Source organism: Anser anser (assembly GCF_964211835.1).
Source record: "Anser anser genome assembly, chromosome: 4".
Taxonomy (NCBI): domain Eukaryota; kingdom Metazoa; phylum Chordata; class Aves; order Anseriformes; family Anatidae; genus Anser; species Anser anser.
The window spans coordinates 2,543,357-2,663,011 of NC_139724.1; the positions used below are offsets into that span (position 1 = coordinate 2,543,357).

The 119,655-nt window shown below is 41.0% G+C and overlaps 1 protein-coding gene across 3 annotated transcripts; it reads left to right on the forward strand.

Annotated features, from left to right (window-relative positions):
- Positions 1-64,797: 64,797 nt before the first annotated feature.
- ARSJ (arylsulfatase family member J) lies at positions 64,798-116,084 on the forward strand. 3 transcript variants are annotated; one of them, XR_014583271.1, is made up of 6 exons: positions 64,798-64,927; positions 65,508-65,893; positions 102,195-104,631; positions 106,372-106,462; positions 107,243-107,497; positions 107,641-108,010. XR_014583271.1 is itself a non-coding variant. In XM_083833410.1 (2 exons), exons 1-2 carry the CDS (start codon positions 65,517-65,519, stop codon positions 103,594-103,596), a joined length of 1,779 nt encoding a protein of 592 aa, XP_083689536.1. In that variant the 5' UTR covers positions 65,183-65,516; the 3' UTR covers positions 103,597-106,218. The 3 variants fall into 3 exon arrangements, 1 of the variants encoding a protein (XP_083689536.1); XR_014583272.1 differs by lacking the exon at positions 64,798-64,927 and adding an exon at positions 116,039-116,084 and having other exon boundaries at positions 65,183-65,893; positions 107,641-107,713; XM_083833410.1 differs by lacking the exons at positions 64,798-64,927; positions 106,372-106,462; positions 107,243-107,497; positions 107,641-108,010 and having other exon boundaries at positions 65,183-65,893; positions 102,195-106,218.
- Positions 116,085-119,655: the final 3,571 nt, after the last annotated feature.

Below are 119,655 nucleotides of genomic sequence, written 5' to 3' on the forward strand. Positions count from 1 at the left end.
TTTGCTTTTCTCCACTAAGAAAGATTTTTTATCCTGTTTGCTTTCTTATTTTGTTACTGTTGTCTTTAATGCTGCTTTTTGTTGATGGTGGTGATTTTGCTGCCTTTTTTTTTTTTCTCTGAAATGATCCAAGGAAGAAAATGACACCATGATTCTCATCTTCTTTTACTGCCTTGGTGGTTTATTTGGCCTCCCTTAAATGCAGAATGTGTGTCCTCTGTACTGTTTAGCCAGTTACGTAAAATCCAGTGGCTCACAGAGAATGTCTTGTGTCTGCTACCCTGTTGCTTCTAGTTATGTTCATTGATACATTCGAGATATTCTTCAGCATGTTTTTGTCAACATGATAAAAACATAGCATATATTTGAGGATGTTTTATAACTGGCTACTGCTTTCAGCTAAAAGACCGACTCTCTTGCCCCTCTTTTGAAGGCCTAAAAAACATTTTAGATCCAAATGGCTTGGCACACAGCTCCACATTTTTGTTCTGTTGCGCATAGTGTTCAGGGTGGCAGAAAGAGAAATGTTGACTGGTAGAATTCTTTCCATCTAAATCTTTCTTTTTTCAGGGTTTGCCCTTCTTGTTATTCTGCAGTCATGATTTCTGTTACAGTCTAGACTAGCTGTAATATATCTCAGTGGAAGTAATCCTTTTTAAAGTCCAATAATAAACTTAATAAATTAGCTTTGAGAGTACTCCTCTATGCATTTCTGGGATCTGCAAACACTCTTCTGCAAGTAGCGTAAAAGAACTTCCCTGCTACATTTTCTCTACTTTTTATATCCTTTGGGTATTTGCCCAGCTCTTTGGTGCATAGCTTAAAATAAAATTCACAAAACCCACAAGACATCTTTGCAACATCTTTGGCTCTGTTTGCACCAACCATTAGGGGCATAAAGAGCTATGAGGGATGAATTATGCTTCTGTACATATATTCCTATCAAAAAGAGAGTTTATACATTGAAATTTCATGGAAGCCCCACTGCTAGCTGGTCCGTAGTGGCTTGTTTTAATGCCATCAGTTTGGCTAGGCTTTGGATGCTTTGGCCTTTTGTAAGTTCTGCAGCACATAGTTCTGACTAAATTTGGATTCTAAAAGGGATCTGACGAACAGACAAAAGGGTTTTTCGTATACCAGGCTCTGATATTTGAAATTTCTGGTATTTGAAACCATTTGAATAATTCTCTATTTATGATATCTTAATTTAAGGTACCAACAAGTCTGAGTTTCTGTCATTGTGTAAAAACATTTTCCTTGGAGTTCCGTAGTAAACCACAGATTTTGTTTCTGACCCTTGAGTTAATTTTAGCTGCAGCACCAAAAGCTAGTGTGTGCTTCTCTGTTGTGTTAGAATAATTTTTACAAGGTTGGAAGTTGTCATTCTACAGTATAAGTTTTTTTAAGCCCACTTTGTTGTGATATATTTTCCAGTGTAATAAAAAGACATACTCTTCAAATCTTTCTAAGGTTTCCTCAGCATCAAAGATCAGTTTGGTTTAAAACTTCTCCCCTTTTGAGTTGCTGTAGCATTCTATCCCATAGCCTTTGCTTTACGTATTTCCATAGAAATTTATTTTAGAGCATCAGCTTTTACTGCTCTCTTTCTGCTTCTGGTGTTGAGACATGAATATATGAATCTTATGTCATGTTACAAGGTTTGGGGAATCGTTTTGTGACCTGTGATCTTTAGCCATTTGTGAAGGAGACATTCACCAAGACTTTCTGGATTAACACATCTAATCATTTTGTGATGGTGGAAAATTCTTCCTCTCATACATAAGGAATTCTAACTTCATGAAATGCCCATAGAAGCCATCTCACGTGTTATTATTTTGTTATTCCTTTCAGAAACTGTTCTTCCTTAGCTGAGTTACTTTAATTCGTACCTCTGTCCTGCTGCTTCATTTCTGAAGTCCTTCACCGCCTGAACACCACACCCTGCTCCCCAGCAAACATCACATCCACCGTACAAGCAGCCCAGGCCCAACAGCGGTCTCCTCTCGAATGACATCAGTAATATCTCGCAGAAAGATGCCACCTGAGCCCCTGGCAAAAACCGAAGCGAGCTTCATCTCATAAACATGCTCTGGATTAGCGAGTTGCTAGGCAGGCCTGTACTGTTTTTTTTTTTCATGTATGCTGTGAAACTTCAAACAACCGGAGTCACATCTTCTTCCTCTTAACCACTGGGTCACACGTGACGTGCTGCCTCAGCTAGCATTGCTAACAGTGTGAAATACAGGCAGAAAATGGAGGGTTTAGACGGAGTTACAGATTTTAAGGGCAGAAGAGATACTCTACGTCTTGCTTAACTCAGAGCATAGCATTTTTGCCTGGTGATTCCTGCCATGAGCAATGCTTTCTGCTGGGTGAGGAAGCTAGCGGCTGTCAACAGTTTGATTTTAAATACTTATGCTATCATTTTATATCTAGCACCTGATTTCCACTTTCTCTGATTTCTCCTTCATAAGTGTACGCAGGAGAAAGAAGGGTGTTTCTTCAGGTGCAGATAAATGTAGGAAGTAATGTTCTAAAAGTAGAAGAGCCCTAGACACGGCTTCATGCAGTTAATGCCAGTTGCATAACAGCAGAGAGTTATGCTGCAGGATGATGGAGATCTGTGCAAGCCATGGACACTCACAGAGCCTACTGCACAGAAAAACTATTATAATCTGTCTTCATGAAGGAAACTAAATCAAGGTTCAGTTTCTTTCTTTATCTTGCAGGCTAGTGTTTCACTGATTTTGTTGTTGTCGTTGCTGCTGACAGGGAAAAATGCATTATGATGAAGTAAGCACATAGCCACTGTCCAGGCCTTTGTATATCCATAGAATGCACCACCTTCAAGAGTAACTTTTGAAACTGCAGTAAACCATCACATGCCTATATCTAAATGACAGGACTGACACTTAGGATGTGTGTTTTGTCCCAGCTTGGAGTACTTTCTAGCGTCCTTCCTAAAGACATACATTGTAAACATTAGGCTTGTATTAATACCCTCAGAACAATGTGCCCTCCCTGCAGGTCCACATGCTTTCAGCTCTTTTAAATTTTATTAGCTCCTTTGAAGCAAATATGCAAAAATGGATTTTGAAACTTAGATACTTAAAAACAGTTTAAGTAAGTAAAAATTGCTTGTGAGAGCAATTGAGTAGGTTGTAAAATTGTCCCATTAATAGTAAAAAAAATTGAAGAAACAAACTATTACAAAGAGAGACAGGACTTTTTTAAAACTCATGAATTTAATGTTTGCTTCTGCAAATTGTTAGCTAGAACTTGCCTAAAAATGAACAGCAGTGATCCTATACAAAATATTAACCTGGCAATGTAGACACACAGTCAGTTATGAGAAGAATGAGTTGTGTGGCATGGATTCACCTGAAGATCACAACTGATTTACATTAAATGCTTAGTTGACATGCTTAGTTTCTCATTTTACCCGAAACTCCTTTCCAGGCAACGGCAAGGCAGGAAGCGGATTCTGTAAAACATTGCTTAAAGATGAAGAAACTCCATGTCAGGCAAATGCATTCAGGCAGAACTCTGAATAAATCAGTACGGTGAGCAAGGCGGGAAGAAAGGTTTCATGTGCAGAGCTCCTGCACTGGGATATCCCCGCGAGACATCCCTAATCTCTACATGAACCATTCTTTGTGGATAAGACAAAATATTTTTGGAGTTTAACGTACCACTACTGCTAACATGTATTTAAATCATACGCGTAGTCTGAGCTGAGTCAAAGGTTTTGCCCTGCACTGCTTCTGTTTGTTGTCTCTGTGCATCCTCAATATTGTGAGGATTAGGTATAAAAGCAGTTGAGGGATTGAATTGAATTGATATTGAATTCTGTCACATGGTTGCACTGTTATTAGACGTGAAAGTCCATATATGCTACAAGAATTGGCCAAGAAATAAGGCATGAAGCATTCTTACTTATCTTGTTTATCTTAGTTATCTCATCTTGTTTCTCCTGTTATATAGGACATACACCACAAAACACTTAAGGAACTGGCAAACTAAATTTTGGAACTGTCCTAAGGCAGAGTTTCTTCTAGTGGAAGATTTAGAAATTTTGAAGTCTGTCTACAATAAAGAGTGGGGCAAAATGCTAGCATTTCAGAATTCTTCATGAAGAAAAAGGTTTAGTATTTTAAAAATAAATTTTTTTCTTCTTACGGTGACATTTCAACCAGTTTTCTGCTTTCTCATGAAACAAAATGAAGGTGAAATTCATGTGTTTTCACGTTTTGACTTCAGCAGATCTGCATATTCAAATAAAACATGCTTCCAGTGCTGTTTTTTTTCCAACAAACTGTATGAAATGACTTTTCCTTCTCAGATGGTTTAACCCAGCCCTGTGACATTATGTATTTTTCCTTTTTTTATATCTAAATATGAGTGAACTTCTATACATCACATTTTCCTATTACAGGCACAGGGGCCAGGTTTCTCTGTAAGGAAGTCAAGGTCAGTTTTCACTTGTGGAGGCCTGTCAAGGTTGCATGGCCCAGTTTTCTACAAGAGGTCAAAATCCATCTGAGGAAAAGCCTCATCCGCAGAGGGAGGTTGGCCACCCATCAGCGTCCGAGACCTGAGAGTCACGAAGCAATTGCAGTGGCCTCAGACCACATGCACAGACACATGGCATCTGCATCTACATTTCTTTATGGAGTTCCAGGCTGTCTGGTCAGTCTTTGTGCAAGTTCCAGCCCAAGGCACCTTGAAGCAGAGGGGATGATTTGGCTCTCCACCTTTCCATTTTCTGATCCTTGCACAGAGCAATGTGTATCTTTGGCTCTTGTCTCCGGTCCCCACAGACCAGGCATCAGCCAGCTGGAAGAACAAGTAGAAACTCTAATATAACTCAACTAGCAGGATTTTTAGGTTGTTATTAAACAGCTGTCCAAATACCGTGCAAGATTTATTTAGAAGGATTCTTTCTCTCAGGTTATAGTGAAGATTTTCAGGCAGGTTCATAATCTCATGTTTTTATTTAAGAACAGGTTTCTATTGAAATAATATTTAATTCTGTGTTCTTGAGAAGGATTTGGGTTTATTGTTATGTGGCTGTAAATGGGAAGTGAGTTTGGGTCATTATGTGGCATATTGTGGTTTATTTGGTAGAGATTGGCACAAAAGTCGCAAGTCCTATAAAGAGAAAATTTCATGCTTCTGCAAAATGTTAGCTGTCCTTTAAAATGATGTAACAATTTTTATCTCTGCAAGGAAAGGTAATTATCTAAGGAAAATTCAGGCTCTTCAGACAAGTCCTTCAGCCCCCAGCCATTTTGATGGCCCTCTGCTGAGTGCACTGCTGTCAACCTTCTCCCCAGTCTTCATGACATTTCAAGGGTGACAGCAAGCAGCCTTGCAAGGGCACTGTCCAGCTCTCTCAGCACCCCTGGTACAGCCTGTCTGATCCCATGGACTTGTGTGGGTGACAACTTTGCCTCGCCTTATGGTGAAGAGCGAGGCAAAGAAGGCGCGGAGCAGGCAATGGCCCAGCTGAAGTGCATCTACACTAATGCACGCAGCATGGGCAACAAACAGGAGGAGCTGGAAGCCATCACGCAGCAGGCAAGCTACAACTTGGTTGCCATCACGGAAACGTGGTGGGACTCCCGTGACTGGAGTGCTGCAAAGTCTGGCTATAGGCTCTTCAGAAGGGACAGGCAGCACAGAAGGGGTGGTGGTGTGGCTCTCTATGTTAGAGAGTGTTTTGATGTTGTGGAACTTGAGGCTGGGAATGATAAGGTTGAGTCCCTGTGGGTTAGGATCAGTGGGAAGGCCAACAAGGCAAGCATCCTGGTGGGGATCTGTTACAGACCGCCAAACCAGGATGAGGAGACGGATGAGGAGTTCTACAGGCAACTGGCAACAGTTGTGAAATCGTCAGCTCTTGTCCTCGTGGGGGGCTTCAACTTCCCAGACATATCCTGGACATGCAATACAGCTCAGAGAAAGCAGTCTAGGAGGTTTCTGGAGAGCGTGGAAGATAGCTTCCTGACGCAGCTGGTTAGAGAGCCTACCAGGGGAGGTGCCCCGCTAGACCTTCTGTTCACAAACAGAGAAGGACTGGTGGGAGATGTGGTGGTCGGGAGCTGTCTTGGGCAGAGTGACCACAAAATGGCAGAGTTCCCTATTCTTGGCGAAGTCAGGAGGGGGACCAGTAAAACCACTGTCTTGGACTTGCGGAGGGCTGTCTTTGAGCTGTTCAGGACACTGGTTGGCAGAGTCCCTTGGGAGGTGGTTCTGAAGGGCAGGGGAGTCCAGGAAGGCTGGGCGCTCCTCAAGAAGGAAATCTTAATGGCTCAGGAGCGGTCTGTCCCCACGTGCCCAAAGACAAGCCGGCGTGGAAGAATACTGACCTGGCTGAACAGGGAGTTGTGGCTAGAGCTTAGGAGAAAAAAAAGAGGGTTTATGATCTTTGGAAAAGAGGGCAGGCCACTCAGAAGGATTATAAGGATGTTGTAAGGATGAGTAGGGACAAAATTAGAAAGGCCAAAGCTCATCTGGAGCTCAATCTGGCTACTGCTGTTAAAGACAACAGAAAATGTTTTTATAAATACATTAACACAAAAAGAAGGACTAAGGAGAATCTCCATCCTTTTCTCGATGCGGGGGGAAACTTAGTGACGAGAGATGAGGAAAAGGCTGAGGTGCTTAATGCCTTCTTTGCCTCAGTCTTCAGCAGCAAGACCAGTTGTTCTCTGGATACCCAGTACCCTGAGCTGGTGGAAGGGGATGGGGAGCAGGATGTGGCCCTCACAATCCACAAAGAGATGGCTGGCGACCTGCTACAGCACTTGGATGTATGCAAGTCGATGGGGCTGGATGGGATCCACCCAAGGGTACTGAGCAAACTGGCGGAGGAGCTGGCCAAGCCGCTTTCCATCATTTATCGGCAGTCCTGGCTATCGGGGAGATCCCAGTCGACTGGCGGCTAGCAAACGTGACGTCCATCTACAAGAAGGGCCGGAAGGTTGACCTGGGAAACTATAGGCCTGTTAGCTTGACCTCAGTGCCAGGGAAGCTCATGGAGCAGATTATCTTGAGTGTTATCACGCGGCACTTGCAGGGCAACCAGGCGATCAGGCCCAGTCAGCATGGGTTTATGAAAGGCAGGTCCTGCTTGACGAACCTGGTCTCCTTCTATGACAAAGTGACGCGCTTGGTGGATGAGGGAAAGGCTGTGGATGTGGTCTACCTTGACTTCAGTAAGGCTTTTGACACCGTTTCCCACAACATTCTCCTCAAAAAACTGGCTGCTCATGGCTTGGACTGGTGTACACTTTGTTGGGTTAAAAACTGGCTGGGTAGCCGGGCCCAAAGAGTCGTGGTGAATGGAGTCAAATCCAGCTGGAAGCCAGTCACTAGTGGAGTCCCCCAGGGCTCAGTGCTGGGGCCGGTCCTCTTTAATATCTTTATCAGTGATCAGGATGAGGGGATCGAGTGCACCCTCAGTAAGTTTGCAGATGACACCAAGTTAGGCGCGTGTGCCAATCTGCTCGAGGGTAGGAAGGCTCTGCAAGAGGATCTGGATAGGCTGGACCTATCCAGATGGGCTGAGGCCAACTGTATGAAGTTCAACAAGGCCAAGTGCTGGGTCCTGCATCTGGGGCACAACAACCCCAAGCAGAGCTACAGGCTGGGAGATGAGTGGTTGGAAAGCTGCCTGGCAGAGAAGGACCTGGGAGTACTGGTTGAGAGTCGGCTGAATATGAGCCAGCAGTGTGCCCAGGTGGCCAAGAAGGCCAACAGCATCCTGGCCTGCATAAGAAGCAGTGTGGCCAGCAGGTCTAGGGAAGTGATTTTCCCCCTGTACTCAGCTCTGGTGAGGCTGCACCTCGAGTACTGTGTTCAGTTTTGGGCCCCTCGCTACAGGAAGGACATGGAGGTGCTCGAGCGAGTCCAGAGAAGGGCGACCAAGCTGGTGAGGGGTCTGGAGAACAAGTCTTACAAGGAGCGGCTGAGGGAGCTGGGGTTGTTCAGCCTAGAGAAGAGGAGGCTCAGGGGCGACCTTATCGCTCTCTACAGTTACCTTAAAGGAGGCTGTAGAGAGGTGGGGGTTGGTCTGTTCTCCTACGTGCCTGGTGACAGGACGAGGGGGAATGGGCTAAAGTTGCGCCAGGGGAGGTTTAGGTTGGATATTAGGAAGAACTTCTTTACTGAAAGGGTTGTTAGGCATTGGAATGGGCTGCCCAGGGAGGTGGTTGAGTCACCATCCCTGGAGGTCTTTAAAAGACGTTTAGATGTAGAGCTTAGCGATATGGTTTAGTGGAGGGCTTGTTAATGTTAGGACAGAGGTTGGACTCTGTGACCTTGGAGGTCTCTTCCAACCTGGATGATTCTGTGATTCTATGATTCTTCAGCCTTTTCCTACTGATGGAGCAGTAGGATCTCTCATTGTTGTCCTTGATGTCCCTCCTAAGTCTAAACTTCAGATGAACTTTGGCTTTGCTAACATGATCCCTACGTGTCCTAGGCAGTGTTTCTGCATTTCCATCGTGTCTTTGGTAGTGAACGTTCAGCTGTGCATCGCCCCTCGGTGGCCCATGCAGTGCCGGTACCAAGTTATTTCTGACACCTTCCAGAAGTCTGGACTGCTCGTACTCTGCCATTCTGCTCTTCCAGCAGATCTCGGGGAGGTTAAAGTCCTCCTTGAGAGCTGTGGCCTGCAATACAGAATCTTCAGGTTTATTTAAAGAAGACTTCATCCGCTTCCTAACCCCACGTGGGCGGTCCATAACAATTTCTCACCATGATGTCCCCTTTGCTGGCCCGCCCTCTGATCACGACCCACAAGCTCTTAACCAGACTGCCACCTGTCCCATAGGAGAGCCCCACCTGTCCAAGCTGCTCCTTCACGTGGAGGGCCTGGCCATCCCAGGGAGCTTCTCCGTCTCCGTCACAGCACTCCACTTGTGTGAGCTGCCCCACTGCATCTCTGTCACCTCTGCAGCGTCAGTTGTGTCACCAGATGCAGAGCTCTGCTTCCCGCTGCTGGTTTCCCAGCCTCATGTTCGTGTGTATGTACAGTCCTCGGTCCTTGCCCTGCCTTCTTGTTTCTGACGTCTCTCTTGTACCTGTTTTATGCCTTCTTTTCTTACAGCTCTTTATATCTAACTCATTTCAGTTCTGAAAGTCGCTGCTAGTTATCGTCAAAATTTGTAGCTTCAGACCTCTCTGGAGTAAGGTGTGAAATAGTCTGGGGAATGAAGGTTTGTGTGATTCCAGTTTTGTATTGATGAAAAAGGTTATTACAAGAAAAAAGGTTATGATTTTGCTGTTTATCAAAATGCCTTTTTATTAGAAAAATATAAATAGTCCTGCGTTATTAGGGTGAATTTTAATGAGTATGAATTCTGTAACAAAGAGCCTGCCTCCTTTCTATTTTGGTATGCCAGCACTACCTATTCATTCTGATGTTTCTTTTATTTAAAAATTCCCTAGCTGTTACCTCTCTCAGAAGACACAAAACCAGAACAAGAGGTCAGACTCTAGTTGCAGTGTGTGTGTAGGAAGCATATCATGTTTACCTTACCTTTTATAGTTCTCTCTAAAAACAATACCGAGGAAAGTGATGGAGTTGTACCAAAAATAGAAGAAAATTTGTACCAGAACAGATTGCTTAATTGTATTTAAAGCACACCATCAGCTGGGGTTGATGCTAAATAAGACAAAGAAAGTCCTAGGCATAAATTGTATGTAGTGTTTTGTGGATATAGTTATCATTAAGCAGGAAAGTTAAAAGTAGAAATGTGAATTTCCGAAAGACTAAGAATATCCCAAACATTACCCACCAGTTCTGCCTCTTGGTGTGCTTTTTTCCTAGGAAAAAAAAAAAAAAAAGAAAACAAAACAAAACACAAGTGCCTGCTGGAAAGCATTCAAAGCTGAGTCCTTTTACTTTTAACAAAATATGACACTGCCTCTTACTTCTAATTGAAGCTGTCTGGCGTGCACGCCATATACCAAGCCCGCAGCAGATCATTAGCAGAGGGGAGCGTGAAGAGGTTTCTGAATGAGAAAGCTGGGGCTGGGTTCGTCCTGCACGCCTTAGGGGTGTCACAGCAGTGTCACCTGCTGCAGCAGTTCTTGCCCCAGATATCTCGGTCTTTCTCTCTGGAACACCTCATTCTGTGGTGCTACGGAAATTGCTGCTCTTTCTCTCGTGTATCAAAATAATAGCCTGCTTTGCTCTGCCCTCCTTTCAGTTGCTAAGAAAGTCATCTGTTCGAAGCTAAAGTTACTGCATCTGGTCTGTAAAATGTCTAGAAACTTCTTGGCATAGCGAAGCATTTTGAAAGAACATATTACCCCTTCTACAGGGCCTCAGCACAGCTCTTGGTTAATGGTGGCTTGTCAGTTTGAACGTCAGCTCTTCCTCCGAATTGTATGAACGTGGCCCCTGTCAAAGAAAATGAGAAAGATAATTGCTATCTGTATTTTTGTTGTTTTACTTCTTTACATTTAGTGCAACCTAGATGCGGGTCTTTTTCCTCATTATAATTTATAACAGCGCGTTGCAAGAAGGGGGAGGTCCCAAACAGAAAAGGACAATGCCACTGCAGAAGGACATACGACCTGCCAGCATGGGATGGGCAAGCATAGCTGGGGTGGCTGTGAGGGTGTCTCCACTTTGCAGTGGAAAATACACAGTAAGTACTCGCAGGGACATTTTTTAACAGGGACTGGCTAAGTTGGTTAGTCTCCAAAAGTTTAACCCAGTACTTCTACAACTATCAGAGCTGGTTTTCTTTTTTTTTTTTTTTTTTTTTTCAATCCTAAATATTGCAGCATAGACTCCACCTTGGTGACTGCTTTGAAAACACCACAAAAAAATACCCCCTAAGAAGAATGGGCAGCCTGGCACAAATGGTTAGCGTTGTGTCTTGTGGGAGCCACTAAAATTAGCTGCACAGCGTGGGAAAAGTAGACCTCTAGAGCAAAATCTTTTTAAAACTAAAAGGAAAACACGACATATTTTTAGCAGTAAGGCACTTTTTGCAATGTCTGCTCTTTCCCGCTTTGTTGCTCTATGTGTGTGTTTCTATGAAGTTTTTACTTTGGTGTTTGGCAGGACTAGAAATATTCTCTGCTAGTGTAAATAATATGGTTCTATGAACTGCTGTCTTTTACACCCACTGAGGATCTGGTCCATTTTTTTGAAGATATGTATGGGTATATTAAAGTGACTAATCTTTAAAAAATGTTCTGTTCAACCATTGCCCACCCTTCCGCTCCTCGACTACAGACTTGCACTTCTGAGACTTGTTTTCAGTTCAGTTTGGAATAACAAACTGAATGTGCAAATGCATTCTATCCTTCTGACCTGTTCCAGCTGCAAAGATTTCCCATACCGCTTACCCTCTCCCCTTTTTGAGCTGTGATTTAATTTTATTATTTTTTTATCGTATCCCTTTTGCTATCCGTTTTCCAGCTGCAAATTCCCAATGTTATATTCAGTGTTTTCACCATATGTTTAAAATAAAGAGTCACCCCTTCCCACCCCTTTGGAGAACAGAGTCAACCAATAAGGATGTGGGGGAGGACTTGCTAAATATTGAAAGGCACGGAGGGGAAAGGAGGGCATTCACAAAGATTCCCCTGTTTCTTCTCTCAAGCAGTGCTTGCTCATTGCAGCTGAGCATGTTAGGAAGTTATTCCCATGGGGCTGTGCTTTCAACAGTCATAATTTACATTATGCCAGCCCTTTTCCTTCCCACATGTGCATACATAAAGGAGAATATTTTATCTCTCGCATCTTGCGATATAGACATCAGCAACTTGTCTGAGCAAACAGAAAGACGACATTTCTTGGCATACACTGCTTTTCCATGTTAAAAAAGTGAAAAATCACTGCATTTACTTACACCTTCCCCCTCGCTCTCAGCATATGGACGCTACTCAGGGAATTGAAACCAAAAATCACATTTTTGGAGGTACTGAGAAACCCCAGGGGTAGCTGATGTCATTGGGTGATGTGGCTAATGGCTGCCTTTTAAATGAGGACTCCTGTATCTAGAAAAGTCAAACTACTGGCTCATGTATCTGAGCTCCATCAGCAGTCTGTTATGTACTACTAAGAGCTGTCAGGTGGGAAGAATCAAGGTGTCTGGGATGAGAGCAGCCCCTGTCAGCCCAGCCTTTCTCCTGCAGAATGGCACAGGCTTCACCGGGATGGTGCAGCCAGATCACAAGCATCCATGGGCCATATAACTTCACCGGTCCCTTCGGCTCATTTTTTGCCATTTCTAGGAACTGAGATTACCCAGCCAGCCCAGTGCCTCACACAGGAACTGCATTTTAGATTGCTTCTGCAGAAATCCTGCAGAAAATCCTGCAGGATTGCTCCTCCTGGTCACTGTCATATGCAGTGAATCGGTGGTGTGCTCTATTGTTCCTAGATTTCCAAGCCAAATTCACAAGATATTTTCGTCCCACAAGCATCACAACAGGCACTTCAGGATTTTAGACAGTGTGTGGTAGAGCTAGCTATAAGGGAATCGAGAGTGAAAGATCACCCTCTTTATCTCCAAGTGAGTGCTTTACCATTGTCAGAAGTGCTGATGTATTGCTTTTGCTGCAGTCCTTATATTCCCATCTCTATTTCTGGATGAGTTCCCATTAAAGTTATTCTGAAGGACATATCTCAGAAAGGATTCTGCAGCAGCTAAAGTCACATAGTGATTTTACCATGTATGGAAAACCTCAGCATCAGCAGAAAGCAGCCCTCCTTCAGTATCCCCCCTGGCCTTTTCAACACAGGAGTTCAGAATTCCTAATACAGAATATACCAGTTAATGAACCCAAATAATACATATGGCCTGGGGACAGTTGTCCTGGAAGACTGGGCACCCCATACATCAGCAATGGTAGAAACAGTAAGCCTGATGCTTTTGCAGCTCATGATTAAATGGACTAAAATTATTTCTTTTTGCACCTTTAAAAAGATACATCCTGCCGTTGTCTATAGATAATGTCTGGATGTAGTGGATCTGATCCTGTATCAGAGATGTCCCTGATGAATTGCTGTCAGGAGCCACCCATAGTACTGTCCTGGCACAAGCGTGAAAACTTTGTCTTTCTCTTCCCCAGCTGCAGCTAGGGTGCTGGAAGAGAATTCCTCAGGTCCGTGCCAGAGTCCATCAGCTGGAGAAGAATGCACCATTACCCAGAGTTAAAGACTAGAAGTATGTAGCATGAACCTCTGCCACAGCTGTGATCCACAGAGATGTTTTATTTAACATCCGATTGTTGGAAAAGACTTGACAAGGTTCTCTTGGAAAGGGCCACACGCCTTTGAAGCTCACGTCACGTTGTTGGGTGACAGCTGGCTGAGATTGCCAATGCTCAATCCAGCACAGTGCAAGGCAGATTTTTATTCCTAGTCCATAGGCAGCGAAGAGCAGAGGTTAACTGAGATTCTGGGAAGAACAGCTTTAAAAGTTCAGACATTTCGGATATTATTAGGGCAATACTATAAGTGACTCACTGCCAGTGTCTGCATGAAGCATATTTTCAAGAGCTTGTCAGTCTAGAGAGGGGAACAGGATTTATGTGCACTTGTTATAAGGAAACAGTGAACTTATCAGCAGGGCACCAGTATATTTACTTCATAGCAAGTAATCTCTGGAAAAAGCTAATCTGTGCATGCTGTAAAGTAGAAAAGAGCTATAGCTAGTTTATAATGCAGCCGTATTCTTCTGCAGAGCTTACAGATATTATTGAAATAGAAATAGCAGTTCCTTGATTTTGTGAAATGACTTAAAAATCATTTCAAAGATAAGAAAAAGTTACATCAGTCCTTTTATAGCAGGAACGATTCTTCCAAGTCTTTGTAGTTACATCAATGTATAATTTGGACCAAGAATAATGAATTAGTGTCTCATAAAATACAAATGAACAAGAAAAAAAGGGCAGAAGATGTTGATTATTGTAGTAAAATTATGTTTTATGTCTCTCTGGCTTTCCTCTGCAGTCTCAAGTTATGAAAAAACAAATTAAGCCTTAATGTAGAATCAGTGATTTTGATGAGGCTGAATTAGGCTTTTAAGTGAGGAGAAAAGATGGATCATAAGTGATCCATTCGACTTTCTTGGCTTAAAGAAACTGGTAAATTATGTTTATAAAAGAAGTCTGGAAATAGTTTTCTGGGTTTTAATTTTTATATTGTGTATTTACTTAGCAAGTGTAATGACGAGAACTACTTTTCCAGAACACTGACAGCAACTCCTTTGGGTGACTGGGGAAGTGGAAGAAAGTTTATCATTTGAATCATTTAACTCGGCCCTCACGGACAATTACTGGGCTAGCTGGGTAACAGAAAGCAGACTGCCAGATAAGACTTAGGCAAATGTTACAGGTTGTAAGCTCAAAGCCTCTGTTGAATTGTTAGGGTAACTCTTAGCTGTGGGGAGAATTGGATGCTGAGCATACATGGTGAAACCCTGTAAACCCCATCTGAGCTCAGCGGAGCCAAAGTAGCATAAACAGGAATAGAGTTTGATCCAGCCTGACGTTTGTCTAGAGGACAGTGCATTGTTCTTCATCTCCTGTTAAACTGGAGATGTCAATTTTGGTCTACAGCTTAGTAAAGCAGTGAAAAATCACTATCAGCTGTGAATCTGGCCCAAAGTCTGCTAAAGAGATCTAAAGGTATTGCAAACAGCTGTGATACTAGGGCTGTAATGGGCGGTGAGGTGGGAAGGTGTACGTGCATCTTTGAGGTCATATATAAAGTTGTCTAAGTCAAGCAATTGCTCTGGAAGAGTTGGAAGATATGCAGATACAGTTCTGGTAAGAACATAGATATTCTTATCTATATATGTCATCTAAATGTTTTTGTATCTACATATATTATCTAAATATATATAATACATATATCATCTTATCTATGTATATATCATCTAAATATCATAATGTATTTGTAATACAGCAGTAAAACAAAGGGCAATTACATGAGCACTACCTTTTCCTTTGTTTAAGTCCTACAAAAATATACAAGTAAACTATTAACAGTTGAGGGTTGTCTGAATTATGATACCTTGCCTCTGACTTCTATGTGTGTTTTTTGTTTTTTTTTTTTTTAGAAATGTAGGAACTTTATTTTTGGCCGCTGTCTGACCAAAACCCTGGGCAGTAATAATGTCCCTCATTATTAGGCATTGAATTGCTAAAAGCAATGTTAAAGAAAGAACTGGTTGACAGGGACAAGATTTGCTTTCACTTAGTACGTGTTTTTTTTCGTCCTTGAAGCTCTAGAAAGGGGAAGCAATTTCACTTTTATTGAAATAAATGACAGTTCCCATTCATTTCAGTTGCCTATGATTATGCTGTGTCTCCGTAAGATCGGAGGACGCTTGATGCTTTTCATCTGCACGCTGTGGGTGTGTTGTCTCAGCTAGTAAAGTCTTGCAAGGGGTAGGGCCTTGCTTCATACGTAACCCTGGTGAAATAACCAAGACTACTGCAGAGTAAAGCACAATTCAACACACCAAGGAATGTCAGAAGTAGACCACTAACCCTCCTCAAGGTAATGGTTCTGTGCTATTAAAGGTCAGGGGGATGATGACCCCAAGGACCACAAAGGTCTTTGTGCACAGCGAAGTGTTTTCTTTATGGACTTATTCGCTTAAGCTATGGAATAAAAATATTCTCTCCATTTCAGTGGAAGCAGAATTGAATTTATATCATGAAAAACAGAGTACACAGTAAATTCTGAGTCACCAGAGTGTAGTTTGGTGAGTGTGATGGCACGTATTAACCACATGCAATACCTCGTTTGCAAACTGAAAATGCTACTATATGCACCAGAGCTTTCTGCCAGTCTCATTTACATTTTATTGAAACAATTAGAGAATAATTCACTTTTCTCATTTGCCAAAAACCCAGCTAAAGCAGTACATTCCACCGTGCACAGTTAGTAAAAGAAGATTTGGGTTATTTGAAAGCAGGACAAGAGAGTTTCAAAGCCAAAGAGACTTCCCAAGAAAATAGCAGCCTTTTGATTCCTGCCAGGGCCACCATCCATCAGCAGCGTCGAGATGAATAAAAACAGTGCATCTTTCCAGAAAGGCTCTGTAAGGGGGAGTGAAACTGAGGGAACGGTAATTGTGGCACGGTTTAAAGCAGTTCTGGCCACTGGAGGGCTCCTGTATTTTTCTGGCTGGTTGAGAGGCTGGGTCGTGCCTTTTGCTGCGGTGCAGGTTAGGACAAAAGCTCTCAAACAGCTGTCAGTAATGGTGAAGCCATCTCCTGTTATATAGAACAAGCAGAAAAGAAAATAGAGTAATTCCTCACAGCGTGACAGCATCAGCACTTCCTCTACCTGCAAAAATTAGCTTCTAAAAGGTAAAAAGTCCTGTTCCTCTCCTCCCTTCATTGACTCTAATGTCGTTACAGTGAGCCTCTGTCACCTGCAGTGGGAAGAGGTTTCAGACACAGGAATGTGTGGCTGGGGAATTGGATGAAAGGTAACTCCAGGGATATACATTCTAGCTCCACACCTTCTCTTTAGTGAGAATTTAAGCATCGCCACCACTTGCGCATCGTGCTGAGGATCGCTCAGCCTGCTGTGCAGCCAGTGAGTGGAAAGGCATCTGTTTTGTGCGGCCTTGGGGGTCGTATAAAAACGAGTCTGCATTGAATGCTTTTGTCCATTTGTTACCGACAAAGATTAGAAGTGATTCCTTAGCTCCATAATGAATAATTATCATAATGAATAATTATCATGTATGAAGGTATTAGCACAGTGACATATAAATTAAATTCAATGTTTTGGAAATGGGATACGAAATAAAAGGCTTGGAGCAGAGCATTTTCAAGAACTTTTGGCTACAGTCCCCTTTCCAAGTTAGGGCACTTAACATAATGAGGTCTTGAATGCATTACTAGCAGCAGCAGGTCTGCACAGACACAGCAAAAGACCTGAGCTGTGCAGCTGGAATCAGGGCTGCTTCCCCAGTGGCTCCTACAATCCCCAGGAAACCATGGTGGGACTAATTTTTTTTAAAAAGAAGTCCTTTCATGCTATGTCTTATAAAGCAGAGGGGTCAAGAACTGAACTGCAGCCTCTGAGCAAAGACGTGGCAGGTATGTGGCTCATGAGTTATTCTGTAGCTGGCTGGATGTAATTAAAAAGAAGAGCACCCACACAATTGTTATGAGGGTCTCCAAACAGCTTTAGTGATGGAAACTATTGAATATCAAAATAATAAGCACTTCATAGCTCTGATGGAGACAGTCTTCCGTTATTATAAATTTGCATTACTAACCTGTAGGAGCTGTGGCTATAAATCAGGATCAGTTGCGTTACATGCTGTAGAGACTTCAAATAGCAAAACATTCACAAAGAATTTTGCTGTCCGGCCAGGAGATAATAAACATAACGTTGTGTATGAAGAAGCAGTAAGACAATACTGACTGCTCTGAGAAAGGATTTGGCACAGATACACTAGAAACTTCATTACTGTGGGCTATCTAAATAAATGCAGGCAGGTTTTCCACTTACTGCTGTTTACTTTTTCTTATTCTTTGGTAAATCTGAAAATTCGGAGATCTTAGCATTGACTAGATGTTTGTTCATAATTGGGACTTTCATTTGAACTCTTTATCTTATTGTAGGTTATTTTGTTAAAATTTTACTGAGAGCTTGTCATGTGAAATGTATCAGCGGTTTTCCAAAAGGCTAAGTGAGGTATGTGATGTGTTCTGCATTTTCTGTACTTTCTTGAATATAATCAGGAAGATTAGTTTAACAGCATCTTCCTCCGCTGAAGCAGCATTGCTTAGAGGATGACTGTACATTCACTCTATCTTCTCTCATCCCTCAGGATGTTATAATTCTTAATGTTATAAATATCAGGATAATGACTCAATGGTCTATTAGGTTTTCTTAAACGTTGTAAAGCACAGCATGATCAGAAGCTTCTTTGAACTTACCACTCCACTGATTTTTTTAAAACAAACTACATCCAAGTCTCACTCTCGAATGCATTACAGAAGTACCATAGATTTAGTTGATGAAAATCACAAGATCTAAGTTTACACAGACATCTCAGTCTTTCTCCCCACAGACTGCAAAGTGACAGGCTTATGGAACCACTCCCAACAGAGGAAACAGGCCACTGTCTTCGTTGCTTCTTTTTCCGAGTTAATTTTCCAGTATAGTGTCAGAAATCAGCGCCTTTGTAAGTTCATTTCAGTTGTTTTTGAGATTGTCCAATTTCTAAATTGAGCGAGTCTTTGAGTAGAAGCAGAAAAGGACTTGTTCCTGCAATTATAAGATTTTAGGGCAGGTGTGTAGATTGACCTGTGCACTTGAGGTCTGTCCAGTTCCCACTTAGGTCATCCAAGTCCTAAAATACACAACCATATTCATGTTTTTCTGCTACAGTGCTCTGAAAGCACCTGAATCTCTAAGTGATGCTCTGTACGTTAGCATTGCTAATGACTGAACAGGTCTGCACATGGCTCCATCTTGACAGGAAATATCTGATCTCCTGTGGGGTCTGCCTGAATGGTTCAACCCAGTAGACGCAGGCAGCATGAGACTGCCATCATATTTAGCGTGAGGAAGCCTGTTTTACATGAGGTATGTGTTGGAAGGACTGATATCCAAGTCTCTTCCTTACCAAATGAAATCCCTAACTGGTATTTTATAGAGTCTCTACAATATTTCTCAAAATGGGACTTCAACAAGAGCCTACAGCTGAGTTCATAGCCTGGTTGAGATACATGATAAAGGCTTTATCATACAATTCAAGTGATCTCTCCAGCATCTGAATAAAATCTCTGACGACTGCGTTAAAAAACAAACCAGTTCCCTCTCCTTCTGCCTTTAAAAGGAAGGGCCAGTCCCTTGACCATTTTCGAGAGAAAAAGCCAAGACTTGCCTCAGTAGGGCTTTGGAGGCCGTGAACCTCAAATGAAGGAGAAGTCAGCCTACCATAAAATACCTAACTTTTTATAAGGTAAAAGCCCCTTAGCTACTGCCTTTGGTGCCCTGTGAGCTGGTATGGTGGCAGCCTTTGGTAGCCCTTACCTCTGGGCACTGAGCAGGAGGAAATACAGGTGCTCAGGTAAGGACTCTGAGCTCTGTTCTGAGCTTGCCTTAAATTCAGGTGTTGTAACAATAGGACATGAATTACCTAAATCTCCAACATTCCTTACAGTGTTTCGAAACACTTTATCAAAAAGACCAAAAAGTAGATGATTATGAGAGGATCTCATATCTGGGACTGTACTTTAATTTTCTGAAAACACTGAAAATATTAATTGACTCTAAGCTCTCTTAGGACAGAAAAAAACAAAATACTGATTTCTCTTGTAAATGTTGGCATCATTGTAATAAAAATGGTAACTTATCTGTGTGCTTTTTAAAGAAGCAAGAAACCAAATTGGGTTTGGAAGGAAAGAACGTATTCAGAAAGACGATGGCAAACAAGTACTTCTGGCTCCTTGAAGAGAGATCCTCTCTTAAGTGGGGACTTCAGAGTTTGTCCTGGAAAACCTAGGCCAATAAAGAAGGAACAGATGGAGATTATTGAGATTAATGACCCAGAGGAAAAAGCAAATGTGGAATTTCATTGAACAGGAATGGCCCATACATGAAAAGTGGTAAATCTAAAATGATTTTCATGCTAAAGATGTTTGGAGAATCCCAGGGATGTGCTAAGTGAGGGCTGCAGCAGCAGTGGCAGAGCAAGCGAGAAGAGTGGCTAAAACAGAACGCTCCCAGAAGCTCCTTCTGTAACTCTGAAAAAATACTTACCCCTCCTTGGCTTTTTTCTTGTCAGTGATCTGTGCGTGGGGAAAATGCAAAAGCATTATAAGTCTTTAATCATAAATATTAGTGAAGTACTTTCCATTCCCTGAACTGAAGATGTTAGAATTAGAAAAGATCAAGAGTAGAGGACTTCCTCTTTTTTCAGTGTGCACTGCTCAGCCATTAAAAGAATAAGGATTCAATGTATTTAAGATACGTCAAAAAATGATGCTGTGTACAAATGTATCCAAATTCAGTCCTTATGGGATCTAAGGTTTGAGGGGTAGTGCTCTAATCAGGTTTTCTGTTTGGGCCCAAGACTTGCGTGGTGAATAGAGAGAAGCACCACAGGACTGGGGTGCAGAGCTAAATGCCAAGAGCATTGGGAAGGAGCTGAATGTTGCGTTATTAAGCACACACAGGGTAGCAAGAAATGGAAATAGCTATGGGTGAATCAGCAGTGGGTGGTGCCTTGCACTTAGGAAAGTGGTGTCACCTGTTAGGCTCGCAGCCACTATGTTTCAGAAAGATTTTTTTTTTTAATATTTTTTGGTTTTCATAAACACCCTGCAACGGTGAAACTCAGCTTTCTGTTGCTGATGGATATAGTGAAATTTAATCTGCACTCTGTGACTTTACCCGTTTGGCAGAGGAACCACTTCAGCTATAGAGGAAGTATCAGCAGGAAATTGTGAAGTATTTATTTGAGTCTGTACTATGAGAGTGTTTCCCGAACCACAGCTGTAGGCACAGGCTTAGGGTTTGCACTGGTGAGAGGGAAATGGAGTTCTCCTGATAGAAATAAATTAATTGAATCTATATGAAACAGGAGAATTCCGCCTGTTATATGATTCCCATTCCAGTTCTCCTCTTGCTATGGGTCATTTATTATTGCTGCCATACTTTATTGAAAAGGGTATTTTATACAGGGAAAGGTTTAAAAATTTAAAAAAAAAAAAACAACTTGGGTTGTGGAGCGCAATATTACAGTATTTATAGTGAATGGACTATAATAAGAGTAAATAATAGGAGAAAGTGATATAATTCCTGAGAGAACCGCTATAAACAGTAAAAAGTAGCTCTGTGGTGCACAGGAATGTACCATGAAATCAGAGCATCACAAGGCTGGAAGTAACTTCAGGAGATCCTTTAGGCCATTCCCTTCTCCTCCCTGCCTCCCCTGCCCCAGGACGTATCAGCTGTGTTTTTGTCACTCCTGATGCCTGTGTCTAGTGCTTTCTTAAAGTTTTCCAGTGGGGATAACCCATGATGTCCAGTACCAGCCTTGTCATTGCAGGGCTCTTTGTAACGTGAAGATTTTCATAGATCTTCCTTCATCCAGTTCAATCCTATTTTTCCTTGTCTTATCCACTAGATATGGGAAGAAAGAGAATTGCTCCCATTTTCCAGCATTTCAATTCATTCTTTTCTCATGGGCCCTGTCTTACAGACCTGTTACCATTTCTACTGGTTTCTTCTCAGCTTTTTCCAGTTGTTCAAGTTTTTACTGCAATGCAGAATCAAAACTGAACCTAGAGTTCTAGTGGAGGTCTTAGCAGTGTTAAAATCAAAGATATTTATATGTATCTCCTGAATGCTATGACATGATAGTATTTAAATTCAAGAAAAACTTGTGCTCTCTTCATGATCCCAGATCTTTTTCTGTTCTCCATCCTGTATTTTTAGGCTAAAAATTTCTGTATCAATTACGTTTCTTGCACTAGTCCCTACTGATTCACGTAGAAGAGGAGGGTAGGTGCTTTCACTCCAGTCTGAAGATTGTGCTTTGTTTGAATTCTGTCCTCTTAGCATATGTCAGTCAGATTCATGTCATCTTCATAAACACATGGTCCATATTTTATTTGTTCATAAGAATACCTTGTCAGAAATGTTAAAATCTTTCGCAAATTCTTCTCTTCCTACAGGACTTGTTACTTTGCTCTACGAGTAAATTGTATGGGCTTGGCATGATTTGTCCCTGACAAATTCGTGCTGGCTTTCGTCAATTCTTCCTTTTGGCCACAGTCCCTGGTTATCCATTCTGAGATTTGGGTTTCTTTTTCCTAGTAAAATACGTCATTCATTTTTATTTGAAAGTTCTGTTTGCTTCTCCTCTTATTTATGCCTGTCTTAAATAGGGCCACTTTTTATTTGCATCAGTGTAGAGGAAAACCAAACTACAGAAATACAGACCTCTGTATGTACTCTGACAGGAGTGTTGGGTGGTCTCCCAGAGCTTTTAAAGGTAAAAGAAGGAGTAACAGAAGCATCTGATAGGAAGTAGACTTTAAGGCATTTTAAAGAAGAAAATACATCTTCTGTCCAGCGGGGCACTACAGAAATAAATATAAAGGAAGACTGGAATTTCATGTACAAGTTAGAGCCTTGTGGCCCACATAACTAGCACATCAATCCCCAATAAGTTTCCCTCACTTTATCAATTTCTGACGTGCAAACACCACATCCACTTACAAATCAGAGATGGTACACCTGAAATCTAACAACCCTTTTATAAGTAGAGTAGTTTTTCTCCTTACTCTGCAGTTTTATTGCATTTTTTTTAATGTTTGTGTTTTCCTTGTATCTGGCAGAACTGTCATGGCACCATGATTTTGCATGATATCCAGAATGACCTTGTTTTTATAGACATGCTACTGTTGCTTGATCTGACTATAGACTTTAGGATGACATGCATTGTTCTCTTCATGGGAATGATAAAATGTAATGTGTGTCATCAAATCTCTAAAATCTGTGCAGCTTGATGTATTGTGCTCATAAAAAGATGAGACCACCTCTCCAAATATACCAGTTGGTTTATAAGGGTAACAGGTATTACGCGTGTATCCCTTCCTGAACTAGAAAAGAGAAACACAAAATCAAAAGGCTTTTGTAATGCATTGTGCCTGCAACGTGAACTTAGTTTTGGGAGTATAAAGATTTGAAGTTTGCTTATTTTATGGCCTCTGTAATCACATAGGAAACTGCTACTTGTTTATGCGCTAGCATGATTCCTATTGTCAGGTAGGCAGTTTCTTCTCAATTCCGAATGAAAGAACATCTTGTTCTTTCTGTTACAGTGGTACACTACCCACATGCTCATTTCCTAGATGCTCATTGTAATTTACAAAACAAAAGATCCCTGTTTCGGATAGCTAGCTTTCATTTAATATAAATAGAAAGAGCCAAAGCTGTCAAAATTCATTCTTTGGGCAACCTCCCACAGCTACGTCAAAGGAAAAAGTAAGGGCTTAAAACCCACCAAGGAGGTAATAATAATGAGAAATCAGAACTTTTTGAAACATTTAACATTCTTGTGAGGAACCACATACAAAATGCGTAAGTTTATATATTCGTAATAATTTCTCAGTGACTTCAAGTAGAAAAGAGAACGCAAAGAGTTGCAGCATAAATGTAATGATGGTATGGGCAGTGAGTCTGTATTAATGAGTGAGTGGAGAAAATTTGGGGGGTTTGTTCATATGTATGTGCGGTGTTCAGAAATTGATACCTGCTTTGCCTTACTGCCTGATCTATGCTGCTGCCTTTGGCCAATTATTTAAACTTAGCCTGATTAGGTTGATAGCCTAGGTAGAGATGTAGCACTGGAGCGAAATGCTTGCTGGTTTGTGGTCTGATCCCAGATAAAGTCACCCGAAGGAAGCCGTACTCTGTTCAAGCTGGAAATTACAGCCATACTGTGGGTAAGTTTGTTGCTACCCTTACCTTTCTGCAGTTGCCTGCAATTTTACAGCCAGAGGCCTTGCATACTGGGGTTTGTTTGTCAAAGAAAGCACGTACACAATAACCAAGGGTGTGGATTTACTATGTGTAATTATTGTATATTAAAATATTGGTGCATATTTTCGTTGTGCAGTAACGTGAAGTGAACGGTGTTCGTAGCGCGTGTTCGTGCCATACACGCGCGGTGTCGATGCTGTAAATGCATGCCAGTGCTCGTTACCTGCTGGACTAATTTCCTGTGGAGATTAGAGCTTAGTCTCCCCCAGGAGTGATGTGTGTTGGGAGCACAAAGCAGATCAGCAGTTTCAGAGAGCGAGGATAAGGGGAAGTACAGAACCTCCATTGTTTTATTGAATCCTTTTAGAGATCATTTTTGAACAGACAGCCAGATCAAATAAGCAAAGGCCAAAGATAAACATTTGGTTACAGAAATGGCTTTATTCACACAGGGGTCTTTCCAAAACAGATTTTTGACTTGCAAGGCTATTACTTTCCTCTTAACTATTTTCCTCAGTTAATGGAGTAAGGGACCCACGCTGCAGCTGGCAGCCCGGATCCCCGCAGCAAACAGTCTCCTGCAACCAAGGTGCCCATTTACAAGACCCCTTCACGCAGACCTCCCTCAGTAAAAGCTGCCTGTGCCAGGCACTATGCAGAAAGTAACCTTCTCCTTTCCCCATTTTCACCAGACCGCCTGCCAGGACTTACCTCACCCACGCGACCTGCTCTTGGTTCTGTCTCTGCACGTTTGGGCTGCGTGGGTTCATTTATTATGCTTTTTTCCTATGTAGGCACGTGCAAACGGGCTTTAGAACTCAGGCCATGCTGCTACAAGGCCGGCCGTGAACCAGCTCCAGCCAGCAAAATATGTGGCCACATCTTGTGCCCCTCAAGCTGTTGTTCTCTGCGTGTCTCTCACGTTTATCTGCGTAGATATGGCGATGCAGCTGTGGCCTTGGTTCTCCCTCCGTAAAGTAGAGAGAGTAATGTGAGCCATTTTGGGTTGAGGTTAGTGAATATACTAATGAACGGCAAGATATAACAACTAGTTATTACAACTATCATCATTATTTTGTTGACCTTTTAAATACAGCAGACAGCGCCCGCTGGTAGTGAGAGGGAATTAGGGTGAGGGAGATTTAATAGTCCTGAACGACCTAATGAAAAGCCTTATCTGGCCAGTGCCTGCTTTCAGTAGCTCAGGATTTCTACCTGTTCATGTGTGAAAATGTGAAAATGATCCTAATACAATTTTCCACGTGTTTCAGTAAGATGTTTATATGTGCTTTCCTGATGTCTCAGTACATTACCCAGGAATGACAACGCTTCCTTACCTGTACAGAGTAGAGGTAGATAGTAATACCTATCCTTCGTAATACAGTTACTTTCCATCTCTTGCAAAGTCTGTCACTTTGTGATATATAACCCAGCCACTAATACTGGGCAGCATGTATAAAATATGTATGTTGATCTGTATCAACTATAATATGTACATTTATCTGGAATCTTCCTCCTTTGTGATCTGAGGAGATGCACTGAAATAATACAGAGCCTAAAATAGATGTTGTATTGAAGAGCAGAGTAGATAACCAGTGGTGTGTTTTTTTTTCTTTCCTTCCTAAGTAACTGCTGTATGAAGTGCTGTCTCTAGTCAGTCCAGAGACTGCTGTTTCAAGGAAGAGTGAGGTAATCTCTTCCTATAATCTGTAAATTATTTGGTCGTGTTCTGCCAAACCTGATCTGGCAGAAGGTAGGGCTTTTCTATCTTCATATTTTATGAACCTCTGAGTAAACTGTTCAAGATACTTTGGTGTAACATAAATATTTACAATGCTATGAAGAATATTTCCTTTTATTTTCCTCTCCCTTTGTCTCAACCCTGCAAATACACTGTATTGCATAGATTGGCTGGCAACAAATAAGCATATTGTTTGCTTCAGTCATTCAGGCTTTGTTTTCAGTGTTGGCTTTTAATGAGGAAGGTTCTCCTAGTAGGTGACTTGTCTGTTTTAACTACTGAACGTAAATACTGGATAAAAACCCTGAACCCGAGGAGAGGGAAAAAAAAAAAAAGAATAAATAAAAAAAACTTTTTAACTTTTTAATATAACCTGTTGTTCTTCCTAGCACAAACACTAATATTTGTCACAGTTGGCTAACAAAGCAAGTGGAAGCAATTTGACCTGCCAGTTCTCAAATGAAACAAACTTCTAACATACCCAGTGGCCCCAAGCTCCCCCTCTCCTTGTAAAAGAGTTCAGTTATCTCCCAGATAATGAGGTCTCACCCAGTGGTGCCAGTATTACACTTCAAGTGAATTTATAGAACAGAATTCTATAACAGAAATCTGACTGGATAACAGGACGTGGTACCTTTATAGGCTGAATCATTTTATCCCCTAGGGTTTTTTTTTCCTTCTTTGGATTTTATGTTTTTGACAGCCTTTAAATCTGTTGATGCAGTGCCTTGCAGAAACACTAATGAAACCTGGTTCCAATAAACAAATGCAATGACAAGAGTAAACTTCCAACTTCACTGCTCAAGCAAGGTAATTGTTTGTTTCAGTGCAAGATGCAAAGTGTGGGTTACCAAGAAGAGACGGTTATCAGGCGAAGTGACATTTTCGTCAGTGATTTGGAAGCAAACATTGAGTCACTGCTGATCAAATAGACCAATGGTACCAAGACTGGTGGAATGGAAAATGATGACAGGGACAGGACAGTCATACAGTGCAATCTGAAACATCTGGAAGCTGGATCTATGTATACAAAACGTGATTAAATGCAGCCAGACACAATGCTGCTCATCCAGCAACAAGAAACATTGGTCACTAATTTCTACAGAATTAGGGATTATCCTAACACTTCTAAAAAGTAGTAGGTAGAAGTTAGGAAGCAATTTTACTTCATAGCTATCACCATGCCTTTCATTTACATTTTATTTGGATTTGTTTATGTGTGACCTGCTCTGTGTTTGCAAAGTTCCTAATAGATCTCAGACACAATGTATTTAAAAGGGTTATGTCCAAAATGTTTTGCTACAAGACCGCAGTCTGTAAGTTTGGGTCCTTACATTAGACTGGTGTTCAAATAAATACATTTTAACAGGTTTCATATACATTCTGCTTCAGGAAACACAATAAATTACAAGTTGGTTAAGATCTGCTGTTGCATCATTTGAAGGAACTTCAGTTAAAGATTTTTAATGGCTTATTGTTGTATGTCAGGCAGCAATCAGTGGGTGGTATAGGACCTAGTCCTAATTAATTAGCAGATCACAATAAGCAGTGATTATACGCTTACGGTAAAAAATATTCTTGTCTGGTATTTGGAGGTTTAGTTTAATAATGAGTTTGTAAATGTGAAATCAATTTTCTGTAAATTACCATCTTAATCACATGAAGTCACTAAAGAACTAAAATGTTTCCAGTAGTATTCATAAACGAGCTAAATAGCCCATAATGTAAAATTGCTGATTCTTTGTGGCATTCATACTATCAAAAAGGCCAAATACAACAGCTCCATACAGCAGGCAGGCTATTTTAATGTAACTGCCTAAGCAGAAGGAGTAGAAAGATGGAGCTTCTCTTCTGTGAGAGTTTGCTCTGTCACCTGGACCTAACGTGCTTCAGGTTCTCCATCCCTAAAGCTGGAACAACCCTGACTATCGTTTTAAGATTACCCATGAAAAATAAGTTTAGAAAAGAAATACATACAATCCGAGGGATGTCCAGACTTCTATTTCTTCTTTCTCCAGGTCAGGTAATCTTCCTAGCCTAACGATAAGGTGGTATTTGATGTGGTGTGCAATATAATCCTAACAGCTGACATTGCCAAAGCCTGTTCTTCCCAGAGTGGAGGATTTGAAGGTAGAGAGTTGGGAGTCCGAATCAGCACAGGGTGAACCCAGTGTGCACCAACTTCCTTGCTCTGCCTCTGGAATTAGGAACAGAGGAAAACACTGCCTCTTCTCAGTGGTCACGGGCATGGCACAGGTCAGCAAAGATGCAAAAGGACTAGGAAAGCGAGCCCAGAAGCTCCACAGCATTTCAACCAGATGTGGGCAGCCACAACGATTAACTCCCTGGCAGTGGTTTGCCCAGTTCCTTAATTCTGATGTGGGGACACCGACTTCCTCTGCGGTCTCAAGCAAAGAGATAAGATCAACTAGCTGAAAGTGAAATACGTCTGCCTTCTAGTTCAGGAGGTGAGGTGAAATACCGGAGTTTCTGCTAAACACTGGAAATTGATTTGAGATGAAGACTGTTGAATATCTCTGGTTGGAAGCTAAAGTTTTAGTTTATAATTTTTTCCCTTTACTCTTTTGTTATGGAATACTCTCACTGACTTACTGTCTCCCACTGTTTGCTTTTTCCCTCACACTAAATACACATTTTAATCTGTCAGAAGCTAGTTTTGCTGGCTAGAATGAAAATCGGAAGAGAATCATGAATACCTAGCAACTGGAGTGATTTCTTGAAAGTCTTATCTAAGGCGGAAGATGCAATTTGTATGGCTTTCAGCTAGTGCCCTATCTCTCTTTAGCCAAAAAAAAAAAAATCATCCTAGGCTTAGGGATAATTCTCAGTAAAACCTTTACGAATGTTTATCAAATGTCCCTTTCCTATGAAATTGTATTAACAAGCTGATGAAGCATGGACTAGATAGGGGGTCAGTGGGGTGGACTGAAAACTGGCTGACCTGCTGTGCTCAGAGGGAGCTGGGTCTGTTCAGCTGGAGGGGAGAAGGCTCAGAGGGATCCTGTCAATGGGTACAGAAACCTGAAGGGGGGAGTAAAGAAAACAGGCCGGACTCTGCTCAGTGGTGTCCAGTGACAAGGCAAGAGGCAGCGGGCACAAACTGAAATACAGGGAATTCCATTTAAACGTAAAAACACACGCTTTTACTCTGAAGACTGTCAAACATTGGAGCAGGCTGTGCAGAGGCTGTGGAGTCTCCTTGCTTGTCTGGCTGCTCGGCCAAACCGGACTGGGCGCAGCCCTCAGCAACCTGCTCCAGCGGACGCTGCTTTGAGCAGCAGAGGTTGGACTACACAACCCCACAGGTCCCTTCCGTCCCCAACTATTCAAATTCTGATTTAGCTTCTGCAAGCTGCATATTTTCATTCACCAAAAAAAAGGTAATAGGAATATTCATCTAGTTAAAAAACAGTAGCTTTTAGATTTCTTCATAATGATCTTGCCTGTATTTCTGATGTAGAAATCCCCAGAATCAGCTCATTCCCAGCTTGTCTCTCTCTGTACCATTATATGGCAGGACTGTCTGTCTGAGGCTATGTTGGCCCCATGCAGAAGGGTGTCTGATACCGTTTTGTGACACTGAAAGTCTCTCCCAATTTCACATATTCATAGGATGGTTCTTTCATGTATTCATTATTTCATCATACTCCTTCATGTAAAGTTAAGGAAGGATTATAGCTGAGGCTGTTCTCTTTTAAAATCATTGATCTTAGAAGGTCTCACAAAACACTTTAATCTCCTCTACAATTTTTTTCCTCTATTTCGTTTACCCTGTACTTCATCATTTTTCTTTCTCTGCCACCATTCACACAAACAGTAGTTTTTCTTCCTGCCTTCTCACAACAGGATCTGCTGCATTTAGAACACCATTTCTTCTTCAATACAGCCCCACTGGTTATAGTGAAAAGGCTGGTTAATATCTGTGCTATAGTGATGTTTTTATCTGAATGCTGTCTCAGAAAGGAATGTACAAATTTTCTAGTAAAGTGTCCATTACAGAAAGACCCAAGCTGGATTAGGGCCCAAGCGTTCATCCTTTAAAAACAGTTCAGGTGCTTTGCTCATGAACTGGAAAATAACTAGGGTTGTAAGAAACACGTTTTCATCAAAGTTCCATGATACAAACAAAAAAAAAAATCTCAAGGAAGACTGTATCATATTTAAAAATACGAACAAGGATATACTGTAAAGAACAGGGCAAATCCTGTGTGGGTTTCATAAATATTCACTGCAGTAAAAACAGAAGTTTGATTTGTATTGTTCGTTGTTTGTAGCAATGCATTTCTCAAAATTCTTAACTTACATGCTTGACTGCCAGACATTCATGAGCAACAGGTAGGCATACACAGTTTATATTTCTTTGAGGATATATTTGTCTAAGAATGAGTCAATAATGAGGACAGTTTAAAAACAAAATGAAGCAAAAGGATGCTTTTAAATATTTATATATATATTAAATCTATAAATAAGTTTGAGTTTCAAAATCTTTCAGAAAGGCACAGCTCAGTCTGAGCAACAGCTCCAGACACAGTGTTATTTGACTTGGATGATCCAAGCAAATTCCATCTTTTGCTTATCTTCTGACACATTTCTACCTAGGAGTTTACTCTGCTCATGAATATGTAGTTGATAAAAGAGATCTGGTTATACAGATCTGACATTTTTTGTGCTTGAACTTACTTGCTAGTTAGAACAAGTGAAACATGAAGCTTGTCACAATTTGTAATGCAAACAGTGCCATTGTGAAATTATAGCAAAATACTTCTACCTCATGCATTCAGGATTTGAGCCAAAATAATTTTCCTATGCTCTTCCTTTTGATTTTGAAACAAACATACTATTTACCCTTTTGAAAATCTCCCAGGGGTAAGGGAGATTGCTCCAGTTGCTCCACATCCAAGCAAATCCCATTTGCTGTGACAAAGTCAGAGACTTAGTAACTTGTGAAAAGCGTGGTTTGTTTTTTCCTGACTGTCTTGCCACTGTGAACATTTCAGAAATATTCTTACCATTGAGTTCTGGCTTTCACTTTCCCAGTTTTTAAAGCCGTCACTCAAAACATATCCCATTCTTGCCACTGCAGGAATCTAAATGCCTGTGGATTTAAAGTATGATGAGTGTGGAATATTGTAACTAAATGTTAAGCATTTCTTTTCAAAAATAAAAATAATTAGACTTTTTTTCTTTCCTTTTTTTTTCCTCATTTGACATAGCCGTGAGCCCTTTTATTAAAGCAGAAATGAAAGACCAGTTTCAATTCTACCCTTGACAGTCTTGCCACATATTCTGCCCTTCAAACCTGATGCTATGTATCTTGTGCTCAAATTACTCAATAAAAAACTTGGGACATTTTTTTTTTATGCTGTATCAGAAACAAAATATGATTGCAAGGCAAGCAAATTGCTGCAAAAATCTGTCTGCAAAAGCACAATGCCTTGTCGTTCGTTACTAAATATTTCACAAGCTGCCTTCTTCCAAACACACCACATCAAGGCTTAACTCACAAGCCATCCAAGTACTTCGTTTTGGCTAGGCCCACCGTATTCTGGGCACCAGTCCCTGGGCTCCTAGGCAATGAGAGCAGCCCGCATTCTTGGGGAAAGGAGAATTTCAAAACAGTTGTTCGAGTAGGAGCTAAAACGTGTGATGTCCCCATTGAAGAAACAGCCTTTGCTTTTCGGTGCTGGCATTGCATTGTGTTTAGTGAAGTCAATAGTTATTTTGACTAGTGAAGTATCCGGTTTATTATTCTTCCAAAAAAATTCAGAGTAATCTCATTACCCTTTGAAGTACTAATGAATGTGCACTTGGTAAAAACATAGTAACACACCATTTTGTGTAAACTAGGCAAAAGGTGAAAATAAAAACTGCAAATAATAAAATGTGGAAAGAGGTAGGTTAAACAAAACATCGGTGTTTATTCATACCCTGTGTTCCTCCCACTGAACTGATGTTTCCTGGCCAAGAGTGAATATCGGAGGTGCTTCTCAGAGGCATTTAGGCATTTCTCTGGCTGATTTCAGCTGAGGCTGCAATGCCATGAGAGGTTGGTGAGCTCATCTAACCCTTGTAGCAGAACTTACCCTGAGGGCCTGCCCTCACCCCTGCACAGCCCAGCTCTGCCCCTCGCGCTGCCTCTTGGGTCCCAACTGGCCAGCAGAGGAAGCGCCTGGGACGAGGTGGGACCGTGCAGCCGGCAGCACGACAGCCAGCTGTGGGGGCAGGAGTTGTCAGGCTGCTGTCAGTCTTCCTCAGCCATTTCAGGGACCTTTGCTGAACTGCTTGAAGTGGAACACCTAAACGCTTGAAGCAATTTGGCTTCGTATCAGTAGCATAAACTCATCTCTTTCTTCTTACTTTATTATTTTTTAAGTGAAAAAACAGCTTGGCTGAGCTTTCTGGTTGCTACGCAATTGTCCAGGCTTAGCCCTCAGCTTTTTACCACCCAGACAAATCCCCAAAAAGTTACACCCGTTTTGTCTTCTTCCTCTCTTTCTTCTAACAAATCCTCTGCTGGATGCACAGTGGCAAAGGTCAGGTCTGAACAGAAAAGCCTCAGCCTGGTCAATGCCGCCAGGGAAAGGTGGTTTGGGAGGTACTTGCAGGTTCACTGCAATTTTCAAAGGGCTGTATGGGGCTGACAATCTTGTTCAACTCACAGACAATAAATTTTTTTTGTAATATTTTACTGGAGAATCAACTTCAAGGGAAGAGAGCTACCCAACTGACATTAATGTCTGTTGGATTTCTGTACCCTAATTTTTTTTAGAAACTTGAGTCTCAGAATGAGAGACTCTTTTACTGAGCAATTTGTTGTTGCTTTTAGTAAGAATCCCGTTGCCAACATTCATCTTTGTTATTCTTATTAGTTCATTAATCCAGTCATTTATTTACCAGGACATTTCTGGAATCTTTCAGAGCGATTAAAAGTTTCCATAATAATTTGCGCAACACCATTTTTTCCCTTTGTTTCAACAGATGGGCTTATGCTCTCTGTGATGAGAAGCACCTTGGTAGAGAAGCAGCAGCAAAAGTTTAGGCCAGCTGTGAAAGTACTGCAGTGTGAATAAATATGAATAAAGCATGCACCCCAAATGGGCTCAAGGAGATGGATGTAGCTCATGGCATTTGTGGACCCAAAAGCTTTTGTAGGTTTTCACTTCGTAGTTGCAGTTCACAAGTGCAAGTGTAGCTCTCGACATAGACATCTTATTAGAGTTTTCCCATCGAGCTCTAAAACCTGAACAGATCTTTGATGCCTGCAAAGTGGGGGCCACTTTGAAAGGCTCACTCAGCTCTGTGTCTGAACTTCCCATTGCTTTTTGCACCGTTAGGGAGCGTGCAAGCTACTTCTTGCTCCAGACACAATTGTCAAATGATTCTGTTTGCTCTGAGATACGATTCCATGTAAATTACCCCAAGCAATAAGTACATCTCAGGCACTAGTAGCAGCCATCCCTTGAGACTAAAAAGCTGTCTGTATCCATATAACAAAATCAGGGTAGTAACCAGCATGGTCCTTCATATTTACTTGCTTTACCGTAGACCTGATTCACAGGAGTATCTAAGATTACTTCCAACTTCATTCCTTGTATTACTTCTCCTAAGATTATTCCCAACTTCTTTCCTTATATTACTTCTGTGCTTAGGTAGACAAGTGTAACAGGCTTTGTGATGCACCCTCTAGAAACTGCATTTCTGTCCATAAAATGATTTTGCGTATATTGGAAGCGGTAGTTGATATAGCGTTATTCTACAAGAGACATAACTGGATATCATCTGAAAAGGCCAGTAAAAAATGCAGGTTCATTTGAATGCACTTTATTGTAAGATTTGCTTTAAAAAGTGAAAAAATTCATTGCACAGAAATTATGTTTCACAGTAAAACTCACATTTAGTATATAGACTATTTAGGACAGGCATGGAATGAACAATGGCCAAGAGTAGGACGTAATGTGAAAAATGGAAATATGAGCTACATGTGTTTTAAAAGGTACTTCATTTTTATATCTTATTACTACAAGAGTTGAATAGCATTTTCTGTTGCTATAAGCATGACCATACTAATTGAAGACTTAAATGCTGTTCTATGTTTTCTGTAATATTTTGTATGCTCATTTTATATATGTGGATGGACTTTATATAACATATATGTGTACACTTCTAATAATAAACAGGTTGTGATATTCCTAGGAGTAAGCAAGACCCTATCTAATAACAAAGTAGATCATCTGTAATTCTCTTGCATTTCACCTCTTCCCTTAATAATATATTTAAGAAGTTTCTAAGTTAAGCAGTCAGTGAAGTGTTAAACCTAAAACCAGAAATTGTGTCTAAAATCCAGCTTCTTAGCAACTCAAAACAACTACTTTAAAAATAAGAAAAACAACACTGAGTCATTTATTTTTCAGTATAAGATCATCTCAGCAAATCAAATATCTGTGTATTTTAGAAAGTTAATAAAGCACACTTTAAAGTAGGAGTGAGATACAGAAACTTGAAAAAAACATGTATCTGGTATATGGTTTTCGTTTTCAGCGAATCAACCACCTGCAGTAACCTTCTAGGATGTTTCTGAAGGATTTCTTTGCCACTGGAAGTAAAAACAAAAGAAAAAAAAAAAAGCAACCAACCAACAAAGAAACAAACAAACAAGAAAACCCACCACCATTCATAGAATCACAGAATCATAGAACATCCCGAGTTGGAAGGGACCCATAAGGATCATCAAGTCCAACTCCTGGCACCGCACAGGTCTGCCCAAAAGTTTAGACCCTGTGACTAAGTGCACAGTCCAATCGCTTCTTAAATTCAGACAGGCTTGGTGCAGGGACTGCGTCCCTGGGGAGCCTGTTCCAGTGTGTGACCACCCTCTTGGTGAAGAACCTCTTCCTGATGTCCAGCCTGAACTTCCCCCACCTCAGCTTGACACCGTTCCCGTGGGTCCTGTCACTGGTGATAACGGAGAATAGGTCCCCTGCCTCTCCACTCCCCCTCGCGAGGAAGTTGTAGACTGTGATGAGGTCCCCCCTCAGCCTCCTCTTCTCCAGGCTGAACAGGCCAAGTGCCCTCAGCCGCTCCTCATATGTCTTCCCCTCTAGGCCCTTCACCATCTTCGTCGCCCTCCTCTGGACACTCTCCAACAGTTTTACACCCTTTTTGTACTGTGGTGCCCAGAACTGCACGCAGTACTCGAGGTGAGGCCGCACCAGCGCAGAGTAGAGCGGGAGATTGATAAGGAGAGTTGTCTCCTGATAAGGAGACAACTAAAGGATGTTTTAAAATGATTAAGATGAAACAAGACCTGTAAACTTGGTGGTTTTCCCAGAAAAAAAAAAAAAAATATATATATATATATTTTGTATTCTGCTTTATTTCTTTCACTCAGCTTGGCATGTTTTCAAGAGTGTTTCTGTATGCAGGTACTATCCATCCTATAGCAATAACACAGAGCAGGAAAGTGAGCACATTATGCTGTTCTTCAAAATTTAAGAAATCATGCACATATTAGAAAGCACTATGAGACATTTAGTCTTTAGAAAAATAAGCATTGCTGTGATTAATGAACTTCAGTTCTTGGAGACGACATGTAAGTCTGATCTCTCAGAAGCCTCAAATCAAAAGCAAGACCATATCATTCTGATTTTTAGCGTTATTAACCTGGGTTCCTATATTTAACTGCATCCTTATGCCTTGGTAAACTACAGCTGCCTTTCTGATTGTTAAATGACAGAAAGGGAACTAAGGAAGTAGAAATTCCATGAAATAAACCTATGCTGGAAATGCTGCTGAATTTTGCTTAACTGGAAGGTGAGCCTGACTCTTCTGTAAAAGAAAGGAAATGGCTTTAGACTCATATTCCAACTTGTGCTGGAGGAATCTCTAAAGGCTTCGAGTTTTTAACTGGATAAACAGACAGATATTCACATGCAAGCAACTATCTTTTGCACCTGCGAAAATGTAGTGGAAATCCTGTGACAACAGGTTTTTTGGCAAAAGTTGATATTTTTGCTTCCAGGCATGACCGGATCTAAAAAGTGCAGAGGTGCAGAAAACTATAAAAAAAAAAAAAATAGAGAGGAAAAAGGCAGTATAGTTTTTGAAGCTGAGAAAATTCTGCTTCTTGCTTTTTGTGATTGTTTAGATTGGTTTATGTTTCATCTTGGACCATTTTGAGTATTTTTGTTGTTGCTTTTAAGTAAGATGGTCTTCCACAACCTGTATGCTTGTTCACCTTGTCATCCCCAGGCCACCTAGTCGTCCACATTCAGCTCCAAAACAGCAGAAAAGCACCTCATGAAATGGCCTTTTGGCATGATATCTAAAAGGAGAAAAGAAGCTTTTGCGGAAGTGTAGCTCCTGAGGAAAAAAAAAAATAGGAGTACAAATAAATAAGATGTCAAACAGCTTTTGTATATTCAGGGTTTGGGGAAAATGAGGGAAAGTTTCCTCACCGGGAGGGTTTCTGAGAGCGTCACTAATATGATGGGAAGAACTTGTGAACTTCCATTGCCTTCAGTGAAGTTCCATGGGCTTACACCCGCATGGTTTACCAGAGCATTGATTTTCAAAACCCAACTTTCTACAGTTACTTTCTTTGTATTACCCTGTGTATGAAAGAAAAAGAATACATATCTCTATTTTATCTTAGAAATACATTTTTTGAGCAATTCTATTTTGTTCTTAAATCGTTTTGTAGTTACCAAAGAGATTAGGGAACGGCACAAGAGGAGTGCTAGTCTTTAAGGCAAATGTGTGCCTGGGTAGATTTTTGGAAAACACCTGTTTAACTTTGTGATTGATACATTTGTAGAACAGAGAGTCATCCACTGTGCTTGCAGTGAATTTGTGCCCTGTAATGTCATCAACACAACACAGCCATGGTTTGTGCTGTTACTACTTTAGCTGAGAGATAAGTCATGCAGTGCTTGTGGTAACTTTCTGTTGTTGTTCTTATTGTTTTAGGAGTAAAAACATTTGTGAACACTCTTGTATATACAATTCCAGAGCCTCAATTACTACAGTATTTGTCTGGGTTTATTTTGGCACTGGTTTTAATGTGCTGGTCTACAGCATCTGTTTATTTGCTTAAGTCTTGTCCTAAATTTCTGAAAGAAACACTCAATTTCCATTCAGTCACTCAGTTGCTTTCCTGAAAATTGATACCGTTGTTGATTCTGGGAATATGGTGAAAATGAAATCTCTATGTTTGCATGTATTTCTTTTTATTTCTGTTGTCACCCAAAGTCACCGTAGCAAGTAAATCTCAGATGGGCTCTGAGTATCCAGCGTCTGCCAGAACGTTGCAGTGGCACATCCTAGACTCTGCTGCAATGAATTCTCTCTAAGAGGAGACAAAGATGATTTTACGGTCAAAAAAAAAATATATTTATTAAAAGTAAAGATAGAACTGATTGTAAATAGGTCTTTAATACAAACTCAACAGAAACAAAAATAGTTTATACACAAGTCTTTTCCATCCCATACTAGGTAGGTCCTAGCTTGTAGGCTTGATTTTAGTTGCCTCAGAAAACTTCTGACTGGCAACAGTATGTCCAGAGGCCTCCAGGAGCTTCTCCAGCACTTTTTTGCTTCCCGTTGTGTCTCATTTACCTCATGGCTTCTTGAACCTCGTCCTCTCAAGCCTGCTCAGTTAGTCCACCACAGTAAGGAGCAGTTTCACACTCTCAGAAAAAAACACCTGACCCTGTCATTTCCTCAAGGAATATTTGTGAGCATAAAGGAAGATTTTAAAAACAACTTCTTTAATTAAAAAAAAAAAAAAAGACCCCCAAACACACCAAAATGTTTGTACATTCTGTTTCATAAGAAAAAAAGAAACAGGTTTTGTAAAGGCAGACTAAAAAATGATGGAAGCTCAGAAGTAATGCCCATGTTTCCTACAATAGTGCAGAAATACAGCTGCTGCAGGGTTGCAGTGTTCCTGTTTTTATAACTGTCAAGAAGCCTAGAGATGTTTGCTGAGATCCTGAGAGTAATAGTCACGTTAGAGAATTTCCAATGAATTGATTTCTGGTTGATATCACACAGCATCCCACTCAAAAGACAGGTGAAGGAGGACATTTCCTCTTTCTCTGGCACGACATCACCTGTTATTACTTTTCTTCAGGAAAGTTTTACTGCTTTCAAGTTACATTTCCTTCACAGCACATGTCTGAAGGAGCTCTGCCTCAGGGAAGAGCAAAATTATTTCCTTCTATATCCTGTGATACTGGCTAACATCTATATTACGTGCTATTTTATACCGTGTTTTATAATCTGCTTTGATTTGCCACTCAAAACCTTTTTCTTCAAGATGCGTCTAAAGAGCTCCTGATCATTTTCATCTTTTCTTTACCACAATTTTGCTTGAAACCATTCCTAATTTCTTCAGCAAGAGAGGAAAATACGATGGCATAGTTCTCATCACTGAACTCAAAGCTGTGTCAGCCTTTCCATTATATAAACTCCTGTTTTGAAGAGTTTCAAATTCAGCTATTACACAGTCTAGGCTGGAAGCTGGCAGATTAAGGCTTTGCGTGAGATGTGTTTCTGTTAATAAAAATACAAAAAACTGCATTTAGTTGCCTTTGTGTTTCATTAGTCCTTGAGAGACCTGTCAAGTAACATGTAGAATGCTCTTTATGTTCTTGCAAGATCAATTTTCCAAGGTGCTATGTGCTTTTAGCTCTTGGTTTGCCACAACTGCTCAGTTAGTTCTTCAGTATTTTTCTAAAATGTTTTGTTCTACTGTTTTTGTTTGTTTGTTTTTTATTTTTACTGTGTAGACACTCCTATAACATTACTAAGAATGCTTTCTTTCCTTTCAGTAGCACGTGCACATTAGGAATGTGCATTCCTATTCCCTTCTATTTCCATGCTATTTTTTAATACAACAGTTCAAGATTCTTTGTATTGAATCATAAGTAGTACAGTTCTTGCTTTGATAGCTAATTGCCACAGAGAAGGCGGACAAACATTTAACTGACTCCATTGTTTTTATGGCCAAGAGCTCTTATTGCACCCTATTCTACTGCCAAATTTTACCTATAAGTTCCTTCATCAGAATCAATAGGATATGGTCCAGTTGTTCTGGTAGATCAAAACTCAGTTCAGGTCAGACACTGAGGGCAATCTTTCCTGTTCTCTGACAGAAGAATAACAGGGGTGATTACTTTGGAAGGAAATAGAAGAAAAGGGAAGGTGTACTTCCTGGCAAAATGTGATTATTGATAATCCTTGTTTTCAGAGTTACAGGAGAAAATATATCTATTCTTCCGTGTTGGACTTCTGTGTCAGTTAGATGATGTCAAATTTGAAAAAAGTTCTTAAAACACAACCTTTATTATTTTACTCATTATTTAATACCTTCTGTTGGTATATCCATGTTAAGGGAGAGGTATTTTACCACAGGTAAGCACTGTAAGGGTAAGCACCCTTGTAGACGAAGGAAACAAACTGTGAAATTAACCCGGCGGAATGGGCGAAGTGCCAAAGGAGGCTAGGTCGCAATTCAGTAAGCATTTAAGCATATGCTTAAGTTTATCCCTTTCCACCAAAGGACTTATATAGGCTTAACTTTAAGTATGTGCTTACATCCCATTGAAATCACATGATTAAGTGCTTTGGTGCATGTAAATTACTCGAAATCATAGCAGGACAACTAATAGAGATAATATTTTGGAAGAGCAGAAGATGTGTATTAATAGTAGATTACAGGCAAATACTTGCTGGCCCAATAGAATTCCTCTATTGCATGCCTTTATACTGTAACTGGTTTTAATGACAAAACCCTACATTCTTCAAGCACCCATTGATTTCAGGTCTTTCCTCACTTCCTTTCATATTTCAAAGCCGGATTTTCCTTCCTTCCTCCCTTCCTCCCTCCCTTCCATTTTTAGGGGAGAACTTGGCTGTGAACACGTTGGCTTTGATCTTCAGATACTGGATTCCAGAACTTTTGACCTGACAAAATAGCCAAAATAATTGGACTTAGATTTTTCATCAGGAGAAACAGACATATTAACCTCCTTTTGTGTCAATATAACCAGGGAGCTTTCTTTCATTATATTATAAATCTCGGCTGTGATAAAGCTTCACTTCTTAATTGTAATCTATAATTTTTTCCAGTACAATGCTTCTGCTATTTTTAGGCTCAAAGTTCTCTATTTCTTTCTTTCTTTTGCTAACCCACATTTTCTCCCTGGCAGTCTCTCTGTGTTCTACTGTACTTCAAACAATTTGGCAACTAAATGAGTGTTTGAGGCTGATTTAATTCCATTAGCATAAGATGCCAATTAGATGTTTGTAGAAAGACTTTGCTGAATGCTATTTCTTGAATAGCTGAATGAGGCACACTGGCCCGCAGTTATTCAATCCCAGCCAGACTAACAATAATGTAAACTGAATCTCTTTCTGCATGGAGTCACGCTGCACCAAGAATAAACAGTTGATTCACTTTAATTCAAATGGTCTCTTGTTTTAATCATTAAAATAAGATAAGCTCTCAAGAAATGTTCTCATTTGGTTGTACTTTGCCTTGATTCATTTTTATATGAAGCCTTGGCAGACTGACCGATTTTGAAGATGAAAATTGGATAACTTGGAGCAAGGAACTGGGAGCCAGGCTCCTTGAATTCTTTTCCAGCTAAGCTATTCACTCAGAAATAATAGATCACAAACTGTGTTTATCCAAGTTAGACAGAGATAATGAGCAAGCACAGTTCTCATGAAAGCCAAAAAGATAGACTTTCTAGTCAATTTCTACTTTTTATGCAAAGAATTTCAAGAATAGGATTGAAAGTGAGGTCTAACCTCCATCCAGGCTGTCAAATGATAATGCTGTGATTGCAATAACGGCTTTTCTCCTGGTAATTCCCAGAACATTGCAAACCCCCAACTCTATAGCCCAAAGGGCTAGAGAGCGTTCAACAGTTCTAAAATTCAACTTTCATTTAGGACCCTGGGCATGAATTTCCAAACCTCTCTGTAGGCGCATATTTATGAAATCTTCTGCCCCAAGCAATGATAATGGTGCTGTTATTGAAGTAAGTCAGGGCAGCCTCTCCATAGTTTCACTATATTGATATAGTTCAAGTTTAATTATTGATAGGGCCATAAAGGTGGTTGGAGGCTTATTGAAATTAATGAATTAGAAAGCATTTTGGTAACTAGTATGAAAACTAAGGAAGCCTGAAGATTTTATGTACTGTGTTAGATATTATTGTTACTGTTATTCTTCAGTCATGGGAAGTTTGTCTGTATAATTCTGGTGAAAGAAAAAGAGATTTGCACAGTGGTGCAAAGCAGAGCAAGGTACAATTACATAAATAGCAATGGCTTTTGTCAGTCCTTTCCTCTACTGCAGTTACACCGCTTCAAGTAAGAGTTTCTCATCTGTGATCTTCTGGCAATATCCTGCAAAGAGCCATACTATTGTATTTCACAGTCTGTTACTATGGAAACAAAAATATTTTTAGTAGTGCCTTTCAGCTGAAAATCTCCGTATTTCTAACGAACGCTGACTGAGCTGCACAGCACCTGTGGGGCAGGTCAGTGCTCCACGAGTGGGAGTGATAAGGCAGCGAAAGCTAAATGACTGCTCTAAGCCACAGATAACACTCCACTCGGAGTGGGGTTCATATCTCTTGGCTTCATCCTTTGCTCTAACTGCCCTTGTGGAGCACTTTTTGCTCCATGAATGTGAGCTAATGTACAATTCAGTAGAAGATTTCATGAGCTAAAAAGATAAACTGGATTTAAGTAATAATGCATTTTATTTCGAATTACTTCAGTTATTTTATTAAAAGTATTTTTAGGTATGTTAAATGATTTTTTTTTGTTTCGGTCTGCATTGACTATTCGCTTCTGTTTACAGAAATGTGAAAACAGAGGATGTCTTCTAATGAAAGAAAAGAAATCATTTAAGGTATGTTATTAGTGGATTGGTCTGCTATCCTTCTTCCATTTTCTTAATCAGAATAACTTCACTTTTGTTGATAGTCTCTTTTTTCTTTCTACTTCTAGTCCAACCTATGTAATAAGTGCTTGCAGAAAAAAAAAAAAAATGTTTTTTCAGTTCCCTCTATACAATGACTGGTATTCTTGGTACAGCTAGGGTGCACCACAAAACACACACCAGTACAATCACTGTTAATGTGCAATTTTGTCACCAGTTGCAGCAGCTCACGTGGACTAACCTATTTTCTTATTTGTGAACAGTCTATCCAAAGCAAGGCTTAGCTGATCTGTGACTGAGAAACTTGTTCTGATGCTATTTCTTCTATTATTAGGGAATATACCTCATTTTCAAAACAAGTTCTTGCAATACTACCTTAATTCTTGTTTCCAGAAAGAGCTGCCTGAATTTTCTCAAAAACAGGAATAGCTGTGCTACAGAAGCCACTTAACACTCTTAGGAAAATGACTCCTGAAAACACTCCCAAAACTCCAGCTATGTAGCAGCACAACGGGTGAAATACGGGTGAAATATGAATCCAAAACATAGCAAAAAGCAATTACAAAACAGCATTTTGGCTAGAATCCATAAAATCTGTTAGCTATTCTGCAGTGATACGGCTATCATCCCAGAGCTGACTTAAAAAAGGAAATGGAAAAGATACTAAGGACTGGGAAAGTGATAATTTTATCTGGAATGTCATGGCCAAATTCTGAGGACAGCATGTAAATGTCTGTAGAGGGAGGAAAAAAAGCCCTTCAAAATGACCTCACCCAGAAGAAATCCAACTGCCATATGTCCACTTGGCCTGCACTCAGCGCCATAAAGACACTAAGATACATACAAGGAGGAGAGAGGGTGGTTTCTCCTTTTTAGAGAAAGAAGTATGATGAAATAGCTGTCAATTTGCATCTTGTTTTGTTTATGCTGACTTTTAATCTGCTCCAGAGGCTTGCCGAGATGTAAAACGCAGTAATTTTAACATGAAAAATAGACGTCCTACAGGAGCAGCTTACTGTTTCCCCTCTGCCAACCTGACACTATTTAATATCTAGCAAACAAAGACCAAGGCATATATGCCCTTTTATAAACCTGGAAAGCAGGGGCAAAACAATTTAATGATCCCCAAATAGTAGATTAGGTAATAGTTTTTCCACTGCTTTTGTGATCACCATTAATGAGCTATAGGACTGTCACTTGTGAAGTAATTTTTTGTTTCAGTTTAAATCCAGCTACTATGAAAACAATGATAAGTGGAATGCAAACTGAGTCCCAGAGTATTTCTCTCATATGGGAGAGGCCCCTGTTCTCATACCCTTTTAAAATTGAAATGGCTTATTCAAAAGCGGTGCAGCTGAGGGGCTTCCACCCAAAACACATCAACACTTAATTAAATTGTGGTGCTATCTGAGAAAAGAGGTGCAGCGATTTCAGTGGCTGACAGCTGAATTTACACACATTGATTTCTATTAGCTGAGGCCATGGTTTCACAATGCCCAGAGTTTGGCAGCGATTGGGCTTCGTGGCATCGTGCCCTCACACCGTGGTTCACTACTCCCAGCTTCTGCCAACACAATCTAATTTGTCTGCAGGCTCTTTTCATGATACAGATGAGCTGAGCTGATTTTAAATCTGTATTTCCTTCCCCAAAACTTCTCTAAGACAATTCGCAGCACAACCTTTTGAACCGTCAGAGGAAAGCTGCGCTAGAACCTGGAGTCAAAAAACAAGTGCTGGGGGAAAGCTGGGAACAATCGCCAAGCTAACTGTAACGTGAGAATGCAACCTGGGACTGCAAATATCGATTTGCTTTCCAAATGAGATCGTGCTCGAAGTTGCCTGCTAGGTCATCGGGGGACTTTCTATGCCCTGTTCTATCATTGAACCTAGCTGTCATTGTTCCTCTAAAAAAAGCCAAAAAAAAAAAAAAAAAAACAACAAAAACCACCCCACACAATAGAAACACCATTTACTTAATCTTAGGATGTTCCAAGGCTTGTTTTTACTGTAGTAGATGAATAGTTTCCTTTGAATTCACTGCTTCATTTCCTTCCCTCATGTCGGTTGATACAGGAGTGATGATAAAACTGTTTGGGATTTTTTTTTTCCAAAGATTTTAGGTTTGGGGAGGTGGCTTGTAAGTAGAGATGAAATAATTCAAGATTTTCAACTTTGTGATCAAAGATAACCCTGGGAAAAATCCACAGATGTGTCCAGTTTAGACTTCTGGGCAAGTGATGGGACAATGCCACCTAACGCTTCAGTACTGACACCAGTGTGGGCCACAGTACAATTCAGAGCAGTGTCAGACCTCAGCGGATCCTCTTGACTGAAACAGCCTTTGCAGGATGCCCCAATACCCAAGGGTTGCTGGCTTATAGAACCGCAGTAAGCTTTTCTCCTATGATACAAAAGGCAGTAAGGAGAGACTGTAGTTCTGTTGTTCCAGCTTTATGCCGTCCTAGTTGGGGAGAGCTTCAGAATCTGTTGATAAATCAGATTTTCAGATGTGAGCACAGAAGGGGCTGGTGGAGTTAAAAAAGAACATATTTCTGTTGTGGTCATCTTGGAGCAGTCTGTCACGATGATGCTGTCAGGTAAATGCCGTAGGTTAGGCCTCCTGTCTTACAGTATTGCTGCTGAAAATGGAGGAAGAGATGTGCTTATCCGAAAGCAATCCAGGAGCTCGGGGCTGGAGCAGGACATGGATTGCACTCCCTCCTCTGCCTGAGGACAGCTAAGCCTTGGTGTAATTTAAAGGCAAGTGACAAAAGTGAGCTCAGGAGGAAGGAGAGGGTCTCATGCCCTCCCCACGAAGCCGATCGTTTTCTCCAGGTCCTTTCTGAGTGTCCGAGTCCTCCTGCTTTGCAAAGGAGTCGCAGGCACCTCGGGGACCTGAGCTTAAATAAGGCTTGCGGGCTGCAAAGTTAGGTTACGGTACTTTTGGCTTGTTTGTTTCCTATGCTAACGTCTGTGTATTCTCATTTAGGAAAGATATTGATTTTGTTGATGATGTTTGCTGGGTTTTGTGTGTTGTGGTGTTGGTGTTTTTTTTAATAGTAGTGGTATTTCATTTTATAAAATTAACTCATTTTACATCTTGTTTTGAAACAAGAAAGATACAATGAAAACCTAATTCATTAATTTTAAAAACAATAGCATCTTCGATTTTAATAGGATTATTTTCATTCTTCTTCCCTCAGAGAACAAAATATATTGTTGTGCTTTGTTGTTTTTCTTGCATAAAATATTCCTCTAACATGTTGTATCAAACAGGATAAGCAGCCAGATCTGCCCTTTGGACTCTCTTGCTGACAATGCTCTTCTCAGTCCTGGGTTTAAAGAAACAAAACGAACAATCAAACAAATATTTCCTTAGCACTTGCAGGTCACGTTAAAGCACCGTAGTAGTACACTATCTGCATCTGTGTTCTCACTCCTGCACACTTTTCACTCACGTTTACCAGGGGTCTGGAATGAAAGAAATCTGTGTAGGAGCTCCTCAAATGGTGTTTGCAAAGTGAGGCAGACCCTTCGTATCCTCAGTTTAATAAGATTTTGCATAACAGAATACATGCGGCATTCATCTCTGCACTTTGTGTCATATATTTAATAGTTTCAATGAACAAGGAGCTCTCAGGAGCAGGGGTAGATTTGTGATTTCTCTCCTACAGAGAAATAGGGGTTGTTAATGCTACCTAGGAGGAGAGACTTTTTGAAAGCTTGGTGATGGAGCTGTTCAGTACGAGGGCCTTTGCAGAGTGAAGTAAGAAGGAAATTTGAAGTCTATGGGAAGAAATTATGTCAGGAGGGCTAACCCTACAAAGTACATGGGAGTTATTGCAGTTGAAAGGAGAATTTGCTGTTTCTGGATGGTGCCCAAGGAACCTTCCAGCTTCTCTCTCTACTTGTTTCTGGAGATCTCATCGCTCCTGTTGAGGTTCCCTTTCCAGCAGTTACCTCGGTCCCCTTCCTTATGTGTGCTTTGAAGCTTTAACTTGGGCCCAGTCGTGGTTTTAAATGTACAGAACTGGCAGGACTACCTCAGCCTTTTTTCCAAAAAGATCCGATTGCTGGTAAGTTTGTTAAAAGGAAAGGGCAATTGGGTCTTAAGTGGCCGAGACCCCTTTTCCCAAATGGAACAGAGGGCTTCCAAAACCACGGCTCAGGACATGCCTTGCCAGCTCAGAGCGATGCAACGACTTTATGGTTGTTCCAGAGCAGTATGGCAACCCTAATAAAATAAAAAAAGGAATGAGCCTTCTTCAAAAAAATCTCTTTCAGGTCAGTGATTCCCATAGCGTAGCCCACCCATGACAAATTGCAAGTTTGTAAGGCTCATTGGAACCCACTGGGTCTCATGCAGTGTATTAAATATCCATAAAAGAGTGACACGGTGGGGGGAATGCTTGACATCTATGAATTCAGTCTCTTCCACTTGCTTTTGCTTCCCCTTGAAAATGGAAAGCAATTACTTGCGTTTCTAGCAGAATCCCCAAACAGTTTTTAACAAATGTCAGTACCAGCCAGTACCACTAATTCTCCTCTAGAGGCCCAGAAAACTTTGCAATTCTGTATTCATTTACTAATTCATCTGGCAAAGTAAAAAGCTCTCATTGTTTCCATAAAATGAACTGTATCAGCTCAGAAATCCCTTTCCTTTATAATTGATCTGCTTTTTCTCCCTACGTAGCCATTAAGCCTGGTTTTTACCTTTGCCTTAGTACTTCCTTAGCATCCGAGCATTCTTATGGTTCTTTTCTCTCATTAGCCACAAATTTTCCATAAATTCTGTCTGGGTCCCAAGCTATTCTCTTAGTCTATGAATATAACTTCCCACTGGAGAAACTTTGCCATTTTTTTCTTCTTTTTGGTTTGCACACCTGTTCTCCTTCTCTCATGTTTGAGCATCAGGACATGTGCCAAATTGGCTCTTTTTTCACGATGCTGCCAATTACTTCCAATCATTATTTTAGTCTTAAAATATTTAGAGACTAGGAAATACCTAGGATTGCTCCCACATGTGGTTGGGTTTTGTTTTGATTTGATTTGATTTTTTTTATGGTATCTGTGATGAACAAAATGGTTCACCCAGGCTAATAGCAACACTTCCTAGCTCGTACAGTTGTAATATCTCATGGCTCGCCACCAAACAAGAAGTCTGTATCAGAGCTCAGAAGCAAGCTCCTAAATCCCAACCCAGTCCTTCAGTTGCATCCTTTCTTCCAGTAGCATTGGCTGGAGAAACTGTAAAAGGAGAAGAGAAAGAGGGGAAAACATGACTGCTTTTTAAAGGACACGACTCCCTTTTCCTTTTTTTTTTTTTTTTTAACATTCCTTTCTTTCTCACCTTTGCCAAGTATGGTCTCCAAGCCCATGACTGTGTTTGGGAAAGCAGAAAGAGATCATGCTGAAATGATCTGGGCCTGCCAGAAAAGAGAACTAAGAATGAAGCCAGCGACTATCCAGTATTTACTTCTGACTGTGTTATACAACTTCACATCTGTAAGGAAGCAGAGGAAAGTGTGACATGATCTGTTTTAATTAGGCAGCACCGGTTGGATCTTTTCTCCTATTACTTGTTTTCCTTTTTATTATTTTTTTTTTCTGAGAGATCTTTGTTGCTTAGTGAGGGCTGGTATTAATTTCTGTGATTCAGACGTAGATTCTCAATTCTCTTTTACCTCATCCTCTTCTATATTGTAAAATGTCCAAGGACCTGACCCATTTCTAACCAGTCAGCAATTAGGTGGGAACCCTAAAAGTCATGGTCTCTGCTTCTGCCAACAGCTGTGTGCATCTTTTACGTGCTTCCCACAAGCCGTGGGACTCTTTATGGTAGCAATTTTGAACACGTGTGTACACCTTCATAGAACAGTCGGTGTAGGACAAAGGAAATCACACAGAACATAGGCTCCATTTTGTGATGCTCCCAGCTCCCGTTAGGAGCCAGCGGGGAGAGGGTGCTCCCACATGCCTCGTGGCAGCTCTTGTACACTGTGAAAATCCTTACCATGCCGACAGACTTATCCTAGGGTTACTGATGTACCGAATTACGTGACCTTACTAGGTTCCTGCAAATCAGAAACGTGTTTTCTGATTACATCAGTATTTCTGCATTCCCACTCTTTGTAAAAGGGGCACTGAAGAGGTTGCATTTGTGTATTATATTGCATGTAAGGTTTCTTCTGTACCGGCAAGAATTTCCACAGATTTGCATGTGTAGCATTCACAGCCTATGTTAATGATGATTCTAAAGTTGCTTTTCTTCACTGAGTTAGACATATCCATAGTACCTTTGCCAGGTCAAATATGATGAAACAGTAAAGCCAATTCTCCTGACATTACTCGCTGCAGTAATTCCCAAATAATTAGTTTGCCATACTAACTGATGGATCTGTGACGTATCTCAGTCATAAACCACATAATCCATCATAAGAACATAAAACACTGTTGCTTGAGAAATGCAAAAGCACAAATCAAACTGTCCAAGTTCAGCAAGCAGTTAGCTGCAAACTTATCGTTTTTTTTTCATATCGTGCTATGGAGTTTTAATTCCATTTTCTAGGAAAATCTAGTTCTTAAAAGTTTTACTTGGTAATCTAGAAGGCCTCTCTTTAGTGCAGCCTCATTATTTAGCCATATAGAGTTCAGTGAAAAAAAAAATATATTAGCAAAATCATGATGTTTTGTATATAATCGTACCCCCCTCATAGAGTTTTTGCTTCTCCAGAGATATCATAAAAAAAAGCTACCTGGCTGTTGTTAACTACGTTGTTTTGCCAACACATTTCTATCAGACCTTGCTTAAGTAGATTTCCTAGTTTTTCATTTCAAAGTGCTTATTTGTTTCTAATAAGCAGTTATTTATGTGCATACTTATTTTCCTCTCTTTACAAAAATGAGTATCTATGCTTAAAAGCAGGAACGTGGGTGGTTTTTTTCCCCCAGTTTTACCTTTTGGCTGACTTTCTTCTATCCTGGCATAAAAAAACTTCCTAGGGTGTCGTTCAGCCTGTACAGGGTTGTACATAGTGCTCACAGTGTTTAGTGAATCTTACGTGCATAGGAAATTAACTGTTGGAAAATAAATCATCCTGAACTGATTCCAAAAGCATTTAGCAAGTGTGTATGTGTGTGTGTTTGTGCTTGTTTTTTGCCTATGTGAATTTAGTTTTCATATCCATAAACTGGTGCTCAATTACCATAGAAACAGCAATGTTCATACATATACTAAAATCACTTCGGTACATGATATTAGAGCAATTTGCATCAGTGTTCAATTACATTTTCTTTTTGAAGAATTGCTGTAACAAAAGAAATATGTCCTTGAGCAAATCTCTGATCAGTGCAATAACAAAAAAGCAGGCAGATTGCTGGAAGCACGTGTCGTGCAGTAATTTCCAAAGAGCTAACCATATTAACAGAGAAAATACTGGTACCAGTTTTACTTTAACTAGTTAAAGTTTTACTGAGTGCTACTGTACCTTCCTGCTGTCCTTAACTTTGTCTGATTACAGAACCATCTACAGTTTGAAACTGCGTTTATGGGTCACCCTTCTTACAGGTGAACAGGTGGCAAAAACAAGCAAACAAAAAACCACTACATTTAAAATGCAAAATATGGGGAAAATATCATAAATATAAAACATATTTGGCAGTGACCTCACTGGACTCTCCAAAAGGCAAAATAATCTGAATCTGTGAGACTATCTTAACAGTTCTGAAAGCAAGCAGAGTAACATCAGTCTCGGTGAAATCCCACTGGGAAAGTCATCTTCCTAGCTGATACTGCGCTACAGCCAATGATAAATCGGGTTGTGGTGGTGGCGGTAGGCATTTTTCCCCAAACTTAAGAATTCTTACTGCTGTTTCTGTGCATCAGGAAAACAGACTGTTCATAAAATTGTCCAAAATGTTGTTGCCTGACAAAACCTTCATCAAATCCATCACTCTGTATCCATAATACACAGCTTTACACATCATAGCTATTTTAGATTTGCTCTTCTTAATTACGTTGGGCAAATTACAGGTTTCCGGGAGCCTAATTAGTGATTAATGGCTCTCTACAAGGTGTAGAAGCGACTCAAAGAGAATTTGTGGCATGAAATGTTTGAGGTCCCATCACGTCTAATTTCCAAACCTATCTAGGATTGTTTTCTTGCTAAACTAGTCCAACCAGCCATGTCGGCACAACCTGTTTGATGTAAACTGACTGCATAGGAGGAAAAGCAGAGATGGTGTCTCTACTGCAGACAATTAGGAATGGGTTACACCAGGGTACCTTGGCAGTATTCAGATGTCAGTATACGTCTAAACAGTCTTGGAGCAATCTTAATCAAAATAAGGTCATTTCAACTTGGCCTACACGTAACCTCACAGGGAATTTAGCTAATCTATTTTAACATTCCCACTGCAGCGACCTCTGATTGAATTTTCTTGTGTATCCCTAAGCAGGCAGCCCTCTGTGTGATATATTGGAATTCCGCGGTTCAATGATCTGTGGAAACCGTTGGCAACAAGCAGGTGAATAGAAAGCCTTGTAGTTCAGAAATCACGGGAGTTACACATGCAAACCTTCAGCAACTCTATGTTAAGTGATATAAGAGTCTCCACTGACCGTGTATTACATGTTACCATGAGTTAGACCCAATGTTGCACACTTAAATGTTTTTACCCCCAATATTTTACCCAAGGGAGTCTTTTTCTGAGTATTATGCTGTACATTGGAAACGGGAGACTTGGATCAAGGCTCCAGATCAAAGTTTGATCAGTACAATACCTTCCACTTGAGAATTAATATGTCCACAGTATTAGTCATACAATATGGAAAGTAACTCAAATTTCCTATTTCATGCCACCGAGCATATTCAAGTTACGGTATCCATGGAATTAAGGCCTGTAACAAAGGGTTATTTGTTTGGTGTATTTGAAATGAGCCATCTAAGAACAGAAGTGAGGGTTTGGTACATATTGTTAATAAGTCTGAGGGGTCTGCTCTAACCAAGAGATTAGTCTGGTTCTCTGTAAACCAAAACATTGAAATGAATGTCTCCAGCAGGATGGTTAAAACTAGACAAGAGAGCAATAGGACAATGACGTTGGTTGCAAGACGTGCTGTTCTGGAAGAGACCCCCTAGGTTTTCAGATCCAGGTTTCTGCCATAACAAGCAATTGCGTTTTCAAGTCACATTTATGCAGTTGCCAAGTCAATCTTAAATCCGTAGCAGTCAGCACAGTAAGCAAACGCAGGGCTCTTTGCTTTTCAGTAAGCAAGTTGTGTGTTTTGCCTAAGTACAGACCGTGATTTTAACAGATGGCTTTGAGTATCCAAATAAATATTTTTTAAGATGTAATTTAACACAGGTTTTGATCTATGCATTCTGCTAGTAAAATCAAAAAATATTTTGGGGCAAGTATATATTCAATTATCTATGTTTATGCTTTACCTTGTTTAGCTCAGCGACAGGTCACCTGGCAAATCATACAGCATTTCTTCTGTTTATTCGTTGATTGTTCTAAACCTAAGATCTTGCTTCTGTGTAAAAGAGATGTTTTTATCTGTTTTTATCATTAATACTGGCTTTGGATCCAGTACTTTGGATTTTGCTTCTGATAAGCATCTCTATTAACAAAACTCCACAGATGGGAATGCAAACAGAAAGTGAAATACAGCTAAGTGCTGTGCTCCTAGCTCTTATAATTTTATCACAATCTGAAAACTTGCTTATGGACTTAAAACCGATTGTGAGAGAAGGAAAAATGAATAGAGGTTATTCATGGTAAAACAATATTTTTTTTCTTTTTTTTTTCTAAAAAAGAAAAAGTTAAAAAAATGCATTTAAAAAATAACTCAAAAATCAGAAAGCAGATAGGATCCAAAACACATTAGATAAATATATTTTAAAATTCCATTAAAATCAGATGCCTGACCCATGATCTGAAGGCACAGAGCTTTGGTGGTATTATAAATGTCCATGAATACATATATTATTGTTTACATTGGTGATAATATTAGATGGAATTTCCCATAGCCTTGGAGAGCTCGTAGATTAATATCTCCTTTTCTAAAGCCAAGAGGGGTACAGCTTTAATGCGATTATAAGTGTACATTTCTACTTGTCAGACAAAAAGGCTCCCTGTTCCTTCCTGATTCTTGATATTTCTTGATATTTCACACAATTCTACTGCCAAAAATACAATTTATGTTTTTAATTTGTGAAGGTTCCGTACTGGAAGTTTAGACAGCACCTGCCATTCCTATGTCCACACATCTCAGTTTTTATGGTAGTATGAGTTACTGGTCTTAAAGAGTGGATGAAAGAACCTGTGGAATAACAAGCATCAAAAATCAATGGAAGCCACTGTTGTTACCCATATATTTTTGTATGTGCGAATACATATAGCGTATATATTGTGTGTGTACCTACACAAACATTGACCTACCATCAGCTGGAAAATATTTAAGACTTAAGACTAAATTTTAACAAAAATACGTAGTTAAGGCATATTCCCAGGGAAGAAATGTAATTTGCGGATGAAATAGCTTAGGACTTTTTTCGGCTGATGCTGAAACTGCTGATGCTCAGCTGAGGAAATGACAGTTCCTCAGGTCTTTTCCTCTGATGCATGCAGTGATGGTTTCCATTTCACAGCATTTATGAGGCCTGTCGCTGGGGAACTGAGAAAATAAACAAACAGGTAAAATTCACTGCAAGTAGTGGCGATGGTTTTAAAAACTTCAGGATCACGACACTACAGTGGCTTGTGTTATTCCAGGGGCTTTATCCACAGCTCACCAGAGAGGGAACCATTTCCACAGACCTCACTGGGTTCTGCTTCAGACTTTTTCTAGGCTAGGCTAATCAACCACTCCTTAGCCAAAATACATTCCTAGTAGCTGTAGGACTGTGCAGCAGAGTGTCTTCAGTTGCACACTGCGAAGGAAACAATATTTTTCTGGGACTGCATCCGGGAAGCTACCTGCAGCTGTCCGCGTGCCTGCATCTGCTCACACAAAGATGTTGGCACAAAATTTCAACTCGTCTCCAATCCGTGGCACAAAGCCAAATATTTGTTGTGAACTCTAAGGGAATGGCAAAGCAATAAGAGATACCTGTTCTAACTTGCGAGGACTTCTACAGAGCAACCATTTCTTTTTCTGTTAGAAACGTATACAGACTTCTAACAACAATGTGTGCTTTGAGTGCTCTGCCCATTACTTTTCTGCACAGGATAGATATTTGCTTCCCTACATAACATGCAGCACCGCAAAACTCATTAGGTAGCATAAAAGTATTACTGTTCAGCGTATGAAAAGATTTGTCCCTGGTGGAGCTAAGCTTAATGACACTGTCAGTAGCACAGAGCTGGCAATGAAGTATCTGCACGGGTAATTCATCCTAAATGGGAAGGCAAGGAGACATGAGGCTTTCATTTCAATTACTCCCTATCTGTTGGTGGAGGAAATGCTAACCCACCTGGGAGAGCAACTTGATTTTATTGCAGGACTGTGTCTATCTAAAGTCCTCTCCCAGAAGCCGGCCTGTGTATAAATGAGCCTTGTGCGGTGCTGCTTGCTCGGAAAGAGGATGAAGGAAGGAGCGGTTAATGGGGGCAGATAAGAGCTGATCTGTGATGAGGTTACAGGGCAAGGTAACAGACCCTATTGACAAATCTTAACTCTGTTTTTATAGTAAAGGAAATCTTTCTTTCAGTGTGATCTTCCTGAAATGGGATTTAAGCTTCCTCTTTCCCCCCAGTGTTTGATCGCTTGTGGAGACATTTCCAAATGCTTGAGTGTAATTGGAAAGACAGCCTGATGGGGCTCATTGCGCATGCTTGGCAGGGATTGGGAGTGGGGGAGCTGCCTGGAAGAGAGAACCTATGAGAGTGGTTTCATCCACGAGCATGGGACAATGCTGGGGTTAGACGTAATTAATCCAAGCAGGGCTGTGTGTACTATTACCAATGCTGAATACTGAAGAAGTGTTCTTAGGAAGTTCTTAGGTTATGACATGTCCGGTTTGGGAAAGCAGGGGATGGCGGGGTGGTATGTTTTCGTCAATTCTGGCAATCATCCGGGCCCAGCTGAAATCCTGTTTAATATCTGGAGCTGTTGGTAACTTTCAGAATGCCCACGGATTCCCAGAGGATGTTATAGAAACCCCCGACCTGTGAAATTTAAGCTCATTGTTATTACTTGCACTGCAATAGTGCCTTGAGGCTCTAATTTGCACGACGTGCTCCTATACAGCATTTCAGCTGGAACTTATTGCCCTCTGTAGAATCTATGAGGGCACATTTTATGCTTTTTAATTACGAGTGGAAATTAATCAGCGATTTTTGGTTGTCCTAGTGTTGAGAACACTGCTTCCTCCAGACCTTACCTTTCTGTGTGATCTTAGAGTGAATTTTCTAAATATGAGCAGGTTTAAAATATAATATGATTAATGAGTTCTTTTTCTGTGTTATCTTTTGGTTCCTAAGCAACACTTATTTCTACCAAATTAGTTATTTCTTGATGTTCTGTGACATAAAATATACAGGAGTTCTGCTGAATGCCTTAATCGATTTGTAGTGTTGTATACAGGTTTTAAGAGTTCCAGACTTGGATCTAAATCAATCCAAAAGTTGTTAGATATCGCTTACATGTACAGCTGCTGTAATTAATGTTGGAGTATTGGTGGTTTCATCCTAACTCCTAGTGGAAAAGGTGCCTGCATAAAAGAAGGTTCACGCAACCATTATTCACAACAAGTGATGTACTCAGCAACACCAGGCCAGATAAAAGAGTAATTTTGGAAATGACTTTTCTGTCCAGCTAGGCGTCCTTTCCCACCAGGATATCATTAATGATATTTTTTCTTCTGTCATGTTGTCTCTTACGGTGTTTTTTGCATATATGTATAAGCAGACAGGGAATACAAATAGTTGCTTCATGGGTGGGGCAGCATCAAATTCAGAAAAGAAATAACATAGAGAAGTGTATGAGTGACACTGATTGACAACTGGAATAGTGCACCAGGCTTGTAATGGATACTTTAGTTTTTAAATTAAGTCTGAGCCCCTTTCTAAAGCATGCGCTCAGATGGTTGTAAGGGCATAAAGTCAGGAAAGTTCTATAGTCTGTTTCATGAGCTCCTATGTAGAAGATCATGGTGGGGTCTTCTAGCTTTAGAGTCTACAAATAACTTTGTTAAGTCAAACTATGCGTGCTTTGAAAATCCCACTGCTTAAACTCACGGTAAGCAAATATGAAAGTTCTTACAGTACGTACTTGTATATAGCCAAGGAGTATCACTAGAATGTACTATATCTCTTTTGCTATCAAATAAACAGTATTAATCGTGTATTCACATCTTAGCAATATTTGTTATATTGGGGATGTGTTCAGAAAAAAAAATTATTAGCAGACTGTTTAATAGAACTTAGAATATGGAATGATTTCAGTATGAGGAGAGACTAAATAAACTTGGACTTTTCAATAGTCTCCTCTTCAAGACTGGAAAGTATCATTGTTTATTTATATAATCCTGAATCTTGTGGGAAAGATGTATACTGAACTGTCACTCATTCTTTCAAGCAATACAAGAAAAAGGGACGCTTTGCAGTCCAGCAGGTGGTGGTTTTAAAGTAAATAGAAGGGGATATTTCTCACAGTACATTAACCAAACCATGACACGCATGCCAAGAGTGGCTGTAAGATCAAGTCTATGAGCAGGTTTGATGCAAAACTATATTATTTCCAATTTGGTCATTGGTTGTGATGCAACTTCTAGCTCAGGAAATCCCCAAACTGCTGGTTGCTAGAACAAACCCGCTTGCTAGGCAAGAGACATTTCGTACTGACTCTGGGTAGAGGAGGAATATGCCAGATTCCTTGTTTTGCATTATATTTTGTATATATTATATTCTATATATATTTTGTATATTTTAGCTTCATTGTTTTTTCCAGTACATACAGAAGGAATGCAGTTAGCAGTTTTCTGATAGGACCGGTTAGTTCTGCTTTCAAATGTAGCCCTATTGTTTGCTGTGTGAATAGCTCCAATTGCTGAAATATGTAGGTGACGTTTATGATTTATTTCCTAACGCTTTCCAACAGTACTGACATTCTAGCAGCTAATAATTCTGAACTAGAAACCAGATGAACTAAGTGGCCTGCTTAAAGCCACAGGAGTAAGGTGTTGGGGTATCTGTTTTCTGCTGTTGTTGGGTTTTCTATCTTTTTTTTTTTTGAGGAAAAAAAAAAAGGATATTAGCAACCCAAGAGCATTTTCCTGTAAAATCTATGATCTTTTTATGATTTCTGCATTGACTTTCCTCCCTAAATTTATAGTTAGTGATGTCAGTATAATGATGTTGAAATAAGTAAGCAAAATCCCAGAAAAAATGCATCAGTTGCCCGTTTATCTTAATTTCATTCAGTGGCTTAATGCAGGCCCCCACAATCCTACTGAGACACAACTCTTTGGCAAGAATGTGGCGAGCTGATTGCTCTACCTACAGCTGATGAAAAGCGACGAGATAAGAAGTGACAAGAAAGTTAAGCACTGCACACAACTTCCTTGCTTTTTCTTATCCATTACCAGCAATTTAATTATATCAAACAGAAGTGTCAATACTGAGCCAAAACCAAACCAAACAAATAGACCACAAAACAAAACAAAAAAAAACCTGCGGCTTAGGGAAAAAAATCCGAAAAATCTGAATGAGAAGTATATTGTTGGTTTTAGCTCTCTACCTTTGTACACTCAACTGATGGTCAAAATGCCGGATAGACGTTTTCATTTGAGAAGTCGCTGTGGCCTGTAATCAGTCTTGTGTATCCCAAAGATAATATTCTGAAGGACTGCAAGACCTAGCGAGTTTAGATAACATTGTCCTGATGATCCATATGAATCCTAAGCTGGGACACTGCTGCCAAGAGCGAAAGAGGTGTTTGCTTGCTTGCTTGTGTTTTCTCCACTTGTAACAACTCTATTAAAAGAATTGAGAATTGCATGAAAGGAAGCACTTGGTCAAGTATTGCTCATGCAAGTAGTACATCGTAAGAGCAGCAGCCCAGAAACCGTTCTGTCATGCTTTGTTAGCATACTGAGGGGTTTTTTTGCTTAATCTTCCATGCCATGTACATAAAATAAAAATACTTCAATACTATTGTTTAAAAGACATTCCCCCCGTATATACTCACCCTACTATAAGTATGGAAACAGGTGTACTGATTAAAAAAAAAATATATATATATGCCAAATTGACTCTGAATTTTTTGGATTTGCATGGGAAACCAAGAACCAGTCAGCTGTTCTGCAGAGCAATTTGCCAGACCAAAAAGCCCATGAGAGCAACTGGAGTGTCAGTATTATGAAATAGGAAGGCAGGTGATTTCACTGGTGTGAAGCTGTGAGAGCTATGGTTATGAGAACGCAAGCCTAAAGAAAAGAAGAGTTACTATTGCTTTAAGCTTTTCAAAGTGGCATACTGTACATTCCAGGCAGGTATTACTGGTTGACAATACATTCTGTTAGCACTAAATGAATGTAAACAGAGGCAACTGCTTATGCTTTGGTCTGCTGTTTGATTTTGTCTTGTCAGTCAATTCATTTTCCAGTCTTACCCTCCTAGAATCAAGGAATTCAGCATGAATCAACCCAACTACTTTGGGCTTTTTTTTTTTTTTCACAGTACAAAATGAGGCCCAGCACAACCCTGATAGTTCCAACTGGATCTTTAAAATCTAGTTTTCCACATTATTTTCTCACAGTCAGGGAGTGTGTGGGGGGGAACACACCAAAAATTAAATGTATGAAATACAAACTTTCAAGCACACATATATGTAATACCAGTGTCTCAAGTTCCTTGCTCTGCCATATGGAGCTTCAGGATCTTCCAAGACATCTGCATAACTGTTGTCAGACCTTGTCAGGCAACTAGGTAATGCTCTGCCATGTCTATTGATGACGACTGTCTTGGACACATTCGTGACGATTTAGTGCATGTTACCTTTCTTATGGTATTTTGAGAAGACCGCCCATTTCTCGGTGTAAAACTGCACTCTGCAATCCCTTCCTGTGAAGTGTCCTTCTCACGAAATATTTATTTGCAGATCCTGAATCTCCTGCCATTCCTAGCTTTTTTGTTTGTCCCTGTGATTAGTTTTTAGGCATCCACACTTCTTCAGTGACACCAGAATAAGTTTCTAACAGTGTATGTTTCAGTTCAGGTCCAATTGTTTTAATTGTCACTGAATAAGATGTTAGTGCTGGGCAATTTGTGTTGCACTGGGGCTTTTGTGAGATACAGCGCTATTATATTCAATCAGATTTTTATTAGAAATGCTCTTTAGGGGTTTTGCAAGGCATAAGAAGGATAATTATGTAGGGATAGTGGGAGTGGTAAAGGCATAAGAGAAATAAAACTTAAACATGTGCATGTTTTGCTCTAAGCCAACTTTTCCAGTAGGTGATCTGTAACCAAGAGCCGTCTGTAAGTTTATGAGCTTTGCTTGAATATTAGAATTCAATTGACCAACCCCATCATTCTGCATCACTTATGAAACTTTAAAAGCATTATCTGTGAAATACGGTTTCCACTGCCATTTCCCTGCTCTAGTTGTGCTAAAAAATTGCAGCCTCTGACTTGGCATATTCTGACCATGGTGCACCTTCCCAGGCTTCAGCAATACAAAGCACAATGTGCTCCTTTCCTCCGATACCATTCCATTTGTGCATGCCCCTCCTGTGACTTTTTTGACTGGTTCATCAATTTGAGCTAACTGGGAAAGAGGGAAAGAACGCCTTAAGTTCTGTGAGTTTGGGGGGCACCCAGGTACGGGAAGGAAGGGAAGTGGGGAGAGCCATTCCCACAGCAGCAGCTGGTGGACAAGCGATACTTGCACGCTGGTGTGTCAGTCAGCGTGCACAAAATTCCAGGCTCACCACAGTAAATGCTGCCCCATGGGCATATCAAAGACTGCAGAGATGAAGCTGGAGAAGAAAGAGAAAGGAAAAAGAAGAAACCGAAGACGAAAGGTTATACCAGCACTGTGCAAACAAAATGATCCGGTTGGTTCAATGAGCATCACTCTGCCTAGTACGAAAGAACACCAGAAGAAAACACACTGCAATAGGATGCACTTGGAAATCAGAAATTGCGACGAATATTGGCCAAATTGGACACTATGATGGTGACAGACTTATCTTTGATCTTTTTTATCTTTGATAAATCTTTCCAACTGACCTCCAGGTGAGAACAGGACACTAGCTACAGGAAGCACTTAACAAGTGTATGCACATATATTTGTGAAAACTATGTTGTAACCTCCCTTGTGGGTAGATACAGCTGGTCGAACTATGGGACCTGAAAATTTATTTTATTTGACCTGAAGCTTGTATTTTATATAGTAGTGAGTCATCCAAATGCAATTTCTAGTATTTAACGACTATTTAAAACATCCCAAGCCTCACAAGCACTTCATTAGCATTCTTCCTTCTGCAGCCCATGCACCATTCCAAGTTAAAAGCATCCCTCCCCCTTAAAGCTCGCCTTAGAAAGGGACAGCTTTTTTGCAGCTGTGCACCCATAACCTTGAAATCAGATACTTCACGTGAGGCCAAAAGCAATACTTAGAATTATGTTTTGCTACAGTTGTATGCTTCTGACCAACCTGTATTTTTAGCTTTACTGTTGTCTGGAGAAAAAAAAGAAGAAAAAAAAAAAAAAAGGAAAAAAAAGGACTGTTTTGTGAATGGCAGGCAGTTGGTAAAGTACTTGCAGCAGGTTATGCCATTACTCCCCATAAACTATAAAATATTTAATTTAGAAAGAGGAAGATTTCTCTTCCACTGCAAAACTGTAGTTATTTTGAAAAGATCCTCCTATGTGAATTTTCTAGATTTATGTTGCCTAGTCCCAGTTCTCTTGTTCTGGCCTTTTTAATTGCTCAAATATTAAGACAAGTTTTAAACAAGACAGGTGATCTTGTGTATAAAAACGCATGATCTGGGAACAAATGAGACTGCTCCTGCTGTAGCATTTGTGGCAAGGAAACCTTACTGAAGACTACAGCTGCTCTCTGAGAAAGAGATTTTAAAAACAGCGGGCCAAAGCTTCAAAGCAGTAACACGCTGATGGCTATGGCCTTGAAATGTGCACCGTGACCTATTTAGATCATTTGCTCTTCAGAAACTCACTAAAGCCAGAAAAATGTCCACGCCCCTCACTTGCTAACATCCAGACTAGCCTTTAAAAATAATCAAAATTATTAAAAGAGAGTTTAGGTCCACATTTGTATCTGAGACTAAGGGGGGGGGGCTTAACTGAGGACTGGCACTGTAGCAGCAGAAGCCCCTCAACACCGCTTACATCTAGTGGTAACCCGAAGCCTTGCCCTGTCCGAGGACACTTCCCATGGACTTCAGCACGATGATGACAGTATCCAAGGCCAAAGCAGAGAGATGCCACATTAATCTTTCAAATATAGTCTCTGGAAGTCTGAAGGAAGCCCCATGGCAGGTAACAGGCATTACCACAAAGCTCCAGAGGTGACAAAAGGCAAGTCGTGTTTAGGGCCGTCGTGAAGAGAAAACAGGCCAAAAAGCTGGAACACAAGAGAAGGACGCGGTCTGCTGGGAAGGGGGTCGTGTCACAAGGAAAAGCCTCTGGATTTAAAGGTGCTAAAAGTCCTGGAGCTAGAGGGTAATGATGTTTTGATGCAGCCAGTGCTCCAAGGCAGCCACAACTCTGCTACCAAAGCTGGCCCCTTCCCTACAGCCCCTCTGCAGATGAGAGAGTAGGGAAGGGGGATGTAGGGGCAGCACAGTGACATGGCACTGGGGCAGCAGTCCCCTTGGGGCCTCCCCAAGGGATCCAGCAGGGGAGGATCTTGCCACCATGTCCTGCGCATCACCCCAGCCAGGGAACAGGGCAGGCCAGGGACAACCTCGGGCCCAGGCGCCACTGTGGGGATGGGGACAGCAGAGGGCAAGACGCTGGCCCGCAGGTAGGAGTCGGGAGCAGGTCCAGTGAGGGGAACTGGGGTCGGATATGGACCCAGGATGGCCAGACGGGCCAACAGCAGGGCCAGGGGATGAGATCAGGATGTCTGCAGGCTTCATGGCCACACACAGCTGTGACAGACACCAAACTGGGTCTGTAAAGCTCACTTGCTTTTTCGTCCTGAGGGGTGCCTGGGGTGGGACTCAGAAAAACATGCTCCTCCACTGCCTGTCCAAAATAAAGTATTTTGGGGCAGAAAAACTACATTTTGCTCTTGCAACCAAGAAGCCCTCGCTGTGAAAGGATGGTGTAAATGCATAAATGCAACAAATGCTGTTCCTTTGCAGACCAGGCTTCATAACTGGTAAGAAAATGTAACTACCAAGCAGTGGTGCATAGCCCCTTCCAGCTGAGAGGCCCTGCATCATCTCTAATGTCTTTGAGAACTGTGTGACACTTTTCCGTGAGGACTTTTCCTGGCATCTGCCTCTAAACTATACCTTTTCCTAAAGAAGTACTCTAGGCAACGTATCATCTGGTTGCTGTTTCCAGAAGCAGTTGTTTCAGTAGGACTGTATGAATTTAAAGAGTTTGGTTCTGTTTCATTTGGTATAATGAGCCCTGCGTAACTAGGAAATAGGGATCTCCAGGAAGGCAACTACCAGATCTCAAGTGTTGTTGTTTCAGTCATTACGGGGAGTGCTGTGAGAGGTATATCTAAGGTCAGGTCCTAAATTTCCAGAGAAACTTCATTGGGATCAGCTGAGTAACTGCACATTTACATCACTGAAGGCAGCTGAGATCAGAATCTGGACCTCTGCCTATGAAATGCGGCAGGGAATTGAGGAAAATCTGTCTTAAATATAGACAAAGTTAACAGCAAAGTTCTGGTTATGTCATCATAAACCAGGGAGTGAGCCACGGTGGAATCTGATAATTCACAAGTAGCACATCTGTGAATTAATTACCAGGTTCCACCAATGAAGGCAAAGGGAATGATCTAAGTGCCGTGACTCACCAAGTTTTTACTCCTGTTTATAACATGCTGTTTCCAGCGATGAGCCCTGGCAGAAGCACAGCATCCACCTGGGAAGCAGCAGGCAGTGAAGTCTTGCTTTTCTCCTTTTATCTTAGCCAGGTATGCTGAGGACGTGGTGTACAAAAAAATGAATTATCAGGAAAAAACAGGGTAAAAGGAAATGCATGGTTACAGTTCCTGCTCTGGCAAATAGGAGGAATATTGTCTGCGTGTAGGCCAAAGTCTGCTTTGCTCTTACTATAGTTGTAGTTGTTAAGCTAAAAATAACAGTTCAGAAAGCTGTTCTTTAAACAGACAAAGTTTTCTGGCCTCAGGCATAACCAGGAAGAGCAGTGGAATGCACATCCTGAACTGCAGCCTGTCTTGTTACTGACAGCTTTGGCTGGAAGGTAAGAAGAAACACGTAGCCTCCGACGGGTAAGGATTACTCTTCTAAGGTTGAACCAAGCGTTGAAAGAGCAGTTAGAACATTATCTAAATAGAAGCGTCAGCACTTGGATCTATTTTTTCCTACAAACTGTCCTCCCAAGACCTGATTTGCCGTTATTCCTGCATCTCTTGAGCTCTGAGCGAGATTCCCTCTGAGGATGTGTTTGGGCCTGAGGACTGAGGGATCGCATCCTTCGGGCTCTACGTGCTGCTCTCACTGGAGCTACGTGCTGGCCGCCTCTTGTACCAGCTAGCAGACAGGGCTAGGTATGGCAGCGAAAGAGAATACAACGTGGCTTATCTTCTCTTCTGGAGAACATCTTTATCTGCGTTGTCCAAGGCATATCTCATTTTAAGACAGACTTTTTTTCATTTCCCAAAAAACGCTTAGGTGCCCTGTTCCCTGCACGTGACCTGGTCCTACAGCGAGCAGCTCCATAGCATGGAGAGAGAGGAGGGAAAGGAGGGGAGCTGTGACTCACAGATGTCCCTCTGAGTCACAGCCCCACGGGGACATTACGCAGAGCCCACACCCGGACTAATCCTTTGCTGTCCCCACTAGTGCCACCTCCACTCTCTGTCATGATTGCCTTTGAAGGAACAGTCTCCTTTAATTTTCAGCTGCAGTTAACTTTATAAAGCCGCTATCTTCTTCGGCTTATACTTGTGTGTCAAATATATATGGCTTGGAAAGGTTAGATGGCAGCCTGATCTGAAAGAAGCAGAAAAGGGCATGCTTAACAGCCCTGACCTTGACTGAAGATAACGGCAGACGAGCCTTCAGCTAAAGTCATCCTCCCTGTGCATGTTTAATTGAGTTAATTTTATGGTCTCAATACACACAGGGACTGCATAACAAGTGCTAAAAATATATCATTTCCTAATGGTATAATAAATTCAATTTTAACTGCTGTATATTTGGATTAATGTATTCACTGCGCTCAAGTTTAAATATCTATGAAGCTTCTGTGTTTTTTCCCTAAGGGAAAAACACTTCCTACAGCTTTCACAACTCGCCTGTTCCTTTCACTGGGCATCCTGAATGGGCTGTATAAACCACGCTTGCAGCTCCTGAGTGTCTACAAATATTTTCTTAAGTGGAATATTAATAGCACATTATCTTCCAAGGCCTCTTTACTTCAAGGTCAGCGAAGTATTTTGCTGGCATAACCCCGCTTTTGTTTTTGCAAAAGGAGGGGGCGAGTTGTCAGGCTGGTAAAGAAAAGAAGGCCGAGCTTAGGGATGTCTGACGGAGGTTGTCCTTGCATGTTTTCATCTGCACTTGGGTGATGACTAACAGGGTTTGGTATGGCTAACAGGCACTGCCATAAGGCAGGACTGGAAAATTGAAGCTGTCTTCTCATACCCGTGTCTTTAGGGAGATAAACTCTGTTGCGTCTGCATAATGATCTTTTTTTTTTTTTTTTTTTTTCCTACCATAGAAGCAGTCAGAATGCCAAACTCTTTTATTTGCTTCTGTAGTTCTGCCCACTGATGCTCACCTGGTCAGGAGTGGTCCTCTTTAGCCAGCCGCCTGCCAATCTTTTATTTTGGATGTGTCAGAAATGTTTGATTCTGTGAGGAAATCGTATATGGATAGTTACAAACAATTATATGGATGGCATAATGTATGGATTATATAATATCTTGTTAATAAGTGTGCTGTGATATCTAGTGTTTAATAATTTCAAAAACAAAAATTAAAAATTAACACAAAGTATCTTTAATTAAGAGAAAATATGAACGCTTTATCAGATATTTAGTGTGATGCTCATACGTCTATAGGCATCCATGGCGCTATTATGGCTTTTATAAAGAGGACGTCGTATTTTGTTTGCCATTTGGCAGTGGACTGGTTAAAGTCAAAACAGCATTGCTAATCCAATTTGCGTTTTACCATTTATAGTTTTAGGTTTCTATATGCATTCTTTTGGTCTTGCATATGTGGGGAAAAGCAGGAGTTTAAAAAAAATGAACAGAGAATTCTTTTAAAGGGAATTTCCTTGGAGTATATTGAAAGTTTTAAGCTTTCTTCAGTTTAAGGTTTTGGGGGCTATTCTTTTGGAGCTTGAGTTAACATGCTGTAAAGTTACTTTGATTTCAGAAGAAAGCATTCCACCTCAGGACTTAAACTTGGTAGGCTTTACAATGCAGATGTAGATTTATCAGTACCCCTTCCCAGTGTAGACAAGACCTTGAACAGCACATTAAGATCACCACTTTTGCTTCCACGTTCTCCCTGCTGCAGAGTTGTTGAGTGCAGCAGGACGCTCAGTTCCTTCTGGATAACTCTTTTGCACCAGGACTTTTAGAGTGGGGACGTTTACGTTCACATTAGGTTGCACGAAACTGGTTAGATTCACCCTCAATTAGAGTTCCCTGAAGACAGACTTCTTTTTTCTCTCCAGAACAAGGGCAACAAGTGCAGTTATGAACTGCACTTCATTTGTGGAGACATCTAGGCAGGCAAAATCCAGACACTTGCATTAGACGATGTTATTAAAGGTAATTAAAGAATATACGCCAACGTTCGACACCTCATCACAATGTCATGCTGCCCCTTAGGATATGGTAATGCTGATTTAGGTATTCTTCATTTGAGAAGCTATTTCAGCTGTTGCCCAAGCGAGCACCTCACTCATATTCCAAAGTATGAGTTTTGGGACGCTCCTGTACTCTGCAGAAGACTGTTTGAGGAGACATTGCTTTGAGCTGTGGGGAGCAGAGTGAACTTTTAAGGGCATACCAAACTTTCCCTGCCAGAATCGGTCAGTTTTGAGAAATGAAAGGTGGAAGCGTTTCTCTGGGAGGAAGGGCAGCCAGCTTGTGTGCCAGCAGGGACGAGCCGGAGCTCCCCAGGTGCAGCAGTGGCAGGCTTTGGTCTAAGTGGCTGCTTAAGAGTTAAAGCTTCATAAAATCCAGTTTGAGTGAAAGTTGTTCCTGTCACGATGACTCATGTTAGACAGGTCAGACCTGCACATTTACTTCAGTTTAGCGTAATCATGCATGAATGTAGTTTCTGCTTGCTTCAGTGTCTTTCGGGACTAGGGTGAAGTTGTATTTTGCAACTGAAGCACATTCATACTTCAACCCAAATTAAAAAAAAAAAAAAACCAAAAAAAAAACACGATAGCACTTTGAGAAGGCACATTCCTCGCATTTGCCACAGCCTTACCAGAACTGGAGGGCTTGGGATTTGGGACCGGTTTGCGGCTGAAAACAAACCCGGTACCTTCATACCTTCCAGATGTTTGTGGCGATTTCAGAAACGCTTTAAACAATTTTTTTTTTTTTTCTGGGGGGGGGGGGCGCAAAGCGGCAGCTTCGGGAAGCGGCAGGGGGCCGGGGGCCGATGGCGGCGGCGGGGAGAGGGGTTAAGGAAGGAGGGGAGGCAGGACGAAGCCGCCGAGGGGGCCGGCCGAGGGAAGGCCGGGCAGGCGATGGGACTGCGGGGGGGACCAGGGGAGAGGCGGGCAGGGGAGGGAACGGCCCGGCAGCGCCGGAGGGGGCGGGCGGAGGGCGCCGTGAGGCCGCGGGGCCCGGCCCGGCCCGGCCCGGCTCGGCTCGGCCCGACATGGGCACCGGCACGGGGCCGGAGGCGGGCCGAGGGTGCTGTGACCCCCGGCGCGGCCCTGCCCACCCGGCCGCCACCGGCAGCGGGCAGGGCGGCCGGACTTGGCGAAGTTGGCGGCGGCCGCGCTGAGCCCGGCTCCCCTCCGCTCCCCCGCCTCGGAGAGAGGCTGCTGGGTTTTCTTTTTTTTTTTTTTTAATTATTATTTTTCGCTTCCGTCTCTCGCTCTCGCTTCAGCCGAGGTGAATGGCCCGCGGTGGGCGCGGCGGTGCCGGGCGGCTGTGCAGGGGGAAGATGCTGGCCGTGGGGGTGCTGGCCGGGCTGTCGGTGCTCAGCCTGCTCACCTACGGCTACCTGGCCTGGGACAGCCTCGGACTCGGCCCCGGAGGGACGGAGGCAGCGGGGAGCCGGCCGGGAGAGGAGCCGGGGGCCGGAGCCCCCAGCTCGCAGCCCCACATCGTCTTCATCCTGGCTGACGATCAGGGATTCAGAGACGTAGGGTACCACGGATCCGAGATCAGGACGCCCACTCTGGACAAGCTAGCTGCCGAAGGGGTTAAGCTGGAGAACTATTATGTTCAGCCTATGTGCACACCGTCCAGAAGCCAATTTATCACTGGAAAGTAAGTTTACTACTTCGTCATTCAGCTCACCGGCTCAAATGCAAACCCTGGTGAACAGAGCACTGGGGTCGCACCCGGTCAGGTACTCCTCTCTTTTACCCCATAGGCAGAAGGGTGCCTTCCCGATTCACTTAAAAACCTCCAGCAAAACGGACTTTCTAATGTGTTTGAAGTAGCGAAATAGAAACTCGCACTCTGCGAGCCAATAAGAGTTCAGCACTGTGAGCTACCCCTGCAGAGTGTTATAGGACATTTACATTTACTGCATTGCTAGCATACGTGCTTGTTGTCAAGTAATGTTGCTCTTACCGGGAAGTGATCATCTCGGGCTTTTCTGTGCGATTCCAGCGTGACTTACAGGAGGGGTCCGTGTTAGGGAAAGCGCTACGCTTTCTCCTGCACATCGCAGCCTGCACGCTGGGTCACTGGGCACGCTGAACCTCGCCTTAACACGAGTTCCCTCGGGGGGTTTTATGGAATTCATGGGATGGTTCCTCAGCCCCTCAGGTGTGGATGAGGGCAGGGAATCCAAATTCTTCCTTGGGGTCCTCTGAGCTGCCCTATCGCTCTTGTCATGATGCGGTTGCCGCTTTGCAGACAATTAGAAACTTTTCTCTTAAGCCACTGAATTAGGTGCCTCACTAAAGTGGTAAAAGCAGCGGGTGGGTGTTGTGCGGTTTGCCATCTCAGGTAAATTGTGTGTTACTGTGATCTGTTAAGTAGACAACCAGTCATCTAAGCTAAGGGACTTTTTACATGTGGACATTAATCAGAATTAAGGAGCGGGCATGCATTTGACATGCATTTGAGCTGTAGGAATGGTTCCCAAATAACTCCAAATGTGGACACGTTTGCTGTGGAAGTAGAAAGCCTTGTTTCTGTTCAGCCTAACTCACTTTGACAGGAACAGGGAACTCTTAAAAGAACAAAAACAAAATGAGAGGAAAAAAGTTATTTAGTTTATTTTCTCATTTCTTTAAATATAAACAGGAACAAAGCGATGTTAATAGTGCTGGTAACAGAAACACATGTTTAAATAAAACAAGCAACTGGCCTGGTGTCTTGCATCTCCATATGGTAGAGCTGGAGATAATTCCTGGTCTCAGTCTAGTTCCCAGACTTGCTGAACCAGGGAGATTTGCACTGAGGGCTGACACGTTATCTAGAGCAAGACTTCCATGCTTTTTTTTTTACCCCCATTACGTGGACTGTACCTTAGAAGAGAAGTTATTCTGAGACACCTATTCGCTCATTCACAAGAACATACTTGCCCTGCAGCAACTAAAATAACGTCTTATGGGGGAAATTAATGTCAGGATACTGTTTAATGCATCTTGGTTGTCTTTAAAGCCATGCAGCAGTTGGAAGCGAGGACCAGCGCCAGCAGCATGTAGTCAGCCAGCTTTCTGAGGACCGCGGTTTGGGAACCAGTGCGTTAGGAAGGGAATGTCATGCTGCACAACAATGACTCACTCGGCGGTCAGAGGAATGGGACGACCGGGTTCCAGGGCAGCCAGGGTACTGTGTTGGCTCTTGGAGGCTGCAGAGGTTGTCTAAGGGCTAAAAAGAATAAAAGCAGAGTATGGAATAACAGTAATTCAGTATAATTATTTTAATCCTTCATTAAATAGAATTTAGTGTGTAAATATATGCTAACAGTCGGTAGGAACCCGTCTCTTTTCATCAGCTCGTCAGGCGGAAATAATTCTGAAAATCTGCCTGCTTTGGTTTTGGAACCTTTTATAGGAAAAAAGAAATTTGCTTATACTTCATTTTTATTTTCTTCGTCTGCTGATCTGAAACCCTGAGAACACTTTTTTCATCTTGTTCTACTTTGTGGAAAAAGGAGCAGCGGAGAGAAAGGACAGCCTTGCACGACTGAGAAATAAGGGAGGAAATGGCGAGGGGTTAATAGGTTTGGGCAGAGCATTAACAAGGCAGGTTCAGAAGGATGCTGTTATCTCTTCTTGCTGAAGATAAATGCTGGTGATAGCGACTCTGAATGCTTTCTTAGTAGAGGTACCTTAATTAAAATGCCAGGACCCAGAAATCTGTAATCCAGGAGAAGTGCTGTTATTTCTTAAATTCCAGAATGTGTTAGTTCAAGGCTGAAGTCCACTGGAGGCCCACCTGGATGCTGTAGGCCTCCCAATACACACATGGTGTCTGGTGTGTTCCAAACGTTACCCGACTGATCTGTAAAAAACAGAGGGACTTGTGTAAACCAGAGTCATTGGGGAGCACTGACGCAGCTTGCTAAGTGGAAGTCAGACATCAGGCAAAGAGACTTTGAGTGCTCCAAATTCTTTGTAGGTCTCCAGCAGTCCCTCTAAGGCTTTTGCTAGTAAAGAGACCCTTCTTCTGGTAGCTTTGCTATGCTAGTGAGCAAGCATGGGAAGAAGGTTAAAGAGGCAGAGTTAGCTCTTTATTGTTTCCTTTCGTGCCATAGCACAGCACCGCAGCTGGAGAGTCTGTCTTGCTGCCCATTTCTGCTTCTCTCTGTTTCCTCATATCCAGGCCTTGAGGCCATGGCCTAATTTAATTTCTTGCTTCCCACCAGTATCCCCCCACCCCATCAAAAGCGTTTAGGTTATCAGCAGGACTAACTTGCACAGCTTTTTATTTTGGGCCGTCTTTACGGCGTGGGGAGGGGGTTGCAGCTGAGCCGTGTCTTGGGAGCAGAGAAGAAAGGCGCAAGCCAGCGGGCCGAGTGCCACGTGTGATGTGCGCTCCCAGCAGGCTGCGCTGGGGCCAAGGCAGGGAGGTGAGGGAGGGAGGCTCTCGGGAAGCAGCTCAGCCCTTGCTCGGCAGCTGCAGCGTGACCTGGGCGAGAGGCTGCTCCGGCATGCGCTTCTCCTTGTCGCTGAGCCCTGCTGCTGGCTTGAGAATTTGGTGACCAGTGCATCCTGAGCGCTTCTCGCCGTCGTCGCTTGGTGCTGGTGTGAGCAGGGCAGTGGGCTGCGTATGCTCCAGAGGTTATTGACCAGCTGATAAACTGAAGGCAAGTCTGGCTTTGTTTTCCTCTCAAAGGCTGTGAGTGAACCTAAGTCCTCCAGACCAGTTCAGTTACATGATACAGTATTCTTTTTTGTTTCCTCCCCAAAAGTAATAGACATGACTCAGTAAAGACAGTAATTCCAGCAGAATATCTCAGGATGCCTAGCTTTAAACTAGTGCTGAGATGCACCGAGTGCGCTGAGTTAGGCATGAAGAAATCCGTGTGTGTGTGTGCGCGTACATCAGCTCTGATGGAGTATCAATATGATCCACAGGGACAGGAGTCAGGTACAGAAGACAGCTAAACTAAAAGACTTCTTATTAACTCATCCTTGTCTTTCAAAAGACATGAAAAAGAAATACATGTCCATTAATATTATTTTTTGGAATTTACATAGAAGAACACAAAAGGTAATAACTCAGACTTCGAGTCTACCAAGCTCAGTTCCAGTCGGATGGGAGCAAAAAGGTGCAAGAATGCACAAGGATATTTGGTCTGTGCCCAGCAGTCTGCTGGTGAAGCACGTCTTGAGTTAGCCGCTGTATCTCTGTGCTTCATGGCCTTGGTGACTTTTCACTGCTGTAGTCTATGTTTGGCCATAGAGTTTAAGGTGATCTTGATTTATTGAGCACTAAAGGATTATATAACATCGAAAATTTAAGAAAATTTAAGACTATGAGTGAAGTTTTTTGTATGCATGTGTTAGGGAGTTGACTGAGATGAGATAGAAAGCATAAGATCAATTTGTTACGATCAGATGTGGTATTGCTTATTTAGAGAATTTGTTAAGTTATATTATCATGAACAGTCATCTCCTTTTTAAATGAAAGATTACTAAAACACAGTCAGTGTGGACAGTTTCCCAGAGCTTTTAAAGAAATTTTGAAAGATTATAACCAAAAGAAGTTCTCTTTTGAGTAGGTGAGACAAAAAGGCCATAAGCTTAGGTGAATATCTGTTGAGGTAGCTGACCCAGTTCTGTGGAGGGTATTATACAATGTAGTTGTATTCGTGGAATGATAGTTAATTTAGCAAAGGAATTTGAAAAACAAGACAGATGAGAAAAGAAGGAATCTAGTCATAATATGCTATACGTTATTTTTTTAGCATTATATAGGCAGCAGACAACTACTTTGTCTTCTGGGTCCCTGGCTTTCTGGTGACCATCAGGCTTGTAACCTTAGGACCATTATATGCACTGGAATCCTTTTGGGCCACAGGAAGGCTCCTGACATACCCAAGAGCAGGGATCTGTGTTAGAAACTGATGCACAGCCAGGGTTACAGATCGCTAAGGAATCTTAACTCCCTTTTACTCCCTTCCATGAGTATTTATGAATCATGGAAGCCCTACGCTAGTTTCAAGAATGAGCTCTGCAGGATGGATGGAATGTGGGGATGGAAGATGTTGAGATCTGTGGAAGGTCTGGAGAAAGAAATCCTTTTTCCCCTTGGGATAAAGTGAAATATCGAGAATTTGCATGTCCAAAGCCAACACAAATAGATTGTAATAATTTTATGTAAGTTAGAGAACTACATGAATATTACACATTTATAAATATATATGGTTTGTTAGTATGCATACTCTTGTAGGCATGCCTGTGTAGCTATACGTAGTTCACCATTGAAAAGGACAATGTCTCTGCAAACTCAGAGTTATTTTGACAGACAGAAATAGAATAGGGGAAAGTTTAAAACATTTTGAATCAAACGCAGTACAGCTGACTTGCAGCAGACAGAAATACTGTGTCCTGAGGGTTCAGCTTTTTGGTAAGCCTTCTCTTCCCTTGCCTCCTGGGTGCACAGGGGTCTTCTCAGCTGTTTGGTTGCTCTGAGAAAGACCCCGTACAGTGATGGGTGACTGGGAAGTTCTCTTCTGTGCTCTGAGGTGAAATGGAGGGCCTCAGAGACCTGCATTCTGGTCCCCTTTGGTGCCCTCTGTAAACCCTAAACCAGCAGGGCATTGCTGACTTGTCAAGCAGAGGAAGGACCAGGTACTTCCATCCTTGGGCCCATGGCCATGGCACGGTGGCGTGGTCCCATCACAGAGTTCCTGGTGGTTTCTGCCTCCTGTGCTGTCTAGGGGGAGCCTGACAGCAGCCCCCTGGGGAAGCTGGTTCCTCTGGTGGCCCACCACCTCTCCTCCAGAGAAGGCCAAGGCCTCTAGTGGTGGGGAAGGCGAAGGGCTCTCTGACACTTGCAGGCCACCTTCCCTCCACCTCCCAACACATGCATTTAGCTGACGATCTGGTTGTGCAGAGAGAAATCTAATGTTACAAGCACATTCAGAAGAAGTTTGTTGTTCTAGAGGAAAAAATACTGGGAGTGGTACTCCATTATCTTTGTAGCTAACAAGGTATGAAGGATTGCAGTCCTTAGGACCAGTCGTAAGCATCAAGAGATGGCCTGGTACTGAGTCTTCTCTGAAGTAAGGAGATTTGGCAGTCTTTGGTCCTCGGTTTAATTATGATTAGTGTTTTCATTAGGAACCTAGATGATAAAATAAAATGTGCTGATTAAATATGCAGCTAAGAAGGAAATGCCAACAGTAAGAGACTGCAATAATACTGAAAATCATCTTGACAAATTAGAGAAATAATCTGAAAAAAAAAGTGGAATGAAATTCAGGAGTGATAAATGGAAGATGCTGTGTTGGAGCAGGAGTAATAACTTCAAAAGCAGAGGATGGTCAACAACTGTGCTGATAGCAGTACTTTAGGAGAGTAGTAGGGATTATGGGGAATCATGCACTGAATATAAAGTCAGCAATGTTGTGCGGTTACAAAAAAGGCAGGCATCATATCAGTTTGTATAAACAGGGGAGTCTGGTGGGTCTGTGAAGCAGCCCTTCTGCTCCATAGCTCGTGCCCAAACTTGGGCATTGCTCTCCTAGAGCAGTGCGCGCAAGTGGATCGAGGCCATGGATGGGCGATCAGATATATCAAAAAGATAACTGTGGAGAAAAGATCAGAAGTGGAGTTGTTTAGTCTAAAGAAGGGAAGAATGAGAAGGGATGGGATAAGTCTTCAGTGATTTAAGATCAAGGCTTGAAGGCAAAGAGAAACGGGATAATGTGTTTTCAGTGTCATGGTGGATGGTACAAGAAATAAGGGGCTTTCCTGAGGAAGAAGAAAAATCAGGTTAGATAATAGGGGAAACTTTCAAATGGTAATGATTGTGAAACCCTGAATAGCTTGCTTTGGGAAATTGCTGAGTTTCTTCATTGGCAGTCATTAAGAACAGACAAGACAAATATGTCAGGAATGACATAATGTAGTTGAATTTGTCTTGAGGAAAGGGTTGAACTGGAAGGCTTCTCTTCCAGCTCATATTCTTCTGTGGCTCCTTTGAAGAACATATTAACTACAGAAGGCGTTCTGAAGGAGAGTGTTCATAAAATACTTTTAAACATTTACACTACAAATTATTTCAGTGTTTGTTCTGAGAGAAAGTAGTCTTTGTGAAAGTTTTGGTTCATTTTTCTCCCAGAAATTCCTTTTTTTCCTATTCTCTTTTTCTCTGAAAATTTTCAAGACTTTTTCCCCCTAGGCCTTCATAACTCTCTTGGTATGCAGTTACTTATTTCTGCTAACTTCTTACAGGACAATTTGTGGGACTGCTGCCAAAGATGTTGAGGTATCTTTTTCCATGTTCTTGTTATACATCTTGCACTTAGGATGACATTGTCCATATATATGCAGCATACACAGAGACTGAGTAAATAATTAAACGTGAGGACTTCCTTTTCTTGTTTCATTCCGCCTCTGTGTTCTCTTGAGATATTTCTGCAGAAAATTAGATCCAGTTAGTGAAATGCTCTGTAGTCTGAAACTGTAAGTTAAACTATAAGCCTGTTCATATCAGTTTAATTACTAATGTGCTATAAAAAGGAACATATGGAGGAAAGAGTTGGAAACTACTTACAAACAGTAAAGATAAAAAAAAAATAACATGAAGGGAGTAACAAAGTTTAGTACAGGTTGTGGTAACTTCACCTTGCATCACTTTCTGGCAACATCTCTTACATTTCTTTTCAGAGTAATGCTTGCTAGTTTTGGTCCGCTGTGTGTACGACAAACATAGTGTTTGTTATCTGACGCGTATCATTAACTAGATAATGGCAACAGAGCAACGTTTTTCATTGTCCAGTATATGCATAGTGCAGTAAGTTAAAGAAACATAGTTGGAAATAAATCTACAAAACCTTTGATTGTCAGTTAGCAGAACTCTGAGAAGGTTGAATTGAAGTTTTAACTTTTTTTTTTTTTTACTGGAAAAGAGAAATATTGAAAGGAAAATTTAGGCTTACAATAATTAGGGATTTTTGCTCATTCAGCGTTGTTCCTGATAGTTTGTTTTGTAATTGATGGTGCATATTGTTGCCGTTAATTATAAGTTGATTGAATGGCAGTGGTGGACTGCTGTTATATCAGCTCTCACTTCTGAATGTTACATTTCCTTTATGAGACTGGTTAAATAAATCAATATGGGAAACTGAGCTGGATTTCTTGGAATAAAGCTGCGTCATAAAAAAATGGGTTTACTTTCAGGTTAAAGGGTTTAGACTTCATCATAATACCCAAATAATATTTCCAAGACTCCCACTACCAGGTGGGACTGAAAATTTCAACAAATTAAATTCCAATTTTTAATTAAAATGCTTTCTGTTTGATAGAAAGCTTTGTCAGATTTATGAGCTAAAGAAGAGAAATATCTGCCTACTTTTTGTCTTTGTGACACCTTCCGGGTGGTAATGTCAGACCCAGCGGGTTGCTTTTGTAATTGTGTGCATCTTAGCTCTGTTTTTGAGTTTTTCTGCACTTCTGGATTTTAATCAATTTTCTATTTCATTTGTTGTATCAGAGTCTCTGAACACATTAAAACAATATTGTTTCACATTAAAACAATATTGTTTTAAGGTAGTGGAGATATTTAATCTTATAAAATGTTTGATCATTTCTGACTCTTTCAAATGTGCCTCTAATTTTTGTTCTATGGTACGTCTAGCAAAGCAGTCCTTATAAAACTGAGCACATTCTTGTAGCAATATCTCATATCCTTAGAGTAATATTTCATTAATATGTGCACAAGCACATAAAATACATACAGAAATGCGATCAATGAAAAATATAAACATTTGTTTTGTGTTACCACATGTCAAGGAAGATGAGTAGTTGAAAACTAAGCCGCCAGATTTATGGAACTTGTGGTTACCTTTTGAATTCTTTTTTTTCCATTTGACAAATTAATGTAGTAATCTAGTTCATACTTCGGGGAGTTGTTTTTTTTTTTCATGTGCTGTAGCAATTGGTGTGAATTCATTTTTATATGAGAAGTTTATAATTTGTTGTGGAATCCGGTAATTTCCAGAAGAAGCTAAAATACGATGTTTCATAGTGGATACAGCTTGACCCAAGCAATTGGCTGTTAATTGCATGATACAGCACACTGCTTTTTTCATCTTTTACTCCAGACCAGTACAGTTTCTTGTGGTGTGGGTAGGTAGCACTTCTCATTAACCCCTCATTGTAATTCTGTGAGACTTGCCAATGCTCCCCTGTAGTTTTTGCCTCGATTTGTATTGCTCCATAGTCAGGTTTTCTGCCATGGGGTGAGTTTGCTTAGTTCTAGAATGCATGTTTGAGAAGGAATGAGGTAATTTCACCAACCTTACATTATTAGATTAATATAAATAGTACAAGATAAATATTGTGATTGTAGGGGATCTTGTGTGGGATGTGTTTATTTTTTCTGTCAGTAGTCTTTTTATAATGGCTACCCAATTTATTAGTTTTCGTACTGGAAACCCAGAAGATCTATTTGGTGACCTCAGCTTGTCTCTGTAAATCTAAATTGGTAGACTGAAATGCAATTTGAAGAGTTAAGAAAGAAATCAAGATAACACTAACGGTTAACAAAGTTGAAATATTAATATAGAAGATGTTTTAACCATTGAGATTTGACTAAAACGGCTTTTGACTTTTTGTGGTCTGTGATGAAGTAGAAAAGTTTTAAATAGGGAACTTTATTGTACCTGCTGGCTCATAATAAGAAATAAGTGGAACATGTTTCATGATTCCAGTTCAACTGCAGTTGTAACACGTTAATGAACTGTGTCAGCTATCACCTGCGCATCGATTCAGGCTCTTGTCACCACGCTATCAAGCACTAGGTTGGGGGGGAAAAAAAAAAGCACTGCTAGAGTTAGTAAACAAATCTGGGATAATTAAATGCTTTTTAATATGAGATTGTGTTCCCAAATGCATATATGAAGAGACTGTATTAGATAATAAGCATGAAAGTAGACGTTATTAACATCAACAGTGTGCTGTAGCCAAACCTGTGTCTGATTTTTCTTGCACTTGAACACCTGATTAAATGAGACTTCCTTCCGTGCATGGCATCATTCTCACTGCCATGGCATGTGAAATTTGTAGGTGGTTGCTCCTGATCCACAGATCAAGTGCATCTCACGCCTGCGTAGGGGTGTCAAAGGAAGCGGGGAGGCTGCTGAGCTGATGGCACCAGCAAGTGTGGCCTGGAGGGTCCTTGCCTGCAGAGGAGGGGGAAATGGGAGAAAGTGCTCAGAGTTCATCATAGTTGTTATCTGAGGCGCCAGAAGTGCATTCCCACCCCACATGGTGGAGGAAAAAGCAACACAGTACCTGCTTTAAAAGGCATTAGTAAGTAAGAGAAATGTATTTGGTTGTTAAGATTTACAAGGTAAATATAGAAGTGTTCATTCCAATATGTGGAAGCTTTAAAAGACATTAAAAGCAGTATAAAAGAAGGTCCCACAAATCTTAACTTGCTTAAAGTCACAAACCTCCGCAGATACCAGAGAATCAGAGCCGAACTCCCTTCTGCCTCGGTTTGCTCATGGCACTATGTGAAAGACAGTCTTTGCAATGCATCTTGTTAGGTTATCAGTTTCCAGCTTCTTTTGTACACATTGCATGTTCGGATTATCATTTTGTGCAGAGATGAAGATGGTAAGATACTTCAAAATGTGATTAATTAATGCCATCAGGTTCTGTTCCTCAAGTATTAGTTGCATTATGGCACAGTGCGATGGCATGTGCGCAGTTTCCATGGTGCTTAGTGGAAAATAGAAATTTTTCATTTTCAAACATACAAATACTGAAAAGAATCAACACACTTCTTCTAATATTTAAAAATACTTGATGTTTCATACTTAAGTTTGGGTGGAGCAAATGACCTCCACAAGTTACTTCCAATCTAAAGGATTTTATGGCTCTGATATATCACAGCAAACATCCCCTGGGGGTAGTGTGGAGGGAGAGAAAGAAAAAGGACCTACTTCAGTGTTACTTCTACCTTTATAGAAGCGCTCCTGGTGAAAAAAAAGTTGTCTGGAGTGGTCTGTGGCTCTCGTAACCAGCCTGAGCCCTCTCTGTCCTGAGTCAGCATTATCATAGCCCTGTTAAAGTCTTGTTTAAGAACACAGCATACCGGTAAGGATATAATAGCACTAAATTTAGCATTATATCTGGAAGTCTGAACAGTTGCCCGTACTTTTACCAGACCTATGCAGGAAGTATATACATTATAAAACCCAGAGAGGCTTGCATGTGTCAGGTATATATTTCATTGGAGCTGCTTCACAATTTGTGAGATTTATTTCTGTCATCTTTCTTCTTAACCTTGTTGTTGCTGTTACAATACGGAATGCATTTCAAAGGGAACACGAAGATAACATTTTGTTCATTCTTAATTTTGCAACTGAACAGTTGTGGCCCTTTTACATTGCCGAACATACAAGGCCTCATTTAAGATGAAGAAGAATGGGCCTCTGTGATAAACTCGTGACTATTTGGCCATCTTGGTCATACGATGTGTATATGCTGTAAATGATGCGGTCTGATGGAAAGATTAAGAGCTTAGGTAATACTGTTTGGCACTGTTATAGCCTTGTTGAGTCTTTACTATGTCACAAATTACATTTTACAACCTTTGGCAGTAATACGTTTCCAACAGTGAAACGTCTCGTAGCATCTCTCAGGGTTTTAAGGTTCGCAGTTGATTTCAATATTTTGTATGTTTTTGCCATCTGAGACAATTACCTGGCTTATGTTTGGGGTTTCCATTGTTAGCAACTTCTGTTTCCTTGTTCTCTGTCTCAGTGTGAGATGTGGGCACTGCTTTACCTGGTGGTGGTGAGGCTGTGTGGGGCTCAGTTGGTCTCAGGCCCAGCAGTGGCTCTTCAGCCTCCATGTGGAGGGGTCCCGTCTTGCCATAGATGCTCGCAGTAGAAATGCTTCCACTGACTTTGGGCTCAGATCTTTCTGCACAGTACGTTGTATTTCTACCATGCAAAACGCTGGCTTTTTTCAGCCCAGAAAATGTAGCTCAAGTAGCGTGTTAATGGCTTCTGTACTAACCCCAAGGCTCTTATCTGCGTTGCCATAAGAAGGCAAGTGGCTTTCTTTAGCATCCTTTTGATGCTCTGCCTGCTGCTGTTAAATGTGACCTTGAAGTGTACCAGGGTTTAAATGGTCTGAATTCATGCCAACTGTTGTCTCCTGTACTGCTTTTGTTAACTAGACATGATCTTTGGCAATAAGTTGATTTAAAGGTTTTGTTTGTCAAGATGTAGCCTTTCTGTGAGAGTCCGTATAGTGCTTTTGACTCTGAAAAGCTGTCATATGAAGATGGCATTTCATCATTCAACAAGTATTCTCTGTGTAACTGAGTCATATCTGCTCACTTCAGTACCAGAAATATATGGTTTGCTACCATTAACCATGGTGAGTCAATGTAGCTAAGGCAAAACTAAGTTTGTGGGTTATTTTGTTTTGTTTTTATTCATGTCCAAGTCACAGTCTGAGGCATCTTAAAAAAAAAAAAAATCGGAGTAGTGCATTTCTGTGTGAAATAATTTCACGTCATAGGGGGTTTTATTATTATTACGGCATTTTAGGTTCTTAGAAAGCTATTGATCTTCATAATAAATGTATTTAGGGTCAGAACCGGATACAGGGGGAAAAGACGTAAGCCATTCGTCAGGATGAGTCTTACTTGGTGGCCTTGGATCTGCTGCCTGGGTTTGTGTGCTGGGAAGCCCTCCCTGTGAGGTGAGGGTGCTGCTCATGTAAGGGGAAAAACAGTGCACAGTGCCTCTTGCTGCCCTGTTAACTAGGAAAAAGCTGCTAACTGGTTTGTGTTTTTCTCAGGATGTGTGCATATGTTTAAGAAAATAAGGTGAGAGTAGCATAGGCATGATGGTAGGGATGCTCGTGGGTGAAGGGGTATTTTTTCTGATTAACAGTGAATGCAGCTAGGTTGATGGCAATTGTAAATTAAGAACAAGTATCTGCATTTCTGCATTGAAATAATTGATTTAAACCATTATATGGAGCATATAAGTGGGGAAAAAAATAACAAACATTTTGAATGTTTTCAAATTCAGGTTTTCATGCCAAGCATTAATTTTCGTATTCATAATGCAATGCTTAGTGTGAGAAAAACAGTGATAGTTGAAGATAATATGGCTGGCACTATAAAAAGCACTTTTTTTTTTGTTCAAGTTCACCCCACAGGGAGTAATCAAGCCATTGCAAATACTTCAGGCATCTTACATGTATATAAAAACACCAAAGTTGGGACGCTGTGTAGCCCGATATATCTATGTAGTCAGTGGAGTTAAACGGACATCTCTGAGGAGGTGATTAAAAACACCTTAGTTAAATGCTTAAAGTATATGACTGCTCCCCCAGCGTGTAGATGTGCTGAATTAAATTTTCTGAGCTTTGCCATGCACGCTTTCTGATAGCTAGAGAAAGAAGTAACAAATGAAAAGCCATATTACAAAGTTAGGCTGGATAAAATGCTTCCAAGAAGGGCAATAGCAAGTTTATTTACTGGGGCTAGGGGAGAAGTGGAATAGTGGTTAGAGCATACTATAAGGATTACCACATCTGTTCTGCTCTAAATCTTCTCTTGAATTGCCTTTTTGCCAACAGGCAGACAGCACAACTTGTCCAAGCTTCAATTTGCACATCTGCATCAGTGAACCTTCTTAGGACATTGCTGTTACAGGTTTGGAGCGGGGGAGGTTTGTAAAATTTAGTCAACTTCTGTTAACTTGACCCAGTTGCCAGTTCCTTCTGCAGTCTCCCGTCTTTCTAGGGGAAGAGCACATCCGTGGTAGTACTGGCTCTCTGCAACATTTTCCTCCCATCCTCCAGGATGCCTCTTTGACCTTTTTCACACTATCCCCCAAAAATATTTGAAAAGGAAAAAAAAACACACAACCATAACACCACAACTTGAGCCCTTCAGGTTGTCTCAGAATCAGCTTTCAACCTCTGCAGCCTCCCAAACATCTTCCAGACTTTCCTGGACACGGGCCCACCAGGTTGTACTTTTGGAGTCTTCTGTCTGCTTCCAAGGCCAATCAATTCAGCTGCCCAGACTTAATCCATTTTCTTCATTTCCCCCTTATCCTGCCTCCAGCACCAGGCTAAGGGGAAGCCAAACCACCTCTACAAAAGCATACAGCTTTTGTATCTGCAGGGCAAGAATATTTATATTTGCCTTATCAGAGTATTTTGAGGTTGGATTTATTCTCGTTGATGACAGCAGTAAATATGCATTAAGGAGTAGCATAGATAATAGTCCTTGCACAGTTCTGAAAACATTTTTGAAACAATTTAAAAGCCTTCTGTCAAAGGAGATTTTCTAACAAATTATTGATATTTAGCCTGTGTACCCTTCTTTCAGTGTGGTATTTTAAAACTGGAAGAAAAAAGGTGATCCTAACAGGGAGGAGAGGGAACTTCACAAAGGTTGTGCTAATCCTACAAATGTTTTAAAAAGAAAACAAACCTAAGGCACTTGGAAACGGTTCAGGGGTTTCTAATTAGATATGACACGATATGTGTGATATGAAATATAGGCAAGTTTATTCACCTTTTAAGTTCACCCTTCTTTTTTTCAAATCAAATGTGCCTCACTGATTTCCAGCAAACCCTGGGATTTAGTTCTGTGCTACTGCCTGCTGTTCGTCTTAGCGGTGTAGGGAACTGTGTTGCGCTTTGGTTTGCGATCTGATATGAGAACAAGGTGTTTCCAGCAACGCAGAAGTTGAGCGTACATCTGCAGCGTCCCAGATTGAGCCCCTCTTGGCGACGGCTGGCTTCGCTGGACCGGGATGCTGGAGGTGCTGCCAGTGTTCCAGCAGCGGGGAGGAACCTGCCCTCTTTGTGCTAAAGGAACAGATGAAACATCGTGCTGCACAGACTGTTTTTCTCAGCTGTGCTCAGCGGATCTGGTTGCTTTTGGTGCACAGCAAAGTGAACTAACTCTGAGAGAGTCTCAGCTGGACTGGCTGGCGTAGGCACAGCTCTTGGTACTTCTGTATGGCTCCTGAACTGAAGCAGGATTGCTTCTAGCCAGCTGGGAATGGAGAGAGCAAACTGGCTTTTGCTTCTTCTTATCCATACGGATACCTCTAAAAAACAGGGATTCAAGAAATGTTAATAAATTACCTAGCCCATCCTCCTTTAGGAAAATGTAACAAAGATGTTACTGAAATGCGTGGAAATATCTTGTCCCTAAAAACCTTCAGCAAAGTTGAAGTTTCCCCAGGCAGACTTAATTATAATTTCGGTTATATAGTTTTTCTGTTGCCTCGCTTCTGTCTTTCTGCAGTTTAAGCCTGTGATCTCTTGCTGATCCCCAGGTGAAGAACATCCTTTGCTACAAAAAGGTGGTGAATCTCCTGTAAGTCCAAAGTCTGTCTCATATTTCTGCTCAGCCCTTCTCTAGCCTGAGTAAAATCAGTTCTTGCCATCTTTTGGCATAGATCTTGGTTTGTATACTGCCGAAGACTCTTAGTGTTCTCTTCTGAACTCTTTATCTTTGGGCCCATTCATCAAAAGTGCCACCCAGACCAGGACACAGTGTTCCAGTTGAAGTTTGACCAGCGCTGCCTCTGGTTAGAATATTTTGTTCTAAATCCCAAAGTTTCTAAAATATTTTCACTGTTGAGTAATTGGAGGCAGTACATCAACTCCCTTACTGGCATGAGTTTACCTCATCAGAAAACCTGGCCAAAGCATCTGTGTATCAAAGAGTGTATGACTCTTCTTCCACTGCTGATGGGTAGAAAATGTCACAAGAACAACAGATCCTGTGCTATTTCTACCAGTTCAGCTGCGATCTGTGAATTAAAAGATGATGATTATCCCCATGGGTTTGTTCCCAGAAGAACACCCACACCCTGGTACAGTGCTGAGCACAGTGCTCTCAAGCCACCCCAAGCCATAAGAGGAAAACAGCCAGGTTTGAGGCATATCCCCTTTCTGGCCCGAATGTTTGGATATGAAGCAAGTTAATTTCCTTTTCCTCTAGCAGACCCGAAAAACCTTTGTCAGCTGTTGTATTTCCTGACTTTGAACAGGGTGTCATGTTTTACTTCACCAGTCACTTTTATGCATCCTAATAAGAGGATGCTTTTTTTTTCCTTTTTCCTACAACATCAGATCTTTGCTGACTCATCTTCAGATTGGGTTATCAGTAAGCCCCAGATCTTTTTTTGCAAGAAAAAATGTTCTTCTGTTTGTGCAGTTGGTTATTTCTATATAAAAGCACTGCTTTGCAGTTGTCTTTGAATTGCCATCAGTTTTAGTTCAGGCTATTCCTCTGATTTGCATTCATTTTGAATTTTGACTCTCCTCTCCAAAGGGCAATGCGGCAGCTCTACTGGCACAAATTAGCAGTCTGCATGGCTAATGAAATTTACTATGTATAAATTTCACCTTAAAAAGGTATTCATATCCCACATGAAAATAAACAATGTACAAGTAACAAACCTAATTTCTTTTGCTTACTCCTCAAGGATGTAGTTTAAGAATGAAAAAGCCTGTAGCTTAAACATATTTATTCCAAATTTTTCATCTCAGAACTTGAAACTAAATTTCCTGAATATATTTTTTGGATTAGTTAAGGACATTGTATTGGCATTTTATGTCATCTTTTCAGCCACAGGTTTTTCAAGTCTTGTGTGTTTATTTTAGATTTGATTCTTTTTTTTTTTCTGCTCTCCCTTCCTTCTCTTTCTGGTTCATAACAAACCCAATGATTTTGGCAGGACAGTGTCAGAAGAACCATGTAAATGTATCCTGATATACTAGGGTATTACTGGATGTAATTGTTTGTATTGCAGATCAAGGTGATCATAAATCATACGCAAGGCCGCAGAGCTAATACGCAGACACAGCTCCTGACAATGTTCAACAATACAAGTACACTTGTACTCTTTACTCTTTAATATTCTCATTACTTCAGTTGCTCTGCTGTGGAAAGAACAATTTCATGAATTAATGGAAAGAGGAGTTTCTCCTCATCGCCATATGACAACACTTTCTTAAAAGACCTCCAGAAACTTTTGGTTCTTTTGAAGTAGACATATGGTGTTTAACAGCAAGGATTTTTTTTTTTCCTACAAAATGACTGCTGGGGCCTCATTAGGTATTAAAAATCAGAGGTGGCCAATCAGCCCTGCTCCAGGTGTTTCCTCTGCTATGGCTAATACCTGCTTTTGTTAGCATATGACCTTTATTTTCATTTGAATCACGTTCAGCAAAATGGAATTGTCACCTATTATCAAGGAATTGGATTTTCGCTTCAGGATTTTTGCTTTCAACCATACATCTTCTTAATTGTCCTCTTCCTTCCAAGAACATGAATTATGATGAAGAAGGCAGGAAAAGTGATGCCTTACTAGGTTGGAACCATCAAGATTAATTCATTAAAATTGAAATTGGCAGTTTCTTCATTTAAACTAGCATTTCTGGAAGAGGGCTACAACTGTTGCTCAGACAGTATTTCCTGGTGTTTGCATATCAGTGTTTGTCTTTTTCTCGTTAGTAACAAACAGCCTTGTGAATCGGCCAGATTCTGTGCACAGTACTGTACTTCAGTAAAATTCAGTGAGTATTACTTGTTATTCTCAGAAGAGAGTACTGAAGATTTTAAAACTTCAGTATTAAAAACAAGTGCTATAAAAGTATGCAGACTTTTAAGAAGGCTTCCTAGAAGAAAATGCACTATGCTAAAAAATATATCACTCTTAAGAAGAAATACTGTCATTTTCCTTCTGTGATGTTAGAGCAGTCTGTAGAGTAAATGTCTCTTGGCATTCCTAATGTATTGCCTGACCTAATTGTTGTAAAGTGCTACTACTGTATTAGGAATCATCATCCAAATGAAAATGATGGCAGAAGAGTTCTAGTTTTAAAATGATTTATATCAAATGATTGTGTATGTAATTGGAAGTAGTTTTTAAAAGAGCTATCTTGTGTCCAATTTAAAAAGGAAAATAATGGCATACTGAAAGCCAAGTAAAGTAGTTTTGGTATCTAGAAAAAGATTAGCAAGGGAGACATAGAAGTTTGCGTTTTTCTCTGCCACCATTCTTTTATGGAAAATAAATTTGCTGTCTCACTGGAACTTTCAATCTGCTGGCATCAAAGGTAAATGGCCACAGTAAAAAAAAAAAAAAATGTACCAAAAAAACACACCCTTGTCTAGCCTAATTCCCTTGGCTTTCATGCGGGAAATTTTGAATTTAGCAAATGGAACAAGTGTGTCCTGAATCTGCTGTGTTTGGTAGCAGTTGATAACTGGTGTCAAAACAGTCCTGCATACTTGGAATTAAATTCTGCATGTTTCTGAAGGAAACGCTTGCAAATATTACCATGCCACAACAGCGTCTGAAACAGTTGGTGCTGATACAACACTGGCCAGGCAGGCGTGGAATTAAAATATTTCCCCTCAGCCGTCTGCTCTAGGCTTATCAGCTGCTGGTGTCATACAGAAAACTGGGTCTGCCTATAGTGCGCTGATCCAAACTAAAAATACACTCCTGTATAAACAGTTTTCTTCTCAAAGGAACTTTTCACCAGTTTGGGCTTTAACAACCAGGCTTGAATTGTGGTCAGCTTGTCTCACCCCAAAACCTCCAATGCATCCAAATCTCCTGCCCTTTGAAATTAATAATTTAGCGTCTATTGCCTTGACAGGAATGGAAATACTCTGGGTTTACAACAGCCCAGTGTAGAGTAGCTGGTGACTTCATATTGGGAAGTATTCAAACTTTGAGTCTAAATGAACTAGACACAGAGCGTAAATTTAACTACACATCCGTTAAAAACATGCTAAAATATTTTATGCAAGTGGCCCAAACACTGCAGACTTCATATCATAATTTTCAGTTATTTTAGGAACCATTACCGAAGGAAAGAGATCACATGGAAAGGAACTCCAGAGGAGTTTACCATAAATATAAATCAGTGTAAACAAGGACTTATTTTAGTGGTTCTTGCGTTTCTTAAATGTAATATTAAAAAAAATAAACGAAAATATGTCTGATATTTTCTCAGCCAAAAACAACCAATGACTGTAGTTCATCCCCCCCAGCCCGTGTTGGGTGTATGGGTCACACTGCGTCGATGCTTGTTAGTCAAATAGGAACACGAGCTTCGTGTTTTCCTCTACGTTCTCGTTCCGTTGAGGTGAAGCTCAGCCAGTGTCAGGGACTAGGAATGCAACATGCTCAGCCCATGCTGCCTCCTGTCATGGCAACGTCCTCTCCATGCAAGTAGAAGGATAAAAAGGCGATATAAAGACATTGAGGAGGCAATTACATTTTCTACACTCATCATAACTCATCAGATGCTCACGACAGACTTAAGAAGCTGGTAAAGAGCCAGAGATACAGTGCAGTATGTTGATAATGTCAAGTGTTGGTCCATCTCTTGCATGGCACACGCAGGAAGCAAAGAATGCAAATGACCTTAGCCAGAGGTAAAACTTCATCCATCTCCAGAGGTGAAATCCTGATGATCTGATCTGCTAATTTTCTGAATGGTTGGTAGCTGCGCTCTTCATACTAATTGGGGTGCAATTCGGAAATGTCATCTACCAATTAGTGTATTGTTAATTTGTCTGTGTTTTGTTAGATAGATGAACCTAAATCAAAAGTTTAATACAGACGCGTGATTTTGCTGTGGTTAATGAACAAGGTATGACTTGGTAAAATGGAAGTAATTCGTTCAAAATGTCATTCTGTGAAAGCCATAATTTGATACACCATTTGGCAAAAACAGTGTGGATTACCTTAAATTAGTTGTTTAGGTACGGGAATCTAAATAAACCCAGACAGCCCACTGAAGTAAGTGGTAGGCACTTGAAGGCAGGGAATAGGCAAAAACCAGAGAAAGGGCCGCAGGCACGAAAGGTGAACGTAGCTTCGCTGCGTGTGCCTGCCCGGCTTGTGTCCCCTGTTGGGACCGAAGGGCCTGGTGAAAAAATGGAGTGTTACAGGTTCGTGTGGTTGGCGTACCAGAAAACATGACAGAGAGAGAACAAACTGCTTTCCTTCACCCAAACAGATAATTTAACCTATTTGCGATGTATGACGTGCTCCGTTACGGCTTGAGAAAGAAACGTTCACAGGCTGTGTGTGTTCGCCGATACCACTTGCTTCTGAGTCTGCACCTCATCAAGGCATTGTTGAGGGAAGTGCGGGAGGAAAGAAACCACGTCCTAATCCACGTAGGTGGATGACGATGGAGGAGCCAGCAAGGCCAGAGCAAAGCGACTCTGTCAGCTGGGCACCCGGCGGCAGCATGGTGCCGCCCGCAGCCTGCGCAGGCCGAAGGCACTGGGGCCACCAGCAGGATGGCCGGTGGGACGCCTGGGTAAGATACTTTGGTCTTGCTGAAGTTTTTGTCCCCTCTCTGAAGTCAGAGGTCACTGCACCGGTGCTAGAGGGAGCGAAAGGGAGCCCAATTTTGTCTTTGCAAGATCAGACCGCGGCCTGGGCTTTTCGCTTAAGCTGTTGTTGAAAGAAGTTTCTGCTAGGACCAAGGCAAATCTTCTGTAGGGTGGCAATCTCTGAGAGGGCAGCCGCTCGGAGTAACATCTCAAGAGGACACCACTGTTTGTTAAACAGAGTCCTGTGTACAAAGTCCTACAGAGTGCCAACGTGAGCTTCGTAGGAAGGTTGAGACGAATCAGCAGACTCCATATTCCCCAAGTCCATATTTTGCTTCTTTAGCTGCCGGTTTGCTTGACGATGGAAAAGTGCAATGTGCAGACATAGTGCTACATTTTTTTGTTTCTTCTCTAGAAAATAAACTATCTGCAGGTAATAAAAGGCCATCAAACGCTATTTGAACAAGCAGCTGAAAACATGGCCATAATTGGGAAGAATTTTGAAGTAGGAGTTATTGAGTCAGGGGAAGTGGAATTCTGTAAGCACATTCCTGAGGGAGTGAGTGGGAGAAATCATTTTTTCTGGTGAGAGGGTGAAAGACCGTATATGCATTTTTGGGTTTTATTAAAAGGTACAGTATGCATCGCATGTTTCCACTTGTACAGCAAGCTCATTTAGATCTTACTTTTCCATTCCTAAGCTAATCAAGAGCTCCTTAATAGTCATGCACATAGAATTTTTAATGTTGTTAGTTTGTTGTTTTGTTTTTCCTGCCTCAGTAACACACCTTGGAAATTACAGATTGAAGGGAGAATGAGCATTTTCATTTATTTTTTCATCCCAAGGGGATACAGAAAAAAAAAATCAACAAGAAAAGCAAAAGAAAAACAGGTAGAGTAGCAAAATGCAGTACTTTTTGCTTTGTTATTTTCAGGATTCTGACTACTAGAATATCTGCATCTATATTAGAGGTTGCGTGAGTGTCTGAACTGTGCCTTAGTTAGTCAAACTGCTATTTTGCCATTTCTGTTTATGTCCTTCCGTTGTAGTTTAGCTGGAGGTATTTTTCTCATCTTTCTTTCTCTGAGATTTCCAAAGTGTCCCATCTCACACTGGTGCATGAGACCAAGAGAAAAACAAGTTTCAGGTGATGGTGTTTTTTCCTTTTTTTCTTCCTTTTTTTCTTTTCTTTTTTCCTTAAGGCAAAAGGCATAACAAACCCTTAACTTCCAATGATAAAGGACCTAGTTTTGAGACTGTGCTCAGAATCAGGAGCTTGAATGCAGGAACATCACTGTGTCTGTCTGATGTCCCTTGTAAGTCCTGCAGCTGTCGGAATAATGACATCTGTGAAGGATGCACTGAATTCCTGAAACCTGGCAAGAGAGCTAAATAGGTGAACTCAGGCAAAGCAGTGACATCTATGCAGGAAAAAAAAAAAAAAAAGGCAAAGCTTTGATTCCAACATTTCTAAATGTAGCTGATGCAAAGAATATGTATATGCTCAGCAGGAGTACTGATGAGAGATTTTCTGGAGCAAATGAAATAAAAAGTAGGTTTCATCATAACAAAGTACTTTAAATTGTAGTGAAGCTACAGTCTTAATTTTGAGTCCAACTGCAAAACAGTTTGAACCGTACAATTTAAGATCTCATATAAGGAATGCAGGTAATCTCAGAAGAAAAGCAGATATTTCCTTGTCAAACCAATCACAGTAGCTTAGATTCTAGAATTGCAATTGACTGTAATTTCAAGCATAGGCTTTTTTATTCATCTAATGGGAATAAGAATGAAGACAGATGGGAAAAAGCAGAGAAAAAATACCTATTTTTTATGAATCTGAAAAGTTTGAGATATTCTAGAAAGTGTAGTTAATGCAGACTTACTTAACTAAGTTGGACTGAGGTACTTTGATAGACTGTATAAAATGCCCTGCATTAGATTTTTTTTTTTTTCATCATGCTACAAAACCTTGTGCACTTTGTGAAGCACTGAATTCTAGCCTGGAATAGCCTCAGAGCAGCCTGTGTATCACTGGCACCAATAATTCCAGGTGTGCAATAAGATGTGTGGACATATACAGCCATGTTTTTATTTGCATGGTGGAAATCATTAATCCACACTGGAAGAGAAGATACCCTTCCCTTACTAAATTTACTATTTGTATCTTTGGGAGTGGCTAACTTAATACGAAGAATGAGTTCAATTTGTGCAACTTCTTGATATTAAGTGAAAATGTATTGTCCTTCCAGTTGACCTGTAGCATTGGCAACAAAGAGAATGAGTTGTTTTTTGTTTGTTTGATAGACAAGGATGATGAATTTCTCATAGCACTTGTGATGCAACTTGAGAGAGACAAATGAGAATCAGTCAGTGGGTCAGAGAAACACAGTTCAAAGACCATTAGTGCATAAATATTTAGATACTGCTATGAAAATAAAGGGGGAAAGGGAGCCAAATACGTACCAAAGAACTGAAGAGCCAGCATAAAACTTTCTTTCACAGTACATAACCAAACCTAACTTAAATAATTCAAGTGAAAGTGGCTATTCTGCAACCATCCCAGGATGTGTACCTTTTCTGAATATAATTCACTTCTTTGCTATTCTTTTGTTCCTAGGCTGATGCATCCTTTCCAAGCCATACTCAATGTGACTAAGCGCAGAAAACTAGTTTGCCACGAGATTTTTTTTCTGTATTTATCATTCTAATAGGCAGTCTGCAAATGGAAAGGGGGCAGAAGGGAAGCAACAGAAATCCCATCCAGAAAACAAAACAAAACAAAAACAAAACTGCAACAAAACTTAACTTCCAGGAAATATGCCCTGAAATCAGAGGTCCACTCTGCTTCTAATGTAGTTTCCATGGATTTCTCATCACCTTTTTTCTGTCAACTCCTTTCCTCCCCTTGAAGTGCAGCAGTTGTCATTCTTACAACCAACGGCGGTACCATGTGGAGCCCTCAGATAAGCATCAGTGTTGCTGCTCTGTGTTGCATCAGAAAGATAGGAGAAACTTCGTTTTCCCAGAGTTACTGTCAAAATAAGTGTTTAGCCCACACACTTCGGTAAGCTAGGAGTGAGCTAAAGCTTTCCAGACCTTTTGTTGCTGTCCCTTTTTGTTGCTTCTGACTCTTTAGCCACATCTCTTGCATTTTGATTTTGAGCTTGCATAAATGAATGTGGTTTTGAAAAGCAGTTGTTTGGTTTTAACACCAATACTAGCTAAGAGGTTGGTCCTACAATTTATAGAGCACTGCTCAAGAAAAACCAGGCAGATTGCAAAACTGTTCAGGAATTTTACATCAGATTGCCAGCATTTGAAATATATTATGTGCTGGATATTGAACAAGTCAACTGGGACAGCTAATGAAGAGCTGGTGCTTTTAGGCAGCATGGTTAAGTGGCAGGGGCAGATTCGCAGAACAAATTGAAAATGTGTTTAATAGTAAGCACCCACTCTTGTGAGAAACCTGGCTAAGTGCTCCTTGGTAATCTTTACTATTTGCAAAGTTGGCAATGACGTATTGATGTAGACAAATGGAACTGAACAGATGTGCTCTTCTGTTATTACACTGCTTTACCAATATCTTCACGTTCTTCTGAAACAAAGATAGCTCTGCAGTATTGCCACAGCTCCTCAGCTCTGTGTGGTATTACACACTTGTAATGCAGACAATACTATACACTGACAGCAAGTCACTGTGCACACCTTCAGTTTGCTCACTTTCTCCTCCTTTAACATCCTTGGCTTCGGGAGAAAAAAGAAATGTTTTGTCTTCTTTTACATGGCAGATACGAAGGAGACCTTGTTTTTCTTTCTTCTCTTCCCTTTCCAATTCCCACATTCCTTTCCCTACAGGGTGGTGAATGTTAAGAAGAACAGACTCTAAGTGATGATGCTTCATGTTTGGCATTGCAGTATTTTGTTAATTTTGACACTATTGCCATGACTGTAAGCCACTGAAACCCATGGCTTCAAAAGTTTGGCAGGATATCAGTGACAAGTTACTGCCTCTGGTTGAGTAATGTTCCACTAATATTGCTAATGAAACAGGCGCTAATATCGCTCTGTGAAACAAGTGTTTTCATATGGGGGGACGAAAGCTCCTCGGAAGGCAGGCATACAACACGGACAGCATTGATACCCGGCTTCCATGAACGTACTAGGATTTGATTGTTTAATGTATTGAAAGCATACTGCCAAAACTTTGTACACATCCCATTTCCACCTCGTTTGTGCTCCTGTCACTCCATTACACGAGTCATTCTTGAAGTAATTTTGTCTGGGATCAAAATCACCTACTATCATCTTAAATAAGGCATGGTTTCATAAAAATATTAATGTTGCATAGCAATTATTTTATGCCTGCTTTGCCTGTTTTTAGCCACAGTTGCTCTCGGTGTAGAGACGTGGTTTCTCATCGCTGTTGGACTAGCACCGCGTGGGTACCTGCCTCCACTCCCGCCCAGTCCGATGCTCCACTTATTTCCTGGCCTAGCACATGCAGCCTCGGTTTCTGTTAGGCTGTTGGACACTTGCACAACACAGAAAGGAAAGCAGGATGTTACGGAGGAGGCACCTAAGTGAGAAGTTGCTGACTGTTAGAAAAGACGAGAGAGTGCAGCAGTGACGTTCAAGACGGTGCTACTTCTCCCGCTCAGCGAGTACAGGAGGGAAGGAAAGACGCATTTGTCCGCAGCACTTCATTAAGCAGCGGCAGGGAGGCTTACCCCACAGCTCTGCTGTTAACCTCAGCCCCCTGTTAACTGCAGCTTGTTCTGTCCCGTGGTGTAGCAGGATGATGGGAGAGAATTTCGTGGCACCCCATGCCCTGGCACCTTGCAGCCATCACGTGTGTAGGCTGCCAGCGATCCCTGGTTTCACTGCAGCTCCTGCTCTGCCTTATGTTTTCCTAGCCTTTGACAAAGCTGGGCAGAAGTGCAAAGATAGAAACTGGAATCTGTTGAGTACAAAAGCGGAAAGCAGCCCGGTGAAGTGCCAAGCTCCAGGCTTTACACTGTATTGTCATGATCTGAGGCAACTGGGCGAGCTGACTGTTAGGGGTGTTTTTATGTTTTCTTCTGTTGTAAGGGGTGGGTTGCCGTGAGCTGGATGGTACCTGCTGAAGTTGTGCTGCTCCTTCTCAGTCCCAACAGAGCTGTTCAGAGCTGTTTTGGAGCTCTAAAGAGAGAAAGAAACTGGTGACCACATTTAAGAATATGCGGAGGAAGAGTTCAGTCTGCCTTCACGCTTCCATTGCTTCCCAGAAATCTGAAAATCCCTGAAGTTAGAAAGACACTGTGTTTGAATACAGACATTTGACTTTGCTTTATATGCCATATTATACAGTATGAAATATCTGTTAGTTAAAAATTGTCATGTAAATGACTGACAGCACTGTAACACTGCTCCCCACTCCTTCCTTCTTGTTACAGAAGCACACCTACATCTACATCCATTCGTTGAGATAATGGCAGCAGAAGCATTTGATTTCCATGTTCTGTCTCCCCTGTGAATAAACAAAGATGTTTCATTTCCCAGTGTTGTCAATCAGGAGCTTTTCATCTGGGACCCAGGTTGATAAAATACTTCATTATCTTAACACATTATTTCTTAGAGAACTGCACATGCTGCCTTCAATACCAGCCATTGTCTTAAGCAAAAATGGACTTGCATGTTGTAGTCAGCTCTAAAAAATGGATTTTAATGCAATATTTCTCAAGTGAATCAGAAAGTAGGAAAGAAAGTCCAGTAGCAATGACAAGAGTCTGAATTGCATGAGGAGGTAGGATCTGGTTCAGTAGCCAGCAATACATGGCAGTGTGCGTAGGTAACTACCAGTAATCATTTTAAATACGTAGGTGCTTGTAAGTGCTGTGTTTTGACAAATCCCGTTAATTTTAGCATCAGGGTGATGCTCCTTCGCATCCTTCCATCAAATCTCAGAGTGGCTTGGGTTGGAAGCGACCTTAGGGATCATCTAGTTCCAGTCCCACTGCCATAGGCATGCTTTCCACTGAAGACTAAAAAGCCCATCTTGAAAGTCAGCGATTGTCCCGCTGCTGCATTGTACAAGGTGCACGGTACCATCCCTGCTTAAAGAGATGAGAAGCACAAAAGGCTAAGAAACTAACATGAGAGTGTCAGGAGGACAGAAGAATTAGAATTCATTTGCAATGCTCAGGCTAAAAACTAGGCAGAACCCAGAAGAAGGCATGTGTCTCTTGGCTCCCGGCCCTCTCTTGCAAGTCGAGGTTATTCCTTTTGCTAATGATTCAGTGCCCCTGCTGTTGCCAGTGAATGTCACTACAGCAAACTATCTATGTTGTTGAAAAGTCAAAATGCATTTTTGTTCAATCCAGATAAAACTGTACTTCGTGCCGTCAGGGCTGTAGCTTTTCTTGGGAAATGAGTTCAGTTCTAGCAGAAGTTCTGGCTTGGCATGAAACGATTGCTGGCGTGCATCTGTCCCAGGATACCTGCAGAGACAACATCAGATGGCATCTCTGTCTTGCTGACAAGAATGTGGCTGGTGTTAAAGATCTTGAATGGGAGGTGTCTGGGTGGGCACTGCAGGCTGTGTAAAACTTAATGTTACTCAAGTGGAATAAGTGGATTGCGTGCTCCTTTTTTTAATTTTTTTAATGTCCAGTTTTGGATAACGATTTATCATTTCCTAATGTATTCAGCAGTATTAATTACAAATGTTTAGAAACATGTAGTTAAGCCTCAGATATAAATGCTCAGCTCTATCACATTGCTCTAGGTGGATATCCTGCTATGTTGAATGCTGTGATATGTGGGAGGTGAAGGAGAAGATTGCCATTTTCTTTTGATGCAAACGTACATGTTTTGTGATAATGTTATATGATAGGCTGCGTTAGGCAGAACACAAGATAGTAAAGTTGGGATGACACAAGCAATTATCTAAGAGTATTTCTTAATCAGCATTCACAATGAATATGCAATAGAAAAGGGGTTTCATTCATTAATTCAGGGACTCATTTTGATATCTTGATGACACTGAGCAAAAAAAAAAATTTCAATTGAAATTAGTGAAACTGATCTTTCTGTTTCAGTAGCTACATATTGATACAGGGGGCTAGAATCTGATCTTTATTTCCCATAATAGGTGCCTTGAGACATTTCACAGAGCAGGATAAGAATATTCTAAATACTAAAAAGAGATTGTGGCATTACTGCTTGATTAGTATACTCTCAATAATAATTCATCTGTAATTTAAAGTCTTAAAGACTAATCTAAGGTTTTGGAAGAAACTTAATGGCCTATGTTGTACTTAAGCTCACTAAAGCAATGAAACTGTGACATTCTCCAATGTCACGCTCAGAAATGGCAAGTTTATGTAGTTGTTCAATGGTTAATAGAAACGATATTTCCACGCAGATTGGATATAGTTTGAAGGTATGTAAAGTACTTGAGATGTCTCTGAATCTTTGAAAATAATCCTGATTTTTGCAGTGTCATAATGTCCTTTAATTATAGAGCAATTATTTCTCTCAAACGCTATCATATAAAAATGATATGGTCGCTATTAAGCTCTATTTTATATCTTGTCATTTTGTTCTCAGTCATACTTTCTATCAATTCAAGGTCATTTTACAGCACTTAGATTGATACAGACTCTAAGGGATATATGAATAATAAGGACAATATTAGTTCAGAAATAGTAATAAATGCTCAAAATGTGTACTTTAATTATGTTTAAGAAAATAACTGGCTGCTACCTTAAGTAACGCTGTCAATATGCCATTTTTATCAAACAGTGGTTCTTACGAAAGGCGAGTATATAATGGATACCTTTCATGTTCCTTAGGTGCATTCAGCGAATAAATTCTTCTTATAAAAAGATGAACTAATTTTCCTGAACTGTCACAGAATTTTTAAGTTTCAACCTTGGCATTTTTAGCTTAAAAATATTTCACACGGGTATGTGGCAATTATTTTTGTTCTAGTCGTGGAAAGAGGCCTACGATAATTAATGTATTCTTTTAGGCAGAATGCTTCAAGGAGACACTGAAATGCTGAAAATTACCCTACCTGCAGGAATGACTAGTCCAGGATATTAATAGTATCCACGATGGCATTGTCTCAGAAGCACAGTGGTGAACATGCAGGCTAAAATAAAGGCCACTTCACATGCTCAGGAGGATGGGGGCTGTAGCCCAGACCAGCCTTTTCCAGCTGCTGTGTGCCATGTCCCTGTTCTGACATGCTGGTCTTGCTCCAGCCTCATGCGGTGCTTGCAACAAGCTCTAGAGACCATTTTATTTAAGTACCCGAGGGGGGGATTCTTCTGCCCTCCAGTTTATGGCTTTTAGACTCCATTTATGTCATATTTTTCTGCTTTCCCTCCTGGAAAAATGACTGGAGCAAGTCTGAGGATTTCGTCTTAGGCTATGGAATTGGTTTTCCCTTCATACTTGCTTGCCTTAACTTCGGAGAGATACGCGGGGACAGCCTGTTTATGTGAATTTCTGTTCTCGTGAGAGCAGGTCCAGTGTGCTCCAGGATTCAAAGCATTGCGTTTCTTTCCCACGTAACGTGCCGATTAGCTGTAAAATCCAAACGGGTCTATTTTTGCTAAGAGCCCAGAATTTGGTGGAAATGTCTGGATTTGTGGCTGGCATGCAAAGCATTTAGTCAGATTGTTTTCTTTTCATGTCGCTTGCATGTAGACATGAAACCAAGAGCGCTGAGTATGCTATCGCACATTTTTTCCTTTTCTCTAGATGAATAACGTTCAGTGATAAAGTTGGAAACATTGTGCTCTGTTTCCACAGCTGCAGCAGACGCCGAGCAAAGAAAACAATAGCTGCACACACACATATGCATTCCAGCTGCTTCTTACTCCCACATTCTCCTTTATCCTTTTTGTCCTCCCATTCGAACAGATAAATTGTCTCAATGACAGGAAAGGTTAGTAGCGGATATGCTGAGAGTTTAATAACGTTTTGTAAAAAATAGGAATTAGTGTATGAAAATACTAATTACAAGGGGTGATTTCAAGTTGAAGCTTCTGCTTGAGTTTCATTGTACCCTTTTTATTTTTTCCCTGCACGAAATGCCCCTTCCAAGCAGGGAGAGTAACCCCAAGGAAATGCAGAAAGGTCTCTGTTCCTTTTCTCTCCCGGCTTAGGTCTGTAGTCAGCTGTTTTTCCCTTAGCATCCCTGGAGACAACAGTTTCTTTCCTGCTGTTCCCAAGCTCTGCCTCCCTCCTGGGGTGACAGTTGCGTCAGCAGGAGGTGGGGAAGATGAAGAAGCCGGTGCATATCCTCGAGATGCACAATTGGTCGGAGCAGAGAGCCACAAAGAGCACAGTTTTCGGGCTTGGTTCCCTAGCTTTCGAGCAGCAGGGTCAGCTGCTGTCCTGGGCCCACAAGGAGCTCACTCCAAGCCCCTCCGATTCTTGCTCTCGACAAATGTTTATTTTTGTTAATGTAGCTCCGGGTGGCATTTCTAGGTGCCGGATGATAAAAATATGTTCACAGTGTAAGCGGTATAGTTGTGTAAGGACGTTATTCAGATGACCGAATGCCAGGGCTTGCGTGAGCTCAGAATTTCCAGATGATGCTGAGGTGGAGTTAATGCGTCAGGTTCCAAATGCCGTTTGGTTAAACAACCGGTATGTAGGTCCCTGAAAAAAGGTAACTGGGGGGAGCAAAAACTGTAAAATCAATAGTCCATGAATAAATCAATAGTTTTATTTTTATTTTTCATATATTTGATGGAAAAGCCCTAGCTGTTTTGTTTTGTTTTGTTTAAAAAAAAAAAGCTTGAAAGTAGAGCAAGATTCAGAATCTTTCAAGTGAAATATTTGCAGTAACCCTGCCAGGGTGATAAAACAGTAAATAATTTCAGTTAGACTCTTTATGTAAACACTTGGTTTAGAAGTGGATATTTTTCTGCTCTGATTTATAAGCACAAAAATTCAAGGAATACAGCCGAATATGAAATGAACTTGTGCATACGTCTGCGTGTGAAAACTTCGGTTTTGTATTCTGTGGGCCAATAGAGTGGAAGTCTGCAAGTGTCTAGATTTTGCATTTGCATCTCTGATCCCTCTACATTCACAGCTCTCTACCCCCAGAGAAATTCTAAAAATCTTGAAGCTATAAGCTAGAAGATAAAAATGGTTAAACGGCAGGTAGATGCATTTATGCAGATGTTTACTTTGGAAAATGGACGGTCTTTGCCTCCCTCAAATTTCTAGAAAATTAAACAGCATTGGCAGGCTGTGGGCACGGTACTCAGCATGTAGCTTGCTGCCACAGAGCTCCTCTGAACCCTCCAACCATAACTCATCGTCCTAGTGAAGAACTGTCTCCATACTCTAGAAGTAAGTCTTTGTTCCTACTTCTGCCATAAAGTCACACACCCACCATCTCAGAACAGTAACCCTTTAGCTATCCTACCATTTCCCTGTATCCATACAAGTAATTAATACCAAATTCAAGCTCCTGGGAAGATACTGTAGATATGCAGAATGTCTTAGCCACACTTGTGAGCAGATAGAAAAATAGGCAACATAAGCCACCACATCCTTTCTATCCTTAATTTGTATTGTTCATCACAAGGGTACATTTTATGACAGATCATGTTCTCAGATATAAGGCGTTTCCTTCACTCCTTAGTGTTGTTCACAGTTTTAAGCAGGACAAAATGCTGCACGGCTGATTTGTGAGTTATTTCCATACCTATAGCATCACTCATGTTCACGGCACAAACTTTGATTGCTTACTTTGGTCCTGTTTCAGCCAACTACCTGACTGAAATCACACTCAGATTTAAACTCTACGTTGAACTGAAGCCTTAGCTGTAGCTTTACCTTGGAAGGAAGTACCCAGAACCTGTTGCAGTAAAATCCCTCACTTTTTCCTGCACTGCTGCAGTAGCTGCTGTTATTGAAAGACAAACTAACTTCTATGGTACAGGCTCAAGGGTCCTCAAGATTGTTTCTGAGAAGACTGTCTTGCACGAAAACCAAAGCTTTTATGCTAGCATTTACAAAAGGTATAACATGGATTAGGACACATGGCCCATCCGTACTGAAGAGAGGGAGGATGTGACTGACAGATTTTAGTTAACCTGGTCTCATCTAACACAGATATTCAAACTTGCTACCGTGAAAAATGCTGAGATGCCTGCTGCCTGCTTTTTCTCTCATGAGAGCACGATAAGTGGAAATCAGCAAAGGCAAGACTTGTTGCCCACCTCCACGTTAGGAAAAGACTGGAAATAGAAATCATGAAAATTTAGAAACCATTTTGTTTGTAACTAATTATACTTAATACCAAATGAGAAAGAAGCACTGTGGCTACAGGCTATGGCTTTCATCTTCGTCAGTCTGAAGGGACTATGAAGTGCTACTGACGGCTTTGCAGCAATTTGTGGCAGGCTGTCATAGGTTTATGTGCATCTCATTTAAATCAGCTTAGCTCTTTCTCTCTGCCCCGGTATCTCCTGTATCAACCTGCCCCTTTTCCAACTTTGCTCTCTGGTTTAACTCTCAAAAACCCGAGCGGGTTCAACATAAACAATTATTTTTTTTTAATGGCAAACATTTCTGATGCAAAGTCATATTTTTGTGTGGTTCTTTCATGTTGGTCTGTGTCTGGTCAGCAACTGTGCACATCTCTGCCATGCAAGGAAATGCATAATGATCAATAATTAATTAATTAACGTAGCATGCATACCTCAGCACTATCCCTCTCCCTTTTTTTTTAAAAAAAAAAATTTCTAAATCCTAGCCTAGAATTTCTTATTTTAAAAATTGATAAAATTTGTTCAACATTTCCCAAGATATGCAAGCATACTAAAAATACATTTCCCACATGTTGTAACTAGAATTGTGCTAGCAAAAGTTCCTGAAATTAGCGACTTCACACTGTGCTTTGTCAATCTTCAGTGAGCCTTAAAAGAATCTTGGTTTGAAGACAATTAATCCAGTATTTTAAAATTATGAAAGCTTCAAATTAATGGTTTTGTGCATGCACATTACAAGATTAGAAACATCTGAGCTTCTTTCTCAGAGGAGAACCCACCCTGAAGTTAAGGGGAAAGTATTGAATAGAAAACTCCTTAGGGAGATGTCTTTAAGGAAAACTAGTTTGGCTTACGCATGTTTAAGACTGCATAAGCACCATGGGGATGAGGCATGCCAGGAGAATCTTTTTCCTATACAGACTTTAGGTCTTGCTTGCTGCTTCGGGGAGTAGTCGTGAAAATGCGCAAAGATCAGTGTCATTGATCCGCTTCTTCAGTTTGCTCTTCAGATGAGAACTGGGAAAGTAATTTAGCTTTACGAAGGACGTCGGAAGTGGGAAATTAGGTCTCCAAACGTTAACGTGTTCCTCAAGCTCAGGTCAAATTGACTTTAGTGTCCCCATGGTGATTTGCATCCACAAAGACTCTGACACCCGAATGCCCAGTTGACCTTTAACAACTTAGTGGCCAGTGCACCTTGAGACTGGGGGTAGGAGTAACGTCAAAGCCTCTGGCCGAGTTTGTGTCCTTGTAGGCTGAAACAGGAAGGGAAATCATGTTGAAAAACAACATTGAACTGAGGATGGAGGATTTATTTGTTCATTTATTTATTTTAAGAAACCTCCAAAATATTTCTTTCGGCATCCAAGAGCCAAAAGGACCCATGAAGTCACCGTAACACTCTCTCTGGGAATCCGTTGCTTTAAAGTTTCCACTACAAACAAGTAAACAGAGCGGTGTAACATTCAGCTAGCAAAAAGCAGCTGCCTTAGCTGGAACAGTTAAAACAGTGTTTTTCCTGTAAACAGCTTCCACACTAATAGAATAGAAACGAGAGGACAAAATGTGCATTGAAGAGCCATCTGATAGAGACAACCATAATCTAGATCCTGGAGGGGTAAGGAGAAAGGGAGAACAGTATATGTGCATCAGGTATTCACAAGCCCTGAACACCTATCCTTTATACAGAATACTCGCATCCTTTTACCTATAAAGGTATATGGACAATAAATACTGTCCATGAAGGTCAAAGTCTGGAAAGCTATACAATTGGATTTGCCGGTCTGTCAGCATTTGTTTATAGTGACCTGCTTACTAGTGTTGTAATTACAGTGATGAGCTCCAGAAAATTCATTACCAGAATTCGCTTTCTGCATTTGGGATTAAATCTGTATTCTGAAGAATTAGCTGGTTTGGCGTGGAAAGCCACGGAATCTCTAAAATGTATTTCACAGCAATTTGGTGGCAGTTGGTGAGCTCATACTTTCATCTTCTCAGAGAACTCCCCCCAAATCAGCATCTGCCTCTTATTTCCTTTATGTTTTGCTGTGATCATTTTTTTCTCTTACATAGTCTAAATACAGTTTCAAAGCAGTAATGTTGAGAGACTTTTCCTATTGCTGTTAATGGCATTTACTTCCATACAATCACAGTCTTTTGCTCGGATTGCTTTGTTTTCCCACGAAACATCTGAAAGTCCTTTGAAAATAAAATACTTTCACTGAAAAAAAGTAATATCAGCACATCATGGATCAATTACGACGGCATGTGGCACGGAAAAGTAAGCAAATCCTGGCCATTTTTGTGATAGGGAAGAATATCCTGGTAATTACAGGTTGCTGTTTCTTTGAAACATTTCTGCAGTTGGAATATTTTGGCTTAAAATTGATTATTTTGCAGATCCCTTTTTACATGTGTGAATATACATATACAATCTATATGTATGAGTGCATGTATGTATGTTCAGGAGCATGGCTCTGCCATAAATAGCAGCCACATACACATGTGGGAAACATACCAAAGGCACGCGAAATCAGAAGGAACAGAATTTGAGCAGGGCTGTGTATGTGTGATGTAGCCAGCATATTGAATGACTTACTGAAGGGACTGCTGCAACAAGATGCACTGCTGTATTTCAGGTATTTTACTGAGAAGAATATGTATAAACCGAGGCTAATCTGTGATATTTTTGGTTCAGTATTAGTCAGATTGCCAGTGTAGGAATTTCCTGCTTGGATACATAATTGAAAAGCCTTAGCTGGGGAATCCACGTGTGGGTTATGAATTCTTTATGAGAATTAACTTTGTATGAATACCCTATTTGCTGTGTAAGCTTTGTCAAGAGGCAGCTTGGTCTGCAACGTGTTGTTCCGTTGTCCATTCCCTCCAAGTTCAGCTTCTGCGTCAAGGAGGAGGATGGAGGGGTCTCCATTACCTCAGCATCACTGCAGAGAGAATTCCGACTTCCAGCAAAATTAGTTCGGCTGGATACAAACTGCCCTACAGGGACTGGGTGCTGATCTCAAGGCAGAAGAGGCTGTCAAGGTTCAGGAAGGCAGGAGCTGTTCACTAGAACAGCAGGCTGCGAGCAAGGACTTCTTCAGTCAGATCAGATCAGGGGAATTTACTGAAGGAGTGTGACAAGGCAGGGGGAAAGACAAAGGGAAGGAAATTAAATGTCTTCTGAGCACAGTCCCCTGAAGACTCTCAAAAGGAGTGAACTGAATGGTGGGGCACTGCCATTAGTCAGTGTGGTTTCCTTATTGTAACTTACCTGTTCTAAAGAGTAACGTTACACTTGAATCGTGGGAAAGATGTGGATATTTGTGTGTGCGTGACATTTCTTTTATGAAAGCAAAGAGTAGAGCTCAGAAACCCATAATTTTGGGAGTACACTGTAACTATTGCAGTCTCTCCTGTGTCAGCACCAGCCCTTGAGTTCTGGGACAATTGGATGGTGGGGCTTCAGATCCCCAAACTGGCCGCAGAGAGAAACAACGCCCTGAAAAAGTGCCAGGGAGACAAAGGGAAGCAGTGCTGCAATGTGCTGAGTACAGGCTAGCTTAAAGCAGGAGTGCAGCACCCAGAGCTTCTGCGATTAATTAGTTAGACTGGAGCTTCTGGGTCTGTGAAAATAAAGTCCAAGAATAAAATGGAAGTTACACAATTACTACAGATGGGCAGGCATTAAAGACGTCTATGTTGCCTACTAAGATTTTGTCCAGGAAGACATCGTAGGAAAGCAGACTTTAAGTTATTTATGGACAGGCAGAGCCTAATGTTTTTAATTTTCTAGACAGCTCAGGAGGCCAGTCAGATTGGGAATACAAGCAAAATGTGTCAGGAAGTCCCAACTACAAAATAATAAAAAAGTATTTTTGAGGAAGATTCCCAGTAATGAGGCACCTAGCCGTTCGACTCATGGCTGAGAATTGAGTCTGTTCTACACTCAGGGAGAAGCCTTCTTTGGTTTACAGTGTGCTGTTACATTTGATTTTTAGTGACAAAGTGGTATAAACTGATTTGTGCTTGATTTTTGATACTTGCTACTGCCCATGCTGAATTCATTTTCTAATCATATGGATGCCATATGTATTCTTTACATATAGACTGTACTGCGGGATTTATTATCCTATCCTTTAAATATACTGCTGTTGCATGTTCAAAGTCCAGTGTATTTACATGCTGCAGATATGTTTACCCCTAGCAAATTAGGAGGTGTTGTAAAAATTGTATATATCCACATAATTTCCTATAATCATTATGAAATGGTGACATGAGAGAGCTTTCTGTTGGGAAAAATGGTACCTCAAAAAAACGGTACCTCAAAATATATCCTGTTTATATATTTTGACTAATTCAGTTCACGAAGGGGAACGTTTCAGAGACATGTTAGTTAGGCAGAGACAGAAAATGAGTTCTGAGCAAAATTACGCTTTCTTCTGAATGCTCATGAACATCTTTCAGTGCACATGCACCTTTAGTTTTGGCTACAGTGCTTGCCCTACACGCGTACTTAGGCCTCTCACTCAGGAGATAAATGCCCGCGCATGGGACTGTCGGTGTTCCACACGCCATGGGAGCAGAGCCAGGCCCCATAACGTACATGCTGACGGCTGGCTCCATTGTTATGTTAGTAATATCTCTGCTAAGTCATAGCCCATATGCGTTTTGCATGATGGATGATCAGAAATCAGATCGTCAGGGTCTCAGTGCTGTGCATGCTGTGAGAGCTGGTCCCGAGTCAGGGCTGCACTACTTGTTCGTGCCCAGAAAAAGTCATGCAATCATTCTGCTTTCTAGGTTTTGTATTATGCATAAGGAATACTGGAAATGTCGGTGAGTTTGACTGCTAGCTTTAAAATAGTAATGCCTAACTAATGGCTCGCAGGCAGCACGTTGCATCTGAGATCCCCTGACATTGCTCACGCTACAAGGAAAATGAAGTGCTAAAAATGAGGCCAGAAGAGAGGGGAGTATGTGATGCTGCTGTGTCATGTTACTCCTTCGGTATTGTTGCCCAGTGGCCAGAGAAGGAAGGGAGCCACTCTTTGTGAAGTAGAACCGATGCCGTTCTCCTGTTTCGACAGATTTAACAGTACAGCCTTGTGAGTTTTTGATAGATGCACTTTGAAATATTTGAAATGAAAGTTGCTTCATGTTCAGGAGTTTTTTTCTGTTAGTTACGCGCATGGGTGTCCATGGGTAAAAGCCTGAGAGTTTCCTTTTTCCCCCTGCCTGATGCATGTGTCTGTCTCCTGCCTGCCCGCAGGTACCAGATACACACCGGCCTTCAGCACTCCATCATCCGGCCAACGCAGCCCAACTGCTTGCCTCTGGATAACGTCACGCTACCTCAGAAGCTGAAGGAGGTTGGTTATTCAACGCACATGGTTGGCAAGTGGCACCTGGGGTTTTATCGCAGAGAATGCATGCCCACACAGAGAGGATTTGACACCTTCTTTGGCTCGCTCTTAGGCAGTGGCGACTATTACACTCACTTCAAATGTGACAGCCCTGGGATATGTGGCTATGACCTGTACGAGAATGATAATGCAGCTTGGGATCATGACAATGGCATCTACTCAACGCAGATGTACACACAAAAAGTGCAACAAATCTTGGCGTCTCATAATCCCAGGAAACCTATATTCTTATATATTGCTTATCAAGCCGTTCATTCGCCTCTTCAGGCACCAGGCAAGTATTTTGAGCATTATCGATCAATAAATAACATAAACAGGAGAAGATACGCTGCGATGCTAGCTTGTTTGGATGAAGCCATAAACAATGTAACTCTTGCTTTAAAGAAGTATGGTTACTATGACAATAGCATTATCATATATTCCTCAGATAATGGTGGGCAGCCAATGGCAGGAGGAAGTAACTGGCCTCTGCGAGGGAGCAAAGGGACCTACTGGGAAGGAGGCATCCGTGCTGTTGGCTTTGTCCATAGCCCCCTTCTGAAAAACAAAGGGTCCGTGTGTAAGGAGCTGGTGCACATCACAGACTGGTTCCCCACTTTGATCACACTGGCAGAAGGACAGATCGATGAAGACATCCAGCTGGATGGCTATGATATATGGGAAACCATTAGCGAAGGCAGACGTTCTCCACGGGTAGACATCTTACACAACATCGACCCAATTTACACCAAAGCCAAAAACGGGTCCTGGGCAGCTGGCTATGGGATCTGGAACACCGCGATTCAGTCCGCCATCCGAGTGAATCACTGGAAACTACTGACAGGAAATCCTGGATATAGCGACTGGGTACCTCCACAGGCCTTCAGTAACGTGGGCCCCAACCGCTGGCATAACGAACGCGTCTCTTGGTCAGCTGGCAAAACCGTGTGGCTTTTCAACATAACCGCTGATCCGTATGAACGGGTGGACCTCTCTGCACGCTATCCAGATGTAGTGAAGCAGTTGTTGCGGAGGCTTTCACAGTTTAATAAGACTGCAGTTCCTGTTCGATACCCACCTAAGGACCCTCGGAGTAACCCAAAGCTGAATGGAGGAGTCTGGGGTCCATGGTTTAAGGAGGACGAAAAGAAAAAGAAGTCAGATAAAAGTAAAGGTGTGAACAAGCAGAAGAAGAATAAGAACAAGAAAAAAGCAAATCGGAAAAAAGGGCAATCATTACATTGCCGTTCACGTCTTGCTGGTGGATAGACTCAAGCACATGGTCTTTTGCCAAGTCTAAGTCAGCTTGGCCCAACTTTCTTGAACTTCTCACGGAGTATCCAGAAATGCCAGCTCTGCACTATGGATGGAAGCTGTCATCTTTTTGTTTGTTCTCAAATTTCACCAGCACAAGATACCTTGACACTGTGCCTTGAGTATTCATGAACATCCACACGACAAACTTTCTCCTCTACAGGAAGAATGATGCTCACCCATCACAGCTACATTCCAGATAACAACACAGATAACTTCAGAAATCACATTTTTGATGGACAAATGGTGGTTCCTTGCATAAATTAGTCGGAACTTTTGGAGACTATGGAGAGGTTAAAATGGCAGATGATTTCAAACTGACGGATGATTCATAGGGAGAAAGGAGAAACAAAACTTGAGAACCTACTCTCTGTAGGTCAGAGAGTGTTAGTCACCAACCTATGACATTTTTTGGTACAGCACAGCAAAAACATGAAGCCATCCGAATAACTTTGGGGGGGTGGGGGGGGTTGGGAAGAGGAGCCTGATGGGAGGAAAGCTGCTTTAGATTAGACTGTGTCTGTCATAGATAAACCAGAAATACTTTTTAAATTCCCTAAATGTGCTAAGCTCACCCCATTTGTAGTAAAACCAGAAGGCTGTTATTCAGCACACGTGAGCAGCTAGCACATGCCGTGTATAATTTATTATAGGCATAGGCAAAAGCACCAAAAAAATCACCAAAGTGAATGTAATATTTAAACACTTTAAGATAGCTATACTACAGTACATAAAAGACATAATTTATTTTACAGCACAATACTTTTTTGTCTTCCATTGAAACTTTAATTAGTGGGTGATGCAAGGTAGCCCTCTGGGTGCTAGGGTTGTTTGTTTGTTTGTTTGTTTCCTTTGATTTTTAATTTTATTTTCACTCTATCATTCAGAGTTTTATTTAACAGATCCACATCCTCAGAGTACTGTAAAACAAGAAAATACTGTAGACACTGCTAGGATGAGAAAGGAGAATGATTCGGGTACATCATTTCAGTATGTATTTGCCTCCAATTACTTTGAATGTAACAAAGTGATTATTTGATTAAGTAGTCACGTGAATATTGTTCAGTTTCTGTACAGAAGCTAGGCCATCTGTATGTTTTTGGGGAGAATTCTACTTTAAACTTCTTATTTATATATCTATTAAAATAGTTTATTTTTATGGCATTCAGAAAAGTAGTCTGTCTTTTTTTTTTTTCATGGAAGATAGCAATTCTGTTCTTGTTTATTTTAAATTAACTCAATAAGCTTTTTTATTATTATTATTGCTGCAGGGCTGATTTTGTGACATTTCCTTTCTGAAACAGCATTTCTCCTTCCACTATGTATATAATTAGAGGCCTTGTTCACCTTTAGTCTTTCCCAAGGTGTCTGCGTGGATGGTTAATGGATATACCAATTTCATATTCTTGATAATCTGTGATAATTGATACAATACATAGGCACATTCAAGTTTCAAAATGAATTACATTAAATAAATTTGATGATTCATTTGCTAACTAGCTAGAACATAGTTTGGTAAATTTAAAATAAGCATGCTTCCCAACTATATCTCATTTGAATCAGGAATCACATTTATATAGATTGATTATGGTTGAAAAATTAAAACATTTCTAAAATAATTGCACACTAAAATCTAAATCATGTCCAACACTCAAAAAAAACCAACAGACTTTTTTGAAAAGAAACTAACTGCAGACATTACCAAAAACTGGTAGATTGCAAATTTGCAGCTACTAAGCAGAATAAAGCTGTCATTTGCAAACACTTAGAAACAAGTTAGTCAGATTTTAGAGTTATTTTTATAATGAATACACTCAGAAGGTAATAAGAATGGGCTTCTTGAGTAGTTACCTGTAAATAATCGTAAAAGGATAATGTGTATCTGCAGAAGTGTTTAATATTGTCACTACTCTTTTTCATACTGTGTGGTCATAAGAGGAATAATTAATTTTCTGAGAAGTCTGTCTAGCTTTACTTGAGATCCAGAATATTCAATGAGTGAGCAGGAACTTAACTGTTCTCTAATTTGTCACTTCTTTTAAATGTACCATTAATGTCTTTAAAAGAAATGATAAAAACATACCGAGATACTGTATTCCAAAGTGGCACGTATAAAATACATGTCTTTGAGAGAAAACTTTCTTTTTCTTTTTTTTTTTTTTTGTCTTTGAAAAAAGACTAAGACTTTAACAAGTAGTCTGGATCAGTTATCAGTACACAAATATATATACCAGTTGGACAAATGTGGAGACACTTTTTATGATGTACCTTTCTAGTTTGGGAAAGAATCTACGCTTCCGTAATAAACATTAGCAGAGAAGTCAAGGAAGCAGGAACTGGTTTTGAAACACTATGCTGTCCGGTTTACATTTTAACACACAAGTCATTATGTTTATGTTTGAAATATGCCTGTGTTGAACACTGAGTTCAGAATCAGAAAGAAATAGTAACGCTTCTGACTTTCTGAGGTCATTTGGAAAGGGATGAAATTAGATGTGTAAGCTAAATTATATATAAAAAAGGACTGAGATATTTTGATATATTTTGGCATAATAGAAATAAAGGCATTGTAATGAAGTGTTGTGCTCACAGAATCTATGATCACCTTTTTCCATGAAACGTTTCATGGTTCTTCTATTGGTCTGAATCAACCAGAGAGCATTATTCTCTGACAATGTTTTATTCTGTAAAAATTTCATGTGTGGTTTTTTGTTTTTTTTTTCCCCTCAGGCAAAATGTGAGTCCTTGAAAGCAATTACTGCGAAGCAGAACAGTGGATCAGATCTTGCATGACTATATATTAAATATATGTGCCACAAGTGTAAGTGTTTGTAGAGCACACAGTGGGAGTACATTTTCTAAGGCTGCAGTGGCTGTCAGTTAGGTTGATTCCCTTAAAATCAATTCTCTGATCTGGTATAGGGCAACGGTTGTATTTACAGTGGGATAGAAAATATGCACAGTATGGAAGCCTTCCTGAATCTTTTGCTGAAAAGATCCTGATGTGAAAATACCACATTGCCATTTTCCTGTCTACTTTCACTCATTAGTTCTCTTTGCACTCCAGCAGTACAATGGTCTTGAGTTTTTGGTGATACTACAGAGCTCTCAAACCCAGCTTTCTGTTTGCAGAGTAGTTCATGCACCCACAGCAGTATTTCACAGGCTATTTACACTTCAGGATGTGTTACTGTCCAATCCCTGGGAAGGCAGGACAGGTAACTCGTAAGAAGGTCTGAGTTCAAAGAAGGCCACCAGACTTACTGAAACCACAGTCCTATACTCTGAATATATATACTTATAACCATCGGTCCTCCTAATTGCTGGACAGATATACTGAGGCATTTAACCATTTGCTCAGGATGATTTATTGTGCAAGGTATCTTGAAAACAACCTGATATTTGGTGTAAGTCACAGTAGCTGGTCTCTCTACCCATGTTTTGAAGAGATGTAGAAAAAGTCTTGGAGGAAGCGGGGGGGAGGAAGGGCAGGGAGGATCTTTTATTATTTTTAAATTGTCTTGACTCTTCTATTTAACAAATGCTATTATGGATACAAGAAAAAGGCAGCACTGAAAGTAGCTCTCTGTTCTGATCTCAGTGACAGTTACACCTTTGGAAGGACCCACCTGAGCAGGGAGACAATATTACTTGCTTTTCCATGTGTTGTTGATAGCTGTGATCCTGGATAATCATTTCTACACCAAAGCAGCCTGAAGAGTGAGAAGCATAACTGCAGGGCAGAGAGGAAGAAAGAAAAACTTGAAACAAAACAAAACAGAAGAACGAAAGCCTTTCCTTGTGATCCGTGCACCCTGAACATAGTATATCATGCTGAATTTCTTTTTAAAGTCCCGTAAGTGTGAAAAGTATTTGTGTTATCCTTGTCAGGATTTCTCAGTCTTATTCTAAAGCTCTTTGAATTATTTTTCAAATGCTTAAATAATTTTATCATCCACTGTTACGAGTTAGCTTTTTATCATTATTGTTGTTATTCAGTTTGACATAAAGTTGGAGAGAAAAGACTATCCTGACTACAGATAAAGACCAGAGGAAGGAAGTGCCAGGAACAGTAAGTAAATCTATAATGGCAGTCCTTCTATATGGATCATGTTGTAAGATATCCTTGAGGTTGTGAAGCTCAGGCATGGGAGATGAGTTATCATAACTAAGGGAGTCATTATTGTCTGGAGCCACCCTATAGGTTCCTGTATCTGCTGAGACGTGGCTGTTTTGGAAAGTGAATTAGGCCATTAAACCCAGCAAATTTCTGTCTCTCCCCTGCAAGTAATGGATGCTGATTGGATTTCAAGCTGATGAAAGAGCACTCACGTTCCTGTCTGTACAGGATTATGCATCGTGGGTTATTTGAGGTATTGTCTAGACAACATTGAAACTTCGTTTTTTTGTGGTCTCACTGCACAGAATAAGCTTCTTTCTTTTTCTCTCACCATGTTTCATGCACTGCACAGTCGGCAGCCAGCACTCACACTTTTATGCAGCCATCCACATTTGAGAGTTGCCTTTTGCAAATAGTATTAGCTTTTTGCATCAGAAAGTGAGACAGCAACAAAAGTTAGAACTTACGAGGTAAGATACTGGGCAGCAGCACTTGCGGGTTAAACTAGGAACTGACATGCTGTTAAATTTTATTTCAATTGAAATAGCTTCAGATTTGGTTGATGGCAAAGAATAAGTAGCTTCTACAATGCAATTAGACAAAAGACATGGTTATGTCTGAATTCTTTAATTATAAGGAGATACTGAATTTCTTCCAGTAGTATTCTTGAGTACAAATGGGGGTGCTGGATCTGCCAGCTTTCACTCCAAAGGTCATTCTGAATGTCTCTGAATAAAGAATAATAATAATAATAACGTATGGTATGCTCTGTAGGATATTCTTCCAGATATGGAGATCTGTGACCAAAGGACTATACCTTTGCTGACTATCGTTGTGCATTATACCTGAGTCCTGGGAAAAATAGATGGTAATATTCAATGTGTACCATTCACAGTCTAACAACATGCTCTTTTGGCCATCTTGCTTTAAATCCAGTGAATATTCATCAGTGTTAAACAAAGTAAATAAAATAAAGCTTACTTCAGGATGCATAAATCAGAAATTATGCTATCAGTGTTAGGTCCAAAAAATAGCGTTAACTCAGAGAAGGACACTGAAATACACACTTCTTCGTCTCTTGACTACTGGCTTAATGAACTGTACTCCCAAGACAGCAGTAATTTTGCTCTTTCTGCTCTCAATCACTTATTTTCTAGTTTCCAAGAAAAGGCAGAGAATGCACATTCCCACAAAAAAAGAGAGCATAAGATTTAATTTGGCAGTTAGATAACACAAGCTTCAGTGCAGTGTTCCATTTCTGTTCAGCAAAGTACTCAATAAAGTACATCATTTCATTTCTGAGGAACGTATTTCAAGGTCTTGATGAAGTGAAGGAGTCATGTAAAAGACAGGTCAGTGTGAAAAGAGAAGAATGTTCCCTTTCTCTGAATTATGCTTATTTTTGCCTCTGCCAAACAAGTTAATAGTAGATACAAATGTAGTTTAGAGCATGAAAGAAGATCGAATTAAGTGCCTAGATTTGAATTGGAGTTGCAGCAAAGGTATATTCCACAATGCAGTTAGGAGCTATTTTGTAAATTCCATGTGTTTGGACTATAATCAGAGCAATGATGCTAAAGTTTAGCTTGTGACCACAGTAGAATAACTGATTAATGACTGTTAATTGTGAGTTTCCAAAATGAGAATAGGGTCCTGAAATGTCATACCAACACAGCTTGGGAAATATGTTTTTAAAATTCCTAATAAACATCAGTCTCAGTAAAAGTCAAGTATTTAATCACCTAAAATTACTGCAGGCCGTGATGTTTGTTGCCATTCCCAAGATTTGCCTAAAAAAAACACTTTTGAGAGTTACTTGACAAGGCCACAATTATTCCTCTTTTAAATGCAGCTTTGCTTCTGCTAATTAAGATTATCTACCACAGAACTGCATGCAAGAAAAAATCAAAGGGCCCTAAAAGTAGGAAAAGTATCTAGCATGCAGTTTGGAAAAGGACATAACTAGTATCAGAATCTAGTATTTGCCAAAATCCAATGCAACAGATTAATTCATTCATTTTAGATAACAAAGATATGTTTTTATTTTCTAAGGTGGTTAGAGAAGAAGGGAAAACATGGCCCTGTGAGAAAATGAAGATACCTAGCTGTGACTAGTATGGTACATAGAATGAAGAAATCGCAAGTTGCTTAAAAGGATCATTCTGGGAGGGCAAACTGAATGTCATTATAGAAACACTTAATCTATCATCATCCGTTCATGTGTGTGTGTGTATGTGTGTGTGTGCGTGTTTTCCTAAAACAAACAACTTTCAGAGCTCTGAGTACTGGCAAAACTTTAAGGCCAAGGGTGTAACTAGTGATCTCGTATCTTTGGGCAACCTTCTTGAGTCGTTCCATGACAGCATACCTTTTCTTATTGATGGGTTCCAGTTTTATTTCGGTTTTCATTAGCAGATTTCATTACATTTTATCAATTTGGATGGATTGAATAGAATTAGTTTTGATAAAGAGAATATTGGAGCTTTTTTGTTGGTACGGTTTGTCCTTACCAGATTTCTTAGGCTGTCAAGTAATCACTAAGCAATCTCTTACCCAGACTGATTTCTAGTATACTCAAATAATTGATCTCTTATTATTATGTGGGTAGCTACTGAGGATTTGAAAATTACATTTACATCATCTCCATTCTGTTCTGGTAGCAGAGGTAGTTATCCCTCACAGGCATGGGGATAAAATAAATGTAAACCTCCAAAAAGAAGGGTTTGCAGGGGTATGGAAGGAGCACACAGCCCCAGCCTTCAGCATCATGACTTCAGCAACACACAGCCTTACAGCTGCTCTCTTTGACATTTTTCTCTCTGTGATTTCTTTGAGATTTTAACTGCCTCTAGATTTTTTGTGTTCCCTTTGAAAAGGAAAAGGCTAAATGATTAATTTTGCTTTCAACATCAGATGTGAAAGTCAGCTTGGCACCCTCCTGTGTCAAACGGCAGCACAGGAAGAACAAGAAGTGCCTGGTTTGCATCAGCTCCCTCAGTTCTTCTGTGAAGGAGGAACATGCCATGCTGCTTCCACTCCCACCACTCTCCTCAGCCTCAGGTCATGCTACCGAGTCATTAACATTACAGTCATGAAGCTTTTTAGTGTGTGAGTATGCCAAGCTCCAATAATTATCCCCAGATAACAAGCAAGTCTAAATGAAGCAATGATTGCTGGTCAGTCTTTAAGCACTGCCTCCTAAAAGCACAAGATCAGGCGATTCCAAAATATCAGAAGTCAGGCAGGCGGGGCAGAAGGCCGGCCTGGCTGACCAGGGAACTTCTACTGGAGCTTAGGCGAAAAAAGAAAGTGTACTGCTGCTGGAAGGAGGGTCGGGCGACGAGGAAGGAATACAGGGATGCTGTTCGTGTTTGTAGGAAGAAAATTTGCGGCAGCCAAAGCCCAACTAGAGTTGAAGCTGGCCATGTCTGTGAGAGACAATAAAAAAGTTTTTTTTAGATATGTGAACAGAAAAAGGAGAACCAAAGAAAACATAGGTCCGCTACTTGATGGGGAAGGTCTCCTCACAGACAATGACATAGGCAAAGCAGAGACGTTTAATGCGTTCTTCACCTCTGTCTTCAATACTGAAGATGGGCTTCGGGACCCTGGGTGCCCTGAGCGGGAGGACCATGACGGTGGGAATGACAAACTCCCAACCGACCCTGAACGTGTGCGGGATTTGCTGCTCCACCTGGATCCATACAAGTCCATGGGTCCGGATGGGATCCATCCCAGGGTGCTTAAAGAGCTGGCTGATGTCATCGCGGGACCTCTCTCAATTATTTTTCAATGATCTTGGGAATCTGGAGAGGTCCTGATAGACTGGAAGCTGGCAAATGTTGTGCCAATTTTCAAGAAGGGTAAGAAAGAAGACCCTAGCAATTACAGGCCTGTCAGTCTCACGTCAGTGCCTGGTAAAATTACGGAGAAGATGATTCTTGAAGTTATTGAGGCGCACCTGGGGGACAATGCAGTCATTGGTCCCAGCCAACATGGGTTCATGAGGGGTAGGGCCTGCCTAACAAATTTGATTTCCTTTTACGATAAGATCACCCATCTAGTCGATCAAGGGAAACCAGCTGATGTGATCTTTTTGGACTTCAGCAAAGCTTTTGACACAGTTTCCCGTAGGATCCTACTGGACAAAATGTCCAGCATACAGCTAAACAAAACCATCATGCGATGGGTGAGCAATTGGCTGACGGGCAGGGCTCAAAGGGTTGTGGTTAATGGGGCCACATCTGGCTGGCGGATGGTCACTAGTGGGGTCCCTCAAGGCTCCATTTTAGGGCCAGTCCTCTTCAATGTCTTTATAAATGATTTGGATGTAGGACTAGAAGGTGTTTTGTGCAAATTTGCTGTCGACACCAAACTTGGAGGAGTTGTAGACTCTGCTGAGGGTGGAAAGGCCTTGCAGAGAGATCTGGACAGATTGGAGAGCGGAGCAATCACCAACCACATGAGGTTTAACAAAAGCAAGTGCCGGGTCCTGCCCCTGGGACGGGGCAACCCTGGCTATACGTACAGACTGGGCGACGAGACTCTGGAGAGCAGCCCCGCAGAGAGGGATCTGGGGGTTGTGGTTGACAGCAAGTTGAACGTGAGCCAGCAGTGTGCCCTGGCGGCCAGGAGGGCCAACCGTACCCTGGGGTGCATCAAGCACGGCGTCGCTAGTCGGTTGAGGGAAGGGATTGTCCCGCTCTACTCTGCGCTGGTGCGGCCTCACCTCAAGTACTGCGTGCAGTTCTGGGCACCACAGTACAAAAAGGATGTAAAACTGTTGGAGAGTGTCCAGAGGAGGGCGACGAAGATGGTGAAGGGCCTAGAGGGGAAGACATATGAGGAGCGGCTGAGGGCACTTGGCCTGTTCAGCCTGGAGAAGAGGAGGCTGAGGGGGGACCTCATCGCGGTCTACAACTTCCTCGCGAGGGAGAGTGGAGAGGCAGGGGACCTATTCTCCGTTATCAGCAGTGACAGGACCCGTGGGAACGGTGTCAAGCTGAGGCGGGGGAAGTTTATGCTGGACATCAGGAAGAGGTTCTTCACCGAGAGGGTGGTCGCACACTGGAACAGGCTCCCCAGCGAAGTAGTCCCTGCACCAAGCCTGTCTGAATTTAAGAAGCGTTTGGACTGTGCACTTAGTCACACGGTCTAAACTTTTGGGTAGACCTGTGCGGTGCCAGAAGCTGGACTTGATGATCCTTATGGGTCCTTTCCAACTCGGGATGTTCTATGATTCTATGATTCTATAAGCAGTAGATGTTCTGGTTCCTGTACTTTCTTTCCAATCCCTTTCTTCTACATGCTGACTAAACTTGTGGGATGGTTACATCAAAATCAATGGAAGATTTTCTCTATTGCAGATCCAACTGGATGAGATCCCACTGACGTCTGTTTCCTTCTCCTCCATGCCTACAAAGACCAGCATGAGGACTTGTACTTGAAGACAGTCCTTAAAGTCCAGATAAAATCATGTCTTTCTCAGATATGTCATGGTTGTTCCTCAGAAGTACTCAGGCTTATATAGTAGACTTATTACATACAGTGTCTTGCTAAAGACACGAGCATGCTGGGTAGCCATTTCCTATACTTTAATTCCCATTTCATTACTCAAACCTAGTAAATTCTGTTTAACTAGAAGATAACGGTTACTTGGCTAAACTTCAAAAAAAGCATCCAGTTCTGACTTAAAGCAGAAAAACATGACTAATCTATTAATTCCCGTTGTAAATCTCTTGCAATATTTAATATCCGAGTTAAAAATATGTATACCTTCTTCCTAATTTCATTTTTTTTGTCTGGCTACAGATTCCTGCCTTTTGATGCCTTTATCCCCAAGACTAAGTAGTCCTTTGGCACCTGGTATTTTATTATTGTACATCTGTATTCCAGTCTTTATTATTTTTTAAAAGCTGAACAGATGGGGTCCTTAGAGATTACACATTGTGTAGCACTTTCTCCAGTTCTTGAATAGAAACCGAGGCTTTTTTTACACAGCTTGTCCAGTTTTTCAGTGGACTAGGAAAAATGTGGACATCAGAAGTGGATACAGTATTCCAGTACTAATTTCATTCAAGTGATATGAAGGAAGAAATACCACCTCCTCAGAAGTAAGGAGTACTCTGCCTCTGACAAAGTACATGTCCTCTGTGACTCTCAAACTGATTTGACGGTTGTTACCACCCCAGCCATCCTTCCTGGTACGCCTTCATTTCTCGTTACATACATTCTGTGCATCAGTCCAGGGGGTTCAGTAAAACACATTTTGTTGAAGAAGCTGAATTTATCAAGTAATGTGCAGCACTTTGTGGTCGCCCTGTCCCCCTTGTTGTATACCAACCATTCTACCAGCCTTCATGTCACCTGCAAATCTTGTCTGCAGTCACCTTGCCTGGGCTGGACCCAATACAGCTTCCTATGAAAGCGTCACTCTTCTTCTAATGATGATTTCTCACTGTCTGCTACTTTGGAGGCCTACCAGGTAGCCATTGCTAGTGCAGTTTGGTGTATGCTCTGTTTGCACCATCAAACTTATTTTAACCTGTTGATTGCTTGGTTCAAGTAGCAAAATAGTTTGGCATCTAGGAGTTTGGAAGCCCAAATCTTCTGTGATGGACGGTAGCAGCAATGTTCAAACTCTGCCCTGCAGGCAGCACTGAGCCTAGAGCATCCCCTGCTGCTTTAGTCTCGGGATGGCACTCCCAGCCTGCCCGGAATGGGCTGCATACTTGGTGTTTACTTTTCTCGTTCACCGTGAGGCAATCTCTTACTCATTAGGTGGTGTTTATTCTTACACTGAAAAAAACAAAAGCCTGTTTGAAACTGTTCTGAAAAAAAGGGATTGTGATGTTTTCTCCCAATTTCATTCTTTTTTTCAGCTCCTGTAGCTGTTTTCTAAAAGCCCACTGTGCAAAACAGAAGGTGAAACTGTATTAAATAAAGAGGATATAAAATAAGCTATCTCTTTATATTTTATATCCCAGAGTACCCTACCAGCAGCCATGCCTGTAATTCAGGAAGGATATGGAGACCCTACTCTAAGGAGTAAATTTTCAGAAGTCACTTCTTCGCATTTCATGATTCTATGAAATGGGGTACTCACTGTTTAACTCACACTTATTTAGATCAGATATATTATATTTACTCAGATATACCCTTCAGGGTAACATGCATAATGAATGTTTTAACAGTTGTGTTCTCCAAACTGAATGTGTTGAAGATAATGTAGGTGAGTAATCAATGCAACAAAATAGCTACTTCCCATCACTGTGGACAAATATTTGTTCTGATTTTCCTGATCCTGAGTATGACGTGCTGGTTTATCATTGCTGGATAGTGAAACTTGCTTCATCTCACTGAAACACTACTGTGATACACATACCTAGTTATTTCTTCCACTGTTTTCCTTCACTGTGTGTATTCTTGGTTTTGAGCAGTTTCTGTATGTTTACTAAATCTGCCCTCATCATTTGCAGTGGTGGGCATTATTTTTGTCCCTGTTTCACATACAGAAAATGAGACATAGATTGTTTCAAGGTGACAGAGGAAGTCATTGGCAAGGTCTGGCAAAAGCCCAGATGTCCTGAATCGGAGCCTAATGTTTAAACCATAAGGTCAGCATTCCTCACACACTTATCAGGTGTGCTCTGCTGGAATTTGGTAGCAGCAGTAGTTAAATCAGAGTGCAGCAGTACCATGGTAGCCTCTTGATTGCCTAAGTCAGCTGCTATATATTGAATTTGGAGATGAAGAGCACTAGCTAATGCTCTCATCATTAGCCCAACAGTCTGGGGAGGTGAGGGTTACATTCTAAAAGCTGCTTCTACCTTTGCTTTCCGTTTAACTGGGAGGAGCCAGGGGTAGAGGAATATGGAGGTTCACTTAATAATTTGCATCCTAAAATCTTCTAATTCCATACAACAAGATGAGTAATATTTTCCCTTGGATAATATCAAATGTATTTGTAGAACTGTCTTCTAATTCCATAACTTATTCAGCCTGTAATTGCCTTGTGATATTATTCACCCCAAACCATTAATTTTATTATTTGTTCACCAAGTATGTTCTGAAAACATAAACAAAAGTACAGTTGCAAGGGCATCAGTACTGACAGAAAGCAAACAGCTTTAATAATGAACATAGGGCGGGTCTGAGAGGTTGCAGTTCTGTTGTTTGTAGGTCTAGGTGAGATGCTTACTGGCTTAAATGGGCATTTCATAAATTATGGAGGTTGATGAGACAGCATTAAACCAAAATTACTATTTATTTGTTTAGGGAGTGCAGCTGGAAGAAAAACACTGTTGGTGTAATGTTGCCAACAATCTCTCTTATTCCCAGAGATAAAGACGCGTTGATGACTCTCTTCCGAATTCTCTCCTGAGATAGAAACCTTCCCCAGGTATGAAAGCATGTTTCTAGTACAGCTGTTGAGATTTATCAATCCAGTACTGTAACTGTGTCATGATATTATGACTCCTTAATTTACTTTAAAGAAACAAAGAAAATCGTACTTTTTAATGTATATTAAATGTACTGCATTATTCAACATTACTTTAGCTATCTACTATTTATTATAGTCACGGTAGGTTTTTCCTGATTCCCTCAACCCTTAAGCTCTCATTCTTTTCTATTATTGTATGTGTCTTATTTGTCTTTCTCTTCACTCACAATCTTAAATTATTTTCAGTATTTCCATTAAAAACAGCAATGCTGTTTGTAATTCCAGTCTGCACTGGTCCTGTAAGCTTGTTTCTCTTTTAAAGCAATGCAGTTATTTCCTGATCTGTAATACGCAATAAACAGGTTACCCTGTGCAACTAGATGGAAGATTAAATCAGTGCTTTTGTTAGCTAGTTGAAGCACAGGCTTTTGCTAAATTATCCAGAATGCCTTTGCCTGACCATCTGTTTCAAACGGAAATGAATCTTTGGCTTTAATTATAAATCTCTTATGAATATTATTTTTCTTCTTTTCTAACCCAGTCTGCCCTTTTGGAGATTGCTTGAAATCTCCCTGCATTGTATGAAAGGTGGTTTGGGATTGCCTGAGTGGCTGAAAGTGTGTTTTCATATTATTATTTTTTTTTATTAGCCTTCCTGTTAATAACTTTAAATCTATTTATGCACTTGCTGCAAGTTGAAGCAAAAATCCGTGTTACCAAACTGTGTTTACAAATTTGTTACAAGATACCATGTTATGAAGCAGCCTAAGTATAAACGTGTTAAACCATATGGAAAATCCCCCACAATCTTGCTAAATTGTTCCAATGTTTAATCACCCAGATCATTAAAAGTGTGCACCCTCTTTCTAATCTGTTTTTCTAACTTCACTGTCTGGTCCTCATATCATACTATATTTTTTAACACGTTCCCCATGAAGGTGTGTGTAGGTTGAGACTGAACACAAAGAGCTCCTACTTCAGGTGCTGTTCTCCAATGAAAAGGATCTCAGTTGTTAAAGTGTGTAAGGATCTCAGTAAGGATCTGTTGTTAATGTGTGTTGTAGGTATTTTTTCGAAGAAAGACTGAAGTCATGCTTTTATTTTAAATTAAATGAGTGCGCAGGTGGAGGAGGAAACGGAGGACTCTGGGCAGGGGTGTCAGGGAGAGTCCTTACTCTTTGCCTCGATCTTGTAAGGAGCAGTAAGGGGAGCTCTCCTTTCCCTTCCTCTGGGTAGAGAGGCTTCCCTTTCATTCACATTGTCAGCTAACCATTCTCCAGTTAGTTTCTCCTAGCTGGGTTGGCCAACATGCCTGTCACATCCAGCACATACTATTCCCTTCCGCCTACCCAGGCTGAATCATAATACTGCCCTAACTTGCATCTTCCATGGTGCAGGGTAGCAACTCCTTTTTATGACCAAGACAGAAAAGAAAAACAAGCCGAGTTACACTTCTTGGCACATCTTCCAGCTTCGCTTGAGAATTTGGCCCCAGCTAGTCAGTAAGAAGACCTTGAGCAAGCAGAAGAATCGTTTTCCTGCCAAGCTGTCTTCCTGAGCAGAGGCCAACTTGTAGCAACTCAGTGTGCAGATGAGTCAGTGAAAAATGGACTTAGGTAAACACTGTTAACTGATGTTACAGAAATTTCTGCAGTCTCTCCAGAGACAGCTGCATTTATTTCTTCATACAAGAACCACAGAAGTGGGGAGGTGTATGAACACTCCTAATTGAAATCCTAGGCTATGACATATCCTAGGTCTTCTCGTAACTTTTACCCCTTCAGATTTCAGTTCTTGTCCATCTTCATCATCAGCTATTTGTGCATGTCATCACAACACAGGCCTACACATAGCACTGCTTATGGAAAAAATATAAATAAGTAGTTCATTCTCTTCAAAGAAATTCTAATTTAGAAAGTGACAGGTTCCCTTTTTATCTTCTTGAAGGCATTTTCTCTCCAGAATGACCTGGGTAACTTTTACCAAAACATACTTTATTCTTATGGTCCAGAATTCTCACATTAAATACAACATTTTTTGAAAATAAAGATTTAAAAAAAAAAAAAGAGAAATATTTCTTGTTTTGTATAGCTAGCTTTCACTCTACAGAAACTGATCCAGACAAAGCATACACAGGATACTTGCTTTAAATAAATACATTTGCTTTTTAGGAGAGAAATTTCTCCACTCTTACCCTGTGGTCAGTTAGCCTGTAGTTGTTAGGCCCATTCTAAATGTACATTTTGTACCACTGTAATTTGTTGATGGGATTTTGCACCAATGTATTTAAACCAATACATCTCCATGATCATTGCTATTCCATGCAGGATATAAACGTATATACTAACATGGGTTCATTTGGTCGCCCTCATAGGGAGAATTGTCTTACTTTATGTTATGCTTGGCAGAAGGTAGAGAATCCTTCCTGCACACTTTGGAAGTGCTTGACCATAACACTTCTTCTGCCTGCTGTGTGATTTCACAAGGTGATCTGTATACACCTTCTCTCTCAGCAGAGCACCCAGACCTTGGATGCCATGGCCTCGAAGTGTGTCATCGTAACGCCCACTGCCGCTGTTAAATTAGCGTGGTTTTATTTTTCTCGTATGCTGTCCTTTTACTAAGTGTTTGCACAGAAAGTAAATCCGCACTAAATGTTTCCCACAGCTTTTAAAGGAGTCCTGAGAAGGTTTAGCTGTTACTTTACAAAATGACAGAAGCAAATGTCTTCACACTCCTCCCTTCTCCTCCCCCTACCATTTCTGTACTATATTCAGTGAGTGAAAATGATTCACTATGATTCATTCTCATTCCCTCCCAAACTGTGTTCTTCCCTGAAAAGTACAGTATTTCTTTTCATATTCTCTATGAATACTGAGGCTGTGACTTCTTTCTCTTGTGTTTCTCAGAAGTTTAGCAGTAGCTCCTGTAAAGAAGAGGCACCTGAGGAGCATGAGAGAAAAGCTGGTATTATATCTGGAACCAGCTCTTGTGTACCTCTGGGAGAATAATGTCAGCTCTTGGCAAAAGCAGGCATGTTCCTAAAATTGTTCATCTGGACCTTAGTGTTTCTAGGATATGAAATGCAGAATAGGATAAGAGAAGCAAGAGATGGAGGCTATCTACAGAATTTTCTTTGTTTCCTTGCAAGCAAAGGCTATGGTTTTACACACTTGGCCTCTGAAAAGTATATGTCAGTTGCTGGACAGATTAATTGCTTAGTGTGAAGCAAGAGAAACGTTGATGCTTCATCCAGTTTTTCGTTTGTGTTTGAAGGAAGACCTCCAAGCAACAAAAGCATTCATCTGGACTTTTACACCAGTAGATGACTGTTGAACACGTATTCTCTGTCACTCTCTATGTGTGTATTTAGTACTAGGCAATAAAAGATAAGCTGAGAGACTTGCAAGCATTATCATATGATACGAGAATCACTTTTTTAAGCAAACTG

Bases quoted from the DNA above. Each gene is read 5' to 3' on its own strand.
- ARSJ (XM_083833410.1), top strand. From the start codon at position 65,517: ATGGCCCGCGGTGGGCGCGGCGGTGCCGGGCGGCTGTGCAGGGGGAAG. The intron at 65,894-102,194 runs GTAAGTTTACTA...GCCTGCCCGCAG, and splicing joins AGCCAATTTATCACTGGAAA to GTACCAGATACACACCGGCC.